Consider the following 125,224-nt stretch of genomic DNA (forward strand, 5'->3'; position numbering starts at 1 on the left):
TTTCATTAAGACAAATCTATAGGTTATGCGTTTTTAAAGAGGAAGATTTCTGTAACACAACTGAAAAGAAGCCTTGAGTTTTACTACTTTTAATATCTCATTCGTATGACAAATATGATTTAGCAACCAATATGGGTTGCAGGCTTGCAGCCATGGGCGCCCGCACGGGGGGCAAGGGGGGGCACTTGCCCCCCCCCCCTGGAATTTCAAAATGCGATTATTAGTATTATTTATAAGTGTAATATGAATTACTTATAAAGGTTAAAAATATTATACATTACCCATTGCCCCCAGTGGCGTATCCAGGGGGGCGTTTTATCGTTTTTTTTTGTTCATTTTTGTCATGGTTTAACAAATTGTTTGAAGCTGCGTGCTTTTCAAGTAATTAGGTCGCGCATCTTAATCTAATGTGAAACCCAAAATCGATCTAATGTGAAACCCAAAACCTTTTGTTTGGTCGACCGTAAACGCTGGAAATTTTTCTCTTTCGTTATTTTGTTCAGGTTGACTGATTAGCAAGTGTGTATTCGACAATTGACAACGCTAAGTCCAACCTTCTGTCTTTTTTTCTCGCTAAAAAACGTCGAGTTAGGCGCAGTATGTTGCTCGCTGTTCGGTCTCTGCGCTAATATCCGATGTTGGTGTAACATCGACATTTGTTTAAATGAAGCAGATTCTTAAAAGGTGGTATAATGTTGACTGTCGTGCGCATTTCGAAGTCGCCCTTTTTTAAGTTAAGTTAGTTAACGCAAAATTATTCTCTATAAGCATACTCTAAGTCTAAGACCACGTGTTTAGTGTGCAATGGACACAATTTATTTTCCCTCAACCGCAGCTTGTAATTTAGCAGACTTGGCACACAGCTCGGCGCAGATGTTACGCTAATCGTGGCATAATAACACCCAGAAAAGACGATCTTCGTCTGGTATTGCAGGTGGTGAACACGTGCTTGTAATTTAGCGCTCATTCCGTTCATTTTGCCTGAAGTTAACGATTGCACACCGTGATTTAGCAGCTGGCGCCTGACACTTGGTCGCTTTTGCTGGACGTATTTGGCTGTTTCTGATTAGTTTTTTTGTCACGTCTTGCAATTACCATTCTATGACGTCATACTGTCACTGTTTTATGACGTCATTAAACATCAACGTCAGACGAAAAATAGGGGAATTCCCTAAGTTGAAAATTCAGGACCCCCATTTTTGATTTTCTGACTACGCCCCTGATTGCCCCTCCCTGGAAAATTTCTGCGGGCGCCCCTGCTTGCAGCCCCACCAATTTCCCGCCATAACCCCTTCAACCCGCGTCCGCTATTGCGCTTTCTTAGTGCAATAATTACTGGCAAGGTGTGCAATGATTTTTTGGCGCGAATCACTAAAAATTCCCGACGTCTCATAGCAATCGTTTTAGGAAACTTAACATTATAAGGCTCGCATCTAAGGATTTTTCAGAGGGCAATATAATTTTTAAGACAGAGGTCGACAACCTTTACCAAGTCGCGGACCAGACCAAACTCAACAAGTTCTCGGCGGGCCGTATTAAATTTCCGCTAACATTCTTTTTATAAAAACGTGTGGCCTTTCAGAACTTTAATATAATAACTGTTAATCAGGGACAAACCCAAATGTTCGATGCAGTGAACATGAGTCTAGTTACACTACAACAAGGAAGCAACGGGCGTAGCGCGAAAACAAATGTTTAAATTGGCAAACCTTTAAATTTACAAGTAGACGTGACGCATTTTCCACACACGAAATAAAATACAAACATATTTATTATGCTATTTTTGTTAATGTTTATCATTAAATAATACATCAGAGAATTAATTTGGCAAAAAATGATTTTAGATGGTTTCATGCTACGAAAATGTCCTACTTATAGTTGTCATGCGCATGTCACCTTTGGTCTGAGAAGACTACATCAAAACGCCAATGTAATTCAAAGTCAAATTTGATACGCGCGGGGAAAAATTTTGTGCAATTTCGTATATTTAAAACAGTTAAAAATATTGAGCATGCTGGCCTTGTGTACAGTTTGTGAAAGAGTTTGCGGGCAGGATGATTTTCACTGGAGGGCCGGATCCGGCCTGCGGGCCGAAGGTTGCCGACCTTTGTTTTAAGACACGATGTAACGAAGAGAACAACGTGCTTACGACGCTTTGGTTACAGAAACGGGATAAAAAAATGAAAGAGAATTTTTTTAAAAACATATACCAAGAAGTAAACCCAGATTGCGGTAAGCAGATCAGTTTGGTGTGATAATGGCCAAAATAGTGTTGGATTGCAAGCGCTCTTTGCCATCACCTGGATCGAACAAACACTCACGACTTTTTACGGGGCTTATATAGTATATATATTTCGCGTGACAATTTTAGTCGCGCTTAAAGTAAGACGTCTCTCTTGTATACAATTCAGTGTACTAATGGAAACAAACCAAATTGGGGTCGCGACCCCGTATTTGCGGACCCCTGGTGTAGAATACCATTTCTGTTAACGCTCATCTCGGTTAGGCTTTAAATTTCGGCCTAAACATTGGATATAGACAAAGTATCTCCCGGCAATTCAAGAACCTGTTTAGACTTATTGGAACGATGACTGTCACGGAAATGATGACACAGCTTCATGATTTATTCCAGTTTCTTACAAACTGACAACTTGTAACAAAGCTAGCGTTCTGTGCCGTGCTTCTGCTATGGAAGCCATATTGCGCAAGTTCTGTTTGAGCTCAACCCGTCAAGGGTTAATTGTTTCAAAACGACGCTTTTGCGCTTCCACGAGTTTGTTGATTGCTGACTGATTAAAGCAAACCTATTGTAGTGCTTACATTGACTGTGGTATAAACAGCTTTGCAAACAGTGCGTCAAATAAATAACGTTAAGAGAAGTTAGGAAAACTTGCTATACAAGACAGTGCCGGATAATTGAACTTGTGTATAGCGCAGGAGTAGGGAAATCATTTTATTATCTGCCTTACTTCCATTAGCCCACGGTGGACAGTTGTAGTTTGTTGACTGAAAAATATTCCAATGCTGTGCTTTATTGCTTTTTTAAATGAATTAATACTGCCAGAGGCGTTTTAAATCCGTACAGTGTGGATGCGTTTTAAATCCGTACAGTGTGGATGCGTTCGTAGGAAGTTAACACGTCGGAATTAGGGAGAATTTTGTTTACAAAAGGTAATGGGCGCCGGCCGTCAGGCGAATAAAGACTCATATAGTACCGTAAAAGAATGGTGCGCCCACGCGAATAGTACGTGGCACCCAAGCGAACAATGCTAGTCACTAATGCGTAACCAGCATCCAGTTGATAGGGAATGTCAATGTAATACCGATCTTCGTTTCACAGGCTTTAGCAATTAGATCAAAGTATTATTGTGTTATTGCTTAGAGGGAATATACCAAAATGGTGCGTTTCATAACTTTGTATGTGGCTGGTTGGACAACGATCGTCTTCACAGGTCAGTTTCTGTTAGCTCTATTTATACTCTCATGCTTAACCCATTTACAGAATTTAGCTAAAACAAACTGAAAGTACTGAAATAAACTGATTGAAACAAAAGGTAAAATGTGTAGCCTAGTTTGCGATTGAAACTTTATCATTACAGTCTTCATACTACATTTAGAAAGGAATTAATACGTTAAGTCTCTTGTTAGTTAGAAGTATCCCAATATTGGAAACAAGACCGCGTGGTCATAACCTTACCATATTTTAGTAGTCTTATTTTGTTGTCATTCACAAACCCATATTTTGTTTGCTGTAGTTCTGTAAAATCTTAGTTATATATAACATTTTTCCAAGCACACGGTAAATGTATTGTTAACTACAGCTGTTTGCAGGCCTGTTTGCTGTTTTGGAACATAAAACGTGAATGATCGTCTCTGGAAAGCAATTGTTAGGCGATTTTGATTAAGCTTGTTCGACGTTTATTTAGGATGGTTTGACCAAATCATGTTCACGCAAACTGTTTTATACGTTTTGTTAAAAAATATTTAATCTATTGAGTGTTTGGTAAACCTGTCAATCATGTTTTGATGATTAAACACTTTAGTAATAAGATATTCTTTACGTTGCCTAACTTGTAGCCTACAATGTTGTTAGTTTTATATTAAATTGCTATTTAATATTTGATCCGTTTGGACAAACCTCTGATAACTGCATAATCCGTTCATTGCTTTATGTGATAGGTTTTATGATGACCTCAACGGCCCAAACCATCAGCACAATCGCCGTTATTGCTACACAGACTATGACGACACCAGAGAATCAGAATTCCTCTAGCACTAACAGCAGCATGTTATCGGATACAGCAACTACCGCAGTGGTGGATAGCACCACATCTGACGGGATGGCGACACAAACCACAATGGGGACCAGTAGGCCTACCTCTACTGGTAGTGAACTTGTTACGGCTACGAGCAGTTCGGAGAATGAAACCACATCTGACGTGATGGCAACAGAAACATCAATGGGGATCAATACCTCTACTGGTAGTGAACCTGTTACGGTTACAAGCAGTTCGGTGGATAACACCGCATCAGACCTAATGGCGACAGAAACCACAGTGGTGACCAGTACCCCTACTATTAAACCTGTTACGGTTACGAGCACTCCGCTAGATAATACCACGCCTGGGTCGATGATTTCAAGCACTGCCGCAACTGAAATGTCCACACAAGCCACTCAGTTAGTTACCAACCCAACGGGAAACGCAGTTACGTTTCATACTTCTGTGGGGGGAACTACTGCTTCGACGGAACAAACGTTAGAAACGACCACTGACAGCACACTAACGTCAACTGCCATGCCTTCTGCGCCAGAGGTTACCAACACACAATCTTCTGATGCTGCTGTTAGAACTCTATCAGCCTCACCAAAATTAAGTAGGTCAAAAAGCCCCGTCACAACAGTTCAAGGTTTGGTATTTAAATTTTCTTTTATGAACTTGACCTGTGTTTTGAATTAGAATTGTTCCAAAAACGTTTCGCTATATAGACAGATTTTTCACTCTCTAATAGTGCAATATCATTTAAATACATAAATAGTAAACCCAGTCCTATTTTTATAAAACTAAATTAAACAGTTTGAAGTGTTTTTGTGTGAAAAACGAGTACATCATCTCTTCTTATTAATATATAGTATTAACTAGCAGATATAGTATTTTAGTTTGAAGGACTCTAAAACAAACTTAGATGACGTTTCGAAGTTTCGTCAAAACGTGACGTCATAGATTTACGTTAGTTGTGAACCATGTCCGGAATTCTAGTGGTACCTTTTGTGTCTGTGAAAGAATTTTTACCTTGAGCAATGTAATTAAGTAGGGAAATTGAAATGAGATGGTTGGTGTTTATTATATTAAAGCTAAATTTACATAAATCGTACATAGTGTCTCTACAGGTGGTTATTTAATTTGTCATGATTGTTCCGAGATTTTGGTTATGAAAAATTGTCAACCCTAGTTTAGAGAGATGTTACTTACAATACAAAATCCACATAACATGTGTAAAGATGTATTCTATTTGCGAAAACACAAACAAACAAAACTCAAACAAATTACTCTAAATGCCTAAATTTGGTGGAAATTGCATTTGTTACCGAGATGCGGTGTTAAGCTATTATGGTGACATAAAAAGTGCTAAAAAATACTTTCGGAAAGTAGGCTACGAGAACAGTTTGAAAATGTTATTTATTTTAAAATTTGTTTTATGTTTTTACTAAAATAACATAAAACCACGAACGACGTCTTTAAATCTTTAGAGCGTGTTGGTTGCACGTTTAAGTTAGACGCATATAGTAGGATTAAAAAGCCCATACAGAAGTAGGTAGTTTTATACGTTTCGAAAAGTTTATTTATTCATTGCAACACGGTTAAAAGCCACTGAGTCTCTCTATCTATAAGCCTCAGCATATAAAAATAAACAAAGAGATTTGCGAAACGTTTAAAACGTTACCTACTTCTATATGGGCTTAGATATTCCTAATACGACTTTATATCGTTCAAGCTAACAAAACTTTTATTTTCGAGCGTGCGATGAGACGCACGGCGGCTTTGGTCTAAAACTATGTTTTCGAAATTAGCTTAAATACTATAAATACAATTGAAGAATAATAACCACTTAAAGTAGGGGAAAATGCATTCTATTTGGGGAGCATGGTCCCCGTGATCCGCCCCTGAGATGGATTATAGTTCTTAATCTCCAAAAACGTATTAGGCCTACCGGAAATTTGCTTTTTCTTGATTAACAAAACATAAATTAGTTCCTTCATAGTACACCGCATAAATATAGCAACCTTCGTAGTGGACAGGCTGCACTCTTCACAGACTAAAATTTCAGGGTCCAACGCTCGTTTTTTTTCTTACAGAAATAATTCTTTTCATTGTTGTATTTGCAGTTACTCCAACTGATGATGGAACTTCCACACCAGCCGTTGGTGTAAAGCCGCTACCAAAATCTCTTTCAGGTTTGGGACATAGTTAAAATTATTTTTTGGCATCGGCCCATTTTAAATAGAAAGTTTTGGAAAATGGTGTTTGTACACTTTTGTTTGCCTCGTCGCATTATCGCCTCAGCCTGATCGTTTTTGTTAACATCATTAGGAGAAACATATGGAACTCTCTTTAGTGTTAACTTATTTTTGACGTATCGTTAGGGCGAAAAATTGGGATGTGACCTTTAAACATTTTGTGTTTGTGTTTAAGAATAATTAATTTTTATCATTCTTGTAAGAAAATAATTAAGCTTCACCCCAGCTACTACCAAAAGCAGACAATAATAAGCGAACAACAATAAGCGCCTTTTCCTTTACTCTTACAACAAATAAAATAAAATGTATGATTTTAGTGACCGTGACACAATTACAACTTTGAAGAAACCTTGTACGTAATTGTTAAACAGCTAAAAACCTCTTGACGCAATGAATAAAAATGTAAACAAATCACCGAATTTTCATGAGAACACGAAAAAATGTGCAAAAGTGACTACACCGCGGCTGTATAGCTTGTTTAGCCAAACAAAATGAACTGTTAAGTTTGTAAATATCATGCTTAATTTACTCGTTTGAGCAGTGGTTCTCAGCCGCCGGTCCGCGTCAACTTTCCTGCCTGTCCGCAAATATAATAAAATTTGATATCTCAATTGCAAAACATGTTAAAAGGCTTATCCATCAAATTTAGAACTTCACCAGCTCCGTAATTTGCAGCATTGTGACGTAAATAGAGGTAATGGAATTTTTTGGACTTCATTTTACGTCACAATGCAAGTGTTGTGCTTAACTGTTTAAAAGTAGGCTACAACTCGTTTAAGTCATAGACTTGACCAGTTGTATGTGAATGCTAAGAAGAGTTTTAGTTGCATACTGTTGCGTAATTATTTTTGGGTTTGATTTTTGATTTTTAGGTCCACCGGTGCGCTAAAATTGTTTTGAAATTTTACCGGTCCGTATGCTAAAAGGTTGAGAAACACTGCGTTAGAGGTTAGACCAGCGTTTCTTAACCTTTTTTTACTTGGGGGCGCACAGAGACTTATGAAAACGTGGCGGCGCACCTTGCGAGCGAATCGAGCGCGGAATTTTTTAGGTGTACCGGTCTTAAATTGCCTGCAATTTTTTATTATATAGGTTTTATAGTTGCATAATATCTTCAAAGGGACTCCAGCCTTCAAGGCTAAAAACGTTATTTTGTCCATTTAAGTCTTATTCCGATTAATTTTGGACTTATTTCGACATGTTTAGGTCTTATCTAGACTATTTTAGATCTTATTCTGTCGTGGTTATACTGCGACTATGGCGTTATTATGTCGGTGATCTTCATAGGCCTACTTTTGGTAGCCTATTACAGATTAATTATCTGATTTAAATATTGTTGGTCTTATTGCGTTTTCTACTTGAAAGGCTTGTGGAATAAATGAGCTAAGCTTAATAAGAAAGTAAAATATATGTTTTATATAATAGGACCTACATTATTTTTTCCTTTTGCTCGCGTCGCACCTGGCAGCATTCCATGGCGTTGAGAAACACTGGGTTAGACACTAAGATTTATCATGCGGTTGAATTTACATTAAACACATTTTGATGGAAACCCTTTTCAAACTAGGTTTACAATACGGCTTGTGTAACAACACGCAAAAGTTGGTGCGAAATACCCTAGCAAATTGTGCTCACTCTTTACCGGCAATTTGTACATTTACTACATTTTAACTGCACAGTGTTGTACCATGAGGTTTTACTTTCAATACATCGTAAGCTACATTACAAAGATGTTATTGATTCGCACAAAACGAAAAAACGCCTTTATAAAGTTTGAGTTGCCGAAAGTCTCATTTTGGAGAGTTCGGTGAAACGCACGACGCCTTGGAACGATTGGGAACAATAATTAGATTTTTTGCATTTTTACGTTAGTTGAAATAAGCTTCCCCCACATGGATTCGCCCTGTCTAACACTACCACTTCGGTTGTCGATGTATTAATATAGTTATGTATGTTATATAATATAATATTTTATGAATAATATTTTTAATATGAAAACATATTTACTTAACGAATTATTTTAATACAGGTGGAATTGTGGCTGTCATTGTGCTTGCAATTTTAGTGACTCTGGTTTTTGCAGTACTTTTTATCAGCCGAATGCTTAATAAAAGGTAAGATGTGCTTAACGCTGAAGGCAAATCAAATAATAACACAGCTTAGGCCTAAATTAGTTTACCTGATTTATTTGTTACTGCAAACTTTTTTTAATGTAATTGAGGCATTTTTGGTCATGAATGCTTATCTTATTTTATTTAAAACAGGAAACGTCAACAATCATATCAACAGCCTAATGAGTTTGCGAATCCCTTGTCCTTTCCTTCATTTAAGTATGATGATGATCATTTGTAACTTCACTGGTAATCTAACAAATATTTGCACTTTAGTTGTGACATACTCTCCTCTGTATTTGACTTGACCACTTCTATTTACCACTGATTTTCGCACAATGTATTACTAAGCTTTCCTTAAGGGTAGTTGATATTTTTACGCGACAACGTTTTTATTTACGCGACATGTTTTTTTTCCGCGAAGACGTTTTTCTATTTTTGTTTTTTTCATTTTTGCAGGTCCATTAGTTCTAAGGATGTTTACGTTGTTTGAAAAATCCTATTTTTAGATTAACTAATTTAATTATTACAATTAAAGAGGTAATAGGAAAATTATCACATTAATAGACTAATTTATATTAAAAATGATTTTTATATATGGAAGGAAAGCAGTTATGGGGAGAAGAGCAGAAATAATTGAAATATACGTGTGCGGAAAATAATTGAAATAGAGAGAAATTAAAAAAATAATATTGACAAAACATTGGCTCTTTAAGCCTAACGTTTTTTGTAAAAGTATCTGCGGATTGTCGAAAAAATATTTAAAAAAAAACTTTAATTCGGCCAAGTTCTGCGCCAGATAAGCTATGCCCATCCTTTACCGAAATGCACATTATACTCAGCAGTAAAAACACTAAAAACCCGTTTATTAAAGCAGCGTCTGGGATCCTTTGATCGAATGTAAAAGCTTTGAAAAGCAATGTGACCGAGTATTCTACAGGGGGATAGGCATTTGTAAAATTTCTGTTAATACGAATATATGTAATCGTAGCGTTTCCTTACCCTTCGCGGCAGCCTATATACAGTGTATTGTTGTCTGCCACTCTCGATACCCATCATATATTGCGATAAAAAAATTCTTGGCAGAACGTTTCTCTGGCCGCGTACTAACATTCTGTATACGCCGCACCTCACTTTAACCTGATGTTTCAGCGACATTGTTAAAATAGTCCGACTCTAATCGAAATGTACAAAGTTCTTCAATCTAAAAAACAAACACTTCCAATCGCTGGCGAAGACAATAGATATAAAATTGTTCCACTTTTTGTTTTGCAATTTGTGTGTACTTTGCGGAATAATTGCGAAACAACATTTGTTATGCCGTTTGTACGTCTGCGTTTGCTTTTGTAAGTGTGTGTGTGTGCGTGTGTTGTGCTTGCGTACGCCTTCTCCGTGTGTGTGTGTGTGTTTGTGGGAGTGTTTTGATGTGTGAACGGAAATGCGTTGTGCCTGCCTGCGCAGCCCACTATGCATATGGCTAACAACGCACCAAACGTTTTAAACATGTTAATGTGGTATTTAAAGTATACTTGGAACCGACTTCCCTATGCAAAAGCTAACCAAAAGTTACTCGCATCGTGAGACAAAAAATATAGAGGAGGGCTTCTAATTCTCGATTTGTCGTTTAACCTTAAAACTAACTTTATTCTTATGCTATAGGTAATCTACATGTGATTAAAAAATACGTTTTGTACCTACTCCTTGTGCAAAATTTCAACTACAATTTGAAAAAATCGCTCTTTGGTTAATAACACAGTGCTTGTCAACCGTTTTGTAAGCGAACAATATATAAGACATTGGCAAAAATAAGTTCGAAGTTAAAATATATGAACCATGCATTGGTAATGCTTCCGCAATTTTCTTAAATATTGGAGAAATCTTGCTCAGAACTGATCTTACCAAATCTAACAATGTGATCTACTTTTTATTCAAACGGCGACCCCATCTTAGGTCGCAACACATAGGTTGTTAAACAATGGCCTATAGCGAAACATTTTTACATTTTGCGGCATTGGTTAACTTACAAATGCTGAAGGGTTTCAAACGTTTAGCAATTTGATCTGTTTTAGAATATCAAAAAAATATTGCCACAGTTAGTTTGGTTTGTGTTGTTCTTGGCCTTGAAATGCTGTCCAACATTGAAATTATGCTCTGTGAAAATTATCGTTTTTTCCTTAAATCAATGAAATTTAGTACTGCAGTAAATTGTTTTGTTGTGTGCTTGTCTCTTTTTGTTTCCAGTAACACGCATTGTCGTTTACCATGATTGGTTTACGTTTGACGATGATCTTTTCGTACTGCCAAACAAGTTTTTCTGTTCCACTTATTTATGGTATTTCTGAGTTTTTCTATTGAATCGTTTTTATAATTTTATAGTTAATTTGGAAATACGTTTCGTTTAATTCCGCTTTCGTATTTCTTCCTAACAGTTTTATTAGAAAATATATTACCTGACTAAAGCATGTTTTGTTTGCACCTTGCTTATAGACATTATAGTTGAAAGTAAACAGGATCTAGTATACAACAATGATTTTACACTTGGTAAAGCTACTTTACTCACGAAGCAAGCTTTTAACTATGTTCAGACCAGCATTTCTCAACAGCTGGTGAGCTGCCACTTCGTGCACTTTTACCTAACTATTTAACTTTGGCTTGAGGCCAAATATAAGCTAAAATTCTTGATAATTTACAATGCATTCTTCTATTAGAGTTAGTAAGAGTTTTTTTACTGTTTATGCATCCTATAAGCATTGAGGCCTGTTAGTTTGTTACCAAGTTTTCGTATTTGGATTAATCTGCATGTTATTATCCAGGTGACTATAAAGCCGCAACAATCGAAATAGATAATGTTTTTTTACCTGTTATTTTTTTACGCGTTTAACATAGTTGCTAATTTAACAAGTTTTGATTCAACTGAGAAATTGCTAAACGACCTTACACGTAGCGGCGCAAAACTCGAACGAAATAAGTGAGCTTGTATTGGGATAATAAACTAACGTGTAAAAAATGTATTGGTACCTAGAATTGCCATACCACTCCATGTAGCGAGTAACATGAATATCGCAATGAACGACCTAATCATTTCACATCATTACCGTGGACGACAACCAATTTAGTCTATGCATAATTGGGATTTTGGCCCAGAGTAATTAAATTCAGAAAAAAGAAAGAGGATTTTTTCCACTTAGTGCAGGGTCGTTTGATAGTCATCACCCAACTTTTTATTTCGATATATGCAAGCGATATGTGCCCACATTTCTTATGACGATGTCGATTTAACTAACTAATAAACCAATAAAAGTTTTATTAAAATGTTTTTATAGGTTTCCCACTCTCTTTCAAAAAATTACATGGTTGGGTCTCTTATTCAATCTAGCCAAGATCGGAAAAATAAAAATAGTCATTGTGCGGGTTTATTCATTTTTTAACATAACGTTCTAACTGTATTGCCTCTTGTTTTAATCGCCACAGGTGTTTTTGCAAGCAATCGAGGATACAATATTTCTTAGCTTGGGAAGTATACTTGCATACAGAGACGTTGCGTCAAATAGATGAATGCGTTATCAATATTAACTCAGGTGCAAAAAACACAGTTTCAAATAACGCAAAACAAGAAAAATACAGGATCAGTAAGATATTCCTACTGCGAAGCTATTTCTTATAAAGGGCAAGGTATATCGCAGGCAACTAGCATTATGGTAAGCCTTCATTTCCTCGTGTGTCTGCGTTTTCACTTTCCAACTGGTTTAACTAAGACACAAATGCCTTTAGCCTCGTGTTATCTTCCCACTCCGGGTGGAAGCCCAACATGATATCCCCTTTGGACCGGATGTTGTGTCAGTTTTTTTTCAAACAGACTGTGTTGCGATAGTAATGCATTCAGCTGAAACAAATGTTTTATACGTTAAAAAAATGGGTATTGCTAAAACCAGGCAGCTTGTTTGCTACAGTTCTACATTGTATATACTTACACCCTGGCATACTGAAGTTCCAGATTGTCTGACAGAGGGGTAAGGCGTAGTTAAATGTCTCATATAATATATGAGAGTTCGTTTCTCCTGCAGACGATTCACTTCTTTGTAAACCGTATCAAGGATCCAACGTGAAACTCCGCACAATTGCATTGACCCATTATAACCAACACATCTGCGGTAAAAAACGTTATTGCTTTACAACAGAATAAACAATCCTGTAGATTTGTAATCAAATGAATTTGGAATGGGCAATAACTCCGCAGACCTGCTTTACTGCAGTATAATATATTTGTGGTATTTTTGCACGTACTGTTTTAAGTTGTTGACACCAGATGAGCTATTAAACAAGTAAAACTTCTGCAACATTAGTTATGCTAATGGCGAAACCCAGCTGCAAAAACAGTAGTTGAACCATTTGAATATTACAAAATTAGGATATCAACACGCGAAAAACTCATAAAGTGCTCAAACTACTGGAGTTTAGCTTGTACTGTTAAAGCAACTCTACATCAAGAAAAAAAAAAGAATAGACACATTTGTAAAACACGGATTTAACGAAGTTGTTTAATGGTTCTCACTTGTTTCGAAAACACGATGCCTTAGCGTCTGTGCAAGACTGATATAACACGCTGTTGGTCGATTCCGCGTACCACAACGTTCCGTTGGGTTTGGGGCAATCGTAGTCGTGGATGCATATACTTCCACCATACAAGTTGCTTGATCCATATGATATAAGGCTTTCAATTTTTGTGTAGACGATCTGTTACACAATGTTTAATGATAAATTTATTTACGTCGCAAAATGATGTGAAAAATAGATTTATTTACGTCATGACCATCATTGTGTGCTTTCAATTGCTACGAAACATACATCATTATCAACTTTAAATAAAAGAACCAATTTACCTAAAAATAAAAATATACTTTTACCATACAAGGTGCAAGCAACAGAAATTTCTCTCACCGACATGTCTGACTGAATTAAGAAGTTTCTTCCAGCTAAATCTTCAACGAAAAACCCCTTTTTCTCAAGGTTAGCAAGAAAGCAAGTCATACTTTGAATAAATGTTAATGCCATCTTGGCCTTGTCCTCTTTGGTTTGCAGAAGTTTCCTTAATAGATTGTTTTTTAGTTTTGTTAAGTTTTACCCTAATTACTTAAGCATCAGTACGTAAACCATATCAAAAATACTAATGATTTTGCCGTAATATCCATAAAATTTAGGTGATTGCACAGAAAATGTAAGCAAATTATAACAATTGGCCACACTCCCTGAGAGGGAGCATTACATTTCAATCCGACAGACACATTTACAACTGAGAGTTTAGCTTCCATCTTTGTAGCTAATAATACTAACAAACTTTGCTAAATTATTTTTTAATGAAAAGATGTACAAAACTACAAAAAGAAAGAACACAAAGCGAGGTAATAATAGGGATTATAATCTCAGTCACCAAGAACGTCATAAGAGGTAAATGTTTTGGTCTGCTGATGCCGATTGCATTATTGCAAGCGGTAATTGCAGCCTAAAACCACGCCATTGATGTCATTTGAAGTAAAATATTGCCGTGTTACAGTGAATAAAAGCTTTTTTGGCGTACATATCGCAGCATTTTGGCGTAGGATTTTCGGATTTTTTTGGCGGGAATCTTTGGCGGTCATAAATTGTGGAAAGGAACACAGGTAGTAGTAGAACTGATAGTATTTGTATGTTGGATACGATATGCCATGTGGTAGTATCGCTACCCGTCCGATACTTGAATGGTATCGGTGCCGTTACGATACCAAATTTAAGTATAAATTTTAGCCATGATTTTTAATCTAACTTAGCGATTTTACCTGGAAACGTAAATTTACCAAAACAAGTGGTTAAACTACTTGAGCTTGAGGTAACTAAAAAGAAAATGTTTGCTTAAAACTTTAAAAAAGTAAAGCATTGCAGCTTTCAATCTAGTTTACTTGTTTGAGCATAGTAATGGTGCTATCTGGTATCGCAATCCTTTTTGTTCAAAACATCTTGTATCGTTATTTCAATGAAAAGGTATCGGGGATATTTGGCTGCTTGTATGTGTAACATCAATAATCTTCAAATTGTATATGTGAACATAAATATGATCAATTTTCTTTATTTATATAGATATGTATATAAACATATGTATTTATTTCTGGCCAAGTTAATGTTGCCTTGCATAGCGTACATTGACACAAACCATTTTATTTACCGAGTAGCAAAAGAGTCATAAATAGGATGTATAAGCCTAAAACGAATAAAAAGTAAAATATATGCCATACTTAAAATGGGTGAGAGAATAGCAGTTTGAATTAGTAAAGTTCATTCCAGGTAACATTTCTTCGGTACATAGCAAATTTCCCTGCAAAGGAATTGTTCAAATTAAACGCATTTTACACTTCATATGGTTTCAACTGATTTTAAAATAACTTGTATAAGGCAAATGACTACAACAAAAGTAATAAATATAACCATACAGTAAAACACAACATGCTTTCTCAGTTTTGCCCCAGTGGTCACCTAAAAAGACACAAGTGGCACGCAGAGGAGCCACGGGCAGCAAACAAAATGACAACCTTAATTATAATTTTCGAAAGCAAAGATATGATTTAAAGGTCTCTTTCTCTAAATATTTCAGCCAATAGAGGTTAAAAACACATCACAAGAAGACTATATAATGGCGAAAAATGCCTAATTAAAATATTAGTGCATAATATAAAAATTTGGTTATTTTTTTTTCAAAAAAAAAGATTAATTAAAAAAAGGTTTGGCGCCTTCTCGTATGTAATAGGACTTTGGTTTCAGTTTGTTTGACATGGGCTTGACCGAAAGCAGTTTATTTAAATCTTCTCTTTTGTATGTCATCATCTCTGAAACATTATATGCCGCTTCTGTTTCATGTAAATCAAAAAAGTTTTTTGGCAATAGCATATTTGCTCATAGCGCGAAAATGTTTCATTTTGATATGGTTGAAATAGAATAACTTCAGACCATGATGTACCCCTAAATCCGCCCCCTGCAGTACAGCTATGTTAAGAGCCGTTGGTTAGTCACCTCTCATTTAAACTATAGCACCTCGGCATCAGCGACTACTTTACGTTTGCTTATTCCGAATCGGTGTTTCAAACAAATTGTGTCAAACATACAAATACCACACCTTTGCTTGCTCTTGAACAACGCGCAAGGTTTTATTGTTGCTACAAATTCCAAATAGTGTAACAAGACCAGGCGCTTTCCATCCAAGTATATCTCTTTTTTCACATTCTTGCTTTAAAAGTTGAAACCCGATGCTGTCAACGCTTGCCTGATAAAATTAATACGATTTGTATTGGTTACAAAGTAGGGTTATTATTCAGTCAGTAAACTATCGAAAAACTCTACAAACAAAGGAGGCGGTTTTACGAATTGATGAGTGTCATTTGACACAACACTAAAAAAATTTTTTGTAACTACCACCAAGGTTTCTAAACGACATTACTGCCAAAACGTATAAAGAAAGAAGAAAAACCTCTTTTATTTCGATGTATGTTGAATTTGGAATTCCCGATATGCCGAATACATGTTTTTTCTTTGACGTTATTCCACCTTCCTGTTTCGCAAAATCATCAGTTTTAGAAGACAACCAGAGTTGATCGATTTCATCACAGGACAATAAACTTAACGAACAAAATACGGGTTATCTTAACTTACAACGTCTAAGTAGTCGAACAGTGGGTAGATCCCGTACAATGTTTAACTCTTATAGTACAGGACAGGGCTACGAAGTCGGTTAAAAATAACTCAAGTCCGACTCCCTGGTCGTTTTTCGTCGAGTCCCGAGTCCGGCTTCGACTCTACAGTATGTATTTCGCTTATTTGCGTAACTAAATAAAGGTAGATATTCAGAAACCCACTCATAAGGGTGGCATATAACTCATTCACCCACAATACGTGATTGGAAAATATTCCATCATATACTATTCCACCAAAACAATTTATAGTTTGCGAACATGTAATTAACTCTAACCCAGCAAAAACAAACTTACTTACGCCGACTCCCGAGTCCCTTTAAGCAAAATGAATGTTTGAAATATGAAGATGCTTTAGTTTATAATCATTTTAACCCTTGGCAATTACACTGGAAGTCTGTGCACTTTAAGGTTGACAGCGAATGTAGAAAAACAAAAGCACGGAACAAGATATATGATTCTATTCCTATTAGACTTAATGTTTTTCATGACAGTTTACTACATCGAAAACTTACTGTGTGTTTTTTTCGCTTTGCAAGTCGTTTTGCGTCGTGGGCGATACAGAAATAGTTGGATCTGTAAAATGTGTTTGAATATTAGAATGTTTTATTCTTTATAGTCCTTAAGTCTGCGACCTAAATGTTCCGCGAATTGTTATAGTTAGTTTAAAATAGAAACTTAGTACAACATTATATCATAATTTATAGTGAGAAACATAAAGAACCCTTTCAATAGTCTTATGGTGCATATACTTAAGTTTTTTCTCTATACCCTGTTTGCTCTAAAAGCCTTAGTTTTTACTAGAACAAATGTTAAAGCTAGTATTTTTTTAGAATAAGTGTGAGTGTACTTATAAACATGCTGGAAGTCACCTAAATTACAAAAAATGCCTATTTGAGTTACGTTATCACATCTGTAAAAATTGCCTCAAACAATCAGCATAAGGAAATGATACAGGCTTTGGTTGGAAAATAAATGCAAACTTTCTGACATAATGTCAACAAAGTTAACTCATACCACAAGAAACTTAAGGAACTTGCCAGGAATTTAACCCTACACTAATATACTGGGTCCGCCCAGATACCGTCTTACGCTGCTAATTGCATATAACAAAATAAGAAGAGAAAATTAAAACGATTCACATGAAGCGCAAGTAGTTTTGCAATAAAATATTTAAAAGTAGTATTTTTTGTGCACTGAGGCGTTTTCAATAAAATAACACTAACCTGCTTAATATCATCACAACATTTTGCTAGGCATAAATATTTGATGTAAAAAGCACATATTAGCAAAATCTTTACTGATTAAACGAAACTTTAATGGCGCCCGCAAGGATAGAATTAAGCGATCGCACGTATTTTTTTCAAAATTGCAAAACTCGCCACCAATGAGCCATAAACTTGAATGAGTTTAAAATAAATTGAAGATCAGTTTGTAAAATTGACTAGTGTATTCCTATAAATGAGTACAGTCTTCATTAACATTAAAAAATTAAAACAGGACACAATAAGCAAATACGTTATTGTAGAACGGTGTATTAACTGGGCGCCCTTCGACCTTCGTATGACCCGGTACCAATAAAATAGGCCTTGGGTAAATAAAGATCGGCGACCTCTGTCTTACGCACTCCCGTCTTGTATAATCACGTAAATGCTTTTAAAAAATATATGCTACAATTTTTGTATAATATTTAAAAAAAAGATAAGATTTAATCTCAAAACAGGAAGCAATCAAGCCAGCGTCATACTTCTTGAAGGCATGACAGTTATGCCCCTCTTTACTACGACCAATTCGACATGGCATTTCAACGGGGAACAAATATAATTTTGCGTTTAGAAATAGCTTAATTCAAAAAAAAAGATTTTATGTAGTAGATGTTCTACTTATGTGCTTATCGAGCAGTTAAGAGTTAAGGCGAGCTGAAATAATGATATTTATTTTCTCAAAATGTGATTTTGTTTCAAATTACTAGACAGTGCTTTCTAACGGGTAAGCCGCTAGTAAATACCGGTAAAGTTTGTTGTATGACAAAAAATATTGATAAAAGTGAGTTGCGGTTAAAAAGCATGACAAACAATATTCAAACGCCGTAAAAAAATCATTAGACTTGCATTGCCTCTTCATACTCAAACACGTAGTAGAATTCATATCGTTTAAGTGAAACCAAAGAACCAAAGTTATTTGCATTACCTGCTGTGATCACGTTTCTTCGTTCATCGTCGATGGTAAAGTTGTATTGAGCAGTGGAGTTGATTAGAATTCTTGTGCAAGATTTATTGCTGCATTCAGAAAATTTCCAAGTCGAATCGTTGCCAAACGCACCAAAAGGAACGTATTCTAGAATTACGTCGTTTTCAAACGGACGAAATGTTTCTAATAACTCCACTTGTTCCAGTTCGCGTCGTTGTTGGTAACTGCAGGATACTGGGTGCTTTAAAACGGCGTTATATGTCTCGTAAATGCAATATATTGTCACAACAACCAGCATCAACAGCAAATCTCGTGGATTGAATGGCCTCTTTAATGAAATTTGCCTGGTTCCTAACATTTTACAACAGTCTAACTTACAGAACATTCGCTGTTTCTCACATACCAAGCAATCTTATGCATGTACTTTCCAGATCGTTAACAACTTTGATACTGCAAAAACCTAAAGGAAACTCGAATTACTGGTATTGTAGTGGAAAAGAAGCAAGATATATTCTAAACGCCCCGGGCGAACTGCTCGGGGCTCCAAGGTTTTATCGCGCCGACTGATTGCAAATGTTCTGGTGCTGTTTTATTCAGCCTCACTGTACTTTCTAGTTTTGGGAGTATTGCTGTTATAATTTACCTACTAAAGTGTTTGCCACGCTCTTCTCTTTACTGCATCTTTATTTCGTTTTGGTTATTACAATATCACGCATGTCGCTTCGGCATGGATACAACGTCATCATTTAATTAATTATTTATATGTTATGTGATTCCGGATTTGTCACGATTTGTGACTTTGCCTTCACGAGCTGCAGCTACGTTTTCGAACTAATGATATGGCACACTGAAGCCTGAACTTTGCTTAGAATGCTGCTGAGAAGAAAGCTTGTGTCTAACTTTAGTAGGATCCTAGGTTGCGTTACTACTTTCTGCTTGCTTGTTTGTTTGTGGAACAAGGAATCCTGTTTTCTGGAAAATCGTAAAGGAACAGAAAAAAACAGTGGTGCTTCACAAATTTATTCCCGAAATAAGACAGAGAAAAAAATTAGCAGCGAACAAAAAACAAACTATATTGAGAGGAAAGAATTGAATATTTCCACTTCAACAACGACAGATAAGGACTATAATTTCGAATGGCTTAGCTGTAATGAGCTGGAACCTATGTTGGAAAATCTTAAAATCGATAAAACGTCAAGTTTTAGGTATGGCAAGTAGACAGTATTCCCATATGTTGAACTTGATTAATAGTACATAAGGTGTGTTAGCTCCGTTGGTGTGCCGCAAGTGTAAAAAGGTTGCAGAGCACTTATCTTGGTGTGGAGTGCAACATTCCCAATAAAGAGGGTTTGATTGTTTTAACATTGAATTTGTTTTTAGACAAGAAAACGACAATGGCAACCGAGGTGTATACTTTACAAAAGTTTTAAGCCCAGACCGAGAAACATTGAGCATTGCTATCAAATCTGCATCCATTAAAAACCATGAAGTTGAAAGCCAGCTATACAGGTAAAGTAATTTTGTTCTAAATGCCCAGAAGTATTTGAAAAATAAAACTCTATGTGAAATGTATTACAAACTAATAAACTAAACTAAACTAAACTATGGTTAATTCAATCATATATCGTATAACGTTTATTCGTTTTAATCCTGTGGAACGCCAAACGTTTTGCAGATACAGATCTGCGCAAAGAGAAATAGACAATCTTCGAACAATGAGAAGGCTCAATTGGACTGGAATACCAAAACTTTTGGGAACTTGCGTTAAGTTGCATCAAATAATATATGCAGTAACCATGGTTAAGGGAAGGCCGATATGCAACGAAAACTCGACCGATAACAAATGTGCAATGGGCGTCGAAATATTGGATTTTTTAAGTAGGAGACCTTATCCACAAAAAGATACTCTGTTATGGACTTTCAAGGTAAATCGTAGCTTGCAAGTAATAAGTACGTTGCTGCATATAATTTCCAGTTGTTGGTTAAAGCCTTTTCAAAAAAAGTTGCAAAATTAATAATTTTTCCTATTGTGTTAACCTGTCTAAACATTGTTATCACATTTCTTGAATTGCAGCAATTATAAGGTGTTTTTGTGAAAAAGGGTACCCAAAATACCTTGCAAACAACTGGTAATGTGTTTAACCTTTCACTATTCCACTTTCTTACAACTTTCAGTTTCCTTTAGCTTGTGTGAATTGTTTACATTTTGGTTGCACTTTGTGAATCTGTTACCGGCTGTTTCGCACGTGTCGTAGGCCTACACGGTATAAACAGTTACAACTTGCTGCTTTTTTGCTACCTCGGATACACTTCGAGGCTTTAATCACAAAAAGTCATAGTAGCCTGCAATCAAGTTTAAAATCAAAGGAAAAACATTGCTAAACGTAAGATAGGTTCTTGCGCATCAATGCAAAGGGTATTTAGAATAATGAATAATGAAATGTTTTAAATCTTTTTATTTGTTTGTAGGTCATCTGTTTTTTTAAACAGTTTGAAGTCAATCGGGCGTTTATGGAAGACATGTCTGGCTCAAACTTTTATTTTGGACCGGAAAATATGGATTTGTTTGTTGTCGACGCAGATTCAGTAATATTTTACGAAAATTCACGTTTATTTTCTAGGTATGTTGTCAGGTTTGTTATTTTGTTTAACATGCTCATTTCAGAGTTTGCTAAGTTGTTTGATCAACAAAATAGTATGTCTTGTAGTTCTCGGATATTTTTTTGCACTTAAAAACGTGTTTAATTACATTCAAGAAGGCAGTAAAGTATTGGCGCGAAGCGCGAATAAAATGCGTTTGTTTAGTTTAAAATTCGAGTCCACACGTCGTCATTCATACTAATAATAGAAAGTATAATAAAACAACTTTGAGGAAACCCGATAACTTTAATGGGTAATCCAGTTCGGGGTTTGTTAACTTTTCTACGTCAGGACACACCTGGCGACCGAAGCGTGCGCAATTTTTTTTGGTATACTGGCATTTCTTTTAAATTTCTTGCAAGTTTTTTTACAATGCCGAAAATAAAACATAAAAAATGTTAAAAAACTATATGTACAATATTTTTGAATACGTTTTCCGTTTGTACGCGACGTACTTTGGCACTTGGCTGTCAGTCTTCCGAAGCGCTGATCTAGATCAAAATCCAGCATCATAAACAAACCGAATGTAGAAAGATCATTCGAAAAATTTTCCCAGTTGCGTAGTTAAAATTGTCAAAATGTATTTTAAATAGACTCGTGTCTAGTTTGTCAAAGAGGCTGATGCAAGCCGCATGAATTACATTGGCCTGATCCGGCTCGCGAGCCGTAGGTTGCCGACCCCTGGTTTACTTTGTTAACTGGGAGAAGCCATCATTAAACAACAAAGACAAATAAGGATATCATTACACGTTTCTACGTAAAATTATTTTAGCATGTTAGAGTAATGGAACAATAAAGCATTTTGGAAACGAAAACTTAGCCTGTTGCATTATAGGCAGAGCAAAAAAATTAAAATAGGTTCAGTTATTTAGTACAGCCGCGCAATTTTCACCTTAATGAACACCACCTCGCACAACTTCCAAAGTTTTCTATCTTGGTGAAGGAGGTTTGACAAAGCAGTTTGTTCTCATAGTAGCGTAAAGCCATAAGCAGTATTTTAGTGTTAAAAAAACATTTGACATTTATATAAAAAAGTTAGCCGCTTTTAATTTTTGCAACTGGTCACCCTGCTACGACTAAAAGTAATATTTACAACACTTCTTGTTAAAGGATGTCTTGTCGACAGGATTCGGAATGTCCTCGTCCAAATGGAAACCTGTGGCGTTCACTAGCATTGAATCACAAAATATATCTTACTTGTCGGGAATCTCAGGGATATTGCAATAACAACACATGCCGGTATTTTTTGTTTCTTTTTAGTAAAAGATTTTTTTTCCGTAAAATTTAGGATTCAGGACTTTTGAATAAAACTATCAATTTCAGTTTGATGCTTCTTGATTTTGCCTACATCTTACAGTATTTTGTAGAAGCAGCTAAACAAAACTAAAAAAACGTACAGCTTAACAAAGTCAAACTGAATGAATAACTTTAAACATAAATTATTCTGCCAATGGACTATAGACAATTTTTTTTCTATAGAAGATCAAATACCACGAACTTATATAAATGTCGTGACACATAAATTCTTCGAGTTGACATCTACAATTCCATAGCAGTTTTATATTTATTTTTCAGAGGAATAGATGCTAGCCTGCACAGCTGTGGAGTAAGTAGATGGCTACTTGCCCCAGTCAGAGGATTAATTCCGAACCGGGCTTTCAAGCAATTCAACAACATTTTACACTGTTTGATGGAAGAAAAACCTCAAAAGCGTTGTTCCTTGACTGAAGCTTGCGAAAAATCAGAGAAACTATATAATTTATACAAGTGATGACGTTAATTTATTGTTTTCTTGTTAAAAGTTTTTCAACGGGTTACCGCATATTTAAAAATAAAATTTATTTTTTTATCATGTTTCGCTTTTGGATATTGCAAGTATAAAAACGCATCATAAAAAGTGTTTTTAGTGTGGCAGTGCACAAACAAAGAAACAATACAACCATCAAAACCAAAAAGTTTGATTTAGGTGCAAAATAACAACTTTTATACATGCAAACAGATTTAGTTGAGTAAAAATACATGCCATAAACGAACGGCGATAGGGTAGATATACGACAGAACGTTGACCTCTTCATTGTTGTGAAAATTATGGGGTTTTTCGGTTGGCTGCTCTTTTCCCTCGAATCCCACGACGTCGCGGTGTGCACGTTTAAAAGTAAGGACAATCGATGCGGAACTTCAAACTTAACGCTAAAGTCCCGACTCCAGTCAGAAACTGTAACGAGGCTAAATAAAGGCGAACGATAAACAATTGTTTACCAAGTTAAAAGCTAATGATTCTGAGAATGGTGTATCCGACAGCCCAAAAGCCGTCAATTGGAGTGTTGCTTGCTTTAACCTGGCATTGCTCAGCCATGCAGTTAAGTGAAAACATTTGTGGAAATTTTACGATGCTGCTTGGTGAAATACCACCTCAACCGGTAGCTACCAGCCCGTATGAAGTATTGCTGCCCTTTACAACTTTTATCCCGGAAAAAGAAATTGATGGTAAGGGTTTCATAAAAAATAGGACTTAATTGAAAAATTCAATTTTTTATATACTGGTACAAAGATCTCAGCATGGGGTAGTTTTCTTAATAAATTTCAAAATAATTAATTATTTTATAAATAGATTATAAGTAAAACAAGCAGATATTTGTATTGGTTAAGACACAGGGGTTGTTTAGCTGGAGAGGCGCGCCCCCTTAAGGAAAGTAAAAGATTACAGTAAAAGGGGCGCGTTGGATTCACTGAGAACACTTAAAACTTTCTAGATTTGCACATGAGACGAACAAGTCTACGTAACCAATCGCTATTATATTGTCACATAAAAAAAATGTAAGACAAATAGTTCGGGGAAGCGGGGGCATTTATAGTTTATCTAATTTTATGAGGGGGTATTACCATGTTAGGGATGACGTTACAAATTACGTCTTATTGTTAAATTATAATACAAGTAGGCCTGATCTTAAAAACACCTGTTCTTCTCAAACGACCTCGTGCGTGAAATGCAAATTGCGCGAAGCGCGAATAAAATTTCCTGTAGGACCTATTTCATGTTGGTAAACCTTCAGTTTGAAAGTTATACATGGTGCATTAAGCATATTAAAGAGACTCGCATATTGCTCGAATCGCCTAAAAACAGGAAAAACTATTAAAAATAAAAAGAAGTAACGTGAATATAGCTTTCATAATAGGCCTATAATTTCGTGGCCTATAAATACAGGCACGAAAATGGATAACCAAATGCATTATATTTGTTATGAATAAAATATCCTCAGATTTTGACACAAGGCACTTATTAATTAAAGTTCTAACTCTTAAAAACTTAAAAAGCAAACCTGGGGCCTTTTTATTTTTTAGTTGTTATAAGAAGCAATTCAACTGAAAACGAAGGTGACTTTTATATTCAAGCTAGGGAAGTTTCAACATCTGAAATAATTGGGTCTTTTATGGATACGCACCTTATTGATGCCTACAGTTGCCCATCTGTTTACCAGGTAAAACATTTAACAAATAAGTCTATCATATTGCCTATTTAGTCATAAAATGAGATTACCAAAAGTTTAGTGTCCACCTGTTATTCCTAGAAATCTCTCATAAAAGTTAAGTTTAAGTTAAAAAATAGTATTGAGACTTTCTGACCACGACATCTATTATTCAAGTCACAGTTCAGATGGGAACAAAAAACCTGAACGCACAGGATATAAGGGTCGTTTAAGGGTATTTTAGGTCAGGGATTTTCAACACGCCGCCAGCCTAATGTTGTGTTGCTGCCCATCATTAATTGTCACTTCAAGTAGTCTTTAAAAAATGTTACAATATCATCAAAACGTGTAGAACGCTCAGTATTTGACGTCATCTCACTATTTTTCGAATATCTTTTATTATTATTTTTTCAGGTTTTTGTAATTTTTAATTTTTCATTACCGTTCTTTAGTTGGATCATAAGCTCAAATAAGAAAGGCAGAAAGGTACAGAAGAAAATATAAAGTTTTTTTACATAAAAAATATTGTGTAACTAAAATATTTGATGTACCGGCATGATAAAACTGCCGTATGCAAAAATAAAACGTCAAACGCCATTATAGTTCGTAAAAGCACTTTATCCTTTTACTGTACAAAGTAATTATGAGTTCGGGATCCCTATTCACTGAGGCGAGAAACCAACATTCCAGATTTTCTAACACGGTGTTTAAGCTGGCGTAAGTAAAGGGCTTTACCCTGACCTAAAGGCGTTTCATCCGACGTATCATCATTTTAGTAATTACCGTCTTATCAGACGATTTTGATCTTATGCTGTACTGGATATTACTGTGTATTTGGCTTTATTATGACGTTGGTCTTAAATACTATGGTTTTATGGATTTTTCTGCCTTGGGTAATCTCTTCCCTGCGTGACATGTAGCAATAAAAAACAACTTTTATGACTTAAATTTAACGAAATAGAAAAAAATAAAGAATTAAATATTTTTTTAAGCGATTTCAAAAAAACTTTAACGGTCGAGATGAATACCTTATAAACAGCCTATTCAAGATTAAGGACTTTAAAAACATTCAAAACTGCATTATAAACATTAAAAAATCGTGTTGCCCTGTGTAAAAGTCCAATTTCAAACTATTAAATACTTGAAAAAACGTAACAGAACAAAACTTTTCTCTTTTGGGCCCATCATATGTGTTGAAAAATGCAATTTTTTTTAAACGGGCGTAATTAAGCGACAATAAGCATGCTGGAGAGAATGAAATCCTTGATAACATTATCATTTGACCATTGCCTTGTCTTTCGCCGACTGTAGATTGTGCCTGACGATTCTGTCAACCTTTGGAACACCCTGATCTAGTAAAAGTTTCGACTGTTTGTCGAAATCTATGACGTATTTGCAATAATGAACATTTAATCGTTAGTAAACTATCTAACTTTGGAAACAAGATAAAGGGGTTGCAGCTTATACACAATGCATATGCTTTTGCACTCTGTGTGAACTTTTTACGTAATTTTGGTACATTCTATTCCACAGTGAATAACATTGTGCAAACTTTTTATGTTCTCAATGCGTCAAGTCACATCCCGTTTTGCCGGGATTTTTAGTTTTTACAGCGTCCCAGATAGTCAAACAGAAAGTTGGTTTTTAGTCAGCCAACATTTTCCTTACATTACGTTGGTCAGTTTTGCCAACTTGTTGAAAAACAATACGTGATGCACGTTTTCATTTCCTTGCGTTCAATGTGAATGTAATTGTAACGGGGCTAAGTTTAGCATTAGTAATTTAGTACGCTAGTAGACGTGTTAAAGTTCCCTGTCGACAAAAATTCAAAACAGTTTTATAATGCTTGTAAAATATTATATGTAAGTCCGATGCAGATATTGTTGCTTTGTACCAATGGTCGGCAAACTTTTTCGTCGCGGTCCAAAGTAGCCTACTCTTTTCGGAGCTATTGAAGGCCCACTACAGAAAACCACTACGAAAACGTGTTCGGATATCTGTTTTAAGTTGGGACTTTAGAACAGTGGTTTTCAACCTGGGGGTCGCGAACCCCGGGTGGGTCGTTTACCTTTTCTCCGGGGGTCGCGAAGACGACGATTAAATACCAATCACTATTACAAGAATGCCTATTAATCACCAAAGAAAAAATAACTGTATTAATATTAGTGAATGTTAACATTTGTATAAAAGTTGAATATTCCAACAGTGAGCAGCCGGGAAGCAAGTTGCGAGATAGACTATTATTATGTTTATACTCAGACTCATTAAATACCGAAATCACAATCTAAAGTTTCTAAACAATTCTTTACTGTACTGCAAAAAATTAACCGTTGTGAAAAAGAACTAATTATTACATCACAATAACGATTATTATCACGAGAAATATTTGGGCATGCTGTCACAAATAAAATGTAGTATCTTACAAGCTATGAACACTTAAATACATGTTGTGCCATGTATTGCACACTCCAGTCGATCTGGTCTTAATAAACCTGTTTATTTTTTGTAATATCTGATAGGTTATTATATTGTGGTATCTTGTACACCCGAGTACACTTCTTCTAAGTGGTAACCCTGGGGTGTACTATACACACGGTTGAAAAGCACTGCTACGGTCGCCTAGCCTAAGGAATATTAAAAACGAATGTTAAGAGCAAGATAGCATTTGCTTGACATAAAAAAAACAAAAAAAAAGTTTTCTTATGGCTATTTCACATAAAATAAGAACATTTGAATATCTTATTTCATACAGAATCATGTTTACCGAGGGATAACGAGTAGTATTTTTTGCTCGTTTTCAACGAATTATTTGTAAGGGGGTCGTTAGTTACGTTGGGTTGTCAAAATGGGTCACGGTATAACAAAGGTTGAAAACCACTGCTTTAGAATAATGTCACAAACTGAAAACCACTTGTTTTTCTCGAACGAACTCGTGCGCAAAATAAGCGTATAAAAATTGGGTTGATTAGTTTTAAATTGCCAAAACTTCAATTAATAGTATACGTGACGCATATGGCACATAAAAGGATTCGAATTTGGTTCGAAATAACGACATTTATAGTATATGTTAACAGAAATGGGACCGTACAGTTATGGGTCACACGACGCAAGCAATTGGGCTGAATAGATTTTAAGTATAAAACTTAAGTACATAAAAATCCTTACGTTTGACGTTACAAGTAACGACATGGTTCAAGTAAAATAAGAAACGCATTGTTTCCAAACTGACCGGTGTGGTATTATGCAACTAAAAAAGATACGTCTATTTGTTTTTAGTTGGTCTTACCTTAGACGTTTACTTAATGCATAAAAGATTACCACTATATCATCTCCAGCTGAATGATGGCGTACGTACCTGCAATCATGTAAAGCGTTCGCAAAAATTACACGTAAAATAAATCCATTACGTTAATCTTGTTTCTAAACTTTGGATAATATATTTACGTTAAATCTTGTTTTTAAATTTTGGATAGGATAAATAATAATCATTATACAAAAGCCATATTAACAAAGTTAAATCGAAAACATATATTCTAGTGGAAAATAGTATTTAGCAGGGAGTCAAAGTTCACACAGCGTTCGGCTGTTGACACCAAGAAAAGACGAGTTTTAAAATACAGTGCAATGAATGTACGACTAACACGTGGCTCACCACTACATGAACACTAAACTATTCAAAAGTAGCTCGCGGCCCACCAAAAATGGCTCTGCGGCCCACATTTGGGCCGCGGCACGCAGTTTACCGACCACTGATTTATATGTTATATTGTGTGTTCTTGTATTAGTCTAGCACAGTGGTTCTTAACCTTTTTTCAGCCGCGCCCCCTTTGGTAATTTTCCTATGCCTTGCGCCCCCTACGAAAAGCAATTTGGCATTTTTCCATTGAATATTAGTGAAACAACATAAAAATAGTGAAGGGTATTGTTGGCGGCGCAAAGCGCGAAAAAATTTGAGTTATACATTATTTTGAGTTAAAACTTTAAGTTATATACAAAATGGCTTTACGCACTGGGCACACAACAAATTGCTCATGCTCGACACGACCTGATTTTCACAATCGTGTTGTGAGGGCATTGACTCCGCAGTTGTAAGGCTGTAATGTCAAGCCCAAGAAAACTGTCAAGCGCAAAAATTAAATATTGCGTTATAGTGTTTTAAAAGATGGACGACACACAATACAACGGCAATACTGCCGAAACATTATAGATTTGCGCAAAAAAGTTCGAGTTCCCTTGTTGCTAGCCTGTTATGTATAAAATATGGTTAAAAAAGTTCAAAAGGGGGATAGGATAATCCTTTATCTATATTCTATAAGTTATCAAAACTGTAAAATGAATAGGGCCGTTATACCTTTGGTGACATCTTTGTTACTAATAGACAGAAAACATGCAATGGCACCGTAAGAGACTTGCGCTAAAAAGTCAACAAAAGTAGAAAACAAAAGATTTGCGCCAAGGGCGAAATTTTTTTCAGTTTCAATGTTGGAATGTTAAAGTTGGAAAAAACAGAGTTTGTATACAATTGTATAGGAGTGGTGCCCAACCCAAACGAAACCATTAAAATCAAAATGCATTGAAGTAGGGCTAGAAGTAATACATAATTGAAGTAGGAATTGCTTGGCGCCCCCGGTTAAGAACCGCTAGTCTATCAGGAGAAATAGATAATTTTTTGCAGAGTAAATTTGGTCAATATAGAGTAGATAAAGGCAATTTTATAGCTACCATTTTTTGTATGAACAATTGGTCAAGTAAAATTAAGAAATGAAAATTATATCTCGTGCGAATTACGCGATTTCTTAATTTGTCGCAAACACGCGGAGTACATTCAATCCTATATTTAAGGTAAATGCTTTTTGACGTCACGCTATGACGTATTTTTGTGACGTCATACTTAAATAACCTTATATACTGGATTTGGTGACTGTTTAGAAACGTCCCTATTTTAAGCCCAAAAACTGGTAATTAACCCTCCTTCTTGGGTAAAGTTTAATTAATCAGGATCGTGCTCATTTTCCATGAATATTTCCTTTAGGTAGATAAGACCAAAAGCTAGCCAACACACTAGCTAAACGAAGAAATTTCAAAGGCAAAAAAAACATATTTAGCCTCATTTTTTTAGAAAAAAAATTTTACCACAACAATAAGAATGATCTATATTTACAAAATAAAAATTAAAAAATTAAAAATTAAAAAAAATATTAATATTCAAAATTAATATTCGCAACAATTTTTAATAAAAAATAATTTACGCAACTAGAGACCAACAAAATCGCATAGCGCTTGATAATACCTTTCCAACGATGCCACACATGACTCGGTGATAGTTGAGGCCATACGCTTTTATCGTCGATAACCGATCCTAAAATTCATAAGCGATCGCGGTAATTTTTAAACGCCCGTCACTTGCCCAATTTAAAGTGCAAGTGAACGAAATTTTATCAAGACATTTCTACAAACCTTATAATGCCATAGAAAGAAAAAATAGTAAAAAATTTTAATGTTGAAAATATTTCAAATTTAGCATTTGTTATGCGTAATATCGAGTTTTTTCATCCCACCAACATCCGACCAAAAAAGACCCAAAAATCAATTTACGCAACTAGAGACCAACAAAATCGCATAGCGCTTGATAATACCTTTCCAACGATGCCACACATGACTCGGTAAAAGTTGAGGCCATACGCTTTTATCGTCGATAACCGATCATAAAATTCATAAGCGATCGCGGTAATTTTTAAACGCCCGTCACTTGCCCAATTCAAAGTGCAAGTGAACGAAATTTTATCAAGACATTTCTACAAGCCTTATAATGCCATAGAAAGAAAAAAAAGTAAAAAATTTTAATGTTGAAAATATTTCAAATTTAGCATTTGTTATGCGTAATATCGAGTTTTTTCATCCCACCAACATCCGACCAAAAAAGACCCAAAAATCAATTTACGCAACTAGAGACCAACAAAATCGCATAGCGCTTGATAATACCTTTCCAACGATGCCACACATGACTCGGTAAAAGTTGAGGCCATACGCTTTTATCGTCGATAACCGATCATAAAATTCATAAGCGATCGCGGTAATTTTTAAACGCCCGTCACTTGCCCAATTCAAAGTGCAAGTGAACGAAATTCTATCAAGACATTTCTACAAGCCTTATAATGCCATAGAAAGAAAAAAAAAGTAAAAAATTTTAATGTTGAAAATATTTCAAATTTAGCATTTGTTATGCGTAATATCGAGTTTTTTCATCCCACCAACATCCGACCAAAAAAGACCCAAAAATCAATTTACGCAACTAGAGACCAACAAAATCGCATAGCGCTTGATAATACCTTTCCAACGATGCCACACATGACTCGGTAAAAGTTGAGGCCATACGCTTTTATCGTCGATAACCGATCCTAAAATTCATAAGCGATCGCGGTAATTTTTTAACGCCCGTCACTCGACGATAAAAGCGTATGGCCTCAACTTTTACCGAGTCATGTGTGGCATCGTTGGAAAGGTATTATCAAGCGCTATGCGATTTTGTTGGTCTCTAGTTGCGTAAATTGATTTTTGGGTCTTTTTTGGTCGGATGTTGGTGGGATGAAAAAACTCGATATTACGCATAACAAATGCTAAATTTGAAATATTTTCAACATTAAAATTTTTTACTTTTTTTTCTTTCTATGGCATTATAAGGCTTGTAGAAATGTCTTGATAAAATTTCGTTCACTTGCACTTCGAATTGGGCGAGTGACGGGCGTTTAAAAATTACCGCGATCGCTTATGAATTTTAGGATCGGTTATCGACGATAAAAGCGTATGGCCTCAACTTTTACCGAGTCATGTGTGGCATCGTTGGAAAGGTATTATCAAGCGCTATGCGATTTTGTTGGTCTCTAGTTGCGTAAATTAATTTTTATTAAAAATTATTGCGAATATTAATTTTGAATATTAATATTTTTTTTAATTTTTAATTTTTTAATTTTTATTTTGTAAATATAGATCATTCTTATTGTTGTGGTAAAATTTTTTTTCTAAAAAAATGAGGTTAAATATGTTTTTTTTACCTTTGAAATTTCTTGGTTTAGCTAGTGTGTTGGCTAGCTTTTGGTGTAGATAAGACGTTTTTTTTCTGATTTAAGGATATTCATGGAGTAAATCACAATTGTAAGCAGTGGTGAAAGTAAGCCGGCACTGCCCCGAACGGCGCTGCGAGATAAGAGTTTGTTGCGAGAACTGCTATCCGGTAGAATATAGTTTTAGGTACAGTACACAGCATCGGTTACCCGGTCATGTCATGTTTCACTCGGAGAGCCCATCATCTCCTTAAACTAAGTTTTCAGACGCATATGTTTGCACTACAGTACATCGAACGATAACCTCAAGATTTCTCAGTTTACTTGTTTTCGACATCCCGTGATAACGTAATTTAATAACATCATTTTTGAAATTTCTATGCGTTTCAATAAGAAGTTTTACCGAAAAGGTATTCAATCAAATTACTTCTTTTGCATTAATGTCAAGTCAAAATAACTTTATCTAAGTGATTTGAATAGCGTGCTTATCTTTAAGTCATTCCTAAACTATAAATATTACACAGCAATGTTTTCAACATTTGGTATCGTATACTGTTCACCAATTTACTAAAGTTACAATAATTAAATTCTAGAAAATATATGTTTTGTGACAAATTAAAAGTTTGACATTTTTTCTGCTAAAATTATGTTTGTATAACAATTTCTACGCTGATAAAACTTTTTTTTCCTTTTATATGCTCTTTTAGATTTTAATTTAACGATTTATATCTACATTTTTGAATATGATTTTTTGGTTTTTAGTGTTTAATTCAAAATGTTTTGTATTTTTTTAATTTTACCCTTGATTTTTAACAAACAAATTTACTAACTAAAATTAATATATAGATTTAAACTTTTTACGTTTTTTAACAAGCCAACTATAGTTTATATAATAACCTCTTTAATTTTGCAATGATTTAGATGGCCAATAATACTGTTCAAAATTCACCATCACGCAGCTGCAAGCTAGAAACGACTACTCGTTTGAAATGGAAACCTTCAAAGAAGATAACAAATATTCATTTTAGGTGACTATTGACTGCCATCTGGTAGTTTTGTTTGATGAGCATTCAACAAACCATTTCTAATTTAAAGCAAACGCTGTTTTAAAGTGATAAATACAAGTTACATTTATGGATCTTTATGGAAAATATGCTTTTGGTATATTTTTAGTATATGTTGTATATTTTCAGCGGAACTTTCATACAATCCAACACAACATTTTGGACTGGAATAAAGAGTGTTGAGCTACAACCTATTATTAATATGACCATAACAGGTAGTAATAGTTTTTGTTAGTATTAGCAATGTCTAATAGTGGTTTAAACAATAAATTTTATCCATTGTGCTACAGAATGTTGTGAAAAGGAAGCAGAAGCATCACCAGGCGTACCTGTTCATCTTTGCTCAGATGCTTTTTCCGATGGTTCTCTAAATTCTACAATTTTGAGACATCTTAACATTAATTCAAAATCTAGAGCGGTCTCTTCAAACGCTTACCTATTGCGTTGTGCATTATGTTAGTTTTTTGTGATTAGATTACCTAACTATTATATTTTGTTATCCAATCTGTTATATTATTAAATTAAAACTAAAAAAATGAAATCTAGGCTAAATGTGCTATATCGTTGCATTTAAAAATTGTCTATTTTTGTCTAGCACCCTTAGACAGTATCATGTCCAGGGTACTATAATATTTTTTATTATAATTTTGCAACTCTGTTTACAGGGAGTAATTGTACATTGAAGTCAAAAATAGTATCAATCAACAGTGAGTTTTGTTTTTTACTTTGTTTATAATTTTTCCTACCATGTTGTCTTAAAACTTGTTACTATTTTATTATAAATTTGATTGTGTTGATAATTCGATGTGTTTGTAGTATACATTTAGTAATTCGGTATTGAATTAGCTTAAACTTAGGTTAAAAACTTTTAGGATATTTTAACAGATTTAAAATTTGGTTAATTTTTATTGATCAATAGTTTGTAAGTGAGAAAGGTAAATATCCATTTCTTGAAAGTTACGTTTGGAATTTACTATAAGGCTATTTTATTTTGCGGCAAAAAATCCGTTGTTTAATTCAAACAATTTTGTTTGTTTCTGAAACCAAGATAAGTTAAAACATTCTTTGGTTAATTTTTTTTTTTTAATTTTAAATTAATTGTTGTTGTAGTGCCTATTTTTTTAATTTTATATGTTCAGTTTTGAAATATTATGTTTACAAGTGCTTTTTTAATAAATATTGTTCAAGATAAACAAATAGTTAACAACACAATATTAATAGAATAAAAAAAAATTTTCTCAGTCATGTTTAACATAGTTTGTCTATTATGTAAATGTTTTTCATGACATTCTTACAAAAAAACAATAAAGCTTCATACTATTAATATCAATGGTTATTTTGATGACATTTACTGCAATATTTACAAACTTTTTGGTTATTTTAAAAGATGCATTTCTTTTCCCTATAACATTCTAAAGGTTGTAAACTAATGATTATGTTAATTAACTGAAACATGAGACATTTCGGCTTAAAAAATTAGAATGTTTTTTAGACCAAAGTTTGACATATTATAGATATACTGATTTAAAAACAAATTGTTGTATGAAGGATGGTATTGGTGAGTCTCGGTATCATCAGGCACTTATTAGAGATTTTTAGTGCTTTAAAAATACTTGTGTTAAAATTTTAACTGAATGACAATTTTAAAATGCTGACCACAGTTTTTGTTAAACAATAATTAATTCATATTTATTTTGTTTAATAACAAACAAATTATATCTGGCCCTTGGTAGTCATTCCTTATCGGGATAAAAAAAAGGATTACCCTATGTTATGAACTAGTTAGCAAGAAGGCCAACACTTATGCAGCAACATATAACCTTTTTAACAATACCACTAAAGTTATAAACGATTTTGACAAATTTTGACCTATCATGTGAATTTTGGCAAAATTAACTCTTTTGCAGGTTAAAAAATAATCGCCCTAATAATGAATAATTTGCATCCATTATTAGGTAGTAAGTTTATGAAAAAATATTGCGTTTTTTAGGTTTGTAATGTAATTAAGCTTTTTAGGTAGGCCCCAAGTACTTAATAGTATACAGTTTTATTGATTTTTGTTGTATTATAAAATTGAGTAAATACAAACCCTTGAACATTTTTATTTGGGTTTTCGGTTCAATGTACCCCTAGGAAACGTTGTTACATTAACAACCTTTTTCTTTTCTTTTAAAAACATTAAAAGCAAAATTCAAGGACGTTTTAAATGTATTTGTCACTAGCAACTTATATTTTGTTTCTTTTAAGATTGCTGTTTACATTCAAATTTGACAGAAACGTGTCAGGGTCTGTGCAACACTGAGAGTTTTCTGAATTTTAGATTCTCACAAACAAATAACCTTTCTAAATGTATACTTGAGGAGATGAATTTCTTGTCTTGCCTTTTAAATCCAGGTCTGTACATTTGTTATTTTAGTGTTGTGTTTCATTTGTTTTAAGTTGCTGTAAATTTAGTTTTTTTAATCCACTGTTTATTTATAGATGTAACATTAAAGGAAATGTTTTGCAATAATGTTTATTGTGGCAGCAATTCTCATTGTGCAGTATTTGGCAATAATGCATCTTGTTCCTGTAATGAAGGCTTTATTACAAATGGTTCTACCTGCAAAGGTGGGTTAGGAGTTCTTTTAAAACCAAGGCAAAATTAATATTTAAATCATGTCATGGTATTAGATGTTGATGAGTGTTCAGAAAATACTTCACAATGTCATTTTTATGCCAACTGCCTAAACACAAATGGCAGCTATCTATGTCAATGTGAAAAAGGCTTCACAGGAAATGGTTTCATCTGCATAGGTAAATATCAAAGTACGGTAATTGGACAAAAAAGTTATTAAAGAAAACATTATTCATTGAAAATTGAACTACATTACAATTTTTCTATTGGTACTATTTTGCAGATTAATTCTTTATATCTATTTGATTAATTGTTTATATTCTGGCAAACTTTTGCAATTAACATATTTTATAGTCAATTGCTTTTTCAGATGTTAACCCGTTTTATTTATGTTGTTTAGAGTGAAACTTTACTATACAAAATTTGTAACTTTTTCTATTGTCATTGTCTAGACCAGTACTCCACAACCTTTTATCACTTGTGACACACCAACAGGGTTTAAAATTGTCGGTGGCACACCTAGAAAAATATATACCTAAAACAAGGATAAAAACATGGGCTAATGTCAAATGCAGCCGATCGACGATAGACTCTGTATGGTAACCCATCATGATGGCTGATCAGAGATTATTAAGGGCTTCTAAAATAAAAAAAATAAAAAAACGGTTGGACAATAAAAAAAAAATGGCTATTATTTTACAAGCAAGTTGAATCGGTTTAGATTGGAGGGATAATATCTCCTGGGTCCTGCGTCTGTACAACATTTGAAAACCCTGTTATATTGTTTAGACTCCTATTAGACTCCTAAAATGACTGCCTAAAGCCCTAAACTATGCGTTTTGGGTTTATTAGTACTAAATTTTACACAGTGCCACTCAAGTAAAAAAGTTTTTGTACACTGCTATGCACCTGGCATAGTCTCGCGGCACACTGGTTGCAAAAATACTGGTCTAAACAATGTAAAGTGTTTTCTCTTTTAGTAACTGTGGTATTCTTTAAATTAAAATAAATTCATGTGAAAATGTAAGAAGTCAATATTGTCATAAAAAAGGATTTTTATAGCAATTAAACTAACAACCTAAGTTGAGTGTGGGTGGCGTTACAAAAATCTGTAAACCCCCACAGGCATTTGTATAAAAGGTTGAGAAACACTCATCTTCATCATGCAATAGCAATTTTATGTAGCCTAACCCACCTTTCTTATTGGTGTATTGCTTCGGAGCCAAGAATGTATTTTCCTGCAATCCAGACAGACCCTTTTCTCTTTGATAATCAAGCTCAGACACACAAAGTGGTTACACACACAATCCATATACATTGCTCCATTTTACAATGGATGGCAACTATATTTAAACAGTGGTTGTATTAGAAACAGAAAATGTTGTGTGGGGCCAGATCACAAAACAGCACTTAACCTTAGATTGTTGTAGTTTTAAAAAACAGTAAAAGTGTGAGGATGCATTACATTTACAGCTGTATATAATTTAATGTATATTTATTTATGTTTTAATCAAATTAATATTTAATGAATTCTAAGGGATTTAAATTTATTATACAGAAAAAGCATGAGGAAATTTTTACTTAGTAACTTTTATTAGTACCTTAATCATTTTCTGTTAAATCGCACCACAAATATTCATATGTAGTATTTAATAACAATTTTATTTTTATTTCAGCAATTAGTCCAAAGATCCCCAAAATAGAATGTGACTAAAATTTTCTGTTTAAATTAAGATATCAATGAATGTGAAGCTGGGTTATTGGACTGCTATGCTAATTCCACTTGTATAAACACAATTGGTAGTTATGCATGTATGTGTCCTGATGGTTTTACTGGTAATGGAACACTGTGCACAGGTATGTGGTAATGTTTTTCAATTATGCAATAACTTATTTTTTTGCTATTGTATTCTGATAATTGATAAATTCTTTGTAATCTGGGTACCTTGTTGCAAATTTTCTGTTAAGAAAAATATGTTTCTTTAAACTTATGCTTTATTATTGTACTGATTTGTGTACAAATGGTTACGGTTACACATTTTTATCATGATTTATTATTTAAGAATATTTAATAAAAAATTGTTTACTTGAAATCAGTATTGGTTGGTGGAAAAATGTTCTATTTTAAATTAGAATTTATTTAGGCTTTTAATACATTTTCAAAGTTTTCTTTTAAGACATCAATGAATGTGATGATGATGATTTAAACTGCACACAAAATTCTTATTGTAATAATACGGTTGGCGGTTACACATGCGGTTGTGCTGATGGCTTTTTTGCCAATGGAACCTTATGTTCAGGTATATGACATGACATGATTGTAATAATTGTTCTGGCGTTTGGTTTTCTATCTTGCTGTTTATTTCCAATTGTTTGCATAATAAATCCATTTTAAATTATCTTTTCATTATTTAAATATACACCTTATTAAATTTATAAATATCTTGGAAGTGAATGCACAAGCTTCGGAAACCAATACACAAGTTTTCATAGCAATTTCACTAAAAATTTATAAGCCATAACATTTAATAAAGTTGACATAATTCTTCACTTCATACTTACACAAAAAATAGGTTAGGGTTTAACTGTATTTAATACTTTTTTGTTATATTCAGACATCAATGAGTGTGAAGCAGACATTTTTGATTGCACAATAAATTCTTACTGTTATAATATGGTTGGTAGTTACACATGTCTATGTATTAATGGATTTACTGGTAATGGATCTTTGTGTAGAGGTATGTGGTGAGATTTTAAGAATTGTTTTTATTAGTTAAATTTTAAATATTAAAAACAGTTTGTTATTACAATTATTTGTTTAATATATATTTAATTTAGACAACCTGGTTTAAATTTATAGTTAGCAGATTTTTTAAAACAGATAATTGAATAAAACTTTGTAGGTATAAAATGTTGTTTTAACCGAATAAAAATATTTTTGGTAAAATAATTAATAAGCCCTGTATTCTAATCCACTACAAAATATAAAACTGTATGGTGACACCAGATTGCCATTTGTATTTAGACATTAATGAATGTGATGATGGTTTATCAAACTGCTCAGCCTATTCTCACTGTATTAATACAGTTGGTAGTTACATGTGTCTGTGCATTGAGGGTTTTTCTGATAATGGTACTTTGTGTACAGGTAGGTGTTAAGATTGACATAAATTTTTAATCATTTTGCTTTCCTAAACCCTTTAAAATGTTTGAAAAAGTAATTTAGTTTCTGTTTTATTTGCAGTATTCTTTCTTCAAAAACATAAAGCCTGTTTGACAATACTTTATCTGTAATCGCAAATTTGTAATATTAAGTAACATTTGAATTAAAAATTTATTTATTTTTTTTTTATATGATTTACACAAGTGAAAATTATTTTAAAAGCTGCTTCGTATTATTTGTTTTATATCCGGTGTTATACAATCCCATGATACATTATTATGCAGAATAAACAAATTATTTGGTATTAATATAATGGGTAGATTTATAGGGAAATTTGTTGCAGGTTTTTTGTACTTTATATATTACTTTGATGCAAAACATTTACTTACATTTTTGTTTTTATTTTAAGACATTGATGAATGCTTGTTTATGGAAGGTAATTGTTCAATTAACAGTGAGTGTAATAATTTTGTTGGAAGTTACTCTTGTGAATGCAAAGTTGGTTACACAGGAAATGGTACTGTGTGCATTGGTAAGCAAATATTGCCACATAAAATTAGGCAATTACATTTCTTATTTATTTTAATAATGTTATTACATCATTTCAGGAAGTTTAGACTACCCTTACCCTGAAAATTCAACAGGAATTATTATTGTATCAACAATCCTTGCAAATATATTTGTAACTTCAGAAATCCAACTAGTAGTTACTGAATTGGAAAAAAGTCTGATTATCCCTGCCATATCAAACATTGAAGGCTATAGCAACGTGAGTAGAATATTCATATTATGTGTAGTTGTATAATATGCTCTGTCCTGTTCACTATACATTTATTATTTTCAGGTGCGGTTAATTTCAGTTATTCAGGGAAGCTTAATAATTGAAACTGAAGGTGTTTTTGTTGTTGATAATCACACAATTCCATCAGTGGCAACAATAAGGCAACAAATCGTTGAACGGGCAAATGATATTAATTACCTCATTAATATAGGAGGAACTCTTTTAAACCTTGATCCAACATTTGATATCTACCGTGCTGGTCTGTAATTAACGTTTCTACAGTGAAAATATTGAAAATTTATCGATTTTATTTCGTTTGTAGAAAGAAATGGCATGTGCAACAGTGGGACATGTAATACAGCAGTTAAAACTAATACTTCTGTTACTTGTGTTGAAGTTGGATTATCCACTATATGCTTGTGCACAAACTTTACTGGTGATGATAAGCCTTGTAACCTAATTATTCCACCAGTGGCCACTACAAGTATGTACTTTTTTTAAATTAGTCGTTATAGTAGTATATAAACAAATATTTTTGCAACTTTATTAAATTAGCTTCACTATCTAATGTGACATTTGGAATGTCAACCAGCAGTGCCAATACAAATTCTTTGTCGACGGGAGCAATTGCTGGTATTGTAATTGGAACAGTTATTTTTCTTATTTTGGTTGTTGTGGTGATTTGTTGGTTCAAATTTAGACGTAGCAAAGAGGTTCCGTCAATAGCAACTTATTACTCATCTTCGTACGTCGACCCTCAAGTAGGAAACTTTTTATTGTATTTTTTATTGTATTTTTTAATCATTTGTTGAAACCTTCTTTTAGGTCGTCCAGGACCCCATATATATGGAAATAACATCAACTAGACCTATTTCTTCGCAAGTAAGCCCGGTATATTTTTTTTCTTGTAATATTTCTGATATTTCCGGGTTTGAATTTTACTCAAGAAAATATGTTACATGCGTTATATTTCTCATGATAAATTTTACAACTGCCCTTGTTTACTTCAGGATAGTGACTACATTGATCTGAGTGAAGCATATTACAAAGCTGCCGGGGATCCTGATGATAAAAAGGTTAAGGGGACTTTAATAGTTTCATTTTGTGTTAAAAAAATGATTTTTTATGAATCTTGTCTGATGTTTTGTATGTACAGAAGTGTGAGGAAAATATAAAGGGATATGAATTTGCTGCGGATATTGATCAGGAAGTAAATCTTTTTTATCATTTTAACAAATATGCTGTTAAAAGTTTTGCAACATTTTGCCTTTGAGATTAGAATTTTACTTACATAAGAATTAAGATTGATAATAAATTGCAAAGCCAAAAAGGTCGAGTAGATCGACAGCATCTTGATTAAGACGTTTTGATACGAGCTTGTATCATCTTCAGTTAATGTGTCATCTTCAGTTAATCAAGATGCTGTCGATCTACTCGACCTTTTGGGCTTTGCAATTTATTATCAAGCTACATTATAGATCCGTGCATAGTGTACCCATCAATTAAGATATTTTTGCATTTTAATTTTCTATTGCATTTTATATTATGGTATAATAAATGTTTGATTGAAGCATATTATCTTGGTATATTGATTTACTATGACATTGTAGTTCTGTCTAATTAAAAGATTATTAAAAAAATTAAAACATAATGAACATAATCTGAGAATGACGGTTATGTTTACATTCTATGCCACAATGTTCATAATCATAAATTGCAGGAGACCTCTGAGAAAGAAAAACCAAAGCTTGTTGGAAAGGATTCATCTGGATATCTTGTACCTGATCAAATTAATAAAGGTATTTTATTTGGAATGTAGTTGTTTGTTCGTTTAATATTTAATTATAATGCGTTTTTTCTATAATTGTTTTGTTTTTAGCGTGTATGTTTATTGTATGAGCATTTAAAAGTTGTTTTCAATAATGTTTACTTTACCATTGATAATAGATTCAAAACCTCCCGGATTGCAAGATTATGATGGCTGCAATAATGACTGATGATAATCAAAAATGTGAATTGCACTTTTAAAATGGGCTTTCACTAAAAATTTTTGCATATTTCTGAATTATTGTCTTTAGCCAGTGCTTCTTTTGGATATAAAATTGTTGTAATTAAATATTAGTTATTTGTGGTATTGGTGTTTGGCAATTTCATAAACAAGTTATTTTAAAATGGTTAAAAGTCCAAGTCGAGTCAAGTCGAAGACCAATCTTTTTTATCTTTGTGGAGAGCGACGCATGTCTGTTTGTGCTTGTGATTATAGCGTGTTCGCCTGGTAAAGTGTTAAATATTTCACCTCGATACTCTTTTTCTTGCTGGGCCGATCTTGCAAATACAGCCGGCGTTTTTCTCAGCTAATCTTCAACACAGTCGCTCTTGTCCTATATAGTTTCACGCGGCTGCTGAAAGAACAGACACAAAAAATGAAAGCCTCACTGGTGAGACGTGTTTTTACTGCACTGTAAGCTGTTTTATTGAAAGCGGAGTTATGCTGAATTTTTCGTTATGCTGAATTATGTACAATAAATTTATACGCGACCTGACAGTATGCACTGTCAATTCAATGGAAGTTTTTCGGTATAGTGGGGTCAGATAGTACGGCTCCATGTTGAAACTCACATTGGTGACCCCGACTATAGATGTAAACACGCCATTCTACCCTTGTGAATTATATTTTCTGCATAATATCAGGTTGCGTTGAAAGTATAAATTAGTTTGGTTTTCTAGCGCAGTTTCTAGCCTGTAGGTATTTTAAGCTACGCCGTTCAATATAATTTGTTGAAACGTTTGTTACCAAGATTACGCCAGCATTATTGCATTTTGAATTGATATTTGATTAGATGTAATCCAGAGAAAAGATATCTTGAAGCTACCCAAGGCTGTTTTAGATATTGTTCCAAAATTATGGCCTTATTTGGTAAAGTTTTTAACGTGTAAATATTAAGATCCAGGTTGAGCACCACTCGTGATGGTAGCGTATTGAGGTCTGTAGTTGGGGGTAAGAGGGCACTGGCTCTGTAGACAAGAGCCGACGGCTGCCTAATTTTCTTACAAGTCCTAATCTGACTCCAAAGGACCAGGCCGCTAAAATATCTGTCCTCAACTTCTTGAACTCTAGACAGTTACTTTACTCAGAAGATAATTGCCCGTTGAGTGTATTCACAAATTTCAGAAACACAACGATGTGACGAAGCGGTGATTCAAGCCGCAATTAGTAAGATGTATTCAGTAGAAAGCATAAATTAGAATCCATGCGAAACGTTCAAAGCGCACAGTTCGGCGTTTTGGTCACGCGTCAGTGAACAATGGTCACGTGTATATTGGCGTCAAATTAGGCAATATTGAGCAAAACTGCATGTTAATTGCTATAGTGATATCTTCTCAAAGCCAATAAAATGATAGATTCTATTTTAACCAGCACTTACAGAAGTCGTTACTTCTAAAAGTTTCAAAGCTACTGCTGCTATTGTCTCTGGTCACGTGTTATGGTGGTCGATGTTTTATACCTCACCCAAAATAACCTGACCCATGCGTCACTTAACTCTTATGTTTCACGCACTAAATTTTTTTATTCGCGCTTACACTAAATTTTAACGGCATATTTGCAAAGACTTCGTTTAAGAACAACAGGTGTTTTTAAGATTTTTTTTTGACGTAACCTTGTGATGTCATTTTATATGTGTTGTCATTTCCTACACTTTTATGTCGTCCCAAACGAAGTGGTTTCACGTAGTGGACCTTCCATAGAGGATTCGGAGCCGCGACAAAAGTCGATTTTCGGGCCAAAATGTGCCAACCACTAAATAGTCGATTAACAATAAAACATGTTTTAAAAAGTTTCATAGGTAAAATATGATCCACAATTTGGTTAACTTAAGAGATCAAATAACTGATTTAGTTGAAGGTTTAACTACATCTGCAGACCTATAGCCTACCAGTGTACGTACCACTAGTTATAGAAAGTGTTATTTTAGCCAAACATCCATTTTTATGTACCTACCCGAATCGACTACGTAGGATAATGTTCGCAATAATTTTGCTTGCGGTACTCTTCGTGGAACAGCGTGGTTTTATTACATTTTAATTATGTACAAACCATTTCAATAAAACGCACCCAATTGTGCAAAAACGAAAACTCTAAACAATCCTAGAAACGGCATTCCAGTGTGCCGCGGAACCCTGGTTAAGATCACTAACGTAAAGCAAATAATATCAAGCAACAGACTTTTTTTCAGAAACGTGCCTCGCGCAAGTTCGAAAGTTGTGCGTTACGCCTCGCCCGTCATCCAAAAATACAATGACCTATTGAGGCACTCACTTGTGTTCACTTCAGCGCATTGTAATATATATGTGCGCATCGCGTGACGTTTGCTAAGCAACCAGCGGTCTCTTTAAATCGTATCCGCTACCTTTGTATTGTCAGCGTTTAAACCGCAACCATGTTTCCTGCCATTAACTACGATCAGTTGAGGGTTTTTAATACGACTTCAAACGATGAGAATAAGGCCAAGGACATTTCCTTTTTAGATAAGTTTAGAAATGTATTTATTCCGCCAAATCGCCCACAAGCTGGCATTCCCAACAAAGCCACAAAATCGTTTGAAGCTAGTCACGCCCACTTAGGAAGGCCAAGATCAAGATTCGCTGCAAAGAAGAGTCGCATTTCGTTACAGGTAGCTGTAGACCCACCAACGGTTTACGACAACCCTAAGTTGCATGATATTCGTTTGCATATCAGCAGGTTGCGAAAAAGTGGAGAAGTAACAAATGCAGAGCAACTGGAGGGAGAAGATTTGGTTCTTAATCGCGAAAAGAATATTTTGACCCTTCGGAATCTGCTAAAAAAGTTGCCGTTTGAGCGAACAAGAAAAGAAAACAATACAGTTTTCAAAGCAATGCGCGACTTGTGGCCTACCGAGCTAAGCGTTTTGTTCGAAAACAGTAAACATGGAATGTTAGTGTTACACCAACTGGCAACTGTCGCCAAAATGGATACCATTCCCGAATCCGGTTTTACTGTGTTTGGAAATTCTGGCCTATACATGGTTTTAAAAGGGTCCGTTTATCCACAAACTTTGCCATTCCTTAGAAGAACAGTCGACTTAGCATGTAACAACAACGAAGAGTTTTCTTGTCCAACTCCAATCACAAGAAATAAGCATTTAAAGCTACATGTCGGTGACTGGTTTGGAACTTTAGTCAAGGTGGAAGGTCGTGAGGTGAACAGCAAAGTGTTGACGCTCTTAGCAACTGAGCCCTGCCATTTTCTGAAAATTTCCACAGCTGACTATAAGCGCATCATTTTAAAAATACGTCAACAAATTGAAGACGAAAAGACGAGTGCTGTCCACGCTTGTCCGTTCTACTTAAATTGGCCGGAGTTGTCAGTACGAAAGCTCGCCACTTATATTGAGTGGAAGAAATTTCCACCTGGAAGCGTTATCGTCGAAGAAGGCGAAATCTCGCCTTTCGTAGTGTTTATTCGACACGGGGAATGCAACGTGTTTAAACAAGTTGAGGCTCTAAAAACTCTGCAAAATGGTCGACAATTTCGTGTCTTTAAAAGTGTACTACTTGGTCACTTTGGAGCTGGAGAATCGATCGGAGAGCATAGTATTTTGGAGGGAAAGGCGATGGCTTGTTCAGTGGTTTCACAAACTGAGCTTGACACCGGAATCATCACGCCCGAAAAATTACAGCTACTTGATGTGACCACACGAACCCTTCTCTGGCAAACAGTGGGGCCAAGATTCGACAATTTCACTGACGAAGAAATTCAGGCAAACTTCATAGAACAAGAAATGAAGGAAGACTGGGATCGAATGAAACATAAAGTGCTTCTTGACTCGATTAATTACTGCGGAATTCGCCCAGGTTACGGAAAATGGAGCCATGGCCGCAAGCATTCTCCATTTAGATTTGGCTCAGTTCAACTGTGATATTTTGTTTTTTTCGTTATATGGCGTTCCAGTGAAATAAGTTTGAGTTTTCTTCAACTCTTTCGCAAATAAAAAGATCTTTTATGTTTTTTTAAATGGGCCTCATATAGAACAAATATGGTTATCCCCTTTCATAACTTTGCGCCGCCAGCGATTCACGTCACAATTGTTCAGTCTTAAGGCTGGTTCACACTAGACGCGTTGCCAGCGTTAACGGCAAATTTCCTCGCTTCTAACCGAAAGCGTCAAAGTTGAAATATTTCAACTTTTCCGCAACAGAAGTAGGTTAACGCTAGACGCGTCTAGTGTGAACCAGCCTTTATAGTGCCAGGAAGCTGTTGTCAAATCACAATAGAGGTGATCGAGACACTACGTCAGGTGTCGTGCCTGCTGGTGTGGTTTTGAAAAAACCTTTGCCAAACAAGAATCGTTGGTGCAAGGAGAACCGAACATACGCTTTGTATATTCAAGCTGGAATTAGGTTGTAAAATTAACAGTCCGGTCTGTTGATAACACAATATTTTTTGTTAACGCGACATCCTTTTCAGTTTTTAAAACCTACACGACGTCTTAACTTTGGTGTACTATGGTGGCAGTCCACTAAGTGCGTCGAGCGTCAAAGTTTGCGTTAAACGTTATGCGTCAGGGGCGACCCCAACTAAACCGAAAGCAAGACGCAAGCGATATAGGCGGCCTTAAGCATAAAGCGTTAGAGTTAGATTTGATACAGTTTTAACGCAAAGCAGAAGGCTCGGTTTTGTATAGTTTTTAACCACGTGATAACACGTAGCCTACATTGAATACCTCAGGTATCTACTGGCTTTCCCCATGCTCGCTCATGTACACATACAGACGCAGTACCCCCATTAGTGATTAATAAACATTGATTTAAACTACTTTGTTGCATCTTCAAAATCATTAGGCATGTAAATTAAGTAGTTATACACCAATTTATTCGTCGGCACATCAATCATGTGAATGTGCGGCGTACACAATTTCAACCAGAATTCGACGCTCTTAGAATCCCACCACGTTTTTGGAAGACTCGATTTACAGCCATACAGGCTAAAACTATGTAATTGAGTGATGGCGAGGAGCGGATTAGTTTTATTTTTACCAGGTCAGATTTACGCACCACGCAGCACATTCAATGGATTATGTGATAGGATATAGTGTTAACGCAAGACGACAAACGTAAAGCGTATGACCTTAGATACGACAAGTGGACAGAAACCTTCTTTTACACATAAACCAATAAGTCAAGCTGTTATTACAGAAAGTCGCCTCCCAAGCAAAATCACTCATGTAGAAACAAAACGTCAAACCATTAAAATTGGGTAACTCGTCCGATTATGAGCAAGAACTCGACTAAAAAAATAAAAAAACAACAAATACAAAGTTTTAACGTGCAAAAATAAGATTACATATCCGAATTTTATAACAAATAATAAAATGTTAAATGAAGCCAACCCAAGTCATTTGATTTATGCAAAAAGTGTGCACAAAGAACTACGGTTTATTTGCTTGGTAGGCCTACCACTCTTTTATCCCAATAAATAAAAATGTAAGATAACTAAAGTAATCCTAATATAGATATAGAAATTTTATAGGAGTTAAAACATGTATGTATTTGTATTACAGTAACTCATTCTTCTTTGATGGAAAAAAAAATTGCTAGCATTTGGAACCAGTTGCATACGACTCAATGTTGACATAACTAATTTTTCCTAATATTGTATCGTGGCGGTTGTTTGTTCTACAAATAACCTTTTCTAACTTTGAGAAAGACCATTTTTAAAGCTTATTTGTAATTTCAAACTGTAGCATAAACTGTGTCTCAGGATTGATCATATTTTCAGTTTACAGATTTATTTTCGGGAGAAAGATAGGAAAAGAAGGTATGATGACAACGGCGATATAAGAAGTTAAGTACATCAGCACTCAATAGAATGGTGGAAGGAACGAAATACAACAGAAACATTAAAGTGGAACCAAGCTTTGATTTGTTTTCACGTGGGCTCTGGGCAGTGTTGCTTTCTCGTGAGGTGGTCGGAACAAAAGCTGAAAGTACTTGACGAGTGAAGTCACTACCGAGAAGTAGCTCCTTGTTTGATCTGATCTAAACGACGTTTCAGATCGGATAAACTCGATGCAGAAGTAGCGGTTTGCCTTGGTCTGGCTTGAGTCGTAGCTGCTCCGCTTGATGAGTTCTGATGTAACGTAAGATTGTAATTCGGTCGTATTTTGCCAAGCATCATCAGCAAATTGGGCAATTTAAAGAAAAGGGGGTAAACTACTTCTTAATAAACACCACAGGTGGGGGAATGTAAAACGGAACTTGTTTTTTGCCTAGATCAGTAGTTCCCAAACTTTTATATTCCTTCCGGTTCATTTTTAGATTGGAATTAATTACTTTATGACAACAAACTAAATTTAAAGTAAACTGTCGTGCTACCTGCGTAGTGAAAAAAAAACCACATGACGGTGAGATTTTGCCTTTACGTATATAGTTAACAAAAGCCAAAATATGGCGCCGTACCTATATAGTTTTAGATATGCTTACAAATTTTGCAATTATTAAAAAAAAAACATATTTAGTTGCAATATTTTCGAATAGCTCTATGGCCAACTAAAAATAGTCTTGTGGCCCATTCATGGGCCAAGGCCCAAGTTTGGAAACCACTGGCCTAGATGTATGTGAATCTATATGTCATACAACTTCTAAGGTAGTATATCAGCAAACCTATGGTTAGTCCCATAATATAGGCGATAGTAAACAAAACGAGTGAACATGACAAAAAGCTTACTTGATTAACAGCAGTACTCGGTGCAAGGATCTTACTGTCAGAGTTGGCACTGCTACTGTTTGATCGCGATGAGCTTATTCCAAACTCACTTTCCACTTCAGCTCGAAGTTGGTCCCTATCTAGTGGCTCGAGACCGCATCGAAGACGCAAGTTCTAACAAAAAATGTAAAAAAGGTAACAATAGTGCGATACTTTGTATGGCATTCGTATTGCACGAATACTAATTTAAACTCAAAAGATAACATCGTTAAGGTTGTTTTCCCGGGCTTACTTACGTTCAGACGATCGCTTCGGTTTTTTGTCGTCCAATCAGGGATTGAAAGGTTTTGACCTACAAAAAAAAAGACGATTTTTTATTTTAGTATTTTACGTTTATACCAGCCTAAAAAAGTCGTTATTGGGAATTATTTTATATAAGCCAGTGCTCTTCAACCTTTTTGGGTTGGTGAACTTTTTAAGTTGTTTTGACGAAATCATGCACTCTGTTTATTTAAAGGTAAACTGAGGTGAAAAGATATATAAAAAATTAATATGCATATCAATATCATTATGTCAATTAAACCGAGCGGAGCTGCCGAAGTTTCATACACTGTCTGTGAGAGTTCGAATATGGCTGAAGCCTGTGTGGGAGTAGGCCTACTATTAAATGTCATAAACAGCATTTTTAGACATCGGTTGAAACTTACATCTTTTTCTAATATCCCGAATGTCAAATATTACTGGTTCATTAAAAGTTTGTTGTGCACCCTTTTATACCTTTTCGTACTGGTGCACCCCCATATTTTGGTACACCCTAAGGTTCACCATGCACACCGGTTGAAGAGCACTGATATAAGTGTCAAATAAGACGAACGAAAAAATTCGAGCAAGAACGATCGCAGCACCGGTTTTGGCGAAGTGTCTTTGCGACTCGATTTTGGCAAGTCCTCGTTTCACGTAATCGCGATAAAGTTCGTTGTCCAGACTGTCGACGTGTTTGTTCACATCAAAGCGCGGATTTTCTTCTTTGAACTCGTGCAGCTCAAGCAAACCCTTCGGTAACAACAAAATTCGTCAACCGAATGCCAAAAAACTTTTGTTTGATATGACAAAAACCTTAAGCCATACTATACCTGACTTGTTTCGTTGCGATCTCCGACCTTCTTAAAAATTGCCGACAGCTTTGCTTCGAGACTGACGCCGGACAAGGAAGCAATGTTTTCCTGCAAAATGCATGTCAGGTATGCCGTAATTGCAATCAACTTCCATTTTGACAAACGCCGCCAAGGCTTCATGGGCGACAAAACTAAATCCTAATATTCAGGGTTGCCACACAATTTCATAAAAAAAATCAAAGGCATTCAAAGACTCCAATAAAATGATAGGTTTTTAAGACCTAATATTGGATCGTTCGACGTTTTTTTTTTATATAATTCGAAAATAAAACACTATAAACACCAATACCATGGTCACCACAAAAAAAAATTTAACGCCACTATCTAATTCTAATCTAAACACTTATCTTAAGCTAGACATAAAATAAATAAACTATTTAAAGAATTTCAAGGATTCAGCAACCTTGATTTTGGACGCTATAAATTGTCTGGACTTAAAACGACTATTATAAGTTCAATAGACAAAATCAGTTTGTTATGTTTAAGTAAGACAAAGATATACACTTTTATTTTTTGATATACACTTTTATTTTCCAAACTGAAAGAAATTCAAACACACGAGTAAAGTATACGTGGGTTTCTACCTTTCGATCTGAAGACGCCGACATTCTCTTGCGGAGCTCGCTTGAAGTCAGCCCCGTGTATTTCTGAACAGTTAGGACCACATCGGATGTTTCCTGGTTGTTGATCATGTACAAGTTGTCCGCTGCCTGTTAAAGTTAAAATTGGCTAAACGTTAATTATTTACTAAACAACAAAAATCTTTTCTTTTGTGTTATAGCAAAATATAAACAACGATGTAATATCAATAAAATTTTCAATGATATAGATAGAAACTGACAGTTAGTGTGCACCAAGTACTGAAACAAGTGAAGAGTCGTATACCTAGAACTTATAAGCATATTAATAAATCACTTAATGTGTTAATTGATATAGGGCAGTAGTTTTCAACCGGGGTGCCGTTAATAACGTTCAATGGTTACAACAAATATTTTCTTTGAATTAAAATTTTTGCCCCATTGGTAAGCTTTTTGGTACAAATTTTATGTACGATTTAAATGCAGCGTATCCAAATTGTTTTTTCAATATTGTGTACAGTTGATTTGTACTAATTCAAGTTAGTTTATTTTGACATCACACCACTTGGCGAAAATGCTAGTAAGGGTGCGGCGAACTATTTTTTATGAACAATTAGAAAACACTGGCAAAGGAGTTCAAAGTACATTTACCTTGGGCCCCATTTGCTTGCAAAGCATAACGATGATAGTTTTGACAGAGCGCAGGGGAACGACGGTGTGCAAGCGAACGTAGACCTGGTGGTCCTTGGGGTAGGCTCGCCAAAAGCGGTCGATCTCGACCAGCAAAGCTGCAACCTAAACAGGATCTACCGTCTCTTTTCTAATAACTAGTATGCTGTTGTATGAAATGATTTTGTGTTTCGCTATGGATACACGGTGACAATTCAAAACTACCATTAAAAGTTTGTCAACTTACATTTAGAGGTTGGTGTTGGAATGCTCCCTCTTTGTGGGGTTCCTTTGAAAAAAGGCTTGGAATCTTTTCTCCAAACTTCCACAAACACTAAAAACGCCGGGCAATTTGACATTAGTTCATAAATCACCAGCAAACACAATAATCCTTATACAAAAGGTAACATAGGTAAACACAAATATTTAATTAATGATATTAAATAATGCAGTACCTTTACGATGAGATCAATATACACTGCAGTGGCAGACTCCATTCCATCATGTAGAACACGTACCACAGCACTAGTGGGGAAAGAAAATTTTTACACTGTAATATGTAGCGGTCAAAATTGGTAACTCCGCAAATAGCAGCTATCAGGGCCAGTAAAGATAGCCATTGACCGCGAGGTAAGGATGTTATTTTAATTAAACAAATCCTCATGAACACTTTTTTAATGACCACCGGGACTTGCAAATACATAACCATTAAATTAATTTAGGAAAAAGTATAAAATAATATAGAAAGTTTAATTTGAGCACATGATCAGCGACAAAATGCAAAACTAAGAAAAAGCAAATACCAGGAAATGGCTGTTTGGTCGCAATTCTTCAGCATTCTGAGCACAAGCATGTTGAGGCTTTGCGTGAGTTTGGCTGCTTTCGAGCTGGTTAGCAAAGTCAGGTGTTCGCTCACCAACAGTTGGATAAATGACCGCAACAGATCGAAGAGAACATATGCCGAAGGTTTCGAAGCAAGTAGTGGAATTGAGAATATCTATAAATGAAAAGGTAGGGTACAGTTGTTTACCTCAGACCGCACACATCCTATAATGAGTGTGTTAGCAATCGCAATTCTGAATAACAACTTGCATAGACTTGTGTTTTAGCAAACTTTAAATTAAAGTGCCTTACCCTGGGAATATACACTGCAAAGGCACTTAATGCGTAGACACAAATTGTTATTTTACTAACTGCAGTTTAAATTAAATACACACCTTTAGGAATACAAAAACGGTAAAAAATATGCGCTATACATTGTTTTCGGTATAATGTTTTCAATCGTACACGTACATTTAGCAGGACTGAAAAGTTGCTTTTACACAGTGACAAGAAACTTTCTTCTGTGACTTCGGTCGCATCTTCGCCCGTTACTTGAGGTTCAGCGGAAACGACCATCGGCAAATATCTAAATAAAAATCCGTTTAGAGCCCTAGTTCTTAACCAGGGGGTACATGTACTCTTGGTGGCACGAACCAAAAGCAAGGGGTACGACATGCAGTATGAAATTATGCGTTATTTAGGCATATTTGTGAAGAATGGGTGATTTACGAAAAGCAACAACAAAAACACAATTAGTAAATTGACTGATTGTTTGAGTGTTGTACACTTTGTTGAACTAACTGTTTTTAATGCATGCATTCAACACTAAGCTATATATACCCTGCGTTTAATTCCTATTATTACAAATTTATTTACTTCCGTCGACCATTGTGGACAGGGGGGCACGAGAACAATTTCATGAAAGTTCAAAGGAGCGCTAAAAAGGTTAAGAAACACTGGTTTAGAGCAATTCGCAATGTGCCACGATTCACTTAATTTAATTGTCTGTTATTTCAGTTGGCAGATTTACCGGACAGATATCAAACGCAGCTGCGTGGAACTAGCGTTCAAAAGTTCTTCCATCTTTGCCGCGAGCAATGGCCATTTGTCTTTGTGGTTTGTAACTTCCCACAACTGAAAAAATACAGAGTCTCAAGGTTATGTATTATAAGAGGATTTTGATTTAATAACTGCAAATACAAAATTTCAAATCGCCCTTCAACGGCTTTACAAAGGCGGTTTATTCCTTTGGCGGAATTGTACCGCTTTTAACTTGTTCGTTTTAAATTCAACACTTACCTCCTGATGTGCTGTAATACTCGCACTTATTTGAGGACTTGATATCTGCGAAATGATAACATCCAAAGTAGACTTCGCATTGATGTTTGCATTAGCTTGGCTGCAACAGATTTAAGATGTAAATTTGACATTCTATAATATGAAAGCACTATAATACACCATGAAAATACTACATTGAAAAGAAAGCAAGGTGTATGTAAAACAACTACAATGCAGGTGAACCAACACTGATAAAAAATCTTTTAAAGATTTTATGTTTTTTTGCTATATAGCTGAAATGTTTATTTTGTATTTACTTGTATTCTTTAATGCAATCTGGTACCGGAATGGGTTCTAATAAATGATCAACATTAACTGGTTGAAGTTGGGAAATTAGTTTCTTAATTTCAGGAATTTCTGCAGGGTCCTCTTCGTAAACTTCTTGTAAAGGCTCGCGTTTTGAGCTGACGGTATTGCTTCTAAAAATGCAATAAAATCGTTTCATAAAACTTATGAATGTAGGTTTCTTTCTTCATCACAGTGGTAGATTTATTTTAAGAACAAAGTTCAACTATAAAAATATGGAGTTTGACAACAAATCATATACGAAATCAACAAAGATTGTTAAGTAGTAACACCGAATTTGTTTTTTTAACTTTATTCTTACTTGTCCAATAAACCTAATGTAACGTAGATGTACACAACTATACCGTTCAGGATTCGTTGCTGGTGTCTGCGAGGAAGGCAGTTTGGATTGCTGAAGGTTTTCCTTGGGTGCTTTACTTTGATTGCTTGTTGGGGCTTGTTGAACAACGGGCGGTAAAGCACCTTCCACAAACTTTCCGGAGCGCTTTACTCTCTCTTCCAACATGCTCATATCTTTCTCATTTAACTGGATTAAAAAAAGAAAACAAGCGTTAACCCTACATAAAACAATTTATAATTAAATAGACGGTTAATATCTAATTAATGAAACTCCCAACATAAAATTTATGTAATTTAACTAAAACATTGCAATGTTTAGGTGGGTAAATGTGGGGTGCACAATAAGAACATTTTTTATTCCTTTTTTTCCTCATTTGCTGCTGTGTGGTCTTTAATTTCGCGGACTTGTCCGACTGTCCGTGTTAACCCTTGCAGCGGTCGATTAGAGCAATTAAGGGTTTTAACCGCAGTATTTAGAAAATTATAAGCCAACAAGTGTGCCATTAATGGCTTTGATGCTGTATAGGAATATCAACCAATATAAAATGCATCGATTTGTACAGTTATGTAATAGGTCATAAGCATATGGATAACGGCTTCGGGATTTTGCTTTACAATTAGAGTTTGTTTCTAATTTTTTTTTTAAATGTGAAAAAGTACAAAAATGGATTTGTAGAAGATCATAAAAAGTTTGACCTTAAACAATGAGTTCAGTGAAAATGTATGTCGTGGTGTACCCTTGTTGTGTTTTTGCTAATTTGCTAAGGTATTTTAGCCGGGTAAGGTTCGTACAAATATTAAAAATAGCAATAGGGGAAAATATTTTGCCTAACATATGATCACTGTTAACGAACCACACACTGAATATCGGACAGCCTAAAGGTATCTACCGAGCAGAAACACTCTAATGGAAAAAGCTTATTTAATATTTAATACCTTTCCAACTTGTTTAAAAACAATTTCTCCGGAAACATTGTAGGCTGCAACAATAGCATTGAGCGCAGACGACCTGACAGTTTTGTCCCTGTCACCTATGTTTGTTGCAATTTCCTTTAATGCTTTAGCCGGTGTGGGCTGGCACACTGACACACCATTCCTTTCAATTAGCAAGGCAATATGGTCCAGACATTCTAAATACAATTTATATATAAAGTTTATTGATGGAGTTTTAATTAAAAATTAACTCCAAGGCTAAGGAACAAAAAGTGGAATCAAACATAAAAACATTCAAATAATTACCACAACGTTGCCTGGAATTTTTTGACTTGATTCCATCCATGATATAGTTAAAAAGTTTGCTGGATGGATAGACAGTGGATACCTGTTTCATTACTCCATGCACAGCTTTTCTAATATTATCTTTACTTTCACCGATCTGCAGACAAAAAAAAAATAAAAAAAAATAATTAAAGCAATGACGGGAAGGTGTAGATTGTAGAAGCATTATTTTTTTTCATGTTTTTTTTACATTGTTTTTATACTGGCAATATTTTTTAGGCGTTTAATTCATTTGACAATACCCACCTTTGTAAGGTGTAAAAGCATGCATTTTAAACGTTTTACATATTCTTTTCGTATTTAAACAAGAAGCTTACTTTGATAATTAAATGAGGAAGAAAAGATGACATCTCATATTCACTGGCTTTGTAGTTGTTCTCAGTTAACTTTTCAAACAGAGTCTTTAAGTACTCAAAGCACTTAATGTGAACGGTTGTGTTTTTATCATAGAAACGCAGAGTTATCCATCGTAAAAGAATGTCAAGGCAGTTCACAGTTGAGTTCCAATCACTTGACACGGCCTAAAAAAAAGTAAAGAAATCAGTAAAAATCTTCTTTTGACAGAGAATTTAACATTACCATGGCACAAATATCATTTACAATCACCCAGGGTAAGCAGTAAGCAAGATTGAGTAAAAGACAAAAGACCATATGCAATTATTCTCCATAAATCCTTGTAATGCTTTAAATACACTTTCATAAAAAATAGCATAAAATAATTGACGTATATGAATTATTCTACATCCAATATTATAAGTGTCCCAAAAAGCACAAACAAAAATTTGGAATAAATACTGCCCTAGCTGACAATCTTGCTAGTTGCCACCTCTCCAAATCGACAATTATGGTTTGAACATAAATAATTAAAAATAAATCATGTTTGACATTCAGCATTACACCAAACCATAAGATATATAGAAAAGCATTAAGTGCTCAAATGCAAATCATTAATGAATATACCTGGGTAAGCATCGAAATGGCTTTTAGGTGCTGCTGAAAGTCATTATGGAACATGTGCGTCATGAGAGTGCTGCCAATACAGGTTGCCAGTTGTTGTTGTAGCTGAGTAACAAGTTCTTCCCTTGGAACCACAAAGTTCCACTTTACTGTCTAATAAAAAATGTGTTTTTTATCTTACTTTGTTTAACTTGAAAACATTGCTAATTAAGTAAATTTGACACCATAGTTGGCATTAAAATTTCCAAGTACAAGACCATTTTACAAATCTACAAAATGTACCTAGTATCAAACCAATTAAACTCTACTAAACAATCGATACAATGGCTTTCATAAAAAGGTGCAGTCTTTCCTAAAAATTGTTTACCATGTGCACAGGTTCCCAAAATATTGCACATAATTCGAAAAAAAGAGGGAATTATTATCAAACGTACAAGTCTGCAGAGACGCTTCTCGTTTTTTGCCTTTATTTTATTTTATTTTTTTAACGGCAGTATCAACCTCGCGATCACCAATGGTACATTTTTGAATAGAGCTAAAATAAACTAATTTACCCCTTTTATTTAAAAATAGCTTAAACAAACTTACTGGGGCACTTTTTTGTTTGAACATAGCTTGTATAAATTAATTTGAGAAAGTAGCTCAAATGCGAATAAAACTCTGAAGTTAAAATTGGGCACTGAAGGTAATTAATTTAAATATCCTTGCAAAATAGTTAACTTGTGTACTGCAGAAAACGATTGGTTCTAAAAAAAATTTCTTTAAATATTTTTTTACTTGCGTCAGTAATAGAAATAATTGCTGTCAGTAAGAGAATAAATTTTGCACGGAAAATGCGCTTAGCATGGACACTGAACAGAGGTATTATTTTCTTATATACTACCTTTAGTTTAATTTCATCCTTCATCCGTTGTTCCTTTCCGTTTGGCAAATTAATAAACAATGGCGAAGTGTCTTCTTCAGCAACTACTTTCTTTGTAGCTGCAGCTGGTTGCCTTTTCTATATTAACAAAATTTATATATGTATTATCTGTGGTTGTCAGACATAACATCAATCAAAAAATGTCTTCTGTAAAAAGGTACAATAGCCAGTGGAACTTCTCCGATAGACATTAAATACATATTATGATATTAATATGTAATTTATAGGAATGTTTGACAATATTCGATCTGAGCCATTTCCCGATATTATCGATAATGCTACTCGTCCGATTCTTGGCTGGTATCGGTGCTGATCCGATACTAAATACATATTGGAATTTTCTCTATGATTGGCGGGCACAACATAGCATATTCTGCTTTGAAGCTAAACTTATCAAACTGTAGGTAAATGCATTAATTAACGCTAAAGCAAATTTTGTCCGACCTGGAAAAGTACTTTATAACTTTTTAATTTCAATAATCTGCTTATTTGAGCATAGTAATGACGTCATTGGGTATCGGATCAAATCTTGCATAATGTATAAAAATTGGGTTCTAAACACCACATTATATCTTCAATTAATCTGTGCTTCATAGAACTATGAACAACAAAGTATTAACTATAAAATCAGGGGCCAGAACTTACAGAAGTGGTGCGCTTTTCCTTTCCTTTGCTTGGTGCTGGTTCAGCAGGTGGTTTACTTTCCTCAACAGGTTGAGATTGGTTTTTGACACTGGTCTGTGGTTTTGTAGCTTGCTTTTTGTTCTGACCTTGTGGAGGTGCAGGCATTTGTTCACGGGATTTCTCCAGGAGTGTGCATATAGTTGCCTTTGAGGTTCCCTATTTGGAGAATAACAAACAAACATAATTTATACATGCACTTAATACGTAATTTTAAATACAGACTTTCAACATTATACAGGTATATACAAATTCAGAACCTTTGTTTAAGGATCTTACATTTAAATATTATTTTCAAGTTTTAAAATACAAAATGTTTGTTGACTGTACAATACATTGCAGGGTAATTTACATTTTTTTAAATTTTTCATAAAAATATTTATATTCTATGGAACTTAGATCAAACTTTCAATGAAAAAAAGGCCTACCCCTAGCTTTCCAGTTCCTCTCAGCATTTTATCATAAGAAAGATGTCTCATGAAAGCAGGAAGACAAGCCTGGGCCTTGGCCCTTACATCTCCACTTCTATCCTCACAACATGAATACAGTACGGGAACACACAACTCCATTCCTTCTTTGCCACTTGCCGTTATTTTTCCACTTGCTAACAATTTCTCCGCTAACCAATTTAAAAGCTGAAAGAAAATGAACATTTCAAGACATTATTTTGGTGTATAACTGTTACTGCTCTTCTGGTAATTATAATTCTTTACCAACATTTCGGCAACCTGACAAAGGGACTTGGATATGTTGCTGAAACATTGGTAAAGAATTACAATTAGCTGTTTTTTGATTAATATTATTTTGGTGGTTGCGCAAAAAATAAACAAGCTCAGAATTTTCAAAAATATTTGTTTTTACTAAAAAATACACTTTTTGTAAGTTTATAAGGAAAATTTCACAACCAAAAACAACTGAATTTAAGAGTAAATTAAAATATTTGTAAAAATTTTCAGTAAAAAAAGGTATAGACAATAGAGTAGACAGTTAGCAGTTAAAAGCAAATAATTTGATGGAAGAATGCAAGAGGTAAGTAATTACCAGTTTTCACAAAAATAAATAATGAAATATCTACCTCAATTCTTAGGAAAGTATGCTTTGCAACTGATAAAGCTGAAAATATAGTATCACCCTCAAGAAACATAGAAAGTTTTGTATTGGTCAACCAAACATCAATGCACTTCAAAGCAGCTTGCCTGACGAGGGGCTATTAAACAATGTAATAAATGGTAATAGAGTCTTTTAAAGGTCATTTGAACATAATTAATATATCTTATTATAAAAATGTTTAGATTTTACTAATTGACAACATTATGATTCTGAATTTTACATTGCTTACTTAATGCTTATTCTAAAACTTTAGTCCCATCAGAAAGCACAACTACATATTTCTGACATAGTGAACAACTTAATTAAAAAGTTTCATCCCTAAAACAACTTACCTTACTGTCAGCCAAGGCGGTGAGAAGATTGGCAAGGATTGTTTGTAGGTGTTTTGCACAATGGGGTCCAAGAGCAGTACCCAATTGTGAAAATATGTTTACAGTTGTTGTCACCTAAACATAACCAACTAATATAAGCTTGTAATGTGCAAACGCCGATAGGCGTAGAACTGGACACGTGCAGCAAAATTAAATAAAGACGTGGGTTTAAAATTTTGTTTTACCTTATATTGAAATAAAGTATAATTAATGGCGGAATGCTATAAATATAAATTTATATGTATATGCCTGTTGAGTAACTACAGCTATAAGATTTAAACTAATATTTTTTAATCTGAAAAATTAAAAAAAAAAAAAACTTTATATAAATAATATGGCATTCCTTAATAGTATGGATAAACATAACATATAGTATTTAAACCAGTTTACCAGAACAATGTTACAAATTCTTATGATTTTAAACAACAGGTAATATTTAATGAATAAAAATTTCTAACCAAAATCTTGTTAGAGTCAGACAATAATGCTCGAAGTGCGGTGGGTAGTTCGCCCAGATTTGAGTCAAGAAATTTTGCTTCTTCAATGATTGAAACTACTGCCTCAAGACCTAACTTTCTCTCCTTCCAGTTTTTATCAGACAGCTGAGATACAAGCGCATCTGTGATTTTGGAACTGAATGCAAAAATAATTTAATTGTTTTTTTCCACTTTTGTTAAAAAAAATCTGCATCACTAAACTATATATTCAAGAAAGCCTTACTTATCATATTATACATAACTACAATCATTCAAACATGCTAACCTGATATCAACTCTGGTGATCATGTCATCAAAATTTATTGTTTCAGCTTCCTCCTCGTCTTCATCCTTCTGCTCATCTTCACCCTTGGATGCCTTTCCCAATCGGGTAGGTGCAGGTGGTTGCTGGCCTTGGACCTGGAAAAGTAGCAGCAAAGTATAAAGCCAAACTAAAAAAAGTAACAAATTAAATAAACTATAAGAGAGACTGGCTGATCAATTCAGCTTTGTTATCCAACTTTTTACAAAAATTATATGTATAACATCAGTAAAGTAACTGTACATGAACAAAATAAATAAACCTAAAACCATAGATTTTTGAGCTTTCATCTGAGTAGTTTTATTGAAAAAGCACAGTAAACAAATACCAACCCACCTTTTCCAATTCAGCATCTATTTGACTTAAAAGAGCTGGCTTCTCACTCTCGAAAAACATTCTCAATTTGTTACCCAGAAACAATCCTAAGGTGCCAATGACATTTAATGCAGCAGTTCGGACAGCCTAAAAAAGACAAAACCCATTTTCAGCACTTTCTGGTTATTCATTAAACTTAATCTGACACAAAAAACTGCTGTAATGTATTTTTTAATTAAAGTAGAATTTCGTAGTGTATCAATAGATCCTTAAACAGAAATAACAAAAGGGATGATTATTTAGAAATTTTAGTAATCGATATGCAACATTTAAGCAGTTGATTAAATAAATATTATACATAACTATAATAGTTAATTTGGATGGTTTTTATGGCCAGCTTAACAAACTTGCAATTAAACTTTTATGAGTAAAAGTTTACTTTTCTATCAACAATTTGTTTTTCATTTTTACAACAGAGCTTGCAGGGCTATTATTTAATTCAGAGCTAACAGAGCTATGATTTAATTGTTTAAAGATATGTATTCACATATCCCTACTCTAATGCAGAGAAACAAAGGCTTGCACATAGTTTAGTCTTTAGGAATAAATATTAGAGCAATTAAAAAAAACTTGGTGGAGTCATTCATATAATATTTCACCCGTAGGCACATGATACTCGACAGGCTGCATGTATGTAGGCTGTGACATTAAAAAATTAACTGTGGTTTTAATGGTTTTTAGTTTTGGACTTCTTAGACATCATTTAACAAAACAACCAGCAGAACCTGGGACTGCCTGCTACCAATTTTACAAATGTAGAAACAAATAAATTTGTAATACGTCAAACTACATACTGTTATAGCACACACCCTCCTGCAGTATGCTGGAAGCATTTAAAATTGATCAAGCTAACTTTTTTAATTTAACTCACAGGGTTGGTAGCAGCCAAGGCTAGCTTGGTTTTGTCTATGATAAATTTCATATTAACCCCAGCAACACCAAATTCTCTGAAGCCGGTTGATAACCAGATAAGAGATTCACTTTGTATTTTTGGATTCTTCTGTGACATGGCATGACCTATCACCTAAAAAGACACCAATAAAACTGTTTAGTTATATATTGCAATTTAAACAAATTACTGTTAAGGGTAGCAGCAAAAAACAGTTGATGAAACATTTTTATCACTTAAGTAACAAAATTACCCCCCACTACTACCACTGTTAGATAAAAACAAGACCACATTGTATTTTGAAATTAACATATTGACAGGAGACAATTTACTACAAAAAGGATTTTATAATGCTCACCTGTTCTACCACCCATGGGAAACCAGTTGCTTGTGACATGGACGATAAAGCATGTTTAGCTGCAGTTCCACACTTTACATCCGCTACTTTGTCAGCAGTTGCATTCAAACAAATGCTAGCACTTGTCCTGAAAAAACAAGCATACATTAGTTAGTTTGGCCTATAAAGTGTAGAAATGACAAATACACTTGTAGGCATCAAATTAATTAAGTAGGCAGAAATATAACCCCAAACCAACTAAGGTGGTAAAAATTTTTTTACACAATTAAAAAACTGCTAGATCCATACCTGGAAAACTTGCCATTTTCTGCTAAAAACTTCAAAATGCCAAATTTCTCATTCAAACAATTGAAGTTGTTGTCTTTCAATCCAGGCTTTATCGAAAGAAATTTAACAAAGGCTTGACATGGTAGGGAATTTCGATCCAACATTTTAAGTTTCTAAATACAATTTTACTGTTGAATACTTGAAGGTCCATGATGTAAATAGTGAAAGAGACCATCCATTAGTACTAACCTGGGCTGTCGATTGTAAACCAGCCAACCTCTCTTTCCAATTATTGTTAAGAACTTGAGTTTTTTCTTCATCTGATAGTACTTCAAGCACTTTCTCCTCCATAGAATCATCGCTCATTTCTAATTCAACAGCAGGTTCACTGGGTTTGGATCTGTTGTAAGGGTAATAAAGTTTTAGGCGGACATACTCGATATGTTTGGAAAAATAGAACAAATCTTTACCATGAAACTTTACATACTTTTTCTTTAAAATATGAGCTACTTTGAATCATAAACATTACACAAATTAGTTTTCAAAAATATGACCAAATGGTTCACAAAAAAATAACAATACAAACAAACTTTGCTGCAGTGGCATTCTTTTTTCCACCCTTAAGCGATTTGTTTGAATCCCCACTGGAGGCCTGGAAAAGAAACACAAACATGAAATATGTACAAAAGCAAATATTGTATCAAAGAGCACCTTTGACACGGCAGCCTTTGTCTTCTTAGCAGCAGACGATTGTGTTGCCACTGCCTTTACAGGTGCTGATGTGTTTGGCTTAGAATCGGTAGTTGGCTTGGTAGGAACCCCAAATTTGCTGGCACACTCTTTTATCTGATATCAACATACCAAACAACTTTAATTAAACGAACTCTGACCTATATTGCACATGTATCAACTTAGGGATAGAAAAATTACATAAATCTTTTGGAAACAATGAGTTAGTTCATTACAAGTAATAATATGAATACAGCTTATAATGTGTATAACAACCATACCTTATCCATTTTTAACTTGTCAAGATCAGCAAGAAAAGGTTGAACTTTGGCTTCTCCAGTAACTTTCATGAGGGCTCCAACTGCCTGAAAGGCAGATTCTCGCACATCAGGTGTGCTGTGGTCCATATTCTGAACAAAACATAATTTTCATGTTTGCTGGCAGGGGAAATTGATAGATATTTATTCCACTATTAAAAACCTTTAGGAGAGGTTCAAGAAGCTGTTTAAGAAGAGCTTTGTTGATAACAGATGCCTTGGTCTTAATAAACGCCCTTGACATGAAGTAACCAGTTTGTGCGCGAATCGATGGGTTTTTATTCGCAAGAGCCTCCAGACAGCTTTCAGATATTGCTTGAAAGTTGGTCTAAATAAGGGTTAATCAAAATCTGTAACTATAGCAACATTTTAAAAATAAATATAAGAGTGTTTACTCACAGTTAAATAAACCTTGTCCACTGCTTCTTGCAAGGCTGTTAAAACAGTAATCTTTTTTTCTTTAAATCTTTCCAGCATGCCATCAAGACACACAACAGCATAAGGCTGGAACTTTTTACGCAGACCAGCAGCTAGACCAGCAAGACACTTGATTGCAATGGTTACCAACATAATGTTTGTGTCTTTTGATAGCACCTTAAAGGAATATTTTTTTACAGTATTATACACATACAGGTTTTAACTCCATTATTTAAATTTTTTCAAAGCTTTTTTATGAATTTTTTGACTGGTACAATACCAATACTCCTAAATATGCATACGTCTATATATTACTGGTGTAAAAAAATATATATATTAAAACCAACCTTTTTCAGTGCCTTGACCAGGTCTCCATAATCACCAGGCTGTAGTCTAGGCAAACTGACAAGTTTTTCGCATTCTTCCAGTGCTATTTTTCTCTCCTGCCACTTTTTCTCTTCCTAAATGTAGTTTAAAACATTAGCTCAGTACTTTCCGAATGAATAATGTTGTGGAAAGAAAACATCGTAAGTGTGCATCAGCAACTCACTATTTGATCATAGAATGTTTTAGAAAGTTTAGAAAGGATGTCTTGGGGCTCCAACAGATCATACGGATCAACAGCTTCAACTTCTTCTTGCACATCTGGCAACAAAAAAGAAAAAGCTTTTTGGTAATAAAGTTTTTTATACTGACAGGGTTAAAAAAATATGTGTTACTAGTTGTAATTTTAGGCCTTGCTCAGTCTAAATAGGAAATTACAAGTGTGAATAAGTAAAAGTGGCATGGTAAAATTTTGTATAGTTAAATAAATTAGGCAGCAGACTTAAACACTTTAACATAAATGTGTTGTACCGCTTAAACATATTTTTGTGTATAAACAGTGGTCAGTCCTAATTATTATTACCAACTGCATCAGATGTCCCACTTTCTGCAGCCTTTGCCTCAAACTTTTCCCGTAGATCTTGCTGCGAGCGCATAAACCTTTGTTGTTTTGCCTGTGCTCCTGGACCAAGTTTTTCCCATTCTTCTGAAAGTTCTTTCAACTGTAAAAGATATCCTAATGAGCTAAATAATTCTAACTATAAAAAGTTTATATCCAGGAAAGATGTTAAACTATCGGCATGATTTAAATATGCAAGTGTTTTAAGAGTGTATAAAAATGACAGTAATTACAATGTTTTGATTTAGTCACAGTAATGTTAAAGCATTTGATGAATTTAGGGTAATGCTACTGCATAAGTATAACCAGGAGTTGTTTTCTCACCTAATTCACTCAAAGATTTATTTAATAAAGAAAAACTTTTGGAAATGTTAAACTGCACGATAATTAAGAATCATTTTTTTCGGATTAGCTCGTCAGCTAAATACCATTAATTTAAAAAAAAAATAAAGATTTAGCACAGTGATGCACAACCTGCGGCCATGCATGTTTAAGAAACACAAGTTGGAAGCCATACAATGATGCAAACTTTTAGTCAACTAAATCTAGTTCTTAAGGTGGGTAGACATGTGTCCCAGATAGTGGCAACTCTCAATATTTATAAAAAACACTTACATGTCTAAGGGTAGTGTTAATTAAGCACGTAACACATGTGGGAGGAAGCATTATAGAGAATAAATATAAAAAGGTATTGAAATGAAGTACCGAAGAAATAAAAAGGCAAATCTTGAGCAAAATAACTTAAGTCCAATTAATGTGACCAAGAAGCAATACAAGCATCACTTATAAAAGGTGGGACGGAATTGTTATCAGCCTGAGTTTTTCTATAGTTGGAGCATTATTTAGCACCTTCAGATGTTAAACATGTGCAGCTGTGTTGACAAGGTGTTATTGTTCAATTCAGGGCTCTTCGATAGATAACGACGTGAATAGCCGCAATCTAAAGCTGTTATAATCCAGCTATATGTTAATATACTGGTTTCAAGCTTAGGCGCCAAACTTTTAAAATTCAAGGGCGTTATTTTCTCGAAAGTGCAAAATTGCTTATTGCGTAACAATAATTTGACTAAACGTAACAATAATTTAAAAAAAAATGCATAAAACATCATAAACATAGTTTAGGGATTCTATGGCATTGTGTCTATATCTATATGGTAATTCAGGAAAGTTTTAAAAACTTTTGGTTAACTAAGACTTTGCCACCAAAATTATTTTGGACATTTATTGTCAACTAGGTCGAATTCGAGGGCGTTTTGACACACTACAAGAAATCCAGGGCGTCTAAAAACCCTCTGCACACCCAAGTTCAGTGCCTATGATTTCAAGTAAACATTTACCACACATCTATTTTTGTAAAGTATACCACAGGTGAAATCTTTGCTGCTGCAGTAAGAATTTGGCAAGACCCAATATTTAATTCAGAATCACAAGAGATGTTTTGACAAACTTCCATTTTAGTATCAACTCGTTCAAGGATTGGCATTTGTAATAGTCGAGCCACTACATCATATGGTTTTTCTTCCTTGTCAAAAAGTTTAGTGGGCTCTGTTAGAATTCCTATTCCATCATTTTTGTGCGAACTATCCGAAACAGTAGCTTGGCTAACATCATTGCAACTACTTTCTTCTTCCATAGAGAAAGATGCTTCAACTTCAATGGGCTCAACAGTTTGAATACTAACCACTGAACCAGTATCAAAATTCTCCTCATTCATTGTCTATTATTTGACTTAAACACAACAAACCTCATCTTAAACTACACAAAACAACAACATACAATCAAATAAAAAAATAAACAATACTTGACAAGAGTGCAAATGTAAAACTTTTTGCAGATCCCGGCTAGCCCCTTGTGCTAATACAATAAAGATATGGTTATAAAGTGAGAGTCCATTTAAATGCCTGGTGTCTGCCATCAGTGAAGCACAACAATACCTTCTCACAATAGAAAAAAATGCTGGCTATACAACTCGTTCATTGTTGTATTTTAAACAATTGCTAATCACAACAAATAACTTATGCTACTTTTATTGAAAAGAAATTAATCGCATATTTATAGGTCATTCTAAAGTTTACATTCCTAACAAAACCAGAACAAATAATTAATCAATGAAACTTTTCTTTATATATATATAATGTTTCTAAAGATCGACCGTTATCACTTTTTTTTACCCATACTGATACCCGATTTTTTATAAGTTTTTCAACCGATACCTGATAGCGATTTTTTAATATACCTGGAAAATGTTCAAAACTTGAAATAGTTGAAAATAAAATCCAAATAAAGTTTTGATTTATATAACCTAATTATTAATAAATTATTATTTTGAATTAACCTTATGTGATGCTAAAACCCAAATCTTTTGATTAAAAAATGGGTAAGTTGTTTGTTGTATAGGAAAAATTATATCATATTTTTTCATACTAAAATATTGGCCAAAGTATCGGCCTACATTTACTGATACTGATATATGGGCAGATGCCAAATATCAGCCGAAATTATCGATAAACCGATAAATCAGTCTATCTCTAAATATTTCCCTACAAAATATTTTATTGTTTTGGTTTAGTTTCCTTTTATAACAGGGATATATGCACCTTGTGCTATATTGTATTCTAACATTGACTATTTTTAGTTACTTACAACAACAGGATTAATTCCCTGCAATGGAACTTGTACTGCTGCTCCAATCCATCTGTACATTTCAACAAACAATGATTTTGTAGATTCACGCACATTTTTGTCTCTGTGGTCTAGCAACTTGATCGACAGCTTCAGAATAGGTTTGATTGAAATAACTTTGGAACCAAATTCACTTAAACATAAAGATCAAAGTTAACAAAAGAAAAAAATAACAGTGGAACTGACAATTTTATCTTACTTACCTCAAAGCTTTTAAGATAGTTTCAACACATGCATGAACAACCTTGGGTTGTTTATTACTGAATCCTTTCAATATTTCTTCAACTGCTAATTCATTTTTGTCGATTTCAATGAACATAATGCAAAGTTCAATGCCAAGTTCTCTCAATCTTGGCTTTGAGTTAAAACACTTACTAATAACACCAGAAATCACCTCTGAGCAGGTTCTGCAACAAAAAATCAGAAATCATGCTAAACATTAAATAGTTCATGCTTCTACTATGTAAACAATTGAAAGCAGTTTTTTAGGATTTATACTGTGGTCTATACCAGGGGTCCGCAAATACTTTTTGGCGTGACCCAAAACTACTAGTCCAAAGGTCTCACGACCCAAATACTTTGTTTTTATTAAATAGCTTTGTTACAAAAAAAAAAACACACACAGTAACTTGTTGTGTCTCTGTTGAATTTTTGAGGACACATCTGTGTTATGCGTTTTCTTAATTTTCAAAAAGGGGTTATGTAACACAACTGAAAGTAAGCCCTAAGTTTTACTACTTGTGATATCGCAAATTAGGATGACAAATATGATTAGCAACCAAGATGCTGGGTTGCAGCCCCATTAATTCCCTGCCATAACCTCTTCAAACCCTGTCCGTTACTTAGCTTATTGCAATAATTACTGGAGAGCTGTATAATGAGTTTTGGTGATACTCTCTAAAATGCCCAACGTCTAGCAATCCATTGAGGAAACTCTACATTATAGGGCGCGGATCTAAGTATTTTTGAGGGGCAAATATAACTGTTAAGACATGATGTTACAAAATTAAACCAAAACGCGCCATCTTAATACAAGAACGTTAAATAACCCTGCTTTGTCCGGCCTAACTCAAGGCGCCAAACGCAACCAAATTGCCTTCATCTGGTTTTAGTTAGCAAAACTTTTCATTTGAAAGGATGGATGACGCTTGACCACACAAAAAATAGATTTCCTCAAGCTAGGTTACATTTTCATCATTACTTTGTTTCACTCCTTTCTCTTTAGGATTGGCTGTTTAAACCAGTGCTTCTTAGCTTTTCTAGTCACGTACAACCTAGTCCTAAAGGCAGGGTTACCAAACACAGAAAATTATAGGTTTTCAATAGCTAAAATTAGATTACTGAACATGCTTCAGATATAATTCAAAAGCAAAGCGGTATAAATGCCATCGTCAACACAATAACAAATTTTCGTTTACAACAACTTTTTTTATAACATAATTTGCACAATAAATTTAGTTTTGGACAACTATATATGAACTTACTTCCCAGCACAATGAGCATTTTGAACATATATCAATGCAGCTTGTAATCCTTGCACACGATTAAGTTCATTTGTGTCTGTAACAAACTTCTTCATTAATCCCAAATATTTTAGAAACTCTGGACTCTTTTCATCAAACATCGGAAATTTTTTGATGCATTCATTGTAACCTTCAGCTCTTGCTTTCCAGGACTAATACAAACAGAAAAATAAACTTATAAAACATTATAATAATATAGTTTTGTCGACCTAAGGGATGATGCTATACTATAGAGTATTTTATGGCCTAATTATTTAATAATATTTTTTTGTGACATCGGTTTGATATTAAACTACAATTTAAACTTGCCAGATGGGTAAGTGCCAATAAGCATTCGTCTAGACAGAAGTACTTAAAAAAAATATGCATTTTTTTGCGAAGTTTAATTTCCCGGGCTGTTGTTTGCAAACGAGCATTGTCTTTGGCGATTAACACAATTAATTACAGATTAACAAATTGAGTCTACTGATAATAACAACCAAGTTTTTACTAAAAGCACTTGCCCGTCAGGTTTCAATCAGAACTCGCCTGGAGCAACTTGGCCACCCCCGAAAAGGGTGACAGCTTCCGCACCAGTTTATAAATTACAACTACCCAACATAAATGGTAGATTTTAATCCAAGGATCTGATATTTTACTTAAATATTTTGGGTCTTTACTATGGTTGAATAAAAATGAGTTAAAACATTTATAACTTGCAAAGGCTGTGTGTTTACACAGTGTGGTTTGATGCTAAAGCTAAGGCACAGGTCTACAGATTTTAATATTATATTTATGGAAAAATTTGAGCGATCCAGTGAAATACAAAAGTTGACAAGTATGCCACGATCCCAGATTGTCAAACATCTTATTTACAAGCAACACTAGCTGGTGTTAAAAGGTGTTTCAAATTATGAACTGAAAAAGTCTTTTTTTAGGTAATGTAATCAAGTGAAAGAATTTATACTTGATTATTTAAAACAAATGTAACATTCAAGGTTTGTAAAACTATTTATGGCATTGTGTTAACCAAGTTATAACCGATGTTCGGTAGCAGGGTATGTAATTGAAACATGAATATGTCAGCCAGCTTATATACTAATGAAATAATGGAATAAAAAAAACTCATAGATTTACAATAAAGCACGATGTTGCTGAAGTATATGCTGTGGCACTGTCAAAGACATTAAGCTAACAAATAACACTTACAGATTGTTGAACTTTCTGATCCGTTGGAAGTTTTTTCCACTCATCCTCCTCAGCCATTTCTCTTTGATTTATATACTATATATTCTATATATTGATGTATTGTAGATCTAAAAAATATATCATGAACTTTCAGCCTTTACAGACCATAAAACCTGGTATATCTTCTTGTGACTTTACCCCCTAACACATTTGTATTCAAACCCTTACCCTGAACACATTCGAGTCAATTTCTATCAAACACCATTTGCGATAGTGCATCTATAAAACCCTGCCAGCCAAGTGATATTAAAATGGCTTCTGTCATTATATTTTTGCAAAAAAAGATGAAAATCAGTAAATAAAGTGCTCAAAATATTGGCATGAAAGTGCCCAAACAACATTTTACTTTTATCGCTTGCACACTTCTGTTAAAAAATTAAACTTTTGCTGAAGCCTGGAGTGTGCAGTAAGTATGCAATCATGTTTTATTGTACACCAGAGGTTTGCAATCCTACCAAAATTAAATCTTTTGCCAAATATTGGGTGAGCAATTTACTTTTTCAGGTCTGCACACAACATACTTTATTAGAATCTTGGGTATGCACCTGCCATAGAATACAGACTGGCCTGGAATTTAAATGCAAGATGTTTTATTTAAAATAGTTGTAATATATATTGAAACTTTATTTGCACAAATTTTGCTTTGCAAGCTGTATACATTCATCACACAACACTAACATTTAGTAAGAGTGAGGTATTTAAAGCAAAGTTAGGGTATTGTCTACCCTGATTGCACCTCAGTGCCTTTCGGCCATTATATCTTCGGCGTGAAATGCATAGCCAAAAAACACAAATTTGGTGTAGAACTTAGGATAATATGGGCTGGAATCTTGGCCATAAATTATGCAATTTAGTTGGTTGGGATATTTATCAGCTCGTCTGGAAAGCATGGCAGATCTTGCGCTGCACGGCTGAAAAAATCTGGGTGACCGGGTGCAACAAAGGTAAGAAAAGTGCACTGTAATACCGATGTAATAAATTAAGGTGCATAAGCGTTTTTTGGCAGTTTTTATTTCTTCACTTTTGAAAGGTTGTAAAAAACTTGCGGGTGCACTTGCCATAGTTTCCACAGTGGTTCATTAGTGGCAAACAAAAAAGTGTTTATTACAATTTTGTAAATAGATTATTAGAGAATTTTGTCCTTTCTATTAAAAATCAAATTACAACATAACACAAACTTCCAATTGAATCTAAAAATTCGCAGAGCTCGAGAGCCAAATCGCCAGCAGTTATGTCTTTCAATCAGAATCAGGTGTGTAAAATCATGGTAGAAACTATAGTCATCATCAAATTCATTTCTAATTTGATTTTGTATGTAAGTCCCAAACTAAAATGTAACCTGGTTTATTGGATCTGAAGCTATAAAATATTTAATCTGGAGCTATATTTAGCTTATGCTATAAAAGTTAAACTGTAAAACAACTACTTTGAACATAAATCAACTCAGAGAACCTTGCCCAATGTAACAACGGACAGCACAGCATCCATTCGACAATAATGCTCATAAAATGTTAATTTAATACGTTCATGTTTAATACATTAAAACTCCGAAAAAAACATAAAAGTCAAATTAATAAAATTAAAATTAAGGCGCTGGTCTAAAATCCTACGAAACGATTATAAATATGCTTGGTAAATTACCAATGCTAATGGCTTAGGAACATTTGAACATGTCACGTGACCATGTAGGTCTGTTTTTTATTGGAGGAGATCTCAAATACTTTTGTTTTGAGAGATTGTTTGATTTTGGTAAAATAGATAACAGTGCATGAGAGATATGTGCACTAATCTAAAAGTATACTAGTACACGAAATATACTTGGTTGTCATATACAACTAAATTATTGGTACACTAAGTAATTTTTGGAAAAGTTTCTTAACGGGAAAACATCAAATAGAAAATTTAATAGGTTGGCCCAAAGAGATGGGTTGGCCCAAAGAGATTTGAACCAATGAGTGGAAAGTTTAGGAAAATGACGGATTTGTTTGGTCGTCTGTCCAACGCCTATCTATTATAGATAGGCGTTGGTCTGTCACGCTCTGAGGCATATTATGAAGAAACAACGAAGCTTAGGTCGTAGTTCCTTCGTGCTTTAAACAGCCCTTGATTGATACTTAGGGTTAACAACCTTTCTTGTCTGCGATTGCCAAAAATAGTGTTGCACAGATTGGCATGGCTTTTTAACCCTGATTTAAGTTCAGTTATAGTCATATCTAGGCAAAACCTCTTATGGTGTGGACCACACCCAGGGTTTTTTTCTGAGGTTTTTGATTTTTAGAGATGACGTTATAAATTTAAATTTGCAGTGCTCGTCGTGTTAAAATGTGAAAATTAAATGGATTTTAAATATACTCAAGAAGGCAGGGCGTTCGCGCAAAGCTTGAGAAATTTTCGTTTGTTAGGTAAAACTGTCAGACTTTCTATTTAGAAGAGACTTTACGCATCCCTCATATATCTTGATGCTTTGTCAAAGCCATTTTCTGCAACAGCTGCATGGTTTCATAAAAAAAACATGGTGTAAGTTTGCGTCAATCACGAAAAACACATAATAATGCGTTGTACTTGTTAAACTTTGAATTTGGATGGGTGTTAATTAAAAGGTGATAGGGCAGGCATATTCACGACGACCAAAATGATTTCGAATACTTAGTGAAACCGGCCAAAAAAATAGTTATTAGGGACTTGTCCTCACATTTCTCGTTTGCGCGGTAAAATATTATTTGGAATGGAATGATGGATCTCGTTTAGGGATTACCGCCTACTTTCACAAACTCACGAATGATCCCACTTGATGAGGATTTAACTTCGCTTAATTTTGCGTTCGTCATTGGACTTGCGTGTTGCGTTTTTGTGATCAACTAAAAGATGTGGGACAATGATGAGCCCAAACCAAAGGGAGGGTTAGCACATTGCTAACCCCACTTACCCGGAGGGAAAATATATAAAAAAAAATGTGGGTATGTATTTCATTAAGATAAACACGATATGACATCTAATCTATATCTCGCTCGTATGAACTTAAGTTTTTTTTAGAAAAAGTTATGTGTCAATTTAAATTGCAAACGCCGACACAATGCAGGTACCAATAATACCGCATCACGGGAGAAACCAATGTCAAAGGTAAAAGTAGTTCCATTTTTAGGCGTGGTAAGATTTTTGAAGAGGCGTGTTACAATAAGGGTTGTTTCACGGTGTTTTAACTTTTTATATTATAGCTCTTTTTCAATTATGAATATTTTAGGCATACCAAGTTGAATAAATGTTAAGTTGAATAAAAATGCATTTATGAATTACTTGATTTTTTTATTGTTACGGTACATTGTACATCAGGATTAATGTTAAAAAAAACACAAAAAATGTTTTAAAGTTACGAAAGCAAATAGAGATAATTACAAAAGGTTGGAACCACAGTAGTTCACTGAAAACAAAAATAGCGTTCATATGCATTTCCTATAGATTCGTATCAAAGAAAACAGCTTTTAATCCCCAGGCTTTTAAAGTAATTTGTTGATAAAACTGCTTCAGCGAAAAAAATGTTTTTAAAGGTCATCCAGGACTTTCGAAAATAAATTTTTCGCTTGAATCGTTTTTGTCTATATCGACCAACGTATCTTGGTTGAAAGGTGCAGGAGCCACTTTGTTTCGACCAAACAACCTGTATCGCTTTTTTGAAAATATGCAAGAAGCAAACCGCGCCAACAAGCTTGGGCGCGTTTTGCCTGAAGGCGTCATCTTCTCGGCATTTTCACACAGTAAATTGACAGCAGTTGGTCTGGCTTCTATTTTTCCTTTGGGTAAGGCTTGTGGTGGAAAAGGATTGCTTGGATTTTTCATACAAGTTCGAAAAGTCTCGCCTTTTTTACTGCCTAAGAACTCTTCAACCTTAGGTTTCCGCCGAACATCCACTTTTGTTTGCTTACAATCTTCAGGGTTGTCGTTTTGTTTTTCGACGTACTGCAAACTTTGGCTTTCTAATATATTCATTTCTTGGTTCGAACGTTCACAAGTAGAATGAAACTTTGGAAAATTTATGTTTGAAGATTCGGCAAAATCAGCGCCGACTTTTGTGATTTCTTCGGAAATTTTTTCTTGCTGACGTGTTGCAGGTTCAACCATCGTCAACAACTGATCTTCTGACACATCGTCTCTGCGATTTTGCCTATATGTGGTCATCCTAAAAATTCTAGGAAACCAACTTTTGCAATTTGCAATGCGTGGACTTTGTAAGGTTGTCAATGGTGATGAACAGCTGGTTCCATTTTCAACTACAAAAATATATAGGATTTATTTAGTGTAATGCAAACTTCTTATAATTTGAAAAAAACAACTGTGTTTTACCATTTTGTTTGCGCGGCCTGATCTTTCTTATCTTGTGTATCTTTCGTGTACAACTCGATTTTATTCGCTGAAATAAAAGAGTAATTTTTTTTGTTTCAGTTGCCGCCGATTATTATAATATATTACCATTTTCATTAAGTATAAAAAAGGAAAAAAGTGGAATGAATGAAACTCTTACCTGAAAAAATCCTGACTCTTTCCATTTCGTTTTACGGCACTCATTAAGATGTACAACACTCTACAAAAATAAGTTGCAAATAATTTAGTAAGTAGATAAAGATATGCAAAATAAACTGAAAAGTATAACTAATTCGCACATTAGATAAGTTATCCTTGAAATTCTCCTTATTTGATTCACAAGTGGCAATCTCAGACTTATGTGATATGATGATAGATGGTACAACAGTGTCTTCGTCCTGAAAAAACATACGCACCAGGTTAAACGCTCTAATTCGTCAAGCTGATGAGAATCCTTCCATACCTTTGTTAATTTATTTTCTTCATTGATCTTCCGAAATTTACTCGATTGTTCTTTTTGAAGTTCAACAATTTTCGTTACGCCGTGTTTTCTTGCCACTTCTGACGAAAGAATAAATTTCGTGAGGAAAAATCGAAAGAAAATGTCTTCAGATAATTTTTAAAAACCGTAAATTATTTGAGGAAATCATTACAAGCTCGATTTGTATTATACACGTTCTTCATTTTCATACCTTCTCCACTGTTGTATTCAACTTGCATTTTCATTGTAACCTTTACTGCTTCCGCAATGTACTTGGGAAGAGGTAATTTGGTAAAATGTGAATACGGTAACATATTATCCAGCGTCGTATTGGTGATAAATGATTGAAAACCTTTTTCTGTCAAATACAAATGTTAAAGGTAATACAATTGTGGTCTACGGTTCGTAAACCAAATATAAAAAAAGAGATTTTCTGACCTGCGTCGCTTTCATCAAAACTCCTTAACTTGATTTTTTTGTCTGACAAATCTCCTTTTCCAACACTTTCTAAGCGAATTTCAGTCTTTTTCTCAGTTGAATGTTCGTCCTTTATTTCCCCTGTTGGACCTAAAGGAGATAGATCGTGTTAAATCTGCTCTTTTGTGCTGTTTAGTGATACTTAGCTGGACCACAGAGTGGTTCTGAAAAGTAAGACACCCGGAGACGCGGTTAAACACAAACAGCACTTTTGAAATCTGCTCCTCAATTGATTTGGAGATCAGAAGCAGAAATCAGAAACCGATATGACGAAAACAAAAAAAGAAGACCTTTATAACAATGCAAATCATGGTTAAGCTTGGACGTACCGATACCGTTAATTGAACGACGTATTGAACTTTAAAAAAGAATCTTTGCAAACAATCATTAAATTAAATATCCTATACTGTCTTGTGTTTTCACAGTAATAATAATTTGTTATGAAACAGTTCTTACCCATCCGCGTCTCTGAAGCAATAACTGCTAATTCGATGATTCCGTTAATTATTGCCTTGACGTCGTCCAAATTCTTATCACTGGAGTTGGTTTTATCCGTTTTATTCAACTGCAAATTAAACCATTAGTTATAAATACGTCAGGGGTTCAAAAACAAACAAATGTACACCTTACCTGAACTTTCTTCATTGGAGGATCCGGGATGATGTCGCCTGTCTTGGGGCAATACAAAACAAGAACGTCGCGCGCATAAAACTGCGGTTTGTTTGCTATTATCGACTCTTCCATGTGTTGTAGTACCGGCAATGGGGCAGGCTTTACCCACGGCCAAGGCTTGTCCACGTCAAGATCGACGGTGTTGCAATTTCGGACACATTTTTCCCAGTCTACTTTTGCTGTCTTACCGAGGTCGCGAAACACCCGCCATCTTTTCAACATCGGCAAATTTTTAACAACCTTTTCGACAAACGGCATCCCCATGGTTGGATTTTTAACGTCCGGAGACCAAGCCCAGTGATCGTCCAGCTCTTCGGTGTACTGGTTGGCCCTTCCTTTGGCCCGATCTGGAATTTCCAGCGACGCCCTTCCCTCGTATTTTTCAAAGCGCCATATTTCATCTACGCTGACACCACTTGTGTCCTGCCGCGGCAGCAGGATCCTGATCCCAGCAAGACGCAGATCTTCCTCAGTCTGTCTTCCTTCATTTAGAAGGAACGATCGTCTCTCTAGCAGGAGCTTCTTCCGTTGATAAAGGTAGGCCAACACGTACTTGTATTGGAATTTGTGCACTGAAAAAAAAAAAAGAATTATTGTACAAAATGTGACAGATGTTGTGAATGGAGCAAACGAGTTTAGAATATCGTTAGAATGTTGTGACTTACATGGATTTTGAACTAGCTGTAGGATCTCCGTTGAAAGCTGCATTGATTTCTATAAAAACGTATACATAGGACGTGTCATATATTTTTTACATCTTGCATTAACACGTCGATATTTTTGATAAAATTGAACCAAAACTAACATGAACTGGCTTGGTAGCTTGCTCGGTTATCCATAAATCCCGCAGAACGTCGTACGCTGTAGGTCTCTCCTCAGGGCATTGGGAAACCATACGGTTGATCAGAGATCGACAATCTTGATAAAATTTACAATTGGGCTAATAACTATATTTTAAAATCTACACGAAAGCTATCTTATTTTCTTTACCTGGCATATTTTAAGCTAAATCGACAAATTAAAAAAAATGTGCAAAATAGATAAGCTAAAACAAAATACCACTTACCTGGTGAAATACCACTGCGGAAGGACAATGGTTTGTTCTTGTGTTTGTTGTATTGTTTCTTAAGGCCCATTTTCGTTTTCGCTGTAAACGGAATGACTCCATTAACCATGATGTAAAGAACGACACCCCTAAATAATAAAAAAATATTATAAATTGAAATAAAGTGAACTGTTTTTTCCAAAATATATTCACATACAGACTCCACATATCAGCCCTGTACGGGTCATATTTTGGTTTGTTTCCAAAAAAGATTTCCGGGGCAACATAGCCTGGGGTTCCGCAATTCGAGGTTGCAATCTCCAGGGGAAACCCCAAATCCATCACTATTTCGTCTTGCTCTTTCTTTTTAGGGTGGAAGGAATGACCAAGATCTCCCAGTTTCAATTGTCCGTCGTCGGTTACAAATATGTTTTCCGGCTTTATGTCCCTAAATTTAAAAGCCTGTGGCAGTGACTGTGTAATTTTAACTACATAATAGTTTGTTGGGTGCTTCCTTAAATCATTTTGAATAGATGTCTGAAAAACATCCACCGAAACAAATTAGAGTGAAAATTGTATTTTTACCTGTGAGCGATGTTGTTTTCGTGTAATTGTTCAACCCCTTGTAACATTTGCACGAAATAATGTCTGGCAACGTTTTCCTCCATGTAGCCCTTGCCGGGTTTTGCCGCAACATGGCGACAGAACAGATTTCTAAAATCCCCCCCGGATGCCAACTCCATTACCAAAAAGACTCTTTTGCACCCGACGAAGACGTCGAATAATGTTATCTAAAAACAAAAAGTTTTGCCAATTTTACGTTTTAGTTTTTCTTAACCGCCTATTAGGAAGCGGAAAAAGTCAACATATAAAATGACGATTATAAAAGAATGTAATTGTGTTTACAAAACCATAAAATCATGCTTTATTTTGACGTACGATGTTTGGTTGTCCAAAAGTCTTGTGTAGGTTGTAAATTTCGCCTGGAAGGTATTTGGCAAAACTTGCCAATTCGGTAGCACCGTTGTCGGCATACACGATCTTAATTGCCACCTTAGAATATAAAGGGTATTCAGTAATGCCGAAATAAATATTAAGAGTATAACTTGGAAAGACTCAAATTTCATAGAAAGTATAATATGTAGTTGCCCATTGCAATGATACTATTATTAATTCCCAGCAAGGCATTATTATAAATAAGATATATTTTCATGAAACGCCTTTCTCGTTTCGTCACTGCTGAAAAAGCTCAGAATAAATATAATTAAACCATATCACTTTGTAGATTTGTCAAAACCCGGTAATGTGCGCTGCAACATATGATGAACTACACAAATTGTTCTAGCAAAACCTCACAAAACTTAATCTAAATGTATTGCTGTCCAGTAAAGGCCTACTTTTTATTTATTACGTCACAGTGATCAAATGCTCATCCAAGCCAGCAAGCGTAAATCAAATTTGACACACAAACCAATGGCAAGGCCATTGCTATGGTAACAAGTAGTTTCAGGTTTAGGCACAAAATGTAAAAAATGAAATTTATCAACAAGTTCAATTGTACATACTTATTAGCACTGCGATAACAAATACTTATGAACACTGCGATGCTATTGTTTATTCAAACGTTGTAATTGTAACAAATAAATGTGTAAATTGTCTATAATATAGTAATTCTCTTTTCGGGCGCTCTGCAACTACAATTGTATTCAGCAATAGGAGCAATCCAGTTACTGCTTGAAAAATTATTCTTAAGTCTCCTACCTTAAGCTGTTTATTTTTCCCCCGAACAAACTGCAATTTGTCGCTGGATTCCAGTTTATCCTGGGTCGGTGTCGCGACAAACACACGGCCAACTGCACCACCGCCCAAGAATTCATCACTCAACTCATAACCATGGGCCAAGCAAATTTGTTTCTCTTTTGTGAGAACTAGGTTCTGCACTTGAAAATTCATCGCTCTTTGGAATATACTACTGAAGTATAGCAGAATCAACGAATGCTTAAAATCTGACAAAAACGATTTTTTTATAAACTTTTATCAGCACGTCCTCTCTCCACATTTGCATCAAGGCTATAAATATATATTAATAAGTAAATTTTAGTTAACGATTGTTGCCAAGTGTCTCTTGGTGATGAAACAAAGGCCTTTGTTATTTAAATGAATTCTGTTAACTTATGAGAAACCGTATTGACTAATGTAGTCACTAGACTAGATGAAAATCCCGGCCTTTTCCAGGGTAAATAGAACTGATAAAGGACTAATATATATACCTGTACCTGCTATGTAACTAAGGTACACTCACTTGTATTACGCGCGTTAATTTGCAAAATCAACCTGAATTTTGGCTGGTTAAACAAAATGAAACACACCTTTAAGACGTGTTATGTAAGTTTTATAAATCAAACCAAATTCGCATTTGGTTATTTGCTTCACTATTCGCTGTTCACAGAACAGCTAAAACTTGTGGATTCCGGTCCTTATCCAGGCCTTTTCAGTTTTGACAGGAGCTTAAAAACGTTTTTACACACAAGGTTAAATCATACCAAAATAACAAAATGGTTTCGAAGAAAAAAATGCTGCAGTCACACGATTAAAACTCGACTGGCCTCATGTAAAGTAAATATATTTTTTTTTCAATTCATTTATCGAAACGCTGTTCAAGACGGTCTAAATTCGGGTCGCACTCGCACAGCAAGATAGTTTGAGAAGTCAACATTTATAATACCATAGAATTAGGACCAACGACATAATAAAGTCAAATACGGAGTAATATCCACGACGAAATAAAGGTTTAAAATCGGTGTAATAAAATATTATGGAATACGTCCTAAACACACTGGAATATGACCTATAAATGGACAAAATAATACTTAAAACCGTAAGGAGAGTTTTTGGGACAAATGGGAGCTTTATATACCGGTGTGACATCGAACGGTTTTTGGTATCGACCATTAGCAATGACAAAAACAAACCTTAAAATGTAACTGTACCGTATATGGTTAGTTATACATGCGTTTGGCATATATCCGGATATTCGTGCCAAATTAAAACAATCTATCTATAAATTTCAACATTGTCCTAAATTGTATGTGATTGCAATACAACCTGGCTATACTACACAAAACAAAAATGTTGGAAGCAACAACATTAGACCATCCAGTCTACAAGAGTTTGGAGAATATCCAAGTGTCTATCTTAACGCGGTAGGACGGCCTGAGTCGTTTCTAAACAACCGGACTCCGACTCCCACTTCGCGACCCTCCTTAGGGCGGTGGTCATCAGTTAAAGATCAAGAGACGTTCTTTTACGTAAAAAGGCTACTTACATATGGATAGAAATTAATATAACATCGTGTCTTTCTCATATACATCGATAAATCACAAGGCGAGCACAAATCAGTAAACAGTTTAACATATCATTCTCATTTAGGTTACAATACCAAACAGAACAGTTGCTGGAATGGCTTGTGCGGAAATAAAATGTTTAGGCGAAATTCAAGTTTTGGCTTTTTTCCTAAAACTTTACAACATGTTCACAAAAGAAAAACACATGATAAAACGTTTGAAAATGTAAATTGCAAAAAAACCACCGGTTGGTTTCACTAAGGCCTATATCAAATGAGAAGAGCGCATCATTGGTCACAATCACACGAAGATTAAATTTGATTTAAAAGGATCGCAGTTTAATTTCAATTGTGACTTCACAAGTGTTTTTAATATGTTCAAGACTTAAATCCCGTTCCGACTTGCGTTGTTCTTATGTGGCGATCAGCAGTGTATGTTTTCATCCCATTGGATAAGGCTTTTGGGGAGTAATGTACTTAAAATAACTGCCTTTAAGTGTTGACTAATTTATTTTCGCCTGGGGTGCCTGTCATACAACACAGTTTTAACCCAGTCTCTGTTTAATGCGGCGTACGAAGACATCTAGTAGCAGACTGTCACACAAACTGACCTAAAACGTAAAATATCCCCGCATGCGAAACGAAACTACTCTTTTGGGACAGTAGTGTTGTAATGATCGAACAGTCGACTTGATTTAAGTGCACAAAGTCACTGTTTTCAAATGACTTGACTTACGCCTTTTGGACAATTGGCTTTGGTTGAAATTCAGCGCCTTTATTACGCTTATTTTTTAAATCGTGTTTTTGTCTTATGTTTTCAACATAAAACAATTTGTTTGCTATATGTGTTTCGTTTTTTCTTATTTTTTAGTTGACTTATTGCTCATAAAATCGGAAAACTTTATACGGAATTGTAAGATTGCCGAATACGAAGTATACTGTTATGTTGTATCGTTTATTCCATCACAGAAGCTAGAGTTGAAGTTGAGGTGAAGCAAGGGAGACCAGAGAAAATTAGGTCTGGTCCTAGCGAGAGAAAACCAGTCTCTGACTGACGAGGTCCGAGCGGTCTCTGGCGAAGAGAGTAGACACAGAGAATATAAGCTGAAACAAAAAAAGGCGATAAATGGAATACCACAGGAATATTAGGTAAATGTGTGATTTTGGTTTGCTCAATGCGAGGACCAGACCTAATTTTCTCTGGTCTCCTTGCTTCACCTCAACCTCAACTCTAACTTCTGTGATGGAATAAACAATACAACATAACAGTATACTTCGTATTCGGCTATCTTACAATTTCGTATAAAGTTTTCCGATTTTATGAGCAATAAGTCAACTAAAAAATAAGAAAAAACGATATAGCAAACGTTTTGGCGATTTAATTAATCCAAATAAACTCAGATTTTGCTTTAACGAAAACTCTTGATTTCCTTCCCTGGCTGCGGTCTATTTCGGGGTAAACCAATAAAAAATATGCTGCACGTGTCTGTGGCTTGATACTTTCTCAGGAGTGTTTAATAAAAATAGGTTAAAAATGTAAAATTTTTGGTGAAACTTTTTTTTTGCCACGTGTTTATTGAAGGGGTTCCACCCGTCGTCACGCTTCGTTTAACAGTTCTTCCACACGTAACTGCTTTTTAATTTTCATAACGGTGAAAGCTGGAGCCTCTACTTTTTTCGGTCGTACTTCGTTAATGGTTTCTGTTAACTGGATTGATAAGATCGCTTTATTTTTGACATATGTTTTTATTTCAAGAACAATGTTTTGAAAACTAGTGTTATTTAAGGGATTATACTGAACTTCTAAAATAAGTTTCCATAGAAAGTTATACATTCTTGCTAGTTGCTGTAATACTGGAACGTCAAAACGTTAACTCACAACAAGGTTTAAAATTTCGTTGTAAAAATAGCAGATTTTTAAAATGTTTTTTAATTGTCCTTTTTGGATTTATTAATGTCAACATTGAGATGTTGAACATTTATGAAAGCCTGCAGCTTTTAAAAAGTAACTGGATACAGAAAAAAAAATGAGGCGCTGGTTTAGAATCCTAGCACAACGACTGTAATTTGGGTTAGGATACTTTATTGTAATTTTGCAAAACCGTGTACAGTAGTGCGAATTTTGGCGCTGGTCTAGAATCCTACCACAACGAAACACCATTTGGGTTAGGGTGCGGGTTAGCGTTTGGGTTAAGGTGGGTCAAGTATTATTATTAAACAAAGAATATAATAATACTTGACCCACCCACACCCGAACGCTAACCCGCACCCTAACTCAAATTTTGTGCGTTGATTTTAGAACTGTGGTAGGATTCTAGACCAGCGCCCGAATTTTGAAGTTCGGTTTTGGATTGAAAAAGACTTGAAATCAATCAGTAATTTACTAATTTGATGATTTTAACTCAGCGTTTATAATTTTTATATAGATACCTCACAATATTATATGGCTTTATTTAAGATATTAAAAAAAATATGAAAACGCTAAAATTGAAACTTTTTATCCAACATTCATCATTCGCTTTTACCTACATTTTAAGTTATGTGTAATGTAATATGGTATTAATGATTATGCTGTTCCTACATGTATATTGAAAATAGCTCTTCCAGCAATTTTCAATTTATTTTATCCACTGTTTGTTCTACCTATACAGGATGCCCTCATCAGGGAATGCAACATTCCACCACACTTAACACCATGTAAATAATAACCAAAAGTAAAACGACAAAAAGGGAGATAAAATAACAAGCAAGAAGCGCTATGACAAGTAACTCAGTGGTTTTCTTTTAATTCCTGTTTGTATGGAGTTGGAAATAAAGCGTCTGTTCTTTATATTAAGGGCATCTGGCTGCTGATGGATACACCACAATTCACAAAAATAATTAAATTTGCATGCATATAGGGGCAAAGTTGACTTCTTGGCGTCAGTGTTCTTTTACACTGTATTAAACAAAGTTCGTTTGTTTTGGGTGGTGTTAAGCATGGTGGAATTCTCCGATAAAAGCATCCTCTATAGTCTATACGTACTAGAAAGGCTGATTAAAATGAATAAGAAAGAATTTTTTTACTAAGAAAATTGTCTTAAGAACTCTGTCAGAATTAAATGGTTGTCTTGCGGGCATGAGTTACAAACAAATTTTGTTTTTCTTCAGGTTATTTATACTATTTTTTTGGCAACATGAATGGAATTATCCTTTCCTGTGTAGTTTTGATTTTTGTGGCAAATGTGAATGGAATAAATTTCCAATTACCTATAGACACTGAGAAGTGCTTACGAGAAGAAATTCATAAAGATGTTTTAGTTACTGGAGAATACGATGTCAGCCAACAAGCATCAGTCAAAGTGTTTTTAAAGGTTTGTTATTGTTTAAGTTTAGCAATTTACCCTTCATTTGGAAATAAAGTATCAGTGACTGTGATTGTTCAGTGCAATTTATAAATATATTTATGTACTGTACAACCTGTAACTAACAATTTTTTTGGTTAAAATTGTTTTGTCTTTTTGTTTAACCTCAGACTGAATCTTTTTCATCCCAAAGTGCATTCTCACTAATTTTTTGCGACTATGACTATGCTTAGAACTAAGAGAATAGCAGTACCACAATATTATTAGTTTCATTTTTTTCATTTCACCATAATCTAGTGGAAGACATAGGCTTTTAAAAATGCAAATTTTAACAACCTAATCTAGTTAAACCTAGTTTTACACCCTAATCCCCTAAAAATTAAACTAATAATATTTTAGAACTGCTATTCTCTCTGTTCTACACCCAAATCGATTCGGCATTTTATGCCCAAATGAACAACACCATGGCAATAATTTAGTGTTTTATTGTTTTTAATAAAATGTGGCACATGATATTTTTTACGTGATTTAAACATATTATGTTTTCTACGAGGTCAAGTGATGTCCAGATATTTCTAAACTGATATCTTGAATCCTTTAATTATTAGTACTGGTTTTGGCACTGCATATCATCAACCAAATTTGTTCAGATTGCGATACGATTTACTGATCTGGTGACTGATTACACAAAGGTTAACACACAACTAAAGTCTGTCTACTAACTAAACTTTTATTTAACAGCTATATAGGCTAGTTGTCTTTTTAGCCTAGCCTTGAGTCCTGATCAAGTAGATTGATTTTGGTAAGCCTTTCCGAACGCATCTTGTGTTCTTTAGGGTGAATGGCGTTTATCGCTCCTTTAGAAATTTGGAAATTTGACATACAGGGCTGAACAATTTTTAAGGGCTGGTGCAGATACACCTGTTTTGTCCCGTTGTTTTAAAGATTGTACACTCCTTTATCATATCATTTCTTTTTGATGTAGGTAACTGATTCCAATGGCCACATTCTGTTTCAAAAAGATGAAGCATCTCAAGGAAAGTTTGCGTTTACAACAGACGACTATGACATGTTCCAAATATGCTTCAACAGCAAAGCTGATTTTAAAGGTGTTTTTTAGTTGTACGAATAAATCTAAATAATTTATACTAGAAAACCAATTTTTTAAGTTAGTCTTTTAATAATGTATATTAACATAAAATTAGTTTGTCCGTTTTTTTAAAATACCAGGTTCTGGCATCCCATATTAAAATTTTATTGTTTTAGCTTCCAATATATTTTTTTAGAAAAAAATTTAAGAAACCAGTAATTTCATTGCACTAATATATATACTATCTTTTTGTTTTTTGTAGACTGACTTGTATTTTTTGTTTTAGGTAAAATGCCACCCCAAGAAGTTCAACTAAAGTTGAAACGTGGAGTTGAGGCGAAGAACTATGATGATGTAAGAATATTTTTATAATATTGACAACAAAGTTGAAATTTATTAGGCTAAGTAGTTGCTTGAAAACTGATGTGTTGTTGATCATAGTGGTTCTTATACTTATATCCACTGTTTTTCCCCTTAGTGTTTTCCCCTTATTTTAAAATATGTGTTATTTGCCAGAGAACTTGTCACTATATATTTTTATTAAACAAACAAAAATATAGTAAAAGTGAATAAAAGTTTCACAAAAAAGGCTGATACATTGCTTAATGTAATGCTCTGTTTAAGATGATTTTGTTGTTTCACTAAAAAAAAATTATAATTAGACAGAAACAGCATTATATAGAGAGTGTAAGTAAACGTGACCATAAAAGTTAAACTCTCGTTTCTATGTTTTAAATTTTTTTTTTAAAGGACATGAAAAACATTCATTCCAGGCCACAAAATGTATTTGAATAGGTTAATTCATCGGAATGTTCTGTTGGGCGAAATGGCATTTTTTTGCATCTATGTAGATTAAATTGTCAGTTTGGGGGTCCATGACCTCTTTACCCCCTGAATACTACTGAAATGTATACCGATTTTATTTTAAGAAAAGTTTTGATTTGCTAATTATTAAAACATTAATTAATCATTTGTCTATGAATAATCTTTTTAATAGTATGTGAAACAAGAAAGTTTGTGAATCACTTACATGCTCATGCATGTATTTTAAGTTTAAACGAACATGATTTTAGGGTATGCGCATGCGCTATTACCCACTGCTATTGTTAGTGCCACCCATTGTTACTCCTTCCAGTTTAAAACCACTGGTTTGTCACATTGTCATATTTTTCCTGGATTTTATTTACTCAAAATAATTTTTATAACTGCTAATTTACCATTCAGATTGCCAAAACTGAACAACTAAAGCCTTTAGAAGTAGAACTGAGAAGACTGGAAGATTTGTCTGAATCTATTGTAAATGCTTTTGCATATATGAAGAAAAGAGAAGAAGAAATGAGGGATACTAATGGTAACATTTTTTAAAGACTTTTTAATCATTTGTGATTTATCTTATCTTAGTTTGAAATATATATTTTACTGAAACGAAAATCCAGGTTTTATTTTACAGTTGTTTATCTTTTTTTAATTTTATATTGTATATATTTTTAGAATCCACGAATTCCAGAGTCCTTTACTTCAGCATTTTCTCCATGCTGTGTTTGATTGGTCTTGCCACTTGGCAGGTTCTCTACCTACGGAAATTCTTCAAATCTAAGAAGTTGATCGAATAGAGTTTTTTGTTGTTGTTATGATGTTTAGGTATTTTTATTGGTGTAAATGTGGTCCCTACTTGGGGGTTAGCATTGAAACACTTTTTATTATTGGACAGTAGGTTATAACACAATGCAGTCAGTGTAAGTTCATGTGACTATTAAACTAGCATAATATAACTCCATTTTGACTTTTCATTTATAAAAGGTTTGAAATAGTATTTCTTGTAATAAACTTCTCTTTTCTATTTAATTGATGCGTTTTTCTGGTTTTGCATTATGGGGCTTATTAATTTGTAGTGCTTTCACCAATTTGAAGGGTGACTTCGGAATAAAAGCATTGACAAGGTTGTAAAGTGTTATTTTTTGTTGTGTGCTGAAAACTGAAAATATGTGTAGTATTGTGTATCCATCGCAGTTTGACAACCATTTGCCTATGATTTTTGGGCATTACATATGTAATTTTGTTTAGCTAAAAAAACAACTAAGCGTTTATCACAAAATTAGTGGCAATAAGCTGCTTTGTAAAGTATGAAATTTTTAATTTACTTTTTTTGTCACCAAAATTGAAACATTGCACTTGTGTGAGTAACTTAACCCTACATATCAAGGTTCAGTGTATGTGCTGTGCGCGGAAAGCACTGTGTCTGAAGTAAATAGAATTTCTGGAGATATAGTGAATTAAACCAGAGGTACTTTCAAACTACATTTTTCCAGAGATTGCCAAACAGGATATATCAATTCTCGTCTTCCTGTTCATGTGGTATAGATTAGCACATCCTGGCAACATATGGCTTACTATCTTGTTTAACAACGACTTCTGACCGTTTTAGGGTTTCCTTTCGTTGGGTTGTTCACAGGCTTTGTGTCTTATTGGTTAACGAAGTGCCACAACGCATAAGACAATATTGTTGGGCGCCAACTGACCGCAAACTCCATATGTTTCGCGCTTTTAGATGCATGTCGGTTTAGCCTTCCCTGGAAGTAATAACTCTGTTAGCATATAGCCTGCACAGGCGTGTGCAAACCGCCTTTTACATATACTATACTATAATACTTTTTTACCAATTTGGCATATCAATTCAAAAGAGACATCTTAAACTCACCAAAATGATCACTTCTATTAGACCAGTGATTCTCAATATTTTATGCTTCGTGGCCCCCTTTGAAAGGATCTCGACCCTCGTGGCCCCCTCCTTATGAAAATACCAAGCATTGTGTTTAACGAATTTTGTTTTACTTATTCACGTTAATAACAAATACAGCTATCAATCAACGCACAAATGCACGTACTTTAAAAAAAACTGTACAAATAAGTCATTTTAATTTAAATTAACTTAGTTAGTCATAACAAACTTGTCTTCGACGCCGCCAAGGTATTTTTTATATTCGACTAATGAGATGATTTCTCGATTTTCCTTTTAATAATGCGTTACTATATTAGCCTACATGACAAAAAAGCTGTCTACGAACGCTGAATGTTGACCTAAAAATGACCTTGAGTATTTGAATTTTACGATGGAAACTGAACGCCCTAAAAGGAAATTGCGAAACCGTTGCACCTGGCATTGCACACTAGTTGCTCGCCTAACAGCATTTGTCGGACACTTTATGATTAGGCGAAGTGTATCGGCAAGTAATAATTGGCCGCACGAAAGAACGCTGACGACGCACTTCATGGCTACGTATGAAGCAGAACAGTAAATGTTTCGCCACAGCGTCAGGCCTTTAACCAAACTTACAACTCGCGAACGACCAATTAGGCGTAACTTTCCGCGATATAACAAATAAAAATGAACCAATATTCTACTTAAAACATCCTTACTGACAAGTCAAAGCACGTGTCAGAAAAATGCGTTAAAAACGGAGGCCTACTAGAAAGGTTTACAGTCAGAATTAAAAACACAAAATTTTGTTAATTGGCATATTTGAAAATAGTGACACTTTGGTTTTCACAATATCTAGCTAGGCTGAGATTTATGCCCGTGGCCCCCCAATGACCGCTCTGTGGCCTCCCAGGGGGGCCGAGGGCCACGGTTGAGAAACCCGGTATTAGACAAATAGGAAAGAAATAATTTGAGACGCAATTAACTCTTACTTGTCTTAGTAACCATACTTTAAGGCAAAAAGGAAAATCTGGAGACAAATGAGAAATAAGTGTTGTTTAACTGATTTGCGTCATTTGGAGTCTATATATCAAGCTCTGGCGGGGGATTAATCAAATTTTCAGAACGTTTTAGTCTAGCCGCGCATATTCACCCACGCAATAAAGTTTCCGATCTGGCCTAGGAAATACCGCACTTTCGGATACTTTATTGGCCCGTAAGGGTTATTCCATGTTAATTCACCAGGCCATGTAACACATGATTTTAGATTTTCAAAATTGGTATTAAATTATTTCTCTTTGACAAAAATGACTTACGGTACTTATTTACTGAACATGACTTGAACCTTTTTCGTAAGGTCACTTCTATGCTCAAGCGTAGCTGATGTAAAGTTTGATGCTATACCAGGCATACCAGTCTCTTGCATTTTACCTGTGATATAACTTACAAAAATGGTTAAAATAACTTATAAACAAATATAATGGCGTGTGTGTTTGATGTAACAGTGAAATTTGCTGTTTATTCTCACTTCTCAGAGTTGATTATATTCTGATGGTCGGTCTCAGCCCACTGATCTCTACGAAACTTCATAGAGATCAGTGTCTCAGCCAAAGTCTCTATTGAAATCACAAGTTGCGCACCTAACTCGCTCTTCGTTATAACGACATGGACGCCATCTTGTTTCCCAAATCACATAGACGCTTATAGCAGAAAAGCAAAAAATCGCAATTTATTAACGATTTTTCCCAATTAAAAACATTTGGATGAGTGGCAATAATTAATACTAGTCAAACTAAACATTTTAGATCAGAATAAATAAAATTTGCCTAAAATTTTATTAGGAAATTCATATTTCAAGTTAGCAGCAAATTGTCTTGTTTGACATATTTGTTTACACTGCGTAAGTCTGCATAATAACTTTGAATGTTATTTTTTTTGTTTTCCGGTGTTTGAATCAGGGAGTAGAACCGGAACCGAACCTGAACCGTTTTCTGTAAGATTTTAGGGAGCTGAACCGGATCTGAACCGCATATTTTAATAGAAACTGAACCTTAACCGAACCCGAACCTGTCAAAAATACGATTCACTCCAGCATGACGTCACAACTCGTTTTTTTACATAGTTAAGTTGCAATCGTCGAAATTTTTATGAAAAAAATTAATATTTTTTAAATAAAACTTTGCTTTTATTTGTTTTAATAGGCTACTTGAATAAAGAGCTGCTTGTTTTTAATGCGTCAAGAAACTTAGATTTGTTACGATTTACAATTCAATGTTCAATCTATATATTTAAAGACCAACATTTTTAGGTTGAACGGAACTATTATTGTATCCGAACCGGGACTTTATAAACCGGTTTTGAAAATAAATATAGTCAAACCGGAGCTGAACCGGAACTTTTTAATTGCTTCAAACCAAAACCAGAACTGAGCCAGATTCCGAAAAAATCTTTGAACCCGAACCGAACCTGAACCGGAAAAGTCAAACGGTTCGACTCCCTGGTTTGAATTTGTTATAATGATTACATTCGTGTCTGAAACAGGGGTTTTTAAACTGGTGGCGCGCCTCCGGTTTTTAAACTGGGAGCGCGCCTCCTCTGGTGGGGCTTGAAGACGTCGCAAGGGGGGGCGCGAAGACGCTGTAGAGACTTTCTACCTCTATCTTGCGGTTACTTTATCTGCTAAACGATATCTCTGTAGTGTTTTGTATATCGCTCTCCTTTAGTGTCTGCTTATATGCTCTGTATCTACTGTCTTCGAAAGAGACCGCTTTGTCTCTCGTCTATGCCAGACCTAACTTATTTGGTCCCGTGCTTCCCTACTACTCTACCTTCTGTGATGGATTAAACAGTACAAGCTAAGACCACACAAAGTAGTCGGCAGTCCACTGTATATGATATGCCCTACACTAAAAGAGGTCGATATATAGAATACCACAGGAATATCGTTTGGCAGATTGCCGCAAGTTAGAGGTAGAGAGTCGATACAGCCCCTGATAAATATTATTTTTTTAGTTCATTCATTATGAGTTTTGAAAACACAAATAACTTTTGCGATGACGCATATTATTTTAAGCCATTTCTTCTTAGTGAGCTGAATTTGTTTTTCCATTTAATATATTCAGGTAAAGTTCACTGAATCTGACGCGATACTTACTCACTGCACAGTGCTTTTACATTTGTCCGTTTTAGGAAAAGAATCGTGGATGGGGGAACCAGGCGATACCTCCCACCAAACTATACTTTTAGCCAAGTTCACCTATGTAAATATAATCTCTTTCGAACTTTGATCCATATGAATTCACTCTACTTAGCCCAAACGCCAACTTCGGTTAAATTATAGGCTACCATAAATGCCAGTATTTTGAACAATATTCAAATCTCATTTAGGCCTATATGTACTTTTTGCGTCAGTATATCCACAAAATTAAAAAGTACCATCATACTAATGAATTAATTAAAAATACATCAGCGGATTTTAAGTTTAACTATAGTCCCCATGAGCGTCTGGTATAGCACTTACAGTATCACCGCATACACATAGGTTGTTTGTTTTATTTAGTGATATATTTTGCAACTCTCTGTTATGTTTGATGACATCATACATTTGTCAGTCTAATTGACGTTTTGAGCAATTATCAGTCCTAAAAAGTAAGCACTTTGACTGAATGAATGCCTTTTTTTCCATAGTAAAGTTTCCTGTTTTTGTCAATTGGCGAGCTTAATGAGGCCTAGCAATAGGATCGAAATTAGAATAACATAAACCTAAAAGTAACACGGTTCGGAGTAGGGCTAAATTAGGACTATTATAATGTAAAATTCGGCAAACATATAAAAAAATCGGAATAATATTTACACCAGAAAAAGATCTAAACGCATCAGAAGGAGACCTATAAACAACCAGAGCAAGAATTAAATGATCTCCTACTGAATTCCAAACATTTTCCCTAAATCCATTACTAACGCCACCTAACCCGGCCATTACGCAACCTAACACCTCAAAGGGGAAACAACCCGTGCTTCGCAACCGGTGTGCCGCGACACCATGCCAGGTGTGCCCGCGCGGTGTAAAAATACTTTTTACTTTCGTTTTTTCCATAGCTACTGTTTAACTTTTATCCTAACAATACGAAAAACGTACAGTTTAGGCAGTGATTTTGAATTTTAGAAATAATTCTAGTAAACATACTTTCTTTATTTCAAAAACTTATTATAAACAAATGTTACCTTTAATCGCCAAAAGTCGTAATTTGGAAATGATTTTCAAATAAATTCGACTACCAGGCCATTTGCGTTCTTTTTATTATCGCCTTGGTCCGCACTTTTTTATCCTGGGTATTGTTACTCAAATTTATCTTGATTGGTGTACCAAAAATTGTTCAAACATTAGGGTATATCATGCAGTCTTTAAATGAGTTTCATTTTCCTGGTTCTATTTAGAAGCCTTGAAAAATGTCTGATCGGCCATCGTTAGGGTTAACCGAGGCAAGTCCAACGACATTAAACGGATTGTTTCAGGATTTTAAAAGCCGATGAAATTAGATGATAATAAGGGAATATAATGCGTCAAAATTCTGCGTGTATATTCTATAAACCCCCCCCCCCAATGAATCCTACGTTATTTAATAATTCGGATTTTGGGTGTTTAGCTCAATGACCATAAACTTATTATTAGCAATCATTGATAGCAGTGTCATGCTGTTAACGTTGGACCCACTGAAATAACTTACCTGAAGTCGTAAATCGATTAATCATTACGTAGATAGCAACCAGCAGATAACACTTATCGAAAAAGCCATGCGACTTTACGTGAACTGACACCATTGATCTGGTTTGCAATCTTAATTTCGCTATTTGCAATATGAGAACTTTTTATTGTCAATAAATTGTTTTGGATAAGTTTTGTATAATTTAAAAAAATCGAAAATGTTCTCTTGGTAAATTACGATCACACGGAAATTGTATTCAAGGCTCCAAAGTTCTTTGGCACTTAGCTAACTACAAATTGTCTCTTTAGTTCGAACATCAAAAATTGGTCGAAGAAAAAAAAAAAACGTTAAAAAAACATTAGTTTAAAATCCCATTATTTTAATACTAAATCGGCATAAAATGACCCTGTATTGCCAATATACCTCTTTTATATGACACCATATACACAACAACTTAAAAAAATCTGAGCTTGATAAAAAAACGTGATATCACCATTTAGTGTATCACCATTTTAATTTACGCGCTTGTTGATTTGCTAGGGTTGTACAATGTACAACCTGTTTCATCAAAACTGAAGATTCTTCAAAATTTAAACCACAGAGTGTGCTTTAATCCTATACTTGAGATAAAGATTACAACTCATGTTATGTCTACCGCTAAAGCACTTCGCTTCAACTTCATTCGGTTTGAATGTTTCTTGTAGCCTACTGGTAGAAGAACTGCCAATTTTAAAAACAAAACTTAGATAGACGTTCGCAGGCGATAAGGCCGCAAATCAGCATAAATCGCTCAAAACAAGTGATTAAAAAAAAAATAAAAATACTGCTATGCACGCAATTTTCTGTGTTTATTAGCCTACATTAAAACAGTTTTGCTGAAATCCGCACGTATGCCAGTATTTGATTTTTTAATTTAAACTTTTACAAAGGAAAATATTATCGTTGAAACGCCCTGAGTAACTTGATCCATTTGCAAATCTAAATAGCATTGACTGTTGAGCCAAGCACAGAACCGTTTTCTTTTGGGCCATTATTTTCCGACCAGCGACAAATAAAACGTTTCTGAAAATAATGTTGTGACGCTCGACATGGATTTTTGTGTTTATACGACGCGTTTCACGACAAACAATCCAGGACAAGTCGTTTCCGTTTCGCTATTTCCTCAAGAGGAAGTAAATACAATCAAACAATTGCGCAATAGTTTTCGCCAAATTGATTGATGTCGACTTGCTGATTCGCGCGACTAATCAAAACCGAGAAATGTATTATTCAAATAAGAGAGCAGCAAGCAGGCGTCTCGGTGCAACTTGTTATCGCCTAATTACACAGCTCAAGCCGATTTGGTGCCGACAGCTTCCTCTACCTTTGGCGCTGTACAAACAAAAGAATTCGCGGCGACGAATAAAAAGCATGCCCGTCACCAACCATGGCATCATTCGAAAAATGTTTACCATCCCTCGATCGTCAGTTCACGATCGCTCTAACAAGTGATTCGCAGATGTAAACTCGCTGCATTGTTTGTGACAGGGAGGTTAGAGACAGTACACTTAAAGCTTCAAGCATTTTCGGGGGTGGATTTCCATTATGGAATGTATACGTAGCCTATATAACAAAATGAAATAGATTTTTTTAATGGAATTACAACGTTGGCAACAATATTTGCTCAGAAATAGTTTTGTACAGGCTTTAGAGTTTCAGACTTACTGCCAATGCAAGAATTGTTTATCTGTAGAATTATTGCAAGTAGTTGAGCACTGTAAGGAAAAAGGAGCACAGACGTTTATAGAAAAGTCGAATATACGACTAAAAATGTTTGCATTACGGGCATGAAAAGAAATTACTTGCAGGTAATAATAAAATTGATTTTTGTGAACTATTATCGAGCCTCGTTAGTAGCAATGTAGTTACAAAATATTGACAATTGGTTCCTCTCAAAACTAGCAACACAATGAAGCCAGGTTGGATGGTTAAGAACGGTGAATATAATTGCGATTGTGTCTGGACCTCCCGTTGCGAACCATTATGCTCACATGAATGAAGCCAGAAAATAGGTCTTTACAGATGTTTACCCTTTGTTAATGTGCAGCGGGAAGTGTATAATAATCGTTTTAGATTTCTTGCGAAAAAATGAAGTTTCTTGCTTATTAGGTTTTATTACTGTGTTTGTAAGCAACAACGTCTAGTAATACTGTAAGAAAACTAGTACAAGATTAATGTTAGCTTTAGGCCAACATGATATGGTTTACCTTTGCAATACCCTGTTGCAATAACATTTTGTGCAGTAAAGGCAATACCATTACACTAATTGATATATAACATAAAATTTGGTTTAAATGTTGAACATGGATGTAGTTAATAAATATAAATCGCTCTTCTGGTGTAAACGAAGTATAAACCGACGTTATGGATGTAGTTAAATTTACCAGTTTTGCATCCGTTTTTTTGGTTACATTTTTAGAGTTATTAGAAGTTCATCCAGCAAAGATAGTTGTGGAATATGTGTCTTTGACAACAAATATTATTCTTTGGTCATGGTTTGGTATTAATATTTACACAAGAGCCATCGCCGCCTTTACAGTTTGAGCGTGTACAAATAAATTATAAATGCCTGTGTACTTTGGATCCAACTATGCTTGGTAAGGAAGGGTATAAAAGTTAAAATAAAATTGATGTCGTGACCAGCGTTGTATCAAGATTTGGTTATCATTTAACAACGACATCCCAAACTGAAGAATTTCGTTTATTAAGTTACTAACAAAAATAAATTACAACTGAAGCTTTGTGTATTTAGTCGCCATAGATTAATGTAGTTTCGGAAATGAGTGGAAAGGGATAATTTAAAGTTTATATTTGGCACTATATACGGATCTGTTCATAAGTATACAATTTTAGGAAAATGCATAGCTATGTTGGCCCTTTGTTTTTGGCAAGCATGGATTTTAAACGACATCTTTTTTAAAAAAAAAAAGTTACTTTAAGTAGAACCTGACATGAACACAAATATTTAATTCCTATTTAGGATAACTTAACCGAATTCAGAATTTTCAATCTTCTTAGGGTTATAGGCGTTTGTATGTGATTAATATAGAAATTTCAGCCATGATTTGCGATCCAAACACAGTAATTTTACAACAAAAAGTAAATATGAAATGATAGTAGATTACCAAATAAAGGTAACTAACAATTTCCAAAACTAGAGCAAATTAGGCCTAACCTGGAAACAATTACCTTGAACGTTTGAACTACGCCTGTCCGATGGCAATATGTTTGGTCTTAAATCGGTATCGGTATGTATTGGAATTAAATGTCACATATCGGACATCTCTAGTGATAACTACGTTTTTCAAAGTTAGGGGCATTTGGTATCCAAAGATATTGAGTATATTGATTAATTAAGGTGGGTGGCATAGATGCCTTGTGAACTGTTTGCCTACCACAGCGTCAACCTTTATTGTTAATAGCCGTCATTCACATTCGACGTATTAAATGAGGTCGATCAACTTTGACGTTAGCAGACTTCGCAGCTGTTTACGTAACGCTCCTATTAGTTCTGCTTGTTTTATTTGTCCTCAGGTTTAGATTTGAACATACTTTTGCTTTAAAGGACCCTTGTTGATAAGTCGTTTGCAAAGTTACGTGTGGCTCACATTTTCCGAGTATGACTGCTGTGGTTTCTAGCAAGAATATGACGTCAACTCTTCCAAATCGCGACATGTTGGATCAAGCAAATACAAGCTCCAAAGATTTGGAAGAATTAAAGGAATTGTCGGAAAAACTTTGTTTGACGACAAGACGCCCATCAGTTGTGCACTGGAAGCAGGTGTTGTACTCGATTATTTAATTATTAAGTTATTTTCGATAAATTTTTTTGTAAGGTGATAATCGTAGACCAAAACATTAAAAACACAAATCGTTAATTAGACTATAGAAAAACTATATATTAGTATAATTTGCAAATTAGTTACAAAGTGAAAATTAAAAAATTCGATTGTTGCCCAGATTATTGAATACCGTAAGTCAAGAGGGCAATACATTGCTGCACATAATGGACAGACGCTCAAAGAAAATATTTCCCTTCCGTCTTTAAATCAAAATTCTATGGATATCCAAACAAACGATACCGCGAAGTTACCTCACTCCCAGGTTTGTAAGGCAGAACATGCTGCGTTATTTTGTAGAACAAACAACTATTGTATCAGTTATTTCTGAACCTCTATCATAAAATTTGGTAAAATGTATGCCTCGATTGATTTTTAAAAGCAAATTTAAAAATAATTAAACATTATTATTTTGACCCACATGGCATAATGTTTTATTTTCAATATGCCAGTTGACTAAACGAAATAAGTTTGTTTTACATACTAACAAAAAAGTAAATGATTTTGACGCTATGCTGTGAATAGTTTAAAAAAGTTTTGATTGTTGTATATCAAATTTAGAGTACTGGTGTTTCTATGACCATTTTAGTTTCTATGAATCGTAAATCTATATATTAGCCAATATTATTATTATTTCCTTGATTTTATTTCTGAAGTTTACCACCCCAACCAAATCGATGCCACCTAACCTCGCAATGAAAGGTGTCACCCCGACTCCCACCCGCCAATTAAGAGGCATCGAAAAAGCGATTCCAGAAGACTGCGAGGAATCTACTGTCATTCCCGCAACGAATATCAACAAAGAAAATAATTCCTCTGCAACTGATTTGAAATCAAGATATCGAAAAGTTTCCCAACTTCTACAGCAACTGCGTACAGAATTGGTGAGATATAGCAGGCCATTCGTGATACAAAATAACTCATATGCTACGAATGAAATACATTAATGCCAGTTGGTTGTTAACATTGTGAACGATTTTTTTGCGTAAATTAGCATGAATAGCATCATTCCAGCGTTCAACATAGTGGAAAGCGACATGAAGTTCTTTCTTTTTTTAAATATACATATTCCCCGATGTATTGCATAGATACCCCTTTGGTAGACTGCTGTTAATCTTTGTGGTTATTAGCTGGTAAGAATAAGAAACACAGCTTGATGGTTTGCCTCAAAAACAACTATTTTCATGGTTTCTGTAGTTATTTTCTTAATGTATGTAAAGCAGGTTTGAGGTCGTTACTTTGGAGCTGTCAGAGCCTTAATTTTGATGCCCTTTTCCAAGTTTAAAAAGTAAAGGTATAAACAACTATACGTCAATGATGCTGGGCAAAATATAAGATTTAAACCAGCACTGACAGCAGTATAACGTTTTATGGCAGGTTTTAATGCGCATAGAGGACAATAAACTGGCCCGACAGCTGCTGAACGTCAGACACGAAATCACAACAGTGCGAGCCCACCAGAGTTGCCAGGAACATGCAGAAATGCTGGACGAAGTTACTTTCGAACTCGAGGAAGAAGAAGAAACCACGGGCGTGATTAAGGGTGAGTTGGATTTCGCTCAATTATATACTCTCATGTGATAAATGTGAGCTTAACAAAAGTTGATTATAAGTATAATGTACATTGGATTTTTTTTTCGGAAACGAGGAATATTAGACTATAAATGATCTCGTTTCTTTAAAGGAAGCAAAACAATGGCTCAGTAACCTATTTTTATTCCGATCCATTTCATTGCTGTCTGGTTAGGACGGTTGTGTCGGGTCGAACAGATAACAAATATACAAGCGTGTAACTGGTTGTGTATATAATCTAAACAATTTACATATGTATTTCATTTGCAGCTTGTGATCTTCACACGAGACCTGAATCGCTCATGTCTGCTTTTTCACCGCTTCGTCACATTGGTCTCAGCAGGTTGAACCTTAACCGACGACGATTCTCTATTCGATAGTTTCGCTATGCTATGATCTTAACTTTACACACGTTGCTTTTTATGTTCTTGTTTATTGTTTGTTTCGATAATTGCCGACTGAAGTTTCACCGCAATAAAAGCGACAGCATAAGCAATTTGAGTAAATCCAACTAGTCGAATCATTACGAGGTGAAAGGTAACCCAAGTACCGAACAAATCTTTATTTATTTCGGATTTTGCTTTACTGAAGGTATTGCGATATGTTTGACTTTTCTTTTTTGCTACCAAATCAATTTAGACCAGTAGCCTAAGGATTTCATAATTTTAAGGTATCCAAAAATAAAAAAATGCTTTTTTTTCTAATATTGCATACTGACCATTTAAGGTCCATTCTAATTTGCATGTTATTTGCAAACACTACATATGTTACCAACATCACTTTTAACAAAAAACAAAAATATTTCCTTAAATAAAGAAAATAACAGCCGTAAAAGTTAGCGATAGGGAACTTGCATGCCGTCGGCCATATTTAAAGATTAACATTTTATCAATAGTGAATACCGTATTTTCAGTTTTTGTAAAGCATCGGCTAAAAGATCATAAATTGTTTAATGACAAGAGACAAAAAGGAATATTATTTGGCAACGCGCTCTCTCCAGTTCTGCAATATGGACGAATATATTGGCAATAAAAATTATAAATAAGCGGTTTTAAACTGTGGTCTGTGAACTCATAAGAGTCCGCGAGAAAGTCTAAAGAGATCCGAACAGCATGATTCAAATTTTAACAAGATGCTCTTCCAGCGATTTCTTATCTAGTAAGTATCGGACATTTCGAGAACCTATACAGGGTGTTTTATCAGGGAATAAATTCATCACGCATGACATCACGCAAAGTAAAAATCAAAAGTCAGGGATTTCTTACTATATGTTTTGTATAAAAAAAGACTACTCGAACCTGAGTACGACCTGCGCATGCGCAGTACCAAGTTTGGAACTGTTGAGGCCGCATACTGTAAGTCGAAAAGGTGGAACAACACAAGGCGTATTTGGGAGGATAACCTACAGGCAAATTGCTGTTTATATGTCCTATTTTAAGTTCGTAAATTGAATACAGACTGTATAAAGTAAGAACCAGGCTTGACGGATCGGTAAATTTGACCGGAATCGACTTCACCATATTATAGTATACAATAATTACATGGCCATATTGTAAATCGATACAATTCGCACAAAGCGCGATAAAATTGGATTAACTATAGTTAACTTGGCTGACTAAAAATTAGAGCGGCTCCTTTCGGATAAAATTTGCATCAATTACATTTTGTGATTTGCAAGTATAGCCTACTGTAAAAATTAAAAAGTTACGAGGCCTGAAAATTATGCTGAATTAAGTATCAATATATAAATTTAATAAAAATATGTACAAATGAGTTAGAAACAGGGCTCTGACTTGCGTACTGAAGGACAATGCTACATTAAATAACTATACGTACTACAGATTCTAATACAGAGGTGTCCAACTCAAATATGTCGGCGTGCCAACTTTTATCCTATAACTTATTCCCGTGCCAAAGTTTAGTAATATAATTCTTTCTAATAATTAAAGCGTTTTGTTACAAATAATAAAAACGTGTAGTCAGCAGTGCGCATTACTGCATCTAAATGTCCGTCGGTTAGCTGACTTTTGCTTTTTGTTTCTTTAAACCAAACTTTATAGTTTTGTGAATGCTAGCCTCCACTACAATATAATATTATAGTATTAGAAGTAATGTGTGTTGTCGTGATTGCAGCGATTGTTTTATATTGTGAATAAACAATGGCAATTTACTATATAAAAAATTAGGTATTTTTTTACAATTGGCTGAATTGCAAATTAAGTAATTTAGGGGGGTTTGCGTGCCATTTTTTATTTGGTCGCGTGCCAAATGTGGCCGCTTGTTGGACACCCCTGTTCTAATATAAAAAATGACAAAAGTTCAATAATTTACAATAAATCTAACAATTTATGGAAGCACTTATAAAGTTAAACCTCAATAAAAAAGGCAAATGGTTGTTTTATTTAGACTCATTTTAAGGTATATAAGTAGAGGTAGCAATTCACCTATAAAGAGTGTGACGTATACTCTTTACGTCAAATAAATTACGGTTGTAAGATCTGTAATTGAACGCAGATGCTAGTTTTTTGAATTGTTACTGCTTACAGAATTTTTTTACCGACGAGATCGAACGATGCAGTTTAAGGCAAATAATTAAACTTATAAGGCAAATTTTTACTTGATATGGATTTCTTACTTTTGACTTAGCTTGAAGTTTTACCATTTGTGGTTTGTTTTGCATTTCTATATGAATTTTATATACTGAATTCGCCTAAATAAAATTAATACACTTGTAACCAAGTTTTTTAACTTTCTATTTTGGGTCGAGTTTAGAGCGTTTTGGTGCTTAAGATTAAACACCGTTTTGCCAATGTAGTATAATCTGCTGATGAGTATTAATATAAAAGTGATGCCCAATGGATGTATGAATAACACATTTAACTGCAAGTTTCGTGATATATTTACATAGTTAAATGGTTTAACAAAACAGAAAACGTAATCAACATTAAGAGAACAGCAAAGTGTTAATTCGGAAATAGACCACTTGAAATTTTCCAAAATGTGTTCTTAAAACTGAGCAAAACTTTTTCAAGAAAGGTCTTAACCTCGGTTGACGACATGTAAGTGGGCGGTGACCTAAAAACGAAATATCACAGAACAACAATTAGATTTTAAAGGTAGTCTTGGTGAAAGCTTACCATAAAAACATCGCAGCCCAAGGTATAGGCAAAAGTGCGTTCCGGCGAAGTTAACCTGATCTGTTATAAAGTGTTTCACGACTTTCATGTTGCTGTTGCCTGTTGCTAACATTTTAATGTTTACTTTTTATTTTTCTTAAATTAAATATGTATTGATTATACAAAAAAAATGTTTTGATTGTAAAAAACAAAAAATACACAATAAACATCTAACGACACATACATCAACAGCACATGTTTACATCCAATTAAAATGCGTCTAAAAATGAATTAAGTCTTCAGTAAGATTTCTGAAAGTATAATGTGTTTTATGACTCAAGAGCAGTTGGCGTTGCCAATACTACGACTTTCCGAAATGGCTAACCCTAGTTAAATAATGAAGACCTATAAATTGTTTTGATCGATTCAAAACTAAGGCCCCATTTAAGGGAGGTGTACGATCACATGCAGCAAGCAGTGATATCAGTTTCTCTACTTGCTTCCCAGTGAGCCAGCGTAGTTCAGTCTAAATCGACGGCACTGGAACGGTCGAGGCAATTGTCGTGAATTCGAATCTTACCACAAACTTGCTTTTTTAGTAGCAAATGCCTTGTTTGTAGTTAAATCATAATACTTATTACAAAGTTATATCGATTCTAACGGCGTGGTTGGCCATTCGGTGATTTAAATGGTTGATGGAAAGATAATCTGTTGAAACTCTGTATCGCTTTTAAAACTTATACGATTTAATAAAGAATATTTTTTTGCCTGTAAAACGAGAAAAATGAATTCATTGTTGTTTTTTGTAAAAAAATAACTACAGAGAATTTTGATAAATAAAGCTCCGAACACAACGGTTGTCTTGTTAAACGTACGTATAATCAACTGCACTAAATTCTCCTAAAACTCTATTAGAACTAACGGTCATGTAATTAAACTGAATACCTTGAAAGAAGCATGTAGTTGAAGTAAACGTTATTCATTGTTCCTCGTAACATGGCTGTATTGTTTGTGAGTATTGTATTTCTTACACCCACTTCTAAGGTTAACGTTCTTGACCCAGTTGAATTAAAGAGCTGAAACGTAATTATATTTTAAGCCAGTTTTTGTCCACCCAGCAAAAGAATGCAATAATTTTCAAAAAATACATTCTTAAGTAACATTGCTGCCAGATAGGGGTCGACTGTTCGTTAACTCCCAAGACAAACAACAACAAAGACATTTAGAAGGCCTATACTATACAGGGATTAATTTGTAGATGTTACCTCTGAACTGTACATATAGAAGTATATTTGTACAATAGAAGGGTCGTTTGAAGCCCCATAGACCTGGTAGACGGTATAGTAAGCTGATATTTGTGGAACTGAAACAGATCCCCCAAATGTGGACCAACTGCCAGAACCGTCCGCTCCAAGGTTGCCGTGCTCCTAATAAATTAAAGTTCATAATTGCAACGATCTACAGAAAAGAAAGAAATATACTAACAAAAAATGAAATCTCTTTTTTATTGTCCGCCACAAACTTTATTTATTTTTTGAATATAGCTATGCATCCTGTGACCAGCGCAGTGTTTCTTAACCGTTTTTGAAGTCAGGGTGAACCACCAAAAATTTGGCGGAGCACCTGGCGAGCGAAGCGAGCGCGATTTTTGTTTTGGTATACCGGAATTTGTTTTGAATTTATTTGTTTTAAAGTTGTTAATAGATAGGCTTCATAGCATAATCCTTAAAGTACTGTATGCTCAATGAGAGATAAGCCGAAAGAAATATGTTTATATGTCCACTATTAAAAAAAAATATGTCTATTATTTTTTTAAAGTTTTCCGTTTGCCCGCGGCACACCGGTTAAGAAGCGCTGGCTGGCGACACAGCAGATGTTTGGTGTTACTTAAACGTTTGTTACGCACAGAGACATTTACATGTTTGACAATGTATTGTAGGGTTACAACGGGAACACATAATAAAACATAAAAAGTAACAATTAATATCTTAAGCAGAAAAATCTATAAAACCATAGTATTGAGACCAACGACGTAATACAGCCAAATACGCAGTAATATCCAGTACAGCATAGGTTCAAATTCGTCTGAATAAGACCTATATTCATCGGAATAAGGTCTAAATCCATCGGAATAAGGTCTAAATTCATCAGAATTAGTCCTAAATTCATCGGAATAATGCCTAAATTCATCGGAATAAGGCCTAAATTCATCGGAATAAGGCCTAAATTCATCGGAATTATGCCTAAATTCATTGAAAGAAGGCCTAAATGGCCAAAATAACCCCCGAACCTGTGGGTATATAGGGTATGAGACGATCGGGGGCCATGGGTCTGGCATCGGCCGTTTTGGTGACTACGACGCCGTCCAGGCACCGCTGTTTGGGCACCGGATTTTTGGTCCTGTTTGGGGTTATTGGGGGGTAATCGGTGGGTTTAGAAAATGGGTTGTTGAAATTATTAGGGAAGTTAGTGATGTACTTAGGGGTTGGGTTTTGGGTTAGTTAAAGTGTTGGTTTGATTCTGACCTTTTTAGGTCTTATTCCGACGGATTTAGGACTTATTCCGATTTAATACCATTAGGTATTAGTCCTATCTTGATCTTATTCCGAATTGTGTTTTATTCTGTCGTTGGTGTTGTTCTTATTTCAGTTTTATGGCAGGAGTCCGTAAGCCTACACTTGTGTACAAAAATCGTAAACTGATAATAAGGCATTTGATTGGTGGTTTACGGCGCATATAAACAGTTATTCTGCAGATAAGTATTCCCATGTTAGACGGATATTACAATTAACAACAAAACTTACCTGCTGTAAATGGATTTACATGTGTTGTAAACAAGTTGTTTTAAATACCTTTTAAGCATAAAAAATAACTTCAAAAGTCAAGCTATTTTTAGATAATAGTGAAGTGAAGTAATAAACATCAAAAATAAAATACAATTACACAAAAATGATAAATTCTTTCGATTTCACGCAATATGTGCACAACAGAGTCATAAAATACAGCAATTACCAACTAAACGGCTTTACGTATAAACCTAAGGTAAATAGACCATTACGGTTAAAATGAAACAATTTAAACCCTTAATTTCAGGCCAGGTTATTTAAAAAAAATTTTGAAGTAACTTTGACTTTGTTTACATCTGGTGTTGCAGACAAGTCTGCAGTATTACCATCAAGCGAATGTCATGGCGGAGTCCATCCGTATTGCGAACAAGCATTGACAAAGTGAATGGATGCGAAGTCTTGGTAAGCCCAATGTAAGTGTTATTGTCACTGTAATGCAAGCACTAATGTCAGCTGAAAAAGCAGATAAAAACCAAATTATAATTTTGTCAAAAAACATGTTGTCAAAAAAGATTGGATAACAGTTTTACCTTTTAAAAGAAGAAACACAAAATTTTGAATGCTTAAAAGGTGTATCTTCGAAAATACTAAACACATACCTAAAGGAAGAATTGTATTGCAGATTTTGACGACTTGAGATCTCAGTTTCCACAGTAAGCTAAATATAAATATTTAGAAACGAATACAGCATGCAAATATAGATCGAATTGTTGTTTTACTTTCACTTTAAGTTATCGGTGACACTGTAGTGATTATTGTATACCGAATTTAACTAAAAAATAAACAACCTTATTTCCACCATCGTACATATCGCTTCCTCCATCCGTAATTGACTTTCCACTTCTGTCGTCGTACTTATACTTGTACAGACTTTCGTCGGACAGGTAAATCTCACGAGCAGCAGTGGATAGAGCGTCGACAAATCTTGTAATGTTATTCTTGTCTAAAGTTTAAATTAAATGGCTTTCGTTTTTTGTTACGTCACTTTCTGAATAATCGCAGAGTAAATCCACGTAAACTTATATTATATTATAAATAATATTTGAAAACTTATTGTGCGGTAAACAAATCCATTTTAATTCCAATAAGGGATGTCCGATACTTAATAATTGTCATCCGAGACATACAACCAATATTTTAACTCAACAGTATTTTAACTCAACAGTATATTTTTAACTCAACAGTATATTAATGACACCTTTCGTATGCTCAAGAGGAAATAAGGGGAATCGCCTTTCTAAATATTTTGTAATGTACTTTAACGTCCCATTGTATAATATCCACAGTTATCCTTCTGTATTCTTTAAAAATGTTTGAGAAATAAACATTGCTCCAAATCTTACTTACAATTACATTGTGCTATTTGACGTTCAGCATATTCTTCTCTTCTGATTGTTTGATCTGAATAAAGTTCAACAATAAACACGTATTTTAAATAATAATAAATCTTAATGCTAAAAATTGGCAAAAAATATATTGTCATTTCTATAACTAAAATTGGACGTTAAGCTTGTTAACAAACTAACTGGAGAAAATAAAATGTTTTATTACGAAAGTTTTTATGCCTTTATATATGCTGGCTAAATTTTTAGGGCATTTGTTCCCAATCTTTTCTGGCGACGTACCACCTGTAGTGACTTAAGTTTTAACTATAGCGAATAAAGATCTCATATATAATTGTATTGTTTTGTATTTTATTCTAACGCAAAAATTATAGTTAACTATTTATATGTAGCAGGAATATAAAATAACATATATGTAGTACCATTTGAAAAGTTTCGCATGTCTCTTTATGTATTTTCAACATGATGAAAAAGCACTGCAACTATTTTAAAAATTTACAAACCTTATTTAGTAGTTATAATGTAGTTACATGTTAACATTATAGCATTACCCTGTAGTTTAATTGCGCGACGATTGCATATCTCAAGTTGAAGTCTGGTGTTATTTGTTTCATCTGAAAAACCACACAAATCGTTGGGGATTATTTTGAAACGTTAGAGATGGTATTAGAAACTACCCCTGAAAATTGTTTTAGTCGCTTTTTGTTTATCATAACTTAAGGTAGAGAAAGTGAAGTATAAGTTTTTATTAGTTTAAAAGGTTAAACATTTATACCATTACCAGAAACATGTAAAACATATATAGTATTTTACATCTATCCAGTTAACTTTTTTGGGTCATTAAAATACAGAGAATTATTAACGAAGCCACCGTATAACACAGCACACTTTTACCTATTTTTTACAAATTAGACCAAAGCCCAGACGCTATAAGATTAGTATTTAAAAATGTAGGAATCGTATTCCTATATAGCATTTTTGTTTTACCAATACTTTACACAGCAACCAACCTCGACAGGAATTTATTTCTGAGCCGTGTCTTTCACGATCGTCGCTTCTGCTCTCGTTACAACAACTTAAATCGTCTAAACATCGATAATTTTTAAACATACGTTAGAGTTTTACAACCGCTGATCCGTAAAAGTATACCAACTTAAAATACGTTTTTTTTTGGTTAAGTTAACCCCAAAACTTATGAATATTTCAATTATCTATACACGTTTGGGACATTTATATGACCAACTTAACTATACATTATAGGCATGAGCAACGCCTATAGTAGTTCGTTTAGAAAGCCATGATATGTAAGTTAACTAATTTAAATCGATATAATAAATACAGGTCAAGATTAGCGTTTTTGACAATTGTTCTAAAAGGATCCGGATCGCTAAAACTTTTTAATGCAGTATAATGTAGCGTCTTCATCACATGCCAGCAATCCTGCCGATGGTACGGCGACAGCTGTTTAGTTCTTGGGACGCGTTCAGATTACCCAGGAACGTGACTAAGAAACAACAAGCCAATAGTCAATATATGCTATAATTATAGTATTCAAACTATACACGTTGAACTAGATCGCGATAAAGATAATCGCCAGTCCAGAAAGCGGCCGTGGTTCAAAGAATGCGAATATGGTGATCCCTTGCAAGAAAAAAAATCACGAAAAATTGAAACACTCTTCGCCGTGTTAAATTTGCCGTAAGCCTAACTGTTTATGCTAGCCCATGCACCCTCTCCGTTGTGCGGTTGGTGATTTTTACAAAAACAAAATGTACTTATTTACCTTCGTTATGACAAATAAAACATTAAAACCTTTTGAAGGCGTTCTATCTTAATCAGGCCAACGGGCTGAGTTCGACATTAACTTAATCAATTGCTGTCTATATGTACCATCGTAGGAGCCTTACCTTTCACATTGATAAGCTGGTTTCGTATTTTAAGAAATTCTTCTTTCGTGAAGTTTTGTTGCTGAAGAAGCACCTCTTTAACAAAAATTGTAAAGGATTTAATTTAAACTTTAAAAAGAGTGTTGGCTAACCATACGCGAAACAATATCGACCAAAAGCTTGAGCAGGAGCGGATGATATCCGCATATTTGTTGATATACATACCAGATGGATTAATGTAGGTAACCATCAACCATAAATAGTGTACACAATATTCACAAAAACTACTGGGTTTTTTTAAGACGTAGTATTTATATCCATAACATTTATGCATTGTACAGCTTAGGAAGATTTGTGCTTATTTAAAACGTTTCTACATAGTTTATTTAGTTTTACCAGTTCTATTCATTTGTAGCCTATCAATCTTTTGCAGTCTTGTATTAAATTCTTCAGAACCGAGCTGTGACATTTCTGAAACAATTATGCTTGATTAACATAATATACTATTTTTCAAAAAATGGAGGACCAGGAGTTGTTAAACTAGTTCGGTTGACCACTTGAGAAAGGTATGTGGACAACTTTTTTGTACACGAAGGCCTAATTAAAATCTTAGTGTATAATTTACAAAATAAAAAAAAAAATTAAAGGAAAGAGTTTTTTGAAGAGGCGCTTTGACACCTTCTTAAATATATTTAGACATTTAAGTTTAAAATTTAAGCATGAGTTCGGCGAATAATGACTAGTTTCTTAAACAACATGCTTCAATTGCTTCATGACGTTAATAAATGACGTTACATGTGGGAAATTCATGCCGACCCTGGTTCACACAAACTAAAGAAGAATTGGGTCTCTGCGATAAAAATAGTTTAAGAACCCCTGGTATATACAAAACAAAAATTAATTAATCTTTTGACTATTTTGCACTCTTAAATTATTTGTCTAATCTAATTCATATCATCATTTAAGTTTCCTCGCCAATTAAAATTTACAAAAAAAGCAAACAAAATGGTTGTTCGGTAAAAACCTAATTTTAATATACCGTACCTTTCAAATTCATGAGAAGCTTTTTGATCCTATGCAGTTCTGATTTTGTGTCGTTGTTTTGCAGTACAACAGCTTCTGTAAAGAACACAGGGATGTTTTTATTGAGGAGTTTTTATTTAAAAGATTTATGTAACTATAGTTGACTTCGCAAGGCCGTGTCTGGGGTGTCGATGTGTAATTTAAAAATAACTAAAAAAAAAATTGGCAGTAAAGAAGCAGGAGACCCGCCTATCAAATGATTTTGGTAATGGCTTTAGTAAACCAAACGTGCTATTTGCGTCACCGTTGTTCTTCTTTTAATCAATTAGTAAAGCTTTGATCAAATGGTTTGTCTAGTCCAGGGGTTCCCAACCTTTTTAAGATCTCGTACCATATTGGACGCTCTGTACGGCCACGCGTACCACTTCTTGCAGAACAACTAATATCGAATCATATTTTTAGCTTACAACTAGTATTATTCAACGCTAAAACAGTACATTATATTTATCAAGAGTAATCATTTGACATAATTAACGCCCAATGTACCACACAGCGTTGTGCGCTTTTCAAATCAACTGTGTTCCTTGTCGACAATTGACATGTCCTGTATTTTAAAGATCGCATTGTTTCGAAACAATAAGAATAGTTACGTAACAATAAGAATGAGCTTCGGGGAAATTTTTTTGTAAACAAAATATGAAGTTGTGAATCTAGAGTTTTAGGAGAATAAAACGGAAGCTACTCGCGTACCACCTGTAAAGCCTTCGAGTACCACTATAGTGGTACGCGTACCACAGGTTGGGAACCCCTGGTCTAGTCAGTAGGAACCGTAGCTATTTCTCGACTACCCGAGCACAGGCGTTTTGTAACGTCCAGAAAATCGCTGAACAACCTTTTCACGCAATTAAGGTTATTAAATGTTAATTTACTCTATATTTAGTTCACGTTTAGTTTTACCTAACATTGCAAACTGAGGTAAACGAAAAAAAAAAAGTATTACCAGCTTTACAAAACTTTAGACAAACGACATAAATAGTACACTACTTTCAGCCAGATTTCGTTCCCCCCCCAAAAAAAAACATTGAAATGAAACTGTGATGCTCACTGGTAAAGTTACAGACCCTCGCTTTGACTTGGTTCAAAGGTATAGAATAGATAAATGGCTTTCACCAGTGGTGTAAACTGAATATAGAAGCTTTGTGAAATCCCTTACACTTCAATCGCCAGGCAGCGCATTTGCACTTTCCCAAAAAATTAACAAGATTATAGCGTTACAGTATTTAAACGAAAAAGATTGGAGCATTCAACGGGTCAAACTGACATAATTCTCCATCAAAGTTTGTCGTCTAATTACTTACATATAGAATAAAGTTTCCGTTTAATTCTAAGGGTTGCTGTTTGGATAGCGTATAGATTTCGTTTAGTTAAATAGGTGGTTGATTCATATGTAAACTCGATTTATCGGCTAAATCAGTGTTTCTCCACCATTTTTCAAGGCGACCCAAATACTAAGCGTAAATTTTACAGCGAAGCTTTGGCGACTTAATTTTCTTCACTAAATGTTTTGTAAGCTTTAAGAGAGTAAAACACGATAAAGGCAATAGCAATGATAAACAAATTTAATGAATATGAGCCATGTCTTATACACCTGAATTGTAGAAATCTTGCTCACAGCCAATATAAATACGTGCACTACGGCAGTCGGCGACCGAACCAAATCAAACGTCCACTCAATTTTGGATGGCGACTTAAGGGTTAACAAACACTGACCCCATGTGACATCCACAAAAATGTTTAGCTTAATTCGCGCTCGTACAATCCGATCGGTTATACAAATGCTGGTGATCGGGTTAAATTTAAGATAGAACAAAAGTCGTGTATCAGAATTATTAGCAAATGGGATCTGTTTGGTTTGTAATTGCGATTACAACGCTGCAAACACGTAGAATAAAATTGCAAAAGTGTCAAATTACTTGATTTAAACTTAACATCATAGTCTCTGTAAAATCTGTATTTTTAAAGTAAATAATCATAAAGAAGGAATCTCATGATACAAACACTAAGTTGCTAGACTTCACATAAAGGCGATAATAGAAAAACCGTTTCCATTACTTACTTTCTAATTTTACAACACTATGACGCAATTCAAGATCTATTGAAGTACTAAATATTGTATTGTCTGGCACGCGATTGCAAGCTTTCAACACTTGAATCATCGCAATGGTTCTTTGAAACATTTTTGCCGTGTTTGTTTCATTTCAAAGATTTTGGTGTTCTGTATACTGTAATGTTTACAAGTAAAATGCTAATTCGTTAACGCAACAGAATACCTTCAACTTTGGAAAGCCCCGTACTAATTTCGCGTCCTTTCGCTTCCGTGTTGTTATTTTGTCGCATAATAAAATCTGTAATATAAATTGTTTCACAAAGCATCACTTGCAATGTTAACTTGTTTTCCAGGACATCATTTTGAATGCCTTAAATCAAAGTAAAGTAATTTGCAAGCTAATTTAGGAGGATAAAGTTCCAATCTATATCATTATATTGGTATGTAAATTAAGTCCAAGTGTACGTGGTCAAACGAATTTTCGCTATCGCGCAAATGCCTTTTTAACTTATTTAATATATTTATGACTAAGACTTAGTTGCATATCTGTACATGACATTAAAGTTAACCTCATGCTTCTTAAGTTGCTTGTATTATGCGACCCGTTATGGCGTTAATTTGTGACGTCATCTCTAAAAGTTGTCATGCGTTGTGGTAAAAAAATATCATCGTTCCAATATCAAAAACAATTTAACTCACACTTTTTCACGTAAAAAATGTGATCAGTGAAACCGTTAAATAACACCATAGCCTACCTGTTAAATTTACTTGTTGTTTCTGCATCAATAAAAGTTTTTCGTTGATGCTGCTTGTATTTGACAGTATTTTTTCTGTAAATATATTTTAATAAAAATGTTAACTAGGAAAACAATAGAAAGTATAGGATGTATCCTTAGGTGAGATTCAATCTCGTTAGCAAACGGTTCTCTTACCAGGCACAGATCTAGGATTTTCGTTGGCACAAATGTTTTCAATTTCAGCAAAACAATGATACTAACAGCGCTTGTGGATTTGTCAGCTTAAACTGGATAAAAGATTGAATTTATCGTGCCTCCTGAAAGTATCCCAATTCCACATATTATTTTTGCTGAGGCGGTACGAATCGGTTAAATCCTATACCACTGAATATATTTATATTATCGTGTAGGAAACAGTGCTTGATTTGTTCAGCAATGCAAATGTGTTGATCTTAATTACTGGCATCCGGGGTGTATGTCTATAGTCCAGGGTTTCCAAAACTTGTTTGAACCGCGGACCACTATTTGTGAATCTGTTTTCTCTCGGACCGCAATACAAAGCAAAAAATAAATAAAACCGAATTTTATTTATTTAAAAAACGGACAACGTCAATGGGACGGATGCAATTGTTTTTTTCTGCCTAAATCATCGATTCTCGGAGTTATTTGTGAAAGGCAAACTCATAAGTCAGAGTCCAGGGAAAATCTGGACTTGTATTTTGTCTTCACTTGTATTTTGTCTTTATGTTGGTAAGAGCATAAAATGCTCTCTTAAACAAGAATATATTATTACGTCATAAACGAGAAATACGAGAATATTTCATAAACAATTTTTTGACTACAACTATAGTGCAACAAGTAACTTTACGATATTGGATATAGCAAAAGCTTTCGAAATCATTGGGTTTTGAATAATTGCGGCAGTTTATCTTTGAAAGGGTACGTACTGTACAACGTATATATGTGGTTAATATCTTGTCATATCGCCACGGACCACCTGTGCAGTCGTCGCGGACCACCAATGGTCCGTGGACCACAGTTTGGTACACCCTGCTATAGTCTATAATCTAGGGGTCGGCAACCCCTGGCATGCATGCCACAAGTGGCACGATAGATGATTTTTCAGGGCACGCCAAATGATTTAACGCGCACGTTATATCACCTTAAGAAAGCGCAACCATAACATCATACCACATCATTACCATTATTATTACATCACTAACACCAGCGCTAACTAAATGGTTGTGCACATTTCCAGTTCGATGTGCAGTGTTGTTGTCATAAATTAGTGTCTTAACTGTTGTATTTAACGTTATTTTCTGTGAGCGTTAAATTTTTCATTTACGACTTTACAATGTTCCAAAGGTGGCGCGATGTTTACTGTTATAAAACAGGTCATTCTACATTAAAAGTTACGAGGGAAACTTTCATAGAGATCAGTGGTTAAAGCAGGGCAATCTAAAAGTAAGCACGAAGGTTTTTGTGCGACTGAGAAACCAAGCTAAAAGAGAAACTGTTAGTTAACAATTCTAGGTATCGATTGAAAGCGTCGAAGTATATTCCAAAATAGCGGGCACAGTATTGTGTTCGTGACAGTTTGTTACATTTTCTATGAGCCCTTTGAATGGGTTGCTAAATATTCATCTTATTTTAGTTACGTAAATGTGTGAAATATACAGGGTGTAGAGTCGGACCAAGATTAGGGACTCGACGAAATCTCGCACATTTGGCCACACTCGGACACGGTCAGTGCAAAACTAAACATAGAAAAATGTTTGGCACGCAAGTTGGGGATATTTTGACATTATTCATAAACTGGCACACTGCATACGCTGTTTTGAGATGTTAAAAAGTTTTTCTTTCGTTTCTTTTTTACCGTTAGTATGCAATTCTGAAACAGAAAACGAAAATTAAAATACAAGCCAATGTATAAAGTGGGTCTCAAAGGGTCAGTTCACTCAGAATTACTGTAAAGCTTCTGCAAGAAAAACTATAAAAATGCTAATTTAAAGTTATTTAGTTAAAATTCGGCTACATTTTACTTCCGTGCTGTTACTTTGCCGCAGAAGCAAATCTGTAGCATAAATCGAAGATCACACAGTTTTACTTACAAAGTTTCAAAAGACTTTTAGTCAATTTTTTGAACTATTTGGTAATATTTGAACACCTGTCTTTAGAAATACATTAAGTGATTTTGCCTATTTTAAAGAAAAAGGAACATTTTTAAAACCTTTTAAATAAAAAAGGTAACCGATAACTCTTTTCTTTTCTGAAATATGGCATATTAATAATCCACCTGTTGAATTTTGTTGTTTTTTCTGGATCAGTAACAGTTTTTCCGATGTGCTGCTTGCGTTTGACTGGGAAACTTCTGTAAAATTATTTTATTACAAACACAAAATAAAAGTTTAAAATACAGGCATAATATCAGCCGAAAGAAAACTGTCCAAAAATAATTAAAAATGCTTAATACAAAGTTCTACCTATATCCACAAGCTGTTTTTGAATGGAGAGGACATTGTCTTCCATTTCTTGTTTTCCCTGAGTGAGGAATTCTGTAATATAAATCTAAGATTGTTGCGACAAAATGCAAACGTTTAACGTGATTCGAGAAACCATGACAAAACTCGTTTTGGCAAACTAAAAAACGGCAGGTTTATCGTTATGCGTTAAAAGAAATTGTACCTTCAACTCTGGAAAGCTGATTTGCTACTTTGTGGCCTTGTGCATTTGTGCGGTTACTTTGCTGCATGAGTAATTCTGTAACACAAAATGGCTTTCGGAAGTTAGACACGCAAGGCTTAAGTTATTTTCTATTTTACTTTCACTCATGATGTTAAAAAGTAGCTTTAAGTAGGGAAATGTGATTCATAATTTCGCGACGATCTGCTTCAGTTTTGTTACTTTGCCCCAAAAACAAATCTGCAACACAAATCGACCAAAACCACATTTACTTTTACATAAGCTGTAATAATGTTAGATAAATTGTCCGTAACAAATTCTTGCCGCGTACCACAGTCAAGGGCGGATCCAGAGGAGGGGTAAACCATGTCTCCCTCCCAAACATTAATTTTTGTCAACTTTATTATGTAAATACAAACAATCACATGCTCTTCTTCGTTTTAAGAAAATTTGTTAAGCCCCACGTTCACAAATTCGACAAAAGACGATGTCTGTTAAAATAGACTTTATAAATGCAGTTATTTCTGGCAACCCGCGTGTCTCTCTACAGTTTTGCCAATTTAAGAGCCCTGCATTATATGGTTAATTGACTGTATTTCGATTAACTTTTGTTGAAAACTACCGTTGATTGGTTGTATATGCTTTCACAGCCAAATAAAGCTTTGTTTAACCCAGTGATGAAATTAAGCCGGAACTGCCCGGGACGCCATTTCGGTAAAATAATTTTTCTATTTTTACCAGACCATGTTCTGTTTTCACCGGGCCATCCCGCCATCTCCTTAAGTGTATTTCAACAAAAGTTCAGGTTGCACATTTGCGTACTACGTCGAAAGATAATCTCAGGTTTGTCAATATTACTTTTTTAAACGTCCCGTTAGGACGTCATTTGTGACGTCATTTCTGCAATTTTCATGCGTTCCGGTATCCCTAAATAGTTAAACTTTTTAATGTGGTGCAAAATGTAGCGATTACAACCGACAAAAGTGATGATTTTTTGTTGTTAAAAGTAACTTCAACATTGGAAATGTGTTTCTTCATTCCGCGACGTTCTGCTGTCGTTTTGTTGCTTTGCCACAAAAATAACACAAACACAAATCGCCAAAAAACAATTTCACTTAAAAGTTTTATTGGTGACACTTCTTTCGTGATATACCACGATTAGCTTTGGTAATTTTAATTCGTGATTTTGGTGGTTCTTATTCTTTTTTGCTTTCGGTGTTAAAGTACCACTCTGCTTTTGCCAGCGCTAGCCGCATATGTTAGACAATTTTTTTTCATTTAAATGTGGAAAAGAGAATAAAACTTGATATGAGCAATAAATAGAACGACCGGTAATAACTCCGCGTAAGACCCAAAGCTAGTCCAATACCATCTGAAAAGCCGAAAAAGTGAAACCTAGTCGCTATAGTCAGTAATTCTTTATAGATTTACACACATAAGATGGTGGTTTGTATTGCTATGTTTATAGCAAAACGCAAGGATAATAAGTGTAAAATAAATGCTGATTCGTTATGGGTTATTACCACTATACCTTTAACTTTGGAAAGTTGCTTTATAATTCGGCGATCCTTTGCTTTCGTGTTGTTACTTTGCTGTAGAAGCGATTCTGTAACAAAAATGGACGCTTATGTAGTTGAACAATGAACGTGCAGTCGTGTTCGATTGTCATATGTTTTTGTTTTTTCTCTGTTTAACGTTTTTCGTAAATATACAACTTAATAGTTTTATTAGCAAATCAAACAAAATCAAAAAGTTTTTTTGTGAAATATAAAATACCACGTAGCCTGCCGGTTTTTTAAATGAATAGAAGATAGTAGTTTGTGCTGCAATTCGTTTAACTGAACATTTCTGTAAAGGTATTTTATTACAAATTCAAAACAAAGATAGAATGCATTCAGTTATCAGTTAAGTTAAGAGGAACAGTAAAATAGGGGAAGTACTTCACGTTACAGTTTAAATCAGGGGTCAGCAACCTGCGGCCCGCCGATGTAATTCATCCGGCCCGCCGCCTCTTTGACAAATTTGACACGTGTCCATTTCACATACATACTTTTTGACTATTTGAACTATACGTAAGTGCAAAAAAGTTTTGCGCTGCGCGCGATTCAGCATGCTACGTCCGGTATGTTTACCTTTTTGTGTTTTCACCTATAGATGAGCGCTTCTTCACCGTTTCGCCATGGAAGGCAGCCAAGTGCGTCACGGGAAAACGGAAAAGGTATTCGAAATATACAAACAAATATTTTTTAACAAAACTTGCAATAAATTTTAAAGGAATGCCGGTTTACCCCAAAAAATCGCGCTTTCTTCGTTCGCCAGCTGTGCCTTGACTTAAGAGGTTAACAAACACTGAGCTATATTAACTTTAAATGTTATTACGTACCCTCAAAGTAGTGTAGGCCTATGTGTTTGTATTTCTAAAGATTACGAAACCTTTAGCCGCTTCTTTTTAAATTTTGCGTTTAAATCAATGATTTGTTTTTATAATTACATGCTGAAATATCCATACAAATTGCATGAGGCATCCGGGGTATAGGCCCTAAGTCTATGACTCTATACCTTCTAAACTCTTAAGTTGTTTTGAAATGCTGAAAAGTTTCTCTTCCGTTTCTTTTTTACTCTTAGTAAGCAGTTCTGAAACATAAAACGACAATTAACCAGTTGAAACACATTGCGAATTTCTGAAGTGGGTCTACTTACAAAGTTGACAAGATTTTTAGTTTATTACTTGAACCATTTGGTAATGTTTGAACACTTGTCTTTATAAAAACATTCAGAGGTTTTACCTCTTTTAAAACATTTTATAGAAAAAAGGAAACCGACAACTGTTTTCTTTTCTGGAATATGGCATATGAATAATCCACCTGTTGAATTTTGTTGTTTTTTCTGGATCAGTAACAGTTTATCCGATGTGTTGCCTGCGTTTGACTGGGAAACTTCTGCAAAATTATTTTATTACAAACACAAAATAAAAGTTTGAAATACATGCATAATATCAGCCGAAAAAAAAAACTGTCCAAAAATACTTAAAAATACTTATTATTAAGTTCTACCTATATCCACAAGCTGTTTTTGAATGGAGAGAACATTGTCTTCCATTTCTTGTTTTCCCTGAGTGAGGAATTCTGTAATATAAATCTAAGATTGTTGCGTCAAAATGCAAACGTTTAACGTGATTCGAGAAAGCATAGCAAATTAAACTCGTTTTGGCAAACTAAAAAACGGCTGGTTTATTGTTATGCGTTAAAAGAAATTGTACCTTCAACTCTGGAAAGCTGATTTGCTACTTTGTGACCTTGTGCATTTGTGCGGTTACTTTGCTGCGTTAGTAATTCTGTAACACAAAAAGGCTAAAGGTTATTTCATTTTCTATGTTACTTCCACTGATGATCGGCTAAAATTTGCATTTGACAAATTATGTAACAGTATAGTTCGCTATACCGAATTGAATTTGAATTAATCATTCGGGCTTTAATTTTTGGGACATATCTTGTTTTAATCTTGTATTTCTATTAGCCTTTTATAAAGATATAAGTGTTTTTTTAACTTGTTTTAAAACAGGGAGTCGAACCGGAACCGAACCGGAACTTTATGAACCGGTTTTGGGTCAATTTTTTCCGAACCGTAACCGAACCTGAACCGGTTTTTATAAGATTTTAAGGAGCCGAACCGGAACTGAACCGAATAATTTGAAAGTACCTGAACCTTAACCGAACCCGAACCTGTAAACAAAAGCGGTTCGCTCCAGCATGACGTCACAACTTCTATTTTAGTCAAGTTCGCCATGTTCGAAATTTTATGAAAAAAATATGAACATTGATTAAAAAAATCGTTCATTTTTTTTCTTTTTTAGATATTTCAATATTGAGTTGACTGTTTTTTTAATAAGTCACGGAACTTAGATTAAATGAATTACAATTCAAAGATTATTCTCTACATTTATCGACCCATATTTTGAGATTTAGCGCAAATTATATTGTATCTGAACCGGAACTTTATGAACCGGTTTTGAAATAACGATTGTCGAACCGGAGCTGAACCGGAACTTTTAAATTCCTCCGAACCGAAACAGGAACTGAACCGGATTTTCGAAAAATCCTTGAACCCGAACCGAGCCTGAACCGGAAAAGTTAAACGGTTCGACTCCCTGTTTTAAAACCAACGTTTATAAAGCATCACCTTTTATAATGGGTTTCGAAATCTGTGAACTACAACAATGAAAATTGTTGATTTTTACTTTGTTGTTAAAAATACCTTTAACTTCGGAAATGTGCTTCATAATTCCACGTCGATCTGCTCCAGTTTTGTTACTTTGTCGCAAAAACAAATCTGTAAAACAAATCGACCAAAATCACATTATTTATTTTTGCGACACTCCAGCTTTACTGTTGTTTTTTCGGGACACAACCGCTTTTAGTAATTTTCTTCGCGACACCTTACCGTTTTTATTAATTTTAATGGGTAATTGGTTCTTATTCTTTTTTGAGCGCGGATCACCTAGTCAGGGGTGGATCTAGAGACGACCAGATAAATAACCAAAAAGATTGTGAAGTTAAAACACTCAATTACACCCCAAGTCAATTGATTCAATGATCAAGTCACTTTGAACGAAACGACTTAAGTTATGACTTAAGTCATTGCAACACTGTCTTGAATTAAATGACTTGAAATTGTGAAAGATCAGGCAAGGAAACACTTCAACTAGGTTTAAATTAATCGCTGAAGTTTGTTATTGGTTAAAGAAAACTGAAACAGATGAAGCGCTACTAGAAAAACTACTAGAAGAAGCATTTTTGTTACTTCAAAAGTGTGTCGCGTGCAGCACAAAATGTTCTTTGCACAAGCTTAACCATCGGAACAACTGAAAAGCATACACGTAACACGAACACATACAGGTCGAGAACCATTAGATATTTTAACCGGTGAAAAGCGATATAAAAAAACAATTGTATTTTATTGTGGGATGTATATGTTTAGTGTTTACCGACCAATTCTACTGACAAACTGTAGGCTATAACGCGAAGACCTACCGGTTGAGTTTTGTTGTTGCTTTTGAATTAATAAGAGTGTGTCGCTTGTCTTCTTCACGTTTGAGTGAAACACATCTGCAGTTGATATCGTTACAAATAGAAACAAAATTAACACTAAAAACAAAACAGCAATATGTACGCTTGAGGGTCGGTACTTAAACCTCGTAAAAAATGTTTTTTAGTAGTTGGCGCATTTACCGACCACCAGGTTCGCTTCAAAAGCGAAATTCATCTGATATTATTTTTTTTTAGTTTTTAATCGGATACAAGTGTACGCTATATCTTATCTTCGAAGCACGTTTTATAAATTATGTGACGCATTATGCTTGATGACTTTTACGTTTCTAATTGTACAAAAGAAAGCTTTACCCAGCTGTTGTCGAACGTTGAGAAATTGTTTTTCTGTTTCCATTTTTTGCTGCGTTAGCAGTTCTGCAAAACAAATTGTTAAATAATAATATGTTGCAACAGAATAAAAAAAAAAATAAAGGCGTTTCAAGTCTAAAAAATGCAGATCAATTTGAATTTGTGTTTAAAATCGATATTTAATATGTGTTCTTAATAAATATATTTTCAAGCGGTCATTTTTCAAACGACCATACAAAAATAACGATCACAAGATTTAAAGATAACCAGTTTGCGAGGAATTGATATAACATCATTGTGTAATAAAAACGGTCATATTCCTTGGGGATATAGCGAGGTGGTCTATAAGGAAAAATGGAAACATATGGTACCCTTACAAAAATATCTCGTCTAACTGGAGAAACGACAAGAAGCAGTTTTTGAAATTCTCTGTGGGGGTTGCTCTGCAACCTATCTCCATAGGAGAAACTAAAGACTTTATACTTGAAAACTAGAAAAAATCCGCCATGTCCGCCATGTCCGCCACGAAAAAGCGTTCTGTTTGACTGTGACAGAGAATGCGGTTAAACTTCGATACGAAAAACACCTGAAGAGGTAAGTTGGTATCTATTACCGAAACGTCCATTATTTACACCATAAGAGAAATTTCTCACTATGGTTGTTTAAATATCTTTGTTAATAAATGCAATGTCGAGAAAATAATTTCGATATTTTATTTTTTTTTATTTTTGGGTTTATCGTTTTCCATGTTACCTTTTGTACGGTAGTGGTAAGTGCATCTTAAATCGAACCTCAGAGGAAAAAGCTATCCAAACCAAACCTAAATTTTATTTGCCAAACTGTTTAAAATTGGTCAGTATCCGTTGTAACTTTGAATATGTAGTTAGTGTGATACCTTCAATTTTTTGAAAGCGTGTTGTTAATCCCAAGCTTTCTGTTGCCGTGGTGTTACTCCGCTGCAAAAGCACTTCTGTAACACAAATACAGTAGACAGTTATATACTTTGTAATAATTAATTTTCTATCTCACAGATTTTACTTTAGTGTAGCTAGCGGTTCCCAAACTTTTTTATTCCGTGGCCCAATTTTTTTTATAAAACACTCCGTGGCCCACTGTGTGCCGTAAAACATTTTTGTACGGCCTTTAGCGCATCGTCCAAATTTGATATATCAGCCTGGTAGATATACAAAAATTGCATATAGCAAAATTCCCTGTCAGCAGTTGAGACTGCCGTTGCGAATAAAACTATAAGTCTGGATACTACAAACCAACTCATCAAAGCAGTCAGCTATACATTGTTATTAAATCTTACAAAACTAACTTTTTTTCGATAAAAGCTTTCTGTCATAATACAGTTAGTTTAAGTCCTGAAACCACCCACCAAGAATCATTTGAAGGACGTTATAATTGCGATTTATTTTAGAATGTATCTCTTCAGCATTCTTGACATGCAGTTCTGAAATGAAAAATGCATTCCTCACAATGAATCTTCCGTAAAAAAATTAAAAGTTAAGATAAAAATTTGCGCAAAAGTAAATTATTTAGAAGTTCATTAGTTTAATTGAAATTCACAATTTGTATAGGGTTCATAATGCATGCATTACATTTTGTAGAGTTTTGTTTTTAATTTGTTAGAGCATCAAGAATTAATTCAACAAACCATTAATCGGTGAAATTAAACTGTCGTTTTGGTTGTCCTTCATGAACAGCTGGCTTGGTTTAGTGTCTGAAGACTCTAAATAATGAAAAGAGTTCGACATTAAAAAAAGCGAAAGTCAATGCAATTAAACCAATAAAAAACGGCCACATACTTAAGTTATCTTGACCACCGATTTTTACCTGAAAAAAAAAAACATATTAAAAGATGGTAATAAATGCTATATGACATTATAACTTCAATTCAAATCTATATGTTATGACATAGATCAGTTGCAAAAGTAGCCAGGATTGTTCTGTACGGCGATCGCAGGTCCAACATTAGCTGCCGGAACGGCGGTCAAAAAAAAAGTAAAATTATTTTTACCCGTGAAAATGTAACTTTTTTACAAAACAAATGTTATTTCACCAGGCCATATCCCTTTTTCAGCAGGCTTTACCGTCATCTCCTTTAATATATTGAAACTTATAATTCAGTTGCATATTTGTGCACTACATGGAACGATAACCTCAAGTTTCCTAGGATTACTTGTTTTGGATGTTTTTTATGAACTTTGTGACGTGACGTCATCATCTATAAGCGGTAACAATTTGTTCTACTTTCACCCGACATATACATTTGCGTTTGTTAATAGTGACCTCCTGACAGCCTTTTTTTTAAACTTACCGTAATTATAGCAAAAACTACCAATACAATTACAAGAACCACTGTCTGGCATGCTATAAGGATGTCAAGCCTTCTTAAATTCTTTTGCATATTCAGTATATTGTGATGTAATTTTTCTTCATCTCCACTTCTGCAAACCGAATCTTTCAAAACAAATTTGGGTTCAATTTAACATCTTCGAAAACGAAATCAATTCTAGGAATATACTACATTTGAATGTTTATAATGTCGTAAAAAGCAATAGGCTTTTCTAACTAACAAACTGACAGGCAATGTAAATAAAACAAAAGTTAATATTTAAACAAAGTTCAAAGATTCAAATGCACAAAATGTACGAAACAGCAAGACTTAATGGCAGTAATGATTTGACTTTTCAATGATCTCGGTTTTGTGTTTATTTAGGTATAATCTTATAAGTTATACCTGAGGGTTGAATTTCTGACAACATTATTTCGACCTTGCTGTCTGTTCTTGACATACTTGCAAAATACTTCTCATATCATACGCAAGAACAACATGTAGAAGTTATCAAACGAAACACAAGGTATTGAAGATATAAAAGGTTTACCAGTTCTAAAAATAACATTAATAAATATTTTTGGTCATTAATGTATCTTTGAGGAAATGTTTCTTTTATAAACATATTAAACGAAATAAACGAAACTTGTTTTATAGGTATTAATATTTATGTAAATCCTTAATACTGATTAATATTTTCACATAACAGAAATTAAATTTAACATAATACAAAAAAAATAACATAATAGAATCCTAATAAAACATAACGCTGATCTTAATTAATTGCGGCTTACAATTAGCCTACCAAAAGATCAGTCAGAGCATAAACAGCTGACATCAGCAACTCGCAGGTTTTCAAAGGATTACACTTCAAGGAAGTAAAGTTGCTTGATCAGTGGTTTAATGCAGTGCAAAATAATAAACAACACAGTCCATATAATTGCACTGTTGTTAACTTTTTTGCGTGTGTTGCTTTTTTATTCTATTTTTTCGCTGTGGGTAGGCCTACACGTGAAATAAAGTGTGTCATTGCAAATTCGCATTGTCTTTACGGCGAAGCGTACGAGTATATATGAGGTGAACATAGCATCCATTTGTTTAGGATCTCAATTTGAGGTTTAAATGGAACATGCAAAAAAATAAACTGAAAACCATTAAGATATGCAAGGTTTCCTTAGGCTTGCTTTTTTGCCCATGCCTGCTACCTGATATAAACTAGGGCTACCATATTTTCAGCACCCAAAAAGAGGACATTTTTTTAAACGAAAAGTAGAATTGTTACGTTTGGGAAAAACGTGCCATATCCACAATTTATAATTTATAGTTTATTTTGCTTTAAGGTTGTTTAAATTTAAAGAATAATAAAGAAAAATGAAAGCATCTGCTGAGAACCACCTGTATGCTATAGACCAGTGGTAACCCTTTTTCAGCCGCGCCCATTTTGGTAATTTTCCCAGCGTGAAACAAATGTTTAATGTTGAGAAAAATGTCGCTAAACTGTAAATTTGGGCACACAACAAATTGCTCGTGTACGAGCTGATTTTGACAAACGTGTTGTGAGGGCATTTACTCCACAGTTGTAAGGCTGTGATGTCGAGCGCAAATAAAAATGTCAAGCGCAAAAATTAAACATTGCGTTATCGTTAGATAGAAATCGCTCTTCTGGTGTAAACGAAGTATAAACCGACGTTTCGGCAGCGGATAGCAGCTGGCCTCATCAGGGTTAATAATTAAAACGAGGGTGCGTTAGCCAACTTATATACTAAGGGTATAACATAAGACTACACATTAAAATTAATAAATCTAGACGTCGCTGAAGTATGCGATCAGCTGTGACGCGACGAAGTCATCCGGTGCAGAACTGCGCCGTCGGACAACGAGCGTTTATCAGCTATTGCGTATAGCTACAACGACGAGTAGATTGCCGGATACCACTTATCGTTGGTGTTAGGACATTTGTCAAACCGGAATGATTCAATGAACCGTCTTTTGTAATAGTGCGGTTCCCAGTCAATTCCGTGTCGAAGTTTAACCGCATGCTCTGCCAGAGCCGACCGGGATGCCCTTTCACTGCGGACATCACGCATGTGTTCAAGCTTCCTGGTGTGAAAGGGACGTTTAGTTTCCCCTATGTATGTTGCCGAACAACCTCCACAGGGAATCTCATAAACAGCCCCTTGACGTTTTTTCTGGTTTAACTGGATCTTTTGGTGAAGGTAAAATGTTTCCAATTTTTCTGGCCGGTTTGAAAGCAGTAGAAATGTCTTGGCTTTTCAAAATACGTTTTAGTTTTTCTCCCAGACCTGGAATGTAAGGAATAATGGCCAGACCTTTAGGTTCTGGTTTAGATGTTAAATGGTTAGATTTTTTTGGGGGGGTTTAAACAGCCATTCGGGGTATTCGTTTATTCTCATGGCCTTTTTAACATGTTTAATTTCGTTAACTTCGTCCTTATTGTTTGTACAAAGTTTTGAAGCTCGGTGTAGCAGGGTGTTCACAACCGAGCGTTTGTGCTATAGAGGATGGTCCGATCTGAAATTCAAGTAGCGATCTCAATGAGTTACTTGAATTTTAAATACCTTAGTTTACCTGACCGGTTCCGAGTGATTAATGAGTCCAGAAATGAAATTGAGCATTTTTTCTCTGTTTCCATTGTGAATATTTTGGTTGTTTCCAAGCTGTTTAAGTGGTCCAGGATCTGCTGTATCAGGTTGGTTTTATTATAACAAACGTGTCATCCACGTATCTTCGCCTAATTTGCGCTGATAGGCTAGGCCTACAAAATACACACCTTTGCTTTATTATTGGGCCTTTTTAAATGTGCGGTTCTGTTGCCATTTTTTTAAGCGCAATATTTGCAATAACAATCAAGAAGGTAGGGCTGGTAGGGCAATTTGTTGGAAAATCTGTTTTAAACTAGCAATTCAGCATGTTTTATGGCTAGACTATTTTTTTGGAAATAAATACGTCTCACCTAAAAGTCTTGTTAAAAGTATAAGCAACTCGAAATGCGAAAAAAGAGGACATTTGGACATTTTTAAGCGTCCTCGGAGGACCATTGAGTTTTCTTGAGAAAAGAGGACAAATTTTCCTAAAAGAGGACATATGGTAGGCCTAATATAAACGCCAAAGTGTTTTCTAATCTTCCTGAGCTGTTTTTGTTCCATTTGACCCGAGTTGTAAAAATATGCACTTGTGTGTGTTTATTTCATCGGACTCTATAAGAAGGTATCACAATTGAGGTTATGTGTTGTTAAACACTTATTAGCACTGTAGAACAGGGGTCGGCAGCCTTTTTTGCACTGCGGACCGGTTTAAAATTTGTAATTTTGTCGCGGACCGGCCTTAAATATAAACAAATGTTCATATATGAAATTTATTACAACTTTTTTAATGCGATCTTTAAGCTTGTTTTGCCGCAATGAGATGCTCCCTCTAGAAATTAATGAACTTAATGAAACCCGCATGCGGCATCCGGCCCGCCAAGCAATTAAATCCAGTCCGTGGATTATTTCAAGCCGCCTTTTTTTTAGGCCATTATTTTGTAAGAAGTCACACTTTGTATTATGTAATAATGTTTTTTAGATACCTTTTATGACCACCGGCCCTCCATGACACTTTCTATAGTTGCGTTACAAAAACTTAAAAAAATAAAATAATGGCAATTTGGAAAAGTACACCTGAAAAGCATTGAATAGACATGCGTACAAGGCTTGCCAGATTTTTTGATACCAAATTTCAAAAATCTTGTTTTTTATTATTTTTTTTTTAACGTTGTTAATGTCAGAAAATGCATTCAGCTTTTTGGATTTTCTCTCTCATTTTTATGGAGGCTTGCTAAAACTAATTAAAATTCATGGCCATAGCCTACGTTTTTTTTAAACCTTTCCTGCTTAAATTAAAAAAAAATAAATCATTTAATTATGGGACACGTTGTATATATATGTAACTAAATATAATATGGCCACAGCACACGTTGTTTTAACATTACAAGAGCACGGAGTATATTTAAACGATATTTAATGTGTTTCAAATATAAAAATACATCTAATTGTTTTTGTACTTTTTCCCTACGATACAGTTTGGGTTTAAATCAAAATTTAATCTGGCAACCCTGCTATGGACCGGTAACGATCTCCTCGCGGACCGGCGGTTGCCGACCACTGCTGTAGAGTATCAATGCTTTTTATGATGATCGCCGCCGATTTTGTATTTTATCAGCTATTATACTAAGATGTAAATAATGTAAATCGCCCCCAAAATTACTTTCTAGAAGCTAGAGCTACCACACCATTTAAAGTTTTGAAAATGTAACTCAATTTGATAGTTTATTTTTTCTAAAATGGTATATTAGCAATTCAAGAAATAATGCATATTCAAAATTATACGGACAGTTTTCCAAATAAGCATTTCGCAATCTATAATAGCTACGATGTTTGCGTATAACGAATGAAAATGATATAAAATTAGGCATTACGATCCCGACAAGCCATAATGAAATCAAACAAAAAGAGGGGATTACACAGAATCAGATCTATAAAGCAACAATAATATATAACTAGGATCATTTTAATTTTACCCTAAAAAAAATTTTTTAGACTTTATTTTTATCAAATTTTGACTTCATTTTAACCTAACGAAATTGCTTGTTTGTAGAGGCCACAGTTTTCCTCGAATTGATGCCAGTTACCCAAACATAATGATTGTCGATTTCAGAGCCAAACGTAATATTTGTCGAAAAGTCGAGGTGTTTTATGTATTATGAAAGTGCGTCGTGACAGATTTAGCTCTAAATATTTTTGTATTACATAATGTCATTAGGCTATTCCTAAAATCCAAACTGTTGATCTTCAAAAAGACCACGTTTATGAAGAAGTGTTTTATAAGAATTATTTAAATACGTAACAATCAATAAAAAAATGGACGATTTGCGATAAAAGTTACTGCTGATCCTAGTGGGCATTGT

General features: G+C 34.6%; 10 protein-coding genes across 10 annotated transcripts; 7 read left to right on the top strand and 3 right to left on the bottom strand.

Moving 5' to 3' along the window:
* The first annotated feature begins 4,093 nt into the window (after nucleotides 1–4,093).
* On the top strand, nucleotides 4,094–11,090 carry LOC146140701 (uncharacterized). Its single transcript, XM_083391525.1, has 4 exons — nucleotides 4,094–4,908; nucleotides 6,386–6,454; nucleotides 8,547–8,631; nucleotides 8,782–11,090. Exons 1-4 carry the CDS (start codon nucleotides 4,185–4,187, stop codon nucleotides 8,867–8,869), a joined length of 966 nt encoding a protein of 321 aa, XP_083247651.1. The 5' UTR covers nucleotides 4,094–4,184; the 3' UTR covers nucleotides 8,870–11,090.
* A 724-nt stretch (nucleotides 11,091–11,814) lies between these two features.
* Nucleotides 11,815–18,985, bottom strand: LOC146140702 (uncharacterized). Its single transcript, XM_083392026.1, has 9 exons — nucleotides 18,531–18,985; nucleotides 16,856–16,916; nucleotides 16,121–16,268; nucleotides 15,770–15,916; nucleotides 14,895–14,974; nucleotides 13,567–13,714; nucleotides 13,181–13,362; nucleotides 12,600–12,774; nucleotides 11,815–12,511 (listed from the first exon to the last, which is right to left on the bottom strand). Exons 1-9 carry the CDS (start codon nucleotides 18,913–18,915, stop codon nucleotides 12,407–12,409), a joined length of 1,431 nt encoding a protein of 476 aa, XP_083248152.1. The 5' UTR covers nucleotides 18,916–18,985; the 3' UTR covers nucleotides 11,815–12,406.
* A 206-nt stretch (nucleotides 18,986–19,191) lies between these two features.
* On the top strand, nucleotides 19,192–22,985 carry LOC146140703 (uncharacterized). The gene is made up of 6 exons (XM_083392241.1): nucleotides 19,192–19,735; nucleotides 19,911–20,039; nucleotides 20,206–20,455; nucleotides 21,000–21,151; nucleotides 22,281–22,409; nucleotides 22,746–22,985. The coding sequence occupies exons 1-6, from the start codon at nucleotides 19,401–19,403 to the stop codon at nucleotides 22,939–22,941; spliced, it is 1,191 nt and encodes a 396-aa protein (XP_083248367.1). The 5' UTR covers nucleotides 19,192–19,400; the 3' UTR covers nucleotides 22,942–22,985.
* A 361-nt stretch (nucleotides 22,986–23,346) lies between these two features.
* LOC146140704 (ferric reductase 1-like) lies at nucleotides 23,347–33,222 on the top strand. The gene is made up of 5 exons (XM_083392678.1): nucleotides 23,347–23,657; nucleotides 24,513–24,649; nucleotides 32,620–32,726; nucleotides 32,892–32,977; nucleotides 33,053–33,222. The coding sequence occupies exons 1-5, from the start codon at nucleotides 23,444–23,446 to the stop codon at nucleotides 33,220–33,222; spliced, it is 714 nt and encodes a 237-aa protein (XP_083248804.1). The 5' UTR covers nucleotides 23,347–23,443.
* Nucleotides 33,223–33,433: 211 nt separating this feature from the next.
* On the top strand, nucleotides 33,434–41,860 carry LOC146140705 (uncharacterized). Its single transcript, XM_083391835.1, has 18 exons — nucleotides 33,434–33,469; nucleotides 35,010–35,156; nucleotides 35,244–35,372; nucleotides 35,436–35,558; nucleotides 37,114–37,236; nucleotides 37,557–37,679; nucleotides 37,995–38,117; nucleotides 38,405–38,527; nucleotides 38,952–39,074; nucleotides 39,151–39,311; nucleotides 39,387–39,582; nucleotides 39,646–39,807; nucleotides 39,879–40,084; nucleotides 40,149–40,205; nucleotides 40,334–40,399; nucleotides 40,480–40,533; nucleotides 41,044–41,122; nucleotides 41,271–41,860. The coding sequence occupies exons 2-18, from the start codon at nucleotides 35,126–35,128 to the stop codon at nucleotides 41,318–41,320; spliced, it is 1,929 nt and encodes a 642-aa protein (XP_083247961.1). The 5' UTR covers nucleotides 33,434–33,469; nucleotides 35,010–35,125; the 3' UTR covers nucleotides 41,321–41,860.
* Nucleotides 41,861–43,760: 1,900 nt separating this feature from the next.
* Nucleotides 43,761–45,288, top strand: LOC146140706 (cyclic nucleotide-binding domain-containing protein 1-like). Its single transcript, XM_083392195.1, has one exon. The coding sequence runs from the start codon at nucleotides 43,763–43,765 to the stop codon at nucleotides 45,260–45,262; it is 1,500 nt and encodes a 499-aa protein (XP_083248321.1). The 5' UTR covers nucleotides 43,761–43,762; the 3' UTR covers nucleotides 45,263–45,288.
* Nucleotides 45,289–46,956: 1,668 nt separating this feature from the next.
* Nucleotides 46,957–69,189, bottom strand: LOC146140707 (cytoskeleton-associated protein 5-like). Its single transcript, XM_083392999.1, has 43 exons — nucleotides 69,081–69,189; nucleotides 67,854–68,044; nucleotides 66,573–66,776; nucleotides 66,331–66,502; nucleotides 63,652–63,790; nucleotides 63,295–63,389; nucleotides 63,092–63,205; nucleotides 62,727–62,921; nucleotides 62,491–62,655; nucleotides 62,292–62,420; nucleotides 61,993–62,127; nucleotides 61,872–61,933; nucleotides 61,531–61,681; nucleotides 61,303–61,454; nucleotides 61,015–61,141; nucleotides 60,639–60,791; nucleotides 59,729–59,854; nucleotides 59,357–59,490; nucleotides 59,053–59,227; nucleotides 58,556–58,669; nucleotides 58,189–58,320; nucleotides 57,542–57,748; nucleotides 57,078–57,272; nucleotides 56,394–56,510; nucleotides 55,514–55,663; nucleotides 54,871–55,074; nucleotides 54,515–54,650; nucleotides 54,212–54,405; nucleotides 53,281–53,462; nucleotides 52,888–53,049; nucleotides 52,592–52,691; nucleotides 52,323–52,426; nucleotides 51,764–51,878; nucleotides 51,274–51,467; nucleotides 50,926–50,995; nucleotides 50,718–50,804; nucleotides 50,453–50,596; nucleotides 49,808–49,933; nucleotides 49,182–49,271; nucleotides 48,954–49,101; nucleotides 48,345–48,400; nucleotides 48,070–48,222; nucleotides 46,957–47,472 (listed from the first exon to the last, which is right to left on the bottom strand). The coding sequence occupies exons 1-43, from the start codon at nucleotides 69,135–69,137 to the stop codon at nucleotides 47,350–47,352; spliced, it is 5,979 nt and encodes a 1,992-aa protein (XP_083249125.1). The 5' UTR covers nucleotides 69,138–69,189; the 3' UTR covers nucleotides 46,957–47,349.
* A 13,458-nt stretch (nucleotides 69,190–82,647) lies between these two features.
* On the top strand, nucleotides 82,648–85,869 carry LOC146140708 (transmembrane emp24 domain-containing protein 10-like). Its single transcript, XM_083391653.1, has 5 exons — nucleotides 82,648–82,846; nucleotides 83,823–83,946; nucleotides 84,214–84,281; nucleotides 85,152–85,278; nucleotides 85,419–85,869. The coding sequence occupies exons 1-5, from the start codon at nucleotides 82,670–82,672 to the stop codon at nucleotides 85,538–85,540; spliced, it is 618 nt and encodes a 205-aa protein (XP_083247779.1). The 5' UTR covers nucleotides 82,648–82,669; the 3' UTR covers nucleotides 85,541–85,869.
* Nucleotides 85,870–94,945: 9,076 nt separating this feature from the next.
* On the top strand, nucleotides 94,946–97,189 carry LOC146140709 (protein FAM167A-like). Its single transcript, XM_083392339.1, has 5 exons — nucleotides 94,946–95,151; nucleotides 95,331–95,474; nucleotides 95,866–96,093; nucleotides 96,587–96,752; nucleotides 97,052–97,189. Exons 1-5 carry the CDS (start codon nucleotides 94,990–94,992, stop codon nucleotides 97,159–97,161), a joined length of 810 nt encoding a protein of 269 aa, XP_083248465.1. The 5' UTR covers nucleotides 94,946–94,989; the 3' UTR covers nucleotides 97,162–97,189.
* Nucleotides 97,190–99,609: 2,420 nt separating this feature from the next.
* LOC146140710 (uncharacterized) lies at nucleotides 99,610–105,486 on the bottom strand. Its single transcript, XM_083391197.1, has 9 exons — nucleotides 105,097–105,486; nucleotides 104,638–104,700; nucleotides 104,091–104,144; nucleotides 103,532–103,686; nucleotides 103,343–103,401; nucleotides 103,070–103,172; nucleotides 101,163–101,324; nucleotides 100,843–100,973; nucleotides 99,610–99,856 (listed from the first exon to the last, which is right to left on the bottom strand). Exons 1-9 carry the CDS (start codon nucleotides 105,194–105,196, stop codon nucleotides 99,745–99,747), a joined length of 939 nt encoding a protein of 312 aa, XP_083247323.1. The 5' UTR covers nucleotides 105,197–105,486; the 3' UTR covers nucleotides 99,610–99,744.
* Between the last annotated feature and the right edge of the window lie 19,738 nt (nucleotides 105,487–125,224).

The sequence above is a fragment of the Ascidiella aspersa genome, chromosome 6 (assembly GCF_963924565.1).
Source record: "Ascidiella aspersa chromosome 6, kaAscAspe10.2, whole genome shotgun sequence".
Lineage (NCBI taxonomy): Eukaryota > Metazoa > Chordata > Ascidiacea > Phlebobranchia > Ascidiidae > Ascidiella > Ascidiella aspersa.

What these genes read in the sequence shown, in the direction of transcription:
- LOC146140701 (XM_083391525.1), top strand. Translation starts at nt 4,185, where the DNA reads ATGATGACCTCAACGGCCCAAACCATCAGCACAATCGCCGTTATTGCT. An exon ending in CCCCGTCACAACAGTTCAAG is followed by an intron (nt 4,909 to 6,385) that starts GTTTGGTATTTA and finishes TTGTATTTGCAG; the next exon opens with TTACTCCAACTGATGATGGA. An exon ending in AGCCGAATGCTTAATAAAAG is followed by an intron (nt 8,632 to 8,781) that starts GTAAGATGTGCT and finishes TATTTAAAACAG; the next exon opens with GAAACGTCAACAATCATATC.
- LOC146140702 (XM_083392026.1), bottom strand. Translation starts at nt 18,915, where the DNA reads ATGTTCTGTAAGTTAGACTGTTGTAAAATGTTAGGAACCAGGCAAATT. An exon ending in CATACATCGAAATAAAAGAG is followed by an intron (nt 15,917 to 16,120) that starts GTTTTTCTTCTT and finishes TAATTTTATCAG; the next exon opens with GCAAGCGTTGACAGCATCGG. An exon ending in TTGTTCAAGAGCAAGCAAAG is followed by an intron (nt 14,975 to 15,769) that starts GTGTGGTATTTG and finishes ATTCCTTTGCAG; the next exon opens with GGAAATTTGCTATGTACCGA.
- LOC146140703 (XM_083392241.1), top strand. Translation starts at nt 19,401, where the DNA reads ATGCTGCTGAGAAGAAAGCTTGTGTCTAACTTTAGTAGGATCCTAGGT. An exon ending in GATAAAACGTCAAGTTTTAG is followed by an intron (nt 19,736 to 19,910) that starts GTATGGCAAGTA and finishes ATTTGTTTTTAG; the next exon opens with ACAAGAAAACGACAATGGCA. An exon ending in TGCAATAACAACACATGCCG is followed by an intron (nt 22,410 to 22,745) that starts GTATTTTTTGTT and finishes TTTATTTTTCAG; the next exon opens with AGGAATAGATGCTAGCCTGC.
- LOC146140704 (XM_083392678.1), top strand. Translation starts at nt 23,444, where the DNA reads ATGATTCTGAGAATGGTGTATCCGACAGCCCAAAAGCCGTCAATTGGA. An exon ending in CCCGGAAAAAGAAATTGATG is followed by an intron (nt 23,658 to 24,512) that starts GTAAGGGTTTCA and finishes TTTATTTTTTAG; the next exon opens with TTGTTATAAGAAGCAATTCA. An exon ending in TATTAATATGACCATAACAG is followed by an intron (nt 32,978 to 33,052) that starts GTAGTAATAGTT and finishes ATTGTGCTACAG; the next exon opens with AATGTTGTGAAAAGGAAGCA.
- LOC146140705 (XM_083391835.1), top strand. Translation starts at nt 35,126, where the DNA reads ATGAATTTCTTGTCTTGCCTTTTAAATCCAG. An exon ending in TAATGGAACACTGTGCACAG is followed by an intron (nt 37,237 to 37,556) that starts GTATGTGGTAAT and finishes TTTTCTTTTAAG; the next exon opens with ACATCAATGAATGTGATGAT. An exon ending in CTGCGGATATTGATCAGGAA is followed by an intron (nt 40,534 to 41,043) that starts GTAAATCTTTTT and finishes CATAAATTGCAG; the next exon opens with GAGACCTCTGAGAAAGAAAA.
- LOC146140706 (XM_083392195.1), top strand. Translation starts at nt 43,763, where the DNA reads ATGTTTCCTGCCATTAACTACGATCAGTTGAGGGTTTTTAATACGACT.
- LOC146140707 (XM_083392999.1), bottom strand. Translation starts at nt 69,137, where the DNA reads ATGGCTGAGGAGGATGAGTGGAAAAAACTTCCAACGGATCAGAAAGTT. An exon ending in AAACATTCTATGATCAAATA is followed by an intron (nt 63,206 to 63,294) that starts GTGAGTTGCTGA and finishes AACTACATTTAG; the next exon opens with GAAGAGAAAAAGTGGCAGGA. An exon ending in GTTTACAATCGACAGCCCAG is followed by an intron (nt 61,455 to 61,530) that starts GTTAGTACTAAT and finishes AATTGTATTTAG; the next exon opens with AAACTTAAAATGTTGGATCG.
- LOC146140708 (XM_083391653.1), top strand. Translation starts at nt 82,670, where the DNA reads ATGAATGGAATTATCCTTTCCTGTGTAGTTTTGATTTTTGTGGCAAAT. An exon ending in CAGTCAAAGTGTTTTTAAAG is followed by an intron (nt 82,847 to 83,822) that starts GTTTGTTATTGT and finishes TTTTTGATGTAG; the next exon opens with GTAACTGATTCCAATGGCCA. An exon ending in AGAAATGAGGGATACTAATG is followed by an intron (nt 85,279 to 85,418) that starts GTAACATTTTTT and finishes ATATATTTTTAG; the next exon opens with AATCCACGAATTCCAGAGTC.
- LOC146140709 (XM_083392339.1), top strand. Translation starts at nt 94,990, where the DNA reads ATGACTGCTGTGGTTTCTAGCAAGAATATGACGTCAACTCTTCCAAAT. An exon ending in CGAAGTTACCTCACTCCCAG is followed by an intron (nt 95,475 to 95,865) that starts GTTTGTAAGGCA and finishes TTATTTCTGAAG; the next exon opens with TTTACCACCCCAACCAAATC. An exon ending in AGCAACTGCGTACAGAATTG is followed by an intron (nt 96,094 to 96,586) that starts GTGAGATATAGC and finishes GTTTTATGGCAG; the next exon opens with GTTTTAATGCGCATAGAGGA.
- LOC146140710 (XM_083391197.1), bottom strand. Translation starts at nt 105,196, where the DNA reads ATGTTTAAAAATTATCGATGTTTAGACGATTTAAGTTGTTGTAACGAG. An exon ending in TCGCGCAATTAAACTACAGG is followed by an intron (nt 104,145 to 104,637) that starts GTAATGCTATAA and finishes AACTTTATTCAG; the next exon opens with ATCAAACAATCAGAAGAGAA. An exon ending in GCCATGACATTCGCTTGATG is followed by an intron (nt 101,325 to 103,069) that starts GTAATACTGCAG and finishes TTAATTTATTAG; the next exon opens with GAGCACGGCAACCTTGGAGC.